Source organism: Mesoplodon bidens, assembly GCF_964165515.1.
Source record: "Mesoplodon bidens genome assembly, chromosome: 3".
NCBI classification, from domain to species: domain Eukaryota; kingdom Metazoa; phylum Chordata; class Mammalia; order Artiodactyla; family Ziphiidae; genus Mesoplodon; species Mesoplodon bidens.
This window is the reverse complement of record NC_138178.1, coordinates 55,162,623-55,269,499: the sequence shown is the minus strand read 5'-3', so window position 1 is coordinate 55,269,499 and position 106,877 is coordinate 55,162,623. Positions and strand designations below refer to the sequence as shown.

Genomic DNA, 106,877 nt, shown 5'->3' with positions numbered 1-106,877 from the left:
AATGTATATACCTTGATTAAAAAATATTTACTGCTAAAAAATGCTATCCATCATCTGACAACACAGGGTTGCCACAGATCTTCAGTTTCTAAAAAATGCAAGTATCTGTGAAGTGCAATAAAGCGAGGTATGCCTATACAATATTTTGTCTAAACAAAGGAATTTATCACTAACAATTTGGAAACCATTAGACTAGATGATCTTTAAACACAAGTTACTAAGATTTTAATTGTAAATGTTTAATAGAAATACACAGTCTTTAGCTTTCTCAGACAGCAATAAAGGGGTTTATAACAATCAGTCACTAAGAATACAAGATTCTGCCACAAAGATACAGCATAATCTGCTGTAAAGCTGATCTGTCCAATTACACATAGAAAGTCAGTTGAAAGAACACCAGAAATTAATACAAACAAATGATGACAGAAGTTGCAGACATGCAAAATATCCTTCAGTGCAATGAACTTGTAAAAATATCAACCAGCCTATGCTAATCAGATGTTTTTACTTAGGTCAAACCAAGTTTCCATCTTGGGCTCAGAGAAATAGCATAACCCAGTGAGTCCCCTTTCCCCCAGGAACAATGGGAATGGCAGAACAGGAAAAGCCATCATACCTTAAATTCCTATATACAAACATTACTTGGTTTACTTGGAATGTATTAGGGAAAACTGATGTTTTCGACAATGGCCAAATCATAGTGTCTAGATTTTTTTCAGTTCCTCTGTTGGTGGATTTCCTGCCAGGAATTGTTAAAGGCTCAGCTGGTGGTTCTCCAGCCAAAGTTCTCACTCTGTTTTCACTGTCCTACTGCAGACAGGTGAAACAACAGCAAAATAAAAAGCAGGTGTTTTTGAGGCCTATTCAAAAACAGTTCCACCAACGCACTCTGACATAAGTAAATGGACTCAGTCAATGCAGGGGAAGGAACACTGAGTTTTTTATGTCTGTGCACAGCCTAAGACAGTTTCATAGGTATTTTTACTTGACCTACTCTGATGTTTCCAGTTTGCCACAGGCTGCATGGCCAGTTTGACCCTTTTGATCCCTGTAGCACCATTTGCATTTGGAACTCCTATAATTGTTTTCTAACTAATGTTTCATCTTTCTTTCGTGTTGAAAATAGTTCTGATTTAGCTAGGAATGAAGTAAGTGATCATGGTGTTCCAAGGTTCTGACTGGTTTCTCAAATCACCCTGTGCCTCTCCAGTGCCCACGCAGGTTAAGATGTTGTTAGAGAGACCAAAAGATTCAGAGGTAATATGTGTCCTCCAGCCCTACTCAGACTCCGAAATGTTTTATCAATGACTGAGTAAAACTCGATTTCCAGAAAAATCAATGCCAACCCACTTAACAAGTAGCCCCTTGGGTACAGAATATATTAGGTCCTTGTCTGAGCCACTTTCACAGCCTCCTATACAGCAACGTAGTCTTGCTTTTTTTTTTTTTTCCACAAGCAATAGCTGAAAAGAACAAATCCCAGCTATAAGAATGGCCAGTAGCTGGTAGCATCAGGGCACTGAAGAAGTATCTCTGGCCTGTGTGAAACAGACTGACTGGACATGGAGTGGGTGGGGGTAGGGCTGAGTCTTTTGCTCTCATTAACGGAATACATAGGAATGAACCTGTCATCAGGTATCAGTAATCCATGTCATGCAAGTACTACACTAAGATAATACAGTAAATTCAGGAATGTTACTGGGGAAAAAGGAAGATAGCCTCACTGAGAATTTAATCATTTAACTTTAAAAAAACTTTTACATCAGTACAAGGTAAAACTGTAAGAATTATAGATTAGGCTCAAACTGGCAAGAAGTCATCTAAATCTCTCTTTTTAGTGGATCTTTTTCTTTTTTTGTCCAAAGCGCCGCCTGCGCTGTTTATAAAGATGACGGAAATTTATGTATAATCCTGAAAAAGAAAAGAGGCCAATTAGAAATGAGAATCTTTGTCTCTTTATAAGCAGAAGCTCTTGGGGCAGGACAGTCCCTAGTTGTCTGTTTTTCATATCCCACAGCCCTGTGCTTACTGCAGTTGCTCAGGAAGTACAACTTAGAAATATTAATAATGCACTAGAGACAGTTTTTCCCCAGTGGGTTCTACAATTTAATTTTCTTCCATATTTTACTATGAAAATTTTCAAATATACAGAAGATTAAACCATTGTACAGTGAATACCACCTAGATTTAAACTTTAACTTTTTTACATTTACTTTGTCACATACCCATTCCCGTCTCATTCAATGTATTTCAATGTAAGCTGCAGACATCAGTACACTTCACCCCTAAAAATTGCATTAATTAGAGTTCAGTATTCTTTTTTTTCCTTTCTATTAAGGTAGGATTTACATAAAATGAAATACACAAATCTGAAACAGAGAGAACCTAATTTTTAATTCAAGGCTATGCAATAATATGTATTAAGCAATAGCCTAAAAGGTATGAGACGCTTTTCTAGGAAGCACACAATTCAGTGAACTAGAAAAACACAGGATTTAAGAGCCAGAAGAAAATTTCAATCCTACGTGATCACTGAGTAGTTCTGTAGCTTAGCCTTACCTCAGTTTTCTCATTGTACAACAGGGTTAAAAACACTTATTTTACAGACATTGTGAGAGAATGTATGTTTGATCCATACACAAATATAACTGGTTGTTATACTGCTTCTAAATTACGTAGATTTAGGATTTATTTCATTCTGAAGAACAAAAACAACTACATATTAATTGTAGGCAAGCTATGAATACAGAACCTTGTAAGTCAGAATATGCAATAGCTTAAACAACACAAGGAAAAGCCACTAGGGTTAGTGCACATTAAAATACATCTACCTGGGACTTCTCTGGTGGTCCAGTGGTTACAACTCTGTGCTCCCAATGCAGGGAGCCCAGGTTCGATCCCTGGTCAGGGAGCTACATCCTGCATGCCACAACTAAGAGCCTGCATGCCACAACTAAAATCATGCCGCAGAAAGATCCTGCATGCCGCAACTAAGAGCCGGTGCAGCCAAATAAATAAATAAATACTTTTAAAAATACATAAATAAAATACGTCTACCCTTCTAGCTTTTTTAGTAAAATATTTTAAGGGTCTTTCCAACACTTATTCCTTTTTAACACTTTCAGTAGGCCCACCTCATGAAGCCTAATTACAGTAGTACTAGATTTATCCACTAATAGAGGTAAAGAGCTCTTTTCATGAGTGCATTTTCCAAATTGAAGCTTACTCCCTTAAAGCGCCAAACGTTTTAACATTTTTGGTTTGAAATCTTTCTGAAATGGAAAAGAAGAACAAATGGAATAAAATTTAACCTTTGGCAGATGACCTGCCCCCATAATGTATATTATTTAACTGCCCCCATAATCTATATTATTTAACTGCACTTCTGCCATGTGCTGATTCCGAGGGGCTCCTAAAGGGTGTAGGTCTCTTCTCCCCCACTTCTAAATGACCAAGATCGGGAATTCCCTGGTGGTCCAGTGTTTAGGACTCCGTGCTTTCACTGCCAAGGGCCCGGGTTCAATCCCTGGTTGGGGAACTAAGATCCCACAAGTTGCATGGCACAGATAAATAAATAACCAAAATCACTGGGCTTTCCAACTTCTTGGGTTTACTTTTTGTGGTCTCCCTCTCAGTCTGGGGAAGCCAGCCTCCAAGCTGGTCCCCAATAATCCCTACCTCCTGGTATTTCATACCCTTGTGTAGTCCCCTCCCACATTATACAAGGTTGATCTGTTTAAGAAAGAGAATACAGCAAAAGTGATAGTATGTCGGGGCTTCCCTGGTGGCGCAGTCGTTAAGAATCCACCTGCCGGGCTTCCCTGGTGGCGCAGTGGTTGAGAGTCCGCCTGCTGATGCAGGGGTCACAGGTTCGTGCCCCGGTCCGGGAAGATCCCACATGCTGCGGAGCGGCTGGGCCTGTGAGCCATGGCCGCTGAGCCTGCGCGTCCAGAGCCTGTGCTCCACAGCGGGAGAGGCCACAACAGTGAGAGGCCCGCGTACCGCAAAAAAAAAAAAAAAAGAATCCACCTGCCAATGCAGGGGACGTGGGTTCAAGCCCTGGTCCGGGAAGATCCCACAGGCTGCGGAGCAACTAAGCCCCCGTGCGCCACAACTAGAGAAAGCCCATGTGCAGCAACAAAGACCCAACACAGCCAACAAATAAATAAATCTTTTTTTTTTTAAAAAGTGATAGTATGTCACTTCTGGGTTTAGGTTATAAAAAGCAGTGTGGACATGATAGAAGTGCTAGTTATCACTATAATGGCAATCTTATTACAATTGATAAATGTATCAAATCAACATGTTATACCTTAAAGTTATACAATGTTTTATGTCAAATATATTTCAATAATAAATAAATTTTTTAAAGGCAAAAAAAAAAAGGCAGTGTGGCTTCTGCTTTCTTCCACATCACTTGCTTTGGGGAGAAGCCATGTCATGAGCATCCACATGGAGAAGTACTACGGCAGGAAACTGAAGCCTCCTGTCCACAGCTACATAAGCAAGCTTGAAGCAGATCCTCCAGCCCCAGTCAAGTGTGCAGAAACTGTAGCCCCCGCTGAGCTGACAGCTTGAAGAAACCTCATGAGCGTCCCTGAGCCAGGGCTACCCAGCTAGCCTACTTCCTGACTCTCAGAACACATGCGAGATAATAAATGTTTTCCATTCTAAGCTGCTAAGTTTGGGGGTAATTTGTTACACAGAAAAAGACAACCAGTACACTATCTGCCGCCACATCCTTCTGTTGCCAGGAGACCACAGAGCCATACTTCAAGGCCACCTCAAGACTTTTGTGAAATACAATAGGGAGAAATATATGTAAGTATATTAAAATGTGTTAGAACTTTATCTAAAGTAAATAATCCTCATAATTAGGAAGGCTTTTAAGTCTCTCATATTTGCAATAATTTAGGTTTACTTCTCTTTCCCTTCTTTTAAGTGCTTAGTTTTTATGAGTTAAGGCAAAACTTTATGGTTTTATATAAAAGTAAACTAATAAACAAGCAACGCTTTACATGAGGAGTGGGGGGCTTTCCTACTGTTAGGTAGAAGCCTTCTGACGTCTCCTGGCTGCTCAGAGGCCTTTACTGCCTTCCCTCCTTGCTGCCAGCTGTATTACCACCTCTGTAATAATTCCTCTGGATAAGGGATCTGCTACTGAAATTGGAAGTAAAATGAGCTTTTTATTCATTTTTTATTCAGGTTTAAAAGAGCTGCTTACACTGTTTTAAACATGAAATATGGTGACGTCCCAATGACCTAGGACATTTCAAGAAGACAACTCAGTCACTGGAGATGTGGGAAGAAATACGTCCACACGTAGCATATTCTCCTAATGGGTCTGTTTTGCAAAGCAATCGTTCTCTAACTTACTTCTACTCTTGTGAAAGTAAGCATACTAATAAGGATTTTTAAAACTCTGAATCATTTAACTCTACCTTCTAAGAAGTAACAGAAAAAAGGTCTATCACAGAGCCAATACTTACCTAAAAATAATATTATAAGATAAATCTGAAGAAAAAAGGAAAATCTAACTTTGATTTTCACTGGATATGGCAATGTGAAGCTGAATCTTCCTGTTTCATTAAATATTGGAATGGACTGGATCACTGAGACGGCTGAAAAGCAGAAACAAGAACGTTTTAGAAGCAAATGAAATACAGTCACATCTACTGATAGAACCTTCTAACCCCTCAAAGTTTCTGGGTTTGTTGAAAAATGCTTCTTCCTCCTCTCTCTGTACAATGGGCTCATGTCTCTTTTTTTCTTCCCCCTATAGCTTTCCTAGGAAATAAGCCTCCAAGCTGACAAGGATAAATGAGGAACAGTCATCTGATAGCACTGGGCTTCCGATTCCATAAAATGAAGAGAAAAATCTCTGACTCACTCACTAGGTGTTTGTCGTAATAAAATAAAGTCATCAATAAGACATTGCTTTGGAAAATTAAAAGTACCATATAAATAGGAAGCATGCAGTGCATGACCACCCAGCTTCCAAACTTTAACAAAATGAGCTACTTCCTTGGAACAGTCTGGATACCAGGAGTATTGTGGAAGGAAGCTACTAGAAAGAAATTCTTGAAAAGTTCAACACCCATATTTCAGACTAAGGCTGGCAGAGGGAGGAAGAAAGATCTGGCCACCCCTTGGAATTAAGGTATAAAACCTAGAGTTCCTCAAAGTACCTTCTACCAAACATCCCAGAGGATACAGGGGAATCCACATAGTGTAACGAAGCCATGTGAGCACCTTCCAATCCATGTCAATGCAAGAAAGCATGTAGAAGGGGTACCTATTGAAAATAAGGAATTAACATGTTAAAAGCTACTGAATGCAACCCTAGAACATCATTCAACAATAATTTCACAATTAGCCACACATGGCTTCTTCTTAGCAGAATTATAAACTCCCATCATGCTCCTCCTCCAGTCTTCAAAGGATATGAATTCTCAATAACGGCAGACTAAGTTTAGGTCTCAAAGGAACCCTCTATGAAAAGGTTCAGTATATAGAACAGATGCTCAGAAGCATTTTGGCTTTATTCCTAGTTGATCTACATTCCAAGTAGGTAAAGATGACAGATACTTTGACAGCCACTTTATCGCTGCATAAATGAACATTACCAAAATTAAAGTATACAAAAGACCTCTAATCTATAATCAGGAATACTCTATTTAAAAAGAGATAACATAAAAAAAAAGAAAGTTGCTTCCTCCCAAACAGTAAAAGTTAATATTAAGTACCTATAATCTCTTTCACCTTTGTGTTAAGTAAATTAGAGGGTATACTGGGTGCCATGGGATACAGACTCCATTTAAACACAATCTAGGACCGCTGATGTCTTTTCTCCCTCTTGACTGTCAACTTTACCAAAATACCACCAAACCTAGAGCTGAGGAGTCAATTTGCAAAACCAACCCTCCACTTGACTGAAAAGGGAAGAAGTATGGAGTGTGTATGGTCTGGTAAAGAAGAACACATCTACTTTAATTGGATCTTTTTTTTTTTTTAAGATATTTCTTCTATTGACAACTGAGAATGGAAGAATCAGGTAAGAGGTCAATTCAAACTTCAGTAATCTTGTAGTAAAAGATTCATTTCTATCATCCCTTCTCGAAGGCTGATCTTTACTACTTCCATCCAACCTGGGATGCTCCTTCAGCCCCATGTTTCTTCAGCCCTTTCAAGAATTTTTCCATGTGAATGAGTCCTCTCTTTCCAACAAGACAGCAAGATCCTGAAGGGTAAGATCCTTTCATTTCTCTGGATCTCTCCCTCTACTCTCCAGTGCCCAGGCTGGTATTATGATCCATTGACTGTTTAAAAAATAAAACTGCGTCACCTTTACAGAGCACACAGATGCAGGTAGAACTCTCCACACATAGAACCTTAATCTCAAATCAAATGAGATTGTGAATAAGACAGCAACTCCCTCAAGAAGAGAGATGCTCCAGAGTGGGAGAAGCACTCAAACACCATCCTGGCATTTCTACCCACCTCAAAATTTCAGCTGTGCTCCATATATAAAACACAAAGAAAACCACAGCTTTGTTTTGCATTTCTTCCATGGTGCCAAAGACGATAAACAAAATGAAGTTCCTTCCAAGAAGCTATTAAAAGGACCCAAAAGAGAGAGAGAAGTTTTAAAATATATTTTCAAAACACAACATATAAATGTATTATCTGAAACGTAACCCCACTAAATTCAAGGTAAACAGAAAAAGACTGAGAAAACTTAAACAAGTTAAAGTGCCCAAGCCAGTATTTGTGGACGTGTGTGTGTGTGTGTGTGTATTACACACGTTCAAACACAGTTTAAAGAATACTGCCAAGTGAACATCTGCGTCTGCATAACACAAGTTAAGAAACAGAACGTTACCAGTGTGGCACACCCCCTCCCTCCCCGTAGTAAGTAACTACTATCGTTTTTTTTTTTTTTAATATTTATTTATTTTTGGCTGCTTTGGGTCTTAGTTGCAGCATGCGGGATCTTTCGTTGAGGCATGCAGGCTTCTCTCTAGTTGTGGCGCGCGGGCTTAGTTGCCCCACAGCATGTGGGATCTTAGTTCCCTGACCAGGGATCGAAACTGCGTCCCCTGTATTGGAAGGCAGATTCTTAACCACTGGAGCACCAGGGAAGTCCCAGAAACTACTGTCTTGTGTTAACCATTCCACTGCTTGTCTTTATAGTTTTACTACTTATGTATGTATTCCTTAACAGTATATTGTTTCATTTTGCTTGATTTTAAACCTTCTGAAATCATACTCTATGTATTATACTCTGACTTGCTTCTTACTCAAAGTGACATTCCCAAGATTCATCCATGTTGGCGCATGTGGTATTGCCCACCTGCAGAAGGCTTCACTCACATTGTATTCTACACGAATGGCATGCCCTGGAGGCATGTGATGTGATGACACCGAACCTATCTTGCCCTAGAAATTCTACCCTAATGCTTATTTGTACCCGTCTTTGATATTAAAAAAATATTATTCCGTATTAGTGGGTCACTCACTATCCACTTTTATTCTTTTGAACTAAACAAAACAACCTCTTTCCAAGGACAGAAAACCAAGAAATAACAAGGCTATTGTATTAACACCCTTTACCATGCAACTGATACTATCAGAGTGCCAGAGCTGATATGCCAGAAAAGGGTTGAACTATAAAAACAGCATCCAGAAGAGACTAGCCAACAGTCACCTGATGCCCCCTGAGTCTGGGTTGGTGGTATCTAATAATGTCTAACTGCATATAGTTAGGGAACAAGGCAAGGAAGCTGGAAGACTTTGATGTCCCATTCCTGAGAGCAATCTTCCAAATATTAGGAAACAACCTAGATGTACTGGGGGTGGGGGGGGGGACTCCCCACATGAGTCAGAAGAGCCACCTTCATACATGGAAGAAAGTCCAAAGTGAAGAGAGTTCCCAGGTATTACACCACCTTCATTGACCTGAGGTGGTAGGAGACTGGGCACACCCCTATCTAAGAAGAGGTTAGGGTTTTCCACTCCTGCCTGAGAATCAAGCTTCCCTAGTTTTAAAGCTCTTTTTATAACTTTGTGATATCACGAAGATATTATAAACAGTAAAACAGACCTGAAATGGCAAAAGTCTATTTTAAAAAATATCCCTCAGGTTTCACAATTTCCAACCTGTTCAGATAAAACAATGCTATTCCTGTGCAAATAGGTATTTTTACTAACTGAGACTTCCCAGCAAAGTGTGGATACCTACTAAATAAACACTGAAACCTTTCATTCCCCACCCTCGAGCTCAACTGTTCAATACCTGGAAAAGAGAAGGTATCACTGGTGACTTAGTGACTCCAATTGCTGCATTGATAGCTTCCACAACTGCCAGCATCTGGCAGAAATACATCATGTCAGCCACGGTGTGGAACGTGTCATAGAAGGACTCTATGGGACAAATACACATTAAGGGTAAATCAACTGGCAAATTCCAACAGAAGTATTTTGCAAACTAGATAACTCTTTACACGAAAGGAATTTTAGGAAAAGTATAATAAACATCCAGTCAGATTCAAATTCACTATTCACTCCTCCATGGGCCTGAATACTAAATTCTACTGTTTACCAGAAAGTTAACACATAAACCCTGTATGTCCTTCTCAGTTTTAAAAGGCAAGAAAAGACACATACCTAGACTTCACTCAGTTATTATATGTTGAAAAATCTATGTATCAAGCACAATGATAATTCTTTTCAGATCCATTATCTCATTTATACATATATCAACTGCAACCTAGCCTTTTAAAATCTCAAAAACTATACAATCAAATAAATGGGGGCTTCCCTGGTGGTGCAGTGGTTGAGAGTCCGCCTGCCGATGCAGGGGATGCGGGTTCGTGCCCCGGTCCAGGAAGATCCCACATGTCGCGGAGCGGCTGGACCCATGAGCCACGGCCGCTGAGCCTGCACGTCCGGAGCCTGTGCTCCGCAACGGGAGAGGCCACAACAGTGAGAGGCCCGCGTATCGGAAAAAAAAAAAAAAAAAGAAATGGTATAAACCTAAGAGTATGGAAAGTTTGAGTAAACCATAGTATATCTATTTCATGGAATATTATATAACAATTTAAATGACGGTTATTCCTTATATGAGGACAATAAATGTGGTATCAATTTGGAGTGCTCCATAATTTAATATCCTTCACTTTTCATACTGATCCTCACTTGACATCCTGCATTCGTACATTCCTCTTTGCAGTGTTTCTCAGCCAGGGCACCACTGACATTTTGGGCAAGACAATTCTTTGTCCTGCACATTGTAGAAGGTTTAGGATTCTTGCCTCTCTGCCTATTAAAGTAGTGCCTCTAAGAAATGGCAGAGTTAGGCACCTTACCAACAAAGATGACACTGCAGGCACCTCAAGAGAATACAGTTTAAATATCAAATGAATAAAACGAGCCCCTTGCAGAAACTAAAATACTCTCTAATATTCTTGTGAAAATGATCCACTTTACAATCCTGCTACAAAGTCAAATGCAAAAAAATGAAGAATGGTATACAGTGTTATTGCATAATTTTGCTGGAAAAATTCCACCAATAAGTAAGTTCAAAATTTGACCAATTCTTTTCTTTGAGGAAGTAATGCAAAATTACAATTTAAATTTTTCTATATATAAGATAAAAAATTTATTCATAATTTTAAACGTCCCTTGTCAAGACAAAATCCCAACCAAATCTTTTTGTTGCCATTTACAATGAAATTCTGGTATCCTTTTTCAGGGGATTCACTTATTAATTTCTTGGACAATTATCTTTGAAAAATGAGGTTCTCCATTACTTTGAACTAGAAAGTTGTAACTTAAGATTCGGCATATGGTAAATAAAAGTAAGATCTTGTTGCTTTGCCTCTAGTTTTATGGGAAAAATATCCTTGTTTCAATTCAGGAATAGAAATCTGATTTCTAAAATGACTGTTACAAAGAATATTAATAACATTAACATGCTTATAATACTGTTTTAAAAACAAGATGCACAATTGTACACACAGTATGACTATAATTTTTAACTGCAGGAGAAAAAAAAAGACTAAAAGGAAACATATGGAAATATTAACAGTGATGGACAATGGCTTATTCACCTCCCCTTCCATCCCACCGCACCTCCTCTCTGGTTTTCCCCCACTTTCCAAATGTTCTTAAATCAGCCCAATTACTTTTATGATTTGAAAAAACTTTTAAAAAGTTCTAAAAGGCACTCAGATGTTAATGGATATAGATTTAAATAGTGGTAGTATAAAATAGTATACTCTTTCTGGGCAGTATAAATCAGAATCCTTAAAAGCAATCTGCCCCTAACACATTGTAAACCAACTATACTCCGGTAAAAATTCATTTTAAATAAATAAATAAGATAAAATAAAAATAAAAATAATCTGCCCTTTTATCTCATAATTCCACTTTAGGAACTGTTCCTATGAAAGTTATATGGGTTTAGAAAGATATACAACAAGGTGCCAAGAATCTGTTGCTCTGATAGATGGGATTATGGTAGAGCTTTTGTTTTGTTTTATTTAAGTCTTTAAGTAATTAACACATTTTTATAATTAGAAAAAATTTTTAATTTATTTAATAAAAAAGTATTAATAGAGAGCGAGACAAGAGTTTCTACATAAGCCTAAGAGTTTGCTATTTCCTTAGCATGAGAAGTTTAGCACATACACGTTTATGTGAAAAAAACAAGTACATGTGTAGAGTCTGCCATTCACCAACATCCTTTATTCAAAAAAAGATAACTGCAAAGGGCAAACTATGACCCTGGGTACCAGGCCCAGGTCCTTATTACACCTTTGAGGACTGATAAGAGAAGAATTACACCAGCAGCTCCATTCCAGTAGGTGATTTAGGAAGGGACTCAGAGCCAAAATAGAAATTACAAATCCAGGCAGCTTAAACACATGACCCAGATAAGTTAGCAGCTTTTGGAGTGGATCACCTAACAGCTAGCAGGCTTGAACATTCAGAATCGATCCAATTATGTTAGGTTAAATAAATTATTTATGAATTTGAATGTACCTAGTCATTCCATGGGACTTGTGATAAATTCATACTAGTAAGAGCTACAGATCTGAGAACAATTGCCGAGACTTCCTTTGTTTCTTTAAATAACTCATCTGTAGACCTCTGGTTACACAGGACTATAAGATGCTAGGCATTTGGGAAGTTTTTCACTAGCCTGTTACTGTGCTTTGCAGAATTCCAAGGTATTAAGAAGGCTGGAAAAACAACGTGCACTTCTTTCACAAGATTCTGGAGCTAATTGCAATTCATCTTTACAAAACTCAGATGGGAAAATTTAGGACTGAAGAGTAAAATAGTCTACAGGATTTTTTTCTCTTTTTTAAATAGTTTATATTTTCCATTATGCTCATATTTTTCCTCATATTTACTTTATAAAATAAGGAAAAAAATTTAAATGATCCTTTCAAACCATTTGAAAATGGTGCCTCTTCTTCCAATCATTTCACATTTATTGGTTCAGTTTTTTTTCTCCTTTTTACATTGGTGTGATCGAACTGGAAAAACAAATTTATGTTACCTTTTTAGCCCATCATAAGTATTCTTCCGTATTATTACAATCTCTTTAAATACTTTATATTTGCTTTACAACATTCCACTGAGTGAACAATCTAAACCAATCCTTCATTGATGGACATTTAGGTAGTTTGCAATTTGTATTACATAAAATACAATATACAATACAAATATAAATAATGCCATAATGTATATCATTTTGAGAAAGCTTTTCTTATAGTTTCAATTATTTCTTTAGAACGTATTTCCAGAAATGAAATAACCAAGTTCAAGGATATGAACAGTTAAGGTTCTCAATGCACCTTGCAAAATGATTTTCCCAAAGACATGTTGTACTTATGGACCCTCCCAGTAGCCACTGTTGTGTTTATTTTAGCATATGTTGTCTTGAATTAAGTGTCTTTTACAACTTTGCAAAATTGATACATAAAAAATAATATTTTTCATTTCCTTCACCATTACTGAGTTAAACATTTTGCTGTATGTTGAATTAGTTTTATTTCCTCTTATGAACTGCCTGTACATGACCTTTATTTATCTATTGGGTGGAGTTTTCACATTTTAAAATCAATTTGTACAAGTTCTTTATATGTAAAAAAAACAATAACTCTTGCCGATATTTGTTGCAATTTTCCACCAACCCTCCACCCCCATTTTGCTCAACTCAATATGCTTTTAATCTTTAATGTTGTTTTGGCTGGATGTTTTTACATATATAGAAATTTAGGCATTTTATGTAGTTAAATACATTGACCTTTTTCTTCGTGATTTCTTCTATCACTTTTAAGGTTAGAAAGTCCTAACCCTCCACATGTGATTTTATAAATATTTACTTTATCTTCTATTATGACTTAACTTTTTGATATATGGCTCCTAAATCCTTTGGGGGGATTTATTTTTGTATACAGTGTGAGAAGAGTCAAACAGATTATCTGCCTCCCACACCTAACCAATTTTTGGAAACTTTTCCCATCTAATAAAAAAAAAAATGATTGGAAAACACTTTCCTTTCCACTGATTCATGATTCCTTTTTTTATCATATCCATAATCTGGATATATATATATATATATATAAAATGTAAGACCTCTTTCTGAGCCACCTCATCTGCTCTATTAATTACTCTATTCTTATGCTAGTGCTATACTATTTTAATTACATTCTTTCATGTCAGGTAGAGAAAGTCCTCTCCCATTACTCTTTCTTCCCTCAAATTTTATTATCTATTTACTGTTCACAATAAAATTTCAGAATACTTTAGATCACATTCTCAAAAATGTTCTGTTGTCATTTACTTTGGCCAGAATTCTGTTAAACATATAAATTAATTTAGCAGAACTAATATCTTTTTTTTAATATAAATTTTTATTTATTTATTTTTGGCTGAGTTCAGTCTTTGTTGCTGTGCGTGGGCTTTCTCTAGTTGCGGCGAGCAGGGGCTACTCTTCGTTGCAGTGCATGGGTTTCTCATTGCAATGGCTTCTCTTGTTGTGGAGCATGGGCTCTAGGCACGCAGGCTTCAGTAGTTGTGGCACGGGGGCTCAGAAGTTGCAGCTCACGGGCTCTAGAGAGCAGGCTCACTAGTTGTGGCGCACGGGCTTAGTTGCTCCGCCGCATGTGGGATCTTCCCAGACCAGGGCTTGAACCCATGTCCCTTGCCTCGGCAGGCAGATTCTTAACCACTGTGCCACCAGGGAAGCCCCAAGAACTAATATCTTTATGTAGTCTTTTCATTCAGTCTTACAATAATCCATTTAGTCTACTGAGGCTCCAAAGGGGTGAGATCCCTTAAGGACTTGTATAACTTTGACACTGTGAGTATCACATCAATTTATTTAGTTATAAATGAACTATCAAGCAGTGAATAAGAAAGGGATGTCAGCCCAAGATAGCCCTGGCTAGCTGTGTGGATGTGGACCATTTCTTTGACAATCTCCAAGCCTGTTTTCTCATCTATTAAATGGACAGAACATCCAGTCTGCCTGTTTCACAAGGCCAAGGGAAGTGAAAGATGTGAACATACAATGAAAGGCATGAAGTGCTACACAAATATGGTGGGGGGGTAGGGGGTGGGAGTGGTGGTATTGTTAATACCAAAGGCAGAGACTGTTACTTTTGGTGAATAGGGGGCCAAACTACTGAAAAAAGAAAACTAGCCTTGAAATTTTGCACTTGCCTTTTCCCAAGATAAGGAACCGCACAGTCAGGTTGACAAATATCCAGGAGAATCCCAAGAACTGCACTAGATTATACATGAACAGGTATCCTTTCTTCAAGCTTGCAAGAGCTGAAAAGCAAAGCAAGGTGGTAAGCTGTTAAAAGCAGTAGTCACAGCAGGAGGTGGGTATGTGGGGCATACTTGGATGACTTCATCCCTCTTTACTACTTGGGTGCCCTAAGCTCCCCCCAAAATACCTGGCTCAGGTCTGCACCAACCTGGGCTTCTGGTCCCATAGAAAAACAGATAAGGAAAAATTATAAGGAACATTGTAGTCCAAGGTATGTGTTCAGCAATCTTTCCCCTCACAGCACTGAAGAGTAAGTATACAGACTTAACAAATCCAAGAGGGAAAAAGGAAAATTATTTCTGGCAAAGAATGACTGACTAGCTAAGGAGGCATTAAAAGGAAATAAAGCTATACTCAGCTCTTGCTCTTGTCATCTTAATATAATCTACAGTTTCTTCTTTTTTAGAATTTTTTTAGGTCATGCAGGTCAAACTAGCTCAAAGAGATAGAAACTGTAATAAAAAAATTCTGGTATTTGCTCATATATCCATCTAAACAAGCATTAACTGAACACCTACAATATACAAGATACTGTGAGTAGCACTACTGAGATTCAAGGATGGTTAAGACATGATGCTGCCCTCAAAGAGTTTACAATCTAAAAACCGTATTACAAGATTGAGAGTGACAGGTAATGTCTTGTGAAAATTTCAAGGTGAGAAAAATGACTTTAGGCTGGAGAAGCATGTATCAGGCAAGTCTGCACGGATGAGATGGCATCTGATCTGGGCTTTGAAAGATGGTAGAATGAGGACATAAGCAAAGGAGGAAAATTACAAACCAAGAGGCAGGAAGGAGAATAAGGGACATTAATTTTGTCTGCAGCCTAAGGGTTTGTGAAGACAGAGCCAACTATGGAATTAAGTAAGGAGCTTAGACAGAGTCATGGTTGAGTCAAAGGAGTAGGGAAAAGGAAAGGATAATTCTTGAGAAGAACTACAGAGTTCGGGTGTTGCTGCTACATATGTATTCCTACCTACATATTTTTGTAGCTACATTATCAGTGTTGCTACAGAGATATTTTGCATAGACACTTGGTTGATGCTCAAATAATCACGATTAGTGTGGTCAATCAAAAATAGCCTTATCCTGGGCTTCCCTGGTGGCGCAGTGGTTGAGAGTCCGCCTGCCAATGCAGGGGACGCGGGTTCTTGCCCTGGTCCGGGAAGATCCCACATGCCGCGGAGCGGCTGGGCCCGTGAGCCATGGCCGCTGAGCCTGCGCGTCCGGAGCCTGTGCTCCACAATGGGAGAGGCCACAACAGTGAGAGGCCCGCATACCACACACACACACACAAAAATAGCCTTATCCTAAGGAGCCAAAAAAGTCAGACTTGTAGCAACATTTAACTAATTAATTTTTTTTTCTTCAAAACTACAAAAATTTATTACACTTCCCCATATAAAGAACTTCTTTCATCAGGAAACTTTACGAATTTAGATAAAACTGTTAAAGCTTTTTCTAAGATCTTAAAAAAATCCATATATAAGAATTTTTACATATTTCAGAAGTTTATCCCTCAAACACCAAAAAATTAATTCAAATCTCAAGGTGGCCTTTTTATGTTGTTATTCTTCACCTCCACTAATCCTCTCCCCTCCTCTGCTTTTCTAAAGCAGAAAATTCCTCTAAATTAGTGGTTATTCAGTTTTTTAAAAAAGCAATGTCTTTTTCAAAAGAAACTTTATTCAGAACCCTAATACATAAAACACAAAAGCCAAGCTGTTCTGATTGAAGTAGACCTGCTTGCTTGGTCTATCCCTCCAAAGCATCTCTGGAAACCCCTGGGGTACCATGGAACATAGTTTGAAAACCACTGCTCTAAAACCTTCCCCTTTCCTACTTATGGCATATCAAGTAAGTGCCACTAAAACTGAAAAAGTTCAACTTAGGATATATGAGGAACACTTATTTTATTCTACTTTTCAGCATTAGTGTTGTATAGAACTGCATGGTCCTCCTACGAGAACAGAAGCTCTTTGAGCACAGGTGCTCTGATGGAGTCACTGTCTCCACATCTCAAGGGCCTAGTGCAATGCTTTCCATACGCCACAAATTTAAGATAGTTGCTGAATTTAATCTACGATACCCAGATGATAATACACTTACAGAGCTGCTTGCTTGGGCAGAAACAGAAATAGAACTGGATTTTTAAAAGGTTAATGAACAGCAGGACTATACAGAATACTTTCCATCTTTAAGGTTGACAACTACAGCCATTATGATCTCAGTTGGGACAAAAACACCAGGCTGCAAGAAGTGCAATCATGGACCTATGCAGTAATCTACACACCTCTGCAGGAATTGCTGCCACCTAGCACCCTACCTAGCACCCACCTATTAGGCCAGTCCAGGAGACTGGGGTTCTTCCATTCTGCTATACCAACCTTGGTGTACTCAGATGATGCTAGGCCCCCAACAGAAGGAAAACCTTAAAAGTAAGACTTTTGATGTGGGTGCGCACAGCTTAAGCATTGGACATTAAGGATTTCTCATAAACTCCCCTACACAATGCGAACACTCCTGTCATATCACACTCATCTATACCCGCATCTCTGTCACAAGTTAACTGGTAACTACCACAGCAGCAGGGGCAACTTACTTTCAGGGGAGCCTTGGCTTTCAATTCTGAGTTTATTTAGGCGTTCTTCTTCCTAGAATTCGGACAGAAGTTTTCCAAGAACACAAGTTAGACTATAGTATAGCACAGGGAACTACATTCAATATCCTGTGATAAACCATAATGGAAAGGAATATGAAAAATAATATATATATGTATAACTGAGTCACTTTACTATATAGCAGTAATTAACACAACATTGTATTTCAACTATACTTCAATAAAAAATAAATTTTAAAAAAAAAGAACACAAGTTAGAATTCCCAGATGCTTGCAGAAGTCCACATGCTGGATAAGTGATCTGGCTCCCTCAAAGCCACCTCCTTGCTTCCTTGGGGAAAATGTCCTAGCTCGTGGTGCCAAAAAGCCTGACTCCTGACTGGGTAGCACTGGTATCACAGAATGCCCATCCAGGGCTCACAGAATTAAACCAATCAGCTGGCTTCCAAACTACAAAGTGGGCAGCCTTAAAATCCTGGAGCTGGAAAAGACATCCAGAAAATTTGTTATGGTTGTAGAAACAAAATAGAAATTTAAGGTGGGAAATAGATTGCTATTTTATTTTTAAGATCTCTATAATATAATTCTCCAGAAGCTAAAATCACGTCTCCAACATCAGTGTGAACTTATACTAGGTTAATATAGATATAGATGGATATATATGGAAATATTTATAGATAAGTGTATATGCATGGGCTAGTATATACACATAGATTTCCTTGTTCTATCAGCTGAGAGGGCCTAAAAGCAATGACACCCCAGAGGCAGTAAGTGCACCTAGCACCCAGATCTTGGTTTCCACTACCATTCTCCAATAAAAAGAACAGAGCAGGGAATATACGAGATAAACCTGGCGCAGCTTATAGTGCCAGAAATTAAGGATTAATTTCTTTAGGGAAAAAAAAAGAAAGGCCCATGATGATGGAGCTGTGTCAAAGGAACACAAGAGTCAACTGCAAGAGCTTCCAGTGGCCAAAGCTAGAACAATCTGAGCAACAAAATAAATAACATAGTATTGGATTATAACCCAAACTATAAAACAAATATTCATGAGTCCAGACTGATATAAATAAATGACTGAATAAATAAATGAGAACAGAAATAAATGAGAGAGAACAGAAAAATCTCCCATGCAGATGAATTCCAAATAAAGTATACAGATACTCCACCCTAAGAATGGGAAGTATAACTCCTGACTCCTTAAGCGTGGACTATGCATAGTGACTTCCTCCCAAAGAGAACAGTAAAGGAAGGAGAGGAGTAACATTACAGTAGAGAAAACTTACAGTGGAGAAACCTGCCAAAAATTACCTCAGCCAGATGATCAAGATTAATATCAACACTGATAGGTCATATTGATAGTACATATTCTTGATATGACATGATAAGAATGGCACTTTACCTCTGTGGGCTTCCTCCCCAAAACCCATCGCCCTAGGCTAATCATGAGAAAAACATCAAACAAATCCCAATTGAGGGACAGTCTACAAAATACATGACCAGTACTTCTATAAAACCACATCTCCAGGTCTTTCAGGGAATTTATAACTTTGTCCTTACTCTATCAGATTCTGATAGATATCTGAGGTGGCCCAAATAACTTGGGTTCCTCATGACTTCTGTCTAGATCCTAAGGTCCTTACTGACCTTGGCTCTGAGCTCCATTTCAGCATCAGACTCGTCCAGCCAACGATCAAAGTCAGGGGCCAAAAACAGTGGGCGCTTCTCCTGCTTGGTGAGTCTCTCCCACCACTGGCTCACCTTCTTCTGTACTGTGATGTTCACCTGCCTCTGGGTCAGTTTGTAAACCAGCTAGGAGAGAAAGCAAGAACGTGAGAATGCCCTCCCACATCCCCTGAAACTGTACAAACCACTGTGGCCATACAGAGAAGCTGCACTGCATACTTACTCCCCTTCCTTCTTTGTTCCTAAGAGTCCTGAAGCAAAGAAAACATCTAGACCAAGGCTGGTACAAGGAAGAACTGGTAAAAACAGCCACGTCTTTCTCTGGTTCCCCCCATGAATGACACAGGAGGAAAGCAAGATAAGAAAGGCAGATAGTTTTTGGTTATCCTAGCAGAAACTGGCATGATCGTCTTACCAGATCTACATCATGCAAGGCACTACATCCAATCACCTTCTCAAGTGCCCCATTACCTTTCAAATTTTCCTCCCATGAAGATGACTCAATTCAAATGGTCAATGGTTTCTGGCATTGTTTTAGAAAGGCCTGCCTCAAGGCCAGAACTGCACTGTATCAGTTACAACTTTTTCACAGGGAGTCTTTCACTACAGAGTCTTCTCAACTAAACTCAAATTCTTAGGGGCTGTTCCAGCTCATTATTCTTCTATATGGCTTCTCCCTTTGCCTCCAAAGCAAGCCCCAGACAGATTCTCTACCCCTTAAACCACTGCTGACTATTAAGAATCTCAGAGCTGGAAAGAACCATAGAGATCACTTAACCCAATCCTTCACATAACGCATGAGGAAACTGAAACTCAAAGAAGTGAGGAGAATTATTCACACCACTAATAAATGGCAGAGCCCAGATCCGACTCAGGTTCTCCAACTTTCCTCTTCCTCTGAAGCTAAAACCTGGGCTCTATTCCAAACAAAAGTATATTCTGCTTTGGTTTATCTTCTTCTTCCCCCCAACCCTTGCTCCCCATTTCACAAAACTACGAGTATTTATTTCTTAAAATGGACAGGGAAGTGAGGAAGGAAAGAACATACCTCTGGCTTCACAAGGTCTAAGAACTCCAGGTGAAATTCATAAACATTGTCTCCTTTGGCACCATGCCCCTGAGCTATAAAGAAAGAAATGTGGGTTACTGTGAACTTGTGCAGAGTGAATCCATTCAAATGTTAGCTTAGTGCAGTTCTTTCAGGGGTATGCAAATATTAATGGGTCCTGCAAATGAGTGGGGGCTTGTGAGCAGAGCTACTCAACAGCTAGATAAGCTAAATCCTGGACAAAAGTTTATCTCCTTACGTCTTTCTGGTGAGCAGTTCCAGAGTATTTACTTAATCTTCGAATGCAGCCCCAATGATGCCCAGCACAAATAACAGGCAGGAAAAAGAACACAGAAAGCAAAGCCAAAGGTAACACATAGATATAAATTTAACTTTCACATTTACTTTGGCTCTGAATCCACAGCAGAGAAAAATCAAGTAGATGTATTATCTTGACTGCGGTTAAGGAAAGCCACAGGATACATAGAAATGCTGGACTGTCTCAAAGAAAGCTGTAAATTTAACACCTTCCAACCAGGGATAGATGATGGAGCAGCTGACTGTTCCTTTAGCACATCCCAAATGGAACAAAAAAGAAAAATAACATTTTCTCAGCTCATTCCTGAGAGGACAAACGGACTAGGAGGAAAGTCCTCAGGGTGACCATCATGCCATTCCTGTGCCTTGACATGGCTCCTTTCCCCAAAGCAAGCAGGTGCTGTGCCTAGGAGCCAGTGACTGCAGGACGTCCCTGTCCTCTCTCTCACTTGGTTCCCTCCTGCGATTATCTTTCTTCATCTGGCCATATGTGGTATGACTTGCCTAATATGTCCTACAGGTGGCTATCGTTCTCTAAGACCATAAATGCCTTAAGGTAGGACAGTCTATAAGCTTCACGTGGCAAGATACACTTTTATCATTTTAACTTCCTTTCAAATGTTTAGCTCCCCCTCAAAATCTGAGCTGCTACCACCATTGCTCTCACCTGGAAAAGTAGATTCAAAAGCCAGGTTGTGCTTTCAGGCAAGTATATTAAGGTAGATGGAGTCTCATGTAAAGCAGAAACTCTTCCATCTCCCATAATCCCAGTCACATACTAATGACATTCCAAGGAACCAGAACAGAGAGAGAGCAGGGAGAATCCCACCCTATTATCACTGTTACCCTACTGGGTAACAATGAATCCAGACCTACCCTCTTAGGCACAGCAGAAAATTTGCTGGTGAACTGAGGAGGAAGGAGATGGAGGCAGATTCACAGAATCAAAGACTGCCAAGAGCTGGAAAGCTTTTATTTATTTTTATTTATTTATTTATTTTTTTGTTACGCGGGCCTCTCACTGTTGTGGCCTCTCCCCTTGCGGAGCACAGGCTCCGGACGCACAGGCTTAGCGGCCATGGCTCACGGGCCCAGCCGCTCCGCGGCACATGGGATCCTCCCGGACCGGGGCACGAACTCGTGTCTCCTGCATCGGCAAGCGGACTCTCAACCACTGCGCCACCAGGGAAGCCCCTGGAAAGCTTTTAGATGTCACCGAGAGTGCAGTGCTTATTAAACTGGTCTGTAAGTATATCAGGGAGCCACAAAGTCTCATTAAGAAATTTTCTATTTGGGGGGTTTTGTTATAATATTTTTAAAAAGAAGCATATTCTGGGTCATCTAGATGGCTACCTTATAATCAAGTACTACCGCAGGAGTTCAGTGTTTGCAACTGTGTTCACAGCTGCAATGGAGCTAAATATCACTTAAAGTGACCATATTTAATCCATAACACGTTTCTTAATCTAGGGTCTATGGCCCTGGAGGATCCTGTGGACGTGTGTTCAGGTGTCCATGGATCCTCAAGTTTGAGAAACACAGATTATAACCCAATACCCTCATTTTATAGGCCCAGAGAAGTGAATAAGTTGTCCGAGGTAGTCGCAGATTTAAAGCTAGAAGATGTAAATCTATTTTCTAGCCCGTGATACTTTTTCTCTATACCTACTGCCTCTCCCAGGGGAAAACAGGATATTAAACAAATTATTGACTTTTCTAATCATACATCTCAAAACATTCTAGCTTATCCCACAAGTATCAGAGTGGTGAGCATCAACAGAAAGTGAATAAAATAAACAGATAAAAATAAAAAGCAACCACCACTATGTCTCTTTAACTGTGTAGAGGACTGAGAACATTTGCCCGGATACTGACCTTTGAAATGCAGCACATTTTCAGTGATGCTGATGGCAGGATTCTGTAGAAAGAGACCAAGGATGCAAGAAGGGCATTTTAATGAGAAAAACTGAATTAAGACCAGGGGCTTACTTCCCTCCATCCATCTGCCTTGGGGCACTTGACCTCCTGCCCTGTGCTTCCCCCAGAGAATGTATTTGGTCATTTATCCACATCTCTGTGTAGGGTTTCTCTATGTCGATCTGTACCCATCTGAGATTGCAGGCTCCTGCAAGAAGGACCCTAAACTGCTCTGCTGTGCAGAACAATCAGATACTGAGTCAGTCCATTCTGCTCATGGTAAATGGTACATAGTGCCGTGTGAGGTGCTACGGAGGAATACACAGATCTCTAAGACTCAGTCCCTCAGCTGTGGAGGCAGAGAATCTAGTAGAACAGATGAGTCATTTCCTGTGAGAAGAAACGATATAGTATCAAGTAACATATGCTCAAGACCAAAAGAGTAGTAAAAAGCAGTTAAAGGTTACAGACATTAAGAAGACAGTGAGCACAATGGGAATAGAACGGTTGGGGAGAGCCTCACCAAGGAGTGACACCCATGCTGCAACATGAAAAATAAATTAATTCCTACAGGTTAAGGCAAGGGCTGCGGATTACAGGCCGTTGGATGAAAATGAAACATGCAGTGCCTCAGCCTCAGCCTCCACACTCTTAACCCCTATCCAAACCAAGACTAGAAGAGATGGAAATTCTCCAAATTGTTCATTTATTCCCAGAAGTCGCTACATGCCTTTCAGCAGCATAATTTAAAGTGAAACAACTGAACTCTTTTTTCAGTGGATGAGAAACAGTTTATCTCCTAACTCCCAGCTCAAAATTATAAGAAGCAGCCTGTTTCCAGTGCCATAGCTAGTTCATTTATTTTTCTCCTGTAGGCTCCACTGGCTGTGTTCCATCATGCATCAAAGGAAACCAACAAGACAGACAGAAGGTGAAGGTGGGGGGGTTATACTAAAAGGCAGTGGGAGCCTAGATGCTCTATTCATAGCCAAGAGCGTTAGGAAAAGGGGGAGCATGAAGGCTGGGTTGGGGGAGCATTTGAGCCAAGCTTTAGGTTAAGAACTTCCCAGGTGACAGTACAGACTTCAGGCTGAGAAGCTTACCCAAAGGGGCTAACAATCTAGATGATCTTCTCTGTGCCAGGAAGATGGAATTACGGAACCTCATCAAAAAAGGCAACACTTTCAGGGGCATGGTTCCTCTATAAGGGAAACAGGGTTTTGGTATGAATATTATCATGAAAGCTAGAGTTCTAGGAAGTCTTGGTGGTACACTTCCTACCTAGGTCACTTCTTGCCCCACTCTGTGTTCCCCATATCTTCTTTTTTTTTTTTTCTTTTTTCTTTTTCATTTTTATTTTTTGCTTTATAACAAATTTAATCAGTTATACATATACATATGTGTTCCCCATATCTTAAATCACTTGGAAGGAAAAAAGGAGTTTGGAGGGCCCAGTTTATTCTCCTCAGACATAGATGTGTGAAACCAAGGTTTAAGCATCTAGCCACAGCACAGGGCCTGGATTTCACTAAGCATTCTATGAGCCAGATTTCAGATGCTAACTCCTACCCAGCAGTACACTGGGCCTGTCAGGTCCAGCTTCTCCAAAGGTGGTAGTAGTTAAGGAATACATTTCAGTGGAAAAAAAAAAAGAAAGAAAGAAAGAAAGAAATAATACCAAGAGATTCCTTGTCCTCTTTGCCCACTTTCCCGCAATGGTAACATTTTACAAAACTATAGTATAATATCACAATCAGGATATTGACATTGATACAGTCAACCTATCTTGTTTGAATTTTCCCAGTTTGACTTGTATTCATTTGTGTCTGTGTGTGTAAGTTCTATACAATTTTATTACATGTATACATTCGTCTACTCAACATCACAGTCAAGATACTGAACAGTTCCAGATCCCTTATGGTGCCCTTTTATAACCACACCCACCTCCTGCCCCCCTCTCTCAGCCCCCAAACTGGTCTTCTTTATTTCTTTTTGACTATCATTATGGACTTGTGGATTTCCTTTTTAATCCACTCTTCCAAAATCTAATATTATTCTTATTCTTTTTGGTGTTCAAATTGTCACAAATTTGGTCACAAATTGTCACAAAATTGAAATCCCTTCAAACCAGCTCCTGTATTATTCTGATATGACCTTGTAGCCTTTGAGGATGTTGTACTCTCTCTGGCACAGACCTGGAATAACTGGCCATTTCTTCAAGGGGCCTCATAGTTCCTCTACTGCAGAATGGTAACTTAGAAGCCATGATCTGGGCACATTGAGGTATACTCAGTGCTCATCTTTAGTGTCTAGCTAGGACCTTAAAAAATCATGTTGTCATACCGAAATGCCCAATTCAAAATTATGGGACTTCCCTGGCAGTCCAGCGGTTAAGACTCCGTGCTTCCAAGCCAGGGACGCAGGTTCGATCCCTGGTCGGGGAACTAAGATCCCACATGCCGCATGGTGCAGCCAAAAAAAAAAAAAAAATTTACCTTATAGGGCTTCTCTTTATCTTCTGTTATTTAATATTTGTATTTCTTTATGGTGAATATCTTGGTTCCTAATAACATTAACACATTTACTTCTTTGATCCTAAAGGTTTCAGAATTACATCAATATTTTTACTAACAATAAACCTATAAAGTACAACATTTATGTGCAGTTCTTTTTGTCCTTAGAGTATATCTACTAAAGAACCAGAGTACTGTGTTCAAACGTTACTTGTACTAAGTTATTTATCTGTATGGTTATGTTATCAATTTGATATACAGTTAGGTCCTTTTGATTGTATTTAATTTCAAGATTTTTCATTTTATTATTTTTTATTGAATTTTAGTTTTGAATATGTAAAACATTTACATCATTCAAAAGTCAAACTTTACAGACAGGTATCTTCAGAAGTCCTATTTCCAAACCCATCCCCCTCCACCACATTCCCACTCACCACCCGTAGGTAACCACTTCAGGGGCACCTGGTTTATCTTTCCTCTGTGTGTGTATATGTTTGGGAAAATAAATAAATATATTCAGACATTCTTATTTCCCCTTCTTTCTACACAAAAGATAGCACAGAATATACATTCTTAGGCACCTTGCTTTTTTCACCTAAATCAATCTTTACCAGTTCATAGAGATCTCACTCCTTTTTTTTTTTTTTCACTCATTCTTTTTGGGTGTATATGACAGTACATACTCTCTTTAATCCCCTTTTTGGATCCAAATTCTACTTATACTTAAAAACACAGCTCAAGGTCCACATCCTTGGCCATAGTGATCTCTCTATTCTCTGAACTCCAAGACCACTGATTTCTTTGCTCATCCCTTCCCTCCACCAAGAAAAACTTCTTTAAAAGTTATCTACACTGGCTTCCCTGGTGGCGCAGTGGTTGAGAGTCCGCCTGCTGATGCAGGGGAGAAGGGTTCGTGCCCCGGTCCGGGAAGATCCCACGTGCCGCTGAGCGGCTGGGCCTGTGAGCCATGGCCGCTGAGCCTGTGAGTCCGGAGCCTGTGCTCCGCAATGGGAGAGGCCACGGCAGTGAGAGGCCCGCGTACCGCAAACAAAAAAAAAAAAAAAAAAAAAAACACCTATAAAATAGGTACTATTTATATAACAATTTTACATACAAGGAAACGGAGGCTTACAGAGATTATGTAACTAGTTTAGATTACAAAATCAGCAAGTGGCAAAACCAAGATTCAAACCAAGGCAAACAGCCCCAGGCTCCTAACCATGACATGCTTTGGGCATTTATTTGGTAATCTCTGATCCATACTCTCTTCCTGGTGATCCCATCCTCCCTCAGGGGTTTAAATACTAAAACTTATTGACAACTCCAAAATGAAATTAATATCTCATTAATTCTAAAATGTACATTTTTCTCACATTTAATATCTCTAAAATCAGGATACGTATTAAAATTGACAGCAGCACCTTACACTTGCTTTGGCAAAGTAGCAACCATGACATGGTTGTCACTGTCTAGCATATGGGAGCTTGGCTGTTACTCCAGATGGCATGACTACACAGCTGCAACTCAATATTTCAGTCAATAAACCACTTAAAAGCCATTTAAGGAAGTAGTATGAGCCCTGGTTTGTGTCTCAAGAATGTGCCAGCATCAAAACTTATAAATAGGTACGGATGGCTTGAAAAAAAAAATGAGATAACAGTAGAACATTCTTTCAGAAATGCTGCATTTTGGACATATATACACTACCAAACGTAAGGTAGATAGCTAGTGGGAAGCAGCCGCATAGCACAGGGAGATCAGCTCAGTGCTTTGTGACCGCCTGGAGGGGTAGGATCGGGAGGGTGGGAAGGAAACGCAAGAGGGAGGTGATATGGGGATATACATATGCATATAGCTGATTCACTTTGTTATGCAGAAGAAACTAACACACCATTGTTAAGCAATTATACTCCAATAAAAAAATAAATTAAAAAAAAAAGAATTAGGGCTTCCCTGGTGGCGCAGTGGTTGAGAGTCCGCCTGCCGATGCAGGGGACACGGGTTCGTGCCCCGGTCTGGGAAGATCCCACATGCCGCGGAGCGGCTAGGCCCGTGAGCCATGGCTGCTGAGCCTGCGCGTCCGGAGCCTGTGCTCTGCAAGGGGAGAGGCCACAACAGTGAGAGGCCCGCCTACCGCAAAAAAAAAAAAAAAAAAAAAAAAAAAGAATTAGCACCTAAAAAAAAAAAAAAGAAATGCTGCATTTAGTGCTCTTAATGGCACAGAGGATGACACTATATGGAAAAACATGGACAGTGACATCTCTGAGTAGAAATGTGATTCAGAAGACTGGATTCTGGGACTTCCCTGGTGGTCCAGTGGGTAAGACTCTGAGCTCCCAAAGCAGGGAGCCCAGCTTTGATCCCTGGCCAGGGAACTAGATACCCCATGCATGCCACAACTAAGAAGTCCGCATGCCGCAACTAAAGATCCCGCATGCCGCAACGAAGATCCTGCATGCCACAACTAAGACCTGGCACAGCCAAAGTAAACATTTAAAAAAAAAAAAAGAAGAGCGGATTCTGAAATATGAAGATGGTTTAGAACACCTCCACCAATTTTTCTGCTTATATTTTCATATTTATATGTACAAGAGTGAGATTATATAGATAAAATGATAAATTTTATAATTTTTTCTAATTTATTTATTTATTTTTGGCTGCGTTGGGTTTTTGTTGCTGCGCGCAGGCTTTCTCTAATTGCGGCAAGCAGGGGCTACTCTTCATTGCGGTGCACGGGCTTCTCATTGAGGTGGCTCCTCTTGTTGCGAAGCATGGGCTCTAGGTGAGCAGGCTTCAGTAGTTATAGTGCACGAGCTTAGTTGCTCTGCGGCATGTGAGATCTTCCCGGCCCAGGGCTCAAGCCCATGTCCCCTGCATTGGCAGGTGGATTCTTAACCACTGCACCACCAGGGAAGCCCAACCACTATTCTAGAATTCGAGTTTATCATTCCCACTGTATTTCTTTACTCATGTACAACAATGTTGGATATTCATTACAATACAAACTTTTATTTTACATGTTACATAAATGGTTTCATATATATAATATGAATATATATAATTCTTCAACTTGCTTTTTTTTTTTTTTTGCAGTACGCGGGCCTCTCGCTGTTGTGGCTTCTCCCGTTGCGGAGCACAGGCTCTGGACGTGCAGGCTCAGCGGCCATGGCTCACGGGCCCAGCCGCTCCGCGGCATGTGGGATCTTCCCAGACTGGGGCACGAACCCGTGTCCCCTGCATCGGCAGGTGGACTCTCAACCACTGCGCCACCAGGGAAGCCCCTTGCTTTTTATTTGATATATTTCTAAACTTTATCCATAGATACAGCTGGTTCTGTTTCATTTATTTTAGCTGTTGTACAGTGTGCTGTTGTATAAATATACCACAGTTTATCCATTCTCCTGTTGATAAGTACTGAGGTTGTTTTCAATTTTTTTTTGCCGTAATGAACATACTGTCTCCTTGGGCATATAAGGAAGAGCTCAGTGATATGTGCCACAAATATCTGCCTCAAGCTTGTCTTAAATCTGTCATCTTTTTTTTTAGGGTTTATGTTTTTGTGTCTTGTTTAACACATTCTTCCCTGTTACAATATCATAAAGACAGTCTCCTATATTTTCTTTTAGTAGTTTTGCTTTATGCATTTAGTTCATTAGCCTACCTGAAATTGACTTTTGTGTACGGCATAAGGCAAGCTCTTACTTTATCTTTTTGCCATTTAGGTTACCAATTGTCCCAATACAATCTCCTGAATGGTTCATCCTTCCCTATTAATTTGTAAAGCCACCACTGTTGTTCAATAAGTTTTCATATATGGATAAATCTGCTAACAGCCTCTATTCTGTTCTATTGCTCTTTGTGCTTCTCTCTCACCTAAGGTTTAGTATCACAATAATAATCACTTACACTTGAATAGCACGCTAGAATTCACAAAGCACTTTCAAATCCATTATCCAATTTAAGCCTCAAAACAATCCTGTGAATTAGGTGTTATTATTCACATTTATTTGCATGAAAAGACGCAGGCTCATAACGGTTAAGTGAATAATCCACGGACACCAGACATTAAGTGGAAGAGCAAGGACCCAATCTCATGCCTTCAGTCACCACTCTTTCCACCAGACTCTCTATTAGGTAAGGTCAAGAACGGTATCTTTCAAACAGCTCCCAAACAAAGCTATGCACACTGCCCTCATATAACTGAAACAAACAAAAACCTTGATAAATGAACAAATGCTTTAACAACTATGGTTGTTGGCACAAATCTGTCCTTCATGCTTATCCTGAAAACAAACTCTATTCTGAAAGTAACCCTGCCCTAGCCCCACTGTCTGCAGCTCCAAAGACAGAGCAGAGATGTGAAAACCTGATGGTTCTCTGTGTCTCAGAAAGGGAAAGGAGCAGGGTTGATGCCCCCAAACTGGAATTCAACATCGAAACTCACTTACACATATGCTACGAAGAGCAGGGGAGGATAGAGAGCTGTCCAACAACCCAGCACCTAGCTTAAGGTGAGACAAAAGTAGGTGCTCCACAAACGGTTTTCATTAAACAAGTAAACGAATTGCTTCATCCCAAGCCAGAATCACCAGTTTCACAGGCCCTGCAGAGAACAATTAATTGGGAAATTTTTAAAAAGGAGCAGCCCCTGACATTCAAAAGCTGGCCTGGCACTCACAGCTAGAACACGTTATTCTGCTATTTAATGGACATAAACAATCTCACAGAATACCTTGATAAAATGAGACAAAGACCATTTCATAATTTTGTGTAAGCACAGATAAAAACATGGCCACAATGCCACCCACAAAATACCAGACACCCTTCCTCTCTTGGCCAAAATAAGTGACCGCCACTTCTCTACCAATTCGTTTTATTCTTGTTCTGGTCTCTCTTCCCTATATATAAGATTTATTCAGATATCCAAACATAGAATTGCCCGCTTTCTGACAGCATCTAATCTAAAGTGAATCCTTGCTTCCTTAGTCTGTCCCCCAATCACTGAAGTCCAAATTCTATTATCAATTTTGAGCAAACCCATGGAGTATGCTCTCCCTTGCTGATATGAGCAATAAACAACTTGTTTAACTAGAGGTGTGTTCCTGGAACTCTTTGGCTGTAGGGCATTGACATGTACAACAAGTTGGACAATCTGAAAGTCTATGCCGTCCTCTTTCTGGGAAGTTCTCCCAGTCTCAGTTTGACAAGAATACTTCACCTTATTTCTGGAAGTCACCTCTAACTAACGAAAAGAGAGGTACCAAATTCCTTTAACACCAGGGACCTGGTTCAGTATTCAACTCCAACTCTACAAATAAACATACTCATGCACAAAACTTTTTGTTAGTATACAATATGCCTCCTCCTAGATAGAATACCGTTGGAAAGCTGAGTCTGTCTGACTCATTTTTGTAAATCTGTAGTATTTCACACATGGTAGGGGGTTTCTTTTATGAATGGTATTAACATGTTACTTTAAAACTAATGGTAGTTGAAATGGATGCCTCAGAATTACAGATGGGAAATCCGAGAAAAACCAAAAACTCAATTGGGGAAAAAGATTTATTTTTTCTCAAAGAATAAAAAAAGGATTTCTCTCTCCAAAAGAAAATTCCATTTTTCCCTCCACTGTTACATTTCTTTAACTATAATATATTCCAAACACATACCTTTATGTTTTAAAATATACCAAATATGATTAACACATGTGTTCATGTTTCTTAACTAAAAGGTTTAGATCTTTCAGGAAAAATTTAAGTATGATGCATTCTTTCATTTGCCCAACTAATTTCCATTTTTTTCCACCAACACCACCCCACTTTCCCTAAAAACATCTTTTCTGTTGGTAGCTTCAAAAGTATCCCAGACTATTAACATCCTTATTACAACTAGAGAGGGCCTGAGTTTATTTAATTGGTCTACACAATGTTTAACTGAATACTTAAGAGAGATTGCCATGACACAAGTTCTGTACTTTTCTTATTGACTGATGTTAGAATCCTCTCTAGAAGGACACTTTGATCCCCATCTACAAAGATTTTGTTTGTTTTTTCCTTTTTTATTAAAACACCGTGGAGCAGAGTAGAGGGACACAGCAAAGAACATTTATACATCCTCTGACGCAAAAGTGTAATTCAGCCTGGTTTAACACATTAAATGACACAGGCTATTTAAAGGCATTCTGGTCAGTATTGTCTTAAGTTTCAATGGGAAAACAGGTTTATATTCCAGAAGAAAAGATTAAATTCAACAAATTCAAGTCCACACTCAAAGAGCACCTACACCTTGCAAGACAGTATACCAGATGGGCTGACAGATCCGAACATAAACGCCTGACTCTGAGGCAGAGAGAGTTAAGGGGAGTGAAGGAGGTTACAAAGTGCCATAAATGTCAAGGAGAGTAGGGAGTAAGAATGTAGAAAGAACATTCCAGACTGAAAACTCCAGTTCCTCAAAAATGGGAATCCTGGATGGTTTGGACCGAGACAAAGGGGTACACAGGTCCTGAGAGCTCCACCATTTAGGAGGCCTCAACCTGTTCTCATGAGGGCCAATGAGATCAAGCATAAATACTCAACATAACTTAATTTTGTAGTTCTCTATGCAACTCAGCAAACCTGAGCTCACAGCCTTCAGAACAGGCGGGGAAAAATCACTTCTTCGGGGTCTTATGGACTGTAAAACTAAAATTAACAAGAAGTATTTCCATAACTTAATGGTTGGGAGGTGGGTGTGACCCCTCCAAGGCAGCGGCGGGCCTCGTGAAGGCCTGAGGGGACCCGCTAGACCTCTCAGGCCAGCGCTAGACGTCCAGCCACGGCCCGGCAAGCCACTGTCACATTGCACCCCCGACCCAACGGCATCCCACGCCTCGAAGAGCTTCAGCAAACACGAACTCCGACGGCCAGGCCTTCAGGGCCAGGCTCGGGCTCCACCAGGCCGCAGACTGCGAACAAAGAGGAGGCCCGGGGCAGCCTCCGAGGCCCGCGCGGGGCTCACGCAGCACCCGAAGTACCTGAAGGCTTCAGGGGGTCGCGCCCAGGGTCTGCCTCCATGTGGGCCAGCTTTTGCTCGGGTCTGGACGCCGAGAGCCCACCGCGTCCTGGATCCCCTTGGCGCGCTACTGGCTCGCCGGTACGCACCCGGACAAAGGGGACTGGGGTCCCAGCGGTTCCCAGGAGCCGAGACCCGCGCACGTCCCGCCGCCCTGCCTTTACCTGCACGTCACTCAGCTCCACGCGCAGATACAGCTCGCGGTGCCGCTGAGCCCAGTAGACGTGCGGCGTCAGCACCTGATTCTCCATGACCACACTGCCCAGGGTGCGGGGAGACTAGGCTCGCTGCCTCAGGCAGGTTGTGCGCGGCTGGAGCTGGCCGAACACAGGCCGCAAGACCACCTCGCTCCGCAGTGCTGGCAGCCCGCAGCCTCTATACGACCCACGCTCGTGGGCCGCGCCTGCGCAGTGGCGAGCAGGGGAGGCAGCGGCGCGGGCTCCGGGCTTCAGGGAGAGCCGGGTGGGGGCGGGGCGGGACGGAGGCGGGAGGGGGCGGGCCCAGGAGCGTGTGATGCCCCTGCTTGCTGCTGCCGCCTCCGGAGTCGACAGGTGCTGTGCAGTTTCCTCTCTTCTGAAGGACGGTTAAAAATAAGCGTAAAAATTAAAAAACGCTGGAGACTGATGAGGAACCGATCAGCACGGAGAACGGGCTTGGATTGGTGTATCTGGAAGGTTCCTCCCATTTGTCATTCATTAATTCAACATTTACTGAGCGCCTACTGTGTGCCCGGGCTTCAAAGCTAATCACCGGAGCTTCAGGAGTAAGATACAGCACCTGCCGTCCTGGAACCCTTAGTCTATTAAAAGACGTAAGCAATTACAGACATAATAAGGATGATGATGGTTGTAGGGGAAGCGGTGTGGGAGAGAATGGAAGAGTGTTCTAAGAGGGGAGAGCAAGCGTAAAGACCAGAGATTTCCAGCGCTATCCCATAGAACTTAATACGATGATGGAAATACTCCATTCTGCGCTGTCCATAACGGTAGCCACTAGCCATATGGGGATTCTGAGTACGTGAAATGTGGCTAAAGAAACTGAGAAACTGAATTTTTTGTTTCATTTACTACTAATTAATTTAAATAGTCACAAATTAATAGCTATTCTATGGGACAGCACAAGAGACTTGTCTCCTTTGAAAAGGAAACCCAAACTATAGACAGACAACACTAATTTAAGTCTAATTTAAACTATCTCGTCTGTATCCACTTTCATCCCCAAGTCTGCTTTCAGTGAAGAATTTAATAGGAAGCAACATTACTATGAAAACCAGAAGTCTGGGACAAAAATGAACCTTATTATTCAGTTCTGTTAGCACCCATTTATTTAGCAAAGTTCTGAGCCCAGGGATCCAGAGATGAAATGATGCTAGTTCTCAGAAAACATTTAGCTCAGGGGGTAGGTCATATAAAATATAGAGGGTTTTAATATGGGGAATATACTGAGCTCAGAAAGAGGCAGGAAGGTAGGAGCTAAGGGTTGTAGGAACCAGTGGCAGATATTTGAGAGCAAATCCTTGAGAGCTGGACAGTGAAATGGAGGAGGAATTTGATAGAGGAAGAAGCAGAGGTAGGGCAGTGGATGCACAGGGCGGGAGACCAAAGATGAAGAGATATGAAATGTTCTGCATACTGGGGGTTAAGGGCATGGAGGGGAGAGGTTGCCCTGGGTCTGGTAAGACAGATAGGGAGTGGATTAAGAAAGTCTTTGTTTCAATGAGGTGTTTGTACTATATCCCACAGACACATGAGAGTCAAGGAAGTTTGTTACAGGAGATCAGCAAAATCAAATATGTGCTGGGCAAAACAACCTGTCAGTGAGGAGAAACTGGTAGTAGGCAAACCAGTTGGAGGTGATGCAATCTGCCTGTTATGAGATAATGAAAACGGTAACCCCAATAGCCTTGAATTTTGAAAATAATAATTTTTTGAAATGATAAAATTATTTTTATTGCATTGCTTTTACTACAATGTAGATGCTATATAGGGCACTTTAAAAAAATTGAAGTATAACTTATGTATAGGAACCAGGCAAATTTTAAATATTCCAATTAAGCTGAATTTTTGCATGTTTATACCTGTGTAATTAATTAATATCTAGATCAAGATCCGGAACATTTCCAGCATCCTATGGGTTCTCCCATGTCATGTACCTTTGCCTCCCATCCCCTACACCCCAATAATTACTATCCTGACTTCAATCACCATAGAGTAGTTTTTGTCTATTCTTGAATTTCGTGTAAATGGAATCTACCAGTATGTATACTTTGTGTCTGGTTTCTTTCATTCAACATAATGTATTTGAGATTTATCTATATTATGTGAATCACCAGTTCATTCTTTTTTGGGGTTTGTTTGTTTTATTTCACTGTATGAATGTATCACAAATTATCCATTCTCCTGATGATGGACATTGCATTGTTTTCAGTTTTTAGCTAGGAACATTTATGTACTTGTCTTTTGGTGGATATATGTACTTAATTTTCTTGGGTAAATACCTAGGAATGGAATTGCTAGATCATAGAATATATATGTTGAGCTTCTGTAGATACCGTTAGGCAGTTTTACAAAGTGTTTTGATCAATTTACACTCCCACAAGCAATGTTTAAAAGTTCTAGTTGCTCCATTTCCTTGGTATTTTCAGTCTTTTAAATTTTAGTCATCCTGGTGGCTGTGTAATAAAGAAAAATAATTTCAGTTTAGCATATTTGAGCCCTGAGATTTATCAGCTGACCTCTATCCAAGGCGAATTGAGTCCAAGTCTATTGGTAAGCAAGGAGACTGAATGACATTTTGCCTCAGATGCTCCGTAAGAAAAGTCCAATGGAAGGGGGTTTATCCAGCCTGGTTCAACCACCACTAACCTACTGGATGACTTCTCTGGGCCTGAGTTTCCATATCCATCAAATGAGAGAGTTGAACTCACTCCCCTCCAATGTTCTTATCAGCTATTCCTAAATTTTCCTGTGAGAAGGACAGCTACTGTGGAATTCTCTCTCCATGAGAAATCCAGTAAAAAAAAAAAAAAAGATATTGAAATGGAGAAGGGAAAGAGTAGCATCCAGATAAACTATAAACTAAAAGATGGCAGAGGGGCTAAAAAGGCAGAGCACAAGTAGCCCTGCCAAGCTGAAACAGGTAGGGCTGATGGTTTTATGATAATGCTAGTCAAATTAAAATGCAAATGAAGCACTGTCTTTGTGTTCTCCCTTCCAGATGCAGCCTTTCCAGCCTCGTGTGGCCCAGGGTCACCTCTCCCTTCTCTGGCCATCAGAAGCATTTGCTGAGTGTTTCCTCTGGATGAAGCACATGCTCAGTGCATAAGTCTATACTCCTGCCTTTGGCAAGTGATCATACACATTCTCCTTGTTCACCTTTTTACAGAACCTTTTATTCCTGGAAGAAGTTTTGGAAAATGAGCTGTAGAATTTGGCTGTTTTGTGCCTCACCCAGGATCACCCAGCCAGATATCCTTAACCAAAATCAGGTTACTCTATCTAGATGGCACAAAGCTGAGAATGGAGAGAGACTGACAGATCAGCCCAGGCATCTACTGGGGAATTCAGGCAGCCAGCTTATATCCCTGTAACCTCCTAACTATGCCAGGAGAGTGGTGAGCATTGCAGCCAGTCATTGCCAGAAAAATCTTCCCCTCAGCCTGTCAATACACAGTTCAGAATAATATGCAGAGATGGCCCCTTCCTTGAGTGCGGGGAGTAGCCTTTCCACCCTATCCAGTTTGACCTACCTGATAATTTTTGGCTTTCTGGGCTGCCTACATGGTTGCCAGGTACAGACAGTTGGTATGCTACCACTTATGTAAAAATGGTGGAGTAGTGGGAGGAATAATACATTTGTACATAAGCATTTGTTTATGTATCATAAAATATTACTGGACAGTATATGCAAGAAACCAATAACATCAGTTTCTTGTGGGGAAGGAAACTGGGTGACTGGAAGACCAGCAGAGCTGAATATTTTTTACTGTATACCCTTTTATTCAAAAACTTAAATATGAAAAAGAAAATTAGCTGAAAAGCTCTTTTTTGTTATGGCAGCTTGGTTTATACTATGCCTCCAAAAGGTATAAAATATGGAGGAAGTGGAAAAACAAACTCTAGCCCATTATACCCTGTAATCAACTGCTATTAGTGTGTACATTACATGCTTGTGACCTGTTTCCTCAACTAGATTATAAATCTCCCTGGAACACATTGCTTCCTTTTGGTATCCTGTAGCATCGAGTACAATGTTTCAGAAAGTAGATGCTTAAAATATGCATGTTGATGATAATGCCCAGTGCTAGAAAAGTTTTAGTGAAATTGGCACATTCATGCTGAATGTAACTAAGGGCAATATGAATTTGTGGAATCATTTTGGAATTCAGTTTTGCAACATGTAACAAGATAAATGGAGATGTTTATGCTGATTGGCCTTGTAATTCCCCTTTGGGGATTTTATTCTAAGAAAATAATTTCAAGGAAGGAAGATGTATATATGAAGATGTTCATGATGTTACATGTTGAAACACTGAGACTTACTCAGGAATGACCAAATGTACTGTGGTATAATAACTCAATGGAAAACTATACAGCTGTGCAAAATGATGAATAGGAAACTAGCAATATTGAAACTTCATGATAAGAGATACAAAAATTTTGATTACAACTTTATATAGTGCTAAGATACTGGGGAGTAACTTGTCTTTCTGTTTTCTTCCTTTATAATCCTTGATCCTTCCCTATATAGGGAGCTAGCATGAGGCAACCATGCTTTCTGGGAGTTATAACTCTGGGATTAGAAAACAGAGACATCAGATTCTTCTCTTTTAAGCTCAGTTGCACATTCAAGACTGAAAATATTTGGAATAATATGCAGACTAAATAAAAATGATCCAAGTATAAGAGGGAAGAAAAAGTCATTTTACAGATGAGAGAGATAAAACTTAGAGAGGCCCGATATTAATCTGTTAGTAAGGAGAGGAGCCAGGATGTGAACCCAGGTCTGCCTGGCTCCAGGAATCCGTGCTCTGATCCATGAGTACCTGAGCAAAATTACCACTGCCTGAAGATCGTGGAACGGTAGATGCAGGACTGGGAGACAGGTTGGTCTCTGATGAGGCCCCATGTGAAAAGATGTCAGGTTCTCTAAAACATGAGGTCAGAACTGGATGAGGACCTGATTACTTCAAATAGGCACTGATTTCAAGATGCAGCCCAGGGTACCCTGGGAAGAGTTCTCACTTGTCCACCCTAGCTTTCATTCACATTTACCTGCCTGCCGTCCATTATGTCAAAATATGATTGTTTCATGATGCTTTGCGATTTTTTTCAGTCTACAGCAGGGACGGATTTGTATCAACCCCACCATGCTATTTATTCAGACCATGTGTGCTAGATAACTTGCCTTTTCCTGAGGAGTTCCTAGAGTGTAGGGCAGCATAATATAGCTAAGTAGGCTTCGTCAAGCACACAGTTTGCTTGTGTTTGGCAAGGCCCAGGCCTGAGTGATTCAGCCAGTAAAGATCCAAGGAGCCAGTTTAGGGACTTCCATGGTGGTCCAGTGGTTAAGATTCCGCCCTTCCAATGCAGGGGTGAGGGTTCAATCCCTGGTTGGGGAAGTAAGATCCCACATGCCATGAAAAACAAACAAAAAAACAAGGAGCCAGTTTAGCCTCAGACAGTTTATTACTTACATGTATAACAAAGGGAAGAATGCCTCAAGGTGCCAGTGGTCCTTGTCCCATATATGAAAAAGGACACTACTGAAGCAAAAGAAAGGGCCAGGTGACTGCAGTGTAAGTTCTGGGATAACTGGCTTCTGAGGAGCCAGTTCTAGGCTGCAGCCAGTTCTAGGTTTTTATATTCTCAGCCCTATTCTGATGGGGGTGGGGCAGAAAGCCCACACCTTCTCAGAACCTGGGAGGGTTCTAAGAGAACCCCCCTGGCTGACCCAGGGGAGAACCCCAGGGGAGACCCCCAGGGGAGATTGCCTCAAGGTCTTCATAAGACTGTTCCTTTCCAGTTCTGGAAAGATCACAAAGCATTCTGCTACAACTCAGATAGCCGTTGGTTCCAGCCTTTGCCTAGGAGGCCTATGTGGATACATGCAAGATGGCCAGTGTGCGTGATGGAGATGTTCCCCCCACAGATTTCTCAGGGTTAGAGGCTTTTTAACCCTGCCATAGAAAGAGAAAATAACACTGAAAACAAAGAAATCTGAATTCAAATCTAGTTCAGTCTGTCATTAGGCATATGACTTCAGCACATCCTTTACCTCTCTGGAGCTTGTTTTTTTTTTTTTTTTTTTGGTGTTTTGTTTTGTTTTCCCCTGAGGTTTACTGTTAATCTCTCTCTTTTTTTAATTTTTATTTTTTATTGCAGTATAGTTGATTAACAATGTTGTGTTCATTTCAGGTGTACAGCAAAGTGATTCAGTTATACATATACATATTTCTATTCTTTTTCAAATTCTTTTCCCATTTAGGTTATTACAGAGTATTCAGCAGAGTTCTCTGTGCTATACAGTAGGTCCTTGCCGATTATCTATTGGAGCTTGTTTTTTTAAATCCATGAAATTATATATTTTTTATTTGCTTTTGGGGAGGTCTTTTTCCTCTTACTCAAATATAAACTGCAGGAAGTCAGGGATTTTGCTTACTTTATTCACTGTTGTAGCACCAGTGCTTGGAACAGTGACAGGCACATGGCAGAGATTCAGTAAACATTTGGATGAATGAAATGAAGTGCAAGATGTTTCATTGTACTTTGTTAGCATGTGCATCTGCATTCAAAGCCTTAAAACCTACTTTCGGGTGTTTTTTTTGTTTGGGAGTTTGTTTATTTGCACAAAATTCATAGAGGAATCCCAGTGAAAACATGACTGTACTTTTAGAGGAACTCAACTGAAAAAAAAAAAAAGCCTGAGCAAAGACTCATTTAACCTCAGAGTGAATAATTGCATACTGAGGAGTAGAACATGGCACCCAGATGGATCTTTTATTACAAAAAAGCCTAATGACACACACCTCTGACAAATGGTTCCTTGTAATAATAGAAAATAGGGAAGGCCCAGCTTGTCCACTGTTTTGTTCTACACCTTCCACTTTCCCAGTCATCTCCCGAGGCTCCCCTTTTCTCTTTCTCTCAGCCAATGTATGGTGTAGAATAGGAAATAAATTGCGGGTCAAGAGACCTGCCTCTGGTCCTGATAATAGCAAGCCACTCACTTCCCTGCCCTGGGCACCAGTTCCTTCATCTTTATGTGTTTGTATGACACACGTGGTTTTCGTTAAGTGCAATTAAGTGACGTTATTACATCTCTTTCACAGATAAAGAAACCATGGCTCAAAGAGACTGACCTGCTGAAGGTCATTAGTTAGTACTAGAGCCAAGCTTTCTGACTCCAAGTTCAGGTTTCTTTCCACCATAACAGTGAGACACCCAGAAAATCCCCAAGGTCCTGCTCCTTCCTTCTCCATGTCATCTCCATGAAGGGGCAGGGATTTTTGCCTGGCTTGCTCCGTGTTCTAATCTCAGTGTCTACAGCTCTGCCTGGCACATAGGAGGCACTCCATATATATTTGTCGAAGGAAAAAAATAGATGAGTACGGACGTGCCACAGTTCGTCCTGTGATTTCCAGCAAGTTACTGCCCCTTTCTGGATTTCTTCTCTGTCCCCCACCCCCGCCCAGTTTCCTTCTCGCGCCTCGTTCGCTCCTCCGGCCACTAGATGGCACTGTCGTAAGGGAACCCCGCCGAACAGAGAGCTGCGCTCTTCTTGGCCCCGTTGCGCCTTCCCCCGTTGGAGGGCAGCGCGCAAGAAACCGGAAGTGCTGGAGCCGCCGCCGCCGCCGCCGCCGTCTTTAAGTGCCGCGTTCACCGCTTCGGTTACCGCCGGCGCCGTAGCCAAGGAGGCCGCTGCCCCCGGGTCGGGAGTGGAGGCCGCGCGGCATGAAGCGGCGCAGGCCCGGTCCTTAGCGCGCGTCAGGACGGTCCGGGCGGGGCCGGGGGGGGAAGGTGCAGTATCCGCCCCCTCTACTTCCCCTTCGCCCGCGAGGCCTGCGCCCCAGCCCACTCGGGCCTCTCCGCCTCACGGAGGAACCGCCCGGCGCATTCTCCCGGTTAGCCCGCTCTGCGGTTTACCCGGCGCGCCGCCCTGCGCGGGCCACAGCCGGTGGCGGGGCCCCACTTGCCGGAAGAGGAAGCCCAGGCTCTCAGATTCCGAGTCAGCCAACGTTCACTGGGCGCCCCTTGAGCGCTGGGTGCTGGCCTCCGGACTTCCACGTCCGTTATCTTAATTGAGGCTTGCTGGGGTTGGGAGCCGGGTATTGTCCGGGCTTACAGATGAGAAACGGAAGCCCACAGAGGCGAAGGGATTTGCCTAAAGTCCGACTGTGGCAGATCGGATTCGGACTGAGATTTTCTGGTTTCCCAGCTGGTGTTCTTTCTACTTCCCCACTTTAGGTCGATTCCCTCCTTGTTTACTGGCCGCTTCTCATTCTATTTCACCTACCCGGCACAGGATAGGTGCTTTTCTTTCCTTTTTTTTTTTTTTTTTTTCCCAAACCTCTTCCCTCTCACTTTTCTTCTAAGACTTGGCATCCCCCCAGTCCCCCTTCTTAATATTCTCTGCTACACCTCTCCTCTTCTTCCGCATTCTAGCCTTCAAGATCTTTGCCCACTTTGTGATAATGAACCTCTCAACTAGCTGACGAGTGAAATAGCTAGGCTTCAACGAGGCTTGGGGTATTTAAGTGGACAGACTGGCGCCTGGATTAAAAATTAAGGAATGACATTTGAGTGGGTCCAAATTCAAGAGTCCTGAAGCTATTTTCGAACCCTACGTGCTCTTCTCTGAATGAGGGGCTTAGTGAATGGGAAGGTGTCTTGACATCGTAGTCCGTTGTTGCTGTGTTAGCACAACTTCACTTTTTTCCCTCCATTTGCCACTGAGCCACATCTCTCTCCATCACCTATCTGGGCTCCGAGAGCCCAGAATTAAAACCGATAACAAAGTGACAGGTATAATCACAGGCCCTGCTTTTCTTCTTTTACTAAGCCAGAATTTCAACAAACTTAACACTTCCGTTTCTAGAGAAGTTACCTAGTTCAGTTATTTTCAGAGTATACGTGGAAAGGAAATAAGCAAAAATGGAATGCACTGAAAATGGGTAGAACTGGAAGTTAGTTCCCTCTGCAAAAATGACTCTGTAGTTCTTAGTGGTTATTCTATTGAGTCTATTCTGTTTCCAGTCAGCTAAATATGTATTCTGTAAAATAATACAAATTGGTTATTATGTAAAAGGCAGAAGAACAGGACCAGGCACATAGAAATAAGTTTTATTATGAATCTGTCATTTTTGAAGATTTGCAGTAGCCACTGAGTAACCTCACATCTGTATGCCTTTTATACTTTTAAATGTTTTTCCATAATTTACCTTTTAATGTGTATCCGGATGTCAGGATTTACACTACCGTTTGGATATTCTTTGGAGTAAATTGGGCTATACATTTCTGAAATAAAATCAGTTTATAATTTTCATAATTAAAGTGCAGATACAAGATAATTCAGGCATTGTATATTATATCAAAAAGAATATGCATCAGTTTCAAGTACTATTTGAGACTAGGTTTAATCTTTTTGGGCACATACGATCCATTTTAATAATGATCAGCAGCTTTATATCTTATTTCATTATCCTGGTGAGCAGGATTGGATGGTGAGAAAAGGAAAGACTCCTGTGAGAAGAGAGCAGGATGAGCAGAGGGATCTATGCTTGAAGTTGAGTCACTTCAAAAAGATCTCTTTGAATGTGGAAGAGATCTGAACAGATGAAAATACAATCAGGTAGGCACCAGGGAAGGGCCTTAAGTGAAGAGGTAGGTGGGGCAGTGAAATATATGCACTGTGCTGAGAACATGTACTGACCTATTTTCTAATTTTTACAAGTAGAAAACTTGGGTCACATATTTTGAGAATGTATTTGTATGTAAGGTGTTACAGAAATCTGGAAATTAAATCAGTTAGTTACACATTTGTGTAAATTACTAAAATTATGTAATATCAGGTCTAGCCTAGGAAATGCAGGATATACATTGACCATAAAATATAGAATAGTGTCATTTGAACTGTAGTGTGTGTGTGTGTGTGTGTGTGTGTGTGTGTGTATAGAGAGAGTCAGAGAAATAGTCCAGGGACCTAGTACAATTTAGGAATACCAGATAGTTTTGCTTAAGTGCAAGGTAATGGCAACTTTTATGTAAGAGACATGTCAAAATAATGACTCAAGAAGCTGGGCAGTAAGCTTGGGAAGTCTGTCTGAGCTTCCCTGTTCCATCCCCAAGCTCTATTGTTTCAAGCAGTGGTTTGGAGATGAAGTTCCAAGTTTAACACAAGGGGAGTTGAGAAGAATGAGCCCAGTTTGTATATCTCCTTGTCTCACCTGTCCCTTACTCTGTCAGGAATCAAACTAGATCCATTGACACATTTGATAGAAAACAGACCTCCACCAGCTTTTAGATGGGCAAACAGCCACTACTGTCATGTACTGCTACTTAATATCAATATGCTGAATACCAGTTGAGCTAAATGACTTTTCCTCTGTTGAGCTGTTTAGATTTTAATCATTGGAGGTAAATGCCCAGTTGTAATAATATTACAAGTTGTTTACTATAGAACTCTCCAGTAGATTTTCTGGCTGCTCTTGCTACTGTTACATTGAAAACGGTAGTGTAGTTCACTGTAGCCTGAAAAAAGACACAATATTGTGGCCGTGGCCTCACAGTTCTGTTCCTTTTGAATGCCATACAGCACACCAGCACACCTGATGGACTAATTCACAACCCATACCTGCTAATGACTTTTTCTCTGTGGTTGGTAGTTTTTACCACGAACTCCTGTTAACCTGTGAAGTCAAGGTTTAAAAAAGACATCATGTTAAAATACAGCCATGTATTGATTTTTGTTGTAGAAGTAGTTAATAATTATGTGAATTGGTTACACAAATGCAATATAGTTTATCTCCTAAGTCCACATGTTTTGGACATTTATTAGTTCAAAAAGAGCAGGTTGCCCCAGAATTTTTGTTTATGTTGCTCCTTTTTGGTAGTGTTATGAATAATGCATGTCAGAATATCATACAGTGGCTTATAATAACACTTCTTGTTATTTTCTCTGATACTTTGCACCTGTTACATTTAAATATTGAAATAGATAAAGGAAAAAAATATCCTCTTCTGGATTTGTAAAATGAAAGATACACCATTAGTAGATGAAATCTTAATACTGTTTTGGGGTTGAAGTCGTAAATTGGGTTTGGACTTTTATCAAAATATTGATATTACAAACATTAAATGTTTTGTGCATAAACGACAACTAAAGCCACTTTTTTCTCCTCATTTAATCATAGAAGTTTTATAATCTGTAGTAATAGTCACATAAATTCCTTATAGTATAGAGTTACACAGGGGATCATCAGATAGTGATGTCTAGGCAAGAGCAAAAGACAAAGAAAAAATGTACCAGCCAGTTAGGTCTTTTGTTGTTTGGAGTCTCATTTAAAAGGAAACAGTATTTATATTATCTTGAGTAAGCTCCCTAGAAAGGTTATTAGAAGTACATTGTTTGCCACAATTTTATAACTGTTCTAATTGGTCATGATTATTTCTGTTCTCTGAAGAAGTCCACATTTATCAAATGAGTTACTTTTTTTAAGTGCAAAAACACTTAACTCCCTTGGCACATTTAGCTTCACTATTGACATGCTCTTTGAAGGAACATAGCAGCCAACTGGCATATGGCCCGTTTCCTTCCAGTGTGGGAAAGAAAAAGGAATTTTGGCAAGAGATACCTAAGGAGAGCCTTTTATAAAAGTTCCCCAAGAGATTTATAGTCAACTGTGAAATAGACATGACCTCAATTTTTTTTTAATCTCATTTTTAAAGGAAAGGGGGAGCTATTGCTTTTCTTATGAAGTTTAATTGCAACTGTACTGAAAAGCATTTTTTCCCCTTTTTTGGGGGGTTGGGGAGCCCTATCAGACTGTCATTCTGATTAATATAAGAGAAGGCAGACCTGTGAACTTCATGTGCCTTATTTTTCTAGGAAAATGCAACATGGCAGCAGCGATGGAAACAGAACAGCTTGGTGTTGAGATCTTTGAAACTGCAGAGTGTGAGGAGAATATTGAATCACAGGATCGGCCTAAATTGGAGCCGTTTTATGTTGAGCGATATTCCTGGAGTCAGCTTAGAAAGCTGCTTGCTGATACCAGAAAATACCATGGCTACATGATGGCTAAGGCACCACATGATTTTATGTTTGTGAAGAGGAATGATCCAGATGGGCCTCATTCGGACAGGATCTATTACCTTGGTGAGTATGAAGTCATAGTTTCTGAAAGGAAATGCTTTCTTAATTCAAACAGGCTGGATGCAATTGGCACTCAAATTTTGGTGAATAAATAAGTGAATGAATCAGTGATGGTTCCACCAAAGGAAAAAATAATAATTAGAAGAACTTCAGTTTTGGTGCTGTTTTCATTTTGTTTTGTCCCATTAACTTGATTTTTATTTGCACATAACAAATCATGAATTGATCTGATCTTACTTTCAAAGTAAAGATGCCAGATATTACTTCTTCCTAAAGCTAGTTCAAAGTGCCTTTCCTTAGGAATGGTCATATTAGGAACACAAATAATAAAAACAGTAGTTTGTTCCCGCTCTCAACAGCTACTGCTTTCATTTTTTTAAACCAAGGCTGGTTTTGGTCTCTTCTTCCTGAGCCCATTCACTCCAGGTTTAAGGTCTGTCTTCATTAAATGTACGATACCACTGATTGACATTTTTGTTTCTTTGTTTGTTTATGCACCTTAAATACTTACTAAGATGTTGTAAAAGGAATAGGTAGTAAATCCTGAGCAACTATCATGCTTAGGCACAGCTTAGTATTGAAAGAAATGACTAACCTAGCACATCTATAGACACAGGGCAGTGGGTAAAGAGCTAGTCTTGGAATCAGAAGCCTAGGCTCTGGTATCCTCTCTTTGCTGACTTGTTTACCCTGTGGGTCTCAATTTCCTCATCTATCAAATGAAGGTTAATGTTTATCTCATAGGATTGTCTTAAGTATTAAACATTTTACATGAAAACATTTCCAACTTAAACAAATATTAAGAAACACAATACTGTTCTTGTACAGCCAAACCAAGTTTTATTGTACTATGGCTAGTTTGAGGAAGGAAACTAAAAAGGGAAAGAAAAAAAATTTGTAGACCCCATTCCTATCCCCCAAGCAGCTGTCTTCATTACAGTATTATTTTTTAGGATTGGAAATAATAGTTGTAAATTATAGTGTGCTGCCTAGCATTCACCAACTGGTAATTATTATTTGTATTAGCTTAAGTCCCAAAGGCCTATTCATTAATTGTCGCTCATTGAGCACATTTATTGAGATGATGCTAAAATATTTAGGTAAGTCATCTGAGTAGGAAATATATATATATCTCTCTCAAGAAACTTATGCTATGGTTTTTTTCGGAGGCAGAAAGTCAGACTTTCCTCAGATTGGAGAAGCAATATAAGAAAAGCCCATCCATACTTGCTAAATCAGGCAGCTTGGTTGGAAGAGAGTTTGGGCACAATTAGGGGGGGAACCCTTATATTTAGTATAATAGTTAAAAATTATAGCCATACCATCCATAATTCTTAACTATAAACAAATGTCTCACAAAAATGTTTATGAATTAACCATTAAAACTGCTTAAAGAAAGGGATTTCACTCCCAGTACAATAGTTGAAATGGAATCACAAGCCCATAAATTTTGGAGTTTCCTTTCTGTAGTCACGCTATTTTATTTTCCTAACCCAGAGCCTGAAGGGAATGAATGGTTGTTAGAATAAGGAAGAAAGGATGTGAGAGACGGGAACACTGGAGGAACTGAGGCCTGAGTTGAGTCCCACAGCTAGGGGTTGGGTGGGAAAGGAAGGGCTGAATAGCCAGAGATGTGTTTGAGGGCCGACCGGCTAATGTGCCTTCGTTTATTAAGTTTTTAACAATAGGTTTTCTCCCCTCCTCCAAATCTGTTTGACAATTTTTTTTTAAAGAGATATTCTCTGCATGAGTCCACATTAGTAATTGTAGATTCATTTTTTTTTAAGTAACTCCAGAGTATTCCATTGTATAATTGTGCCATCTTTTACTTAACCAGGCCTCTAGTAATGGGCATTTAGGTTTTTCTGTTTTGGTATTAACAAAAAATAAGGGAGCAGATATAACTGTATTAGATCATTTTTGTACTTAATAGGACTAATTCCAAAGAGTGGAATTATTGGGACAAAAGGTGTACAGATTCTGAATTTGTATTGATATTGCCAAATTGCCCCTCCATTGAGGTTATAGAGTTTACATCCCTGCCAGCGTTGTCTCAGAGTATGTATTTCTCTACACCTGTACCAATTGTGAGTAATAAAACTTCTTTTTATCTTTCCCAGTCTGATTGGTGAACAGCAGTTCCTCACTGTAATTTTTTTTTAATTATTATTGTTTTTTTAATTAACATATAACATTATATTAGTTTCATGTGTACAACATAATGATTCGATATTTATATACATTGTGAAATGATCACTACAGTAAGTCTAGTTAACATCTGTCACCATACATATAGTTAATAAAAAATTTTCTTGTGATGAGAACATTTAAGATTTATTCTCTTAGCAACTTTCAAATATGCAATATGGTATTGCTGTACATTATATCCCCATATTTCATTGTAGTTTTAATTTTCTTATGAGTGAGGTTGAGCATCCTTTCCCATATTTACAAGGCGTTTGTATTTCTTTTTCTGTGACGGATCTGTTTGTAATCATTGTCTATTTTTTTTTTTTTTTTTTTGCTGTACGCGGGCCTCTCACTGCTGTGGCCCCTCCCGCTGCGGAGCACAGGCTCCGGACACACAGGCTCCGCGGCCACGGCTCGCGGGCCCAGCCGCTCCGCGGCACGTGGGATCCTCCGGGATCGGGGCACGAACCCGTGTCCCTTGCATCGGCAGGCGGACTCTCAACCACTGCGCCACCAGGGAAGCCCCATTGTCTATTTTTTATTGGGTTGTGGGTGCTTTTCTTATTGACATAAAGCACTTTTTTGTACAAGAAGGGAATAACCCATTGTAGTATTTTTCCCTGAGATTTAATGTCTTTTGCCTTTAGTGCCTTTTGCCCTTCTGTAGAAATCTGTGATTTTTTTTTTTTTGGTAGTTAAATTTTTACTTTTTATGTAGTTTTGCATCACATCTAGAAAGGCTTTCTCGGCTCCAAATTATATTTTTTGAAATCTTTATTTACTTTGGACTTCGTTTTGTTCCATTGATCTGTCTGTCAAATCAAGTGCCAATGTTATGCTGCTGTTACTATTATTATTTTTATCGTAACTTTAGATGTTTTACTATTTTATAGTACTAGTCACCCTTCACCACTCTTTTTCATACTTTTCTTGATTATTTTTGTTTGCTTGTTTTTCTGTGAGAACTTAAAATTAGTTTAGAGCTCCTTTCTCCCAATCCTATTTATACTGTTTTAGGATTACATTATATTCATAGATGAAGTTAGGAAAATTGACAATCTTTATAAAATATTGAGCTTTTCAAGAAAGTTGTATGCCATTTCATTTGCTCAAGTCTTTTATATCCATCTGAATATTAATATTTTTCCATGTAAATCTGTTGTTTCAGAAATTTTAATATACTTCGGACACCAATAAATAGCAGTGTGTCAACAGGAAAGAAACAATGGGAAAAGGTCATTTTGTGTTTATACAGAACTGATGTGTGTGTACATAGAATGCGTTGGAAATTTTTATTGGTCAAGGTTGAAGCCAAGGAAGGCATTATGGAACAAGGAGCAGTTTTAAGAGGAGCATTTGAAGTGATTGTGGATGGCTGTCATTTGAGGGTAGATGAGAACCAGCTTTTTCATATTTGCAGGTTGAAAGCTCTTAGAAGGAAAAGGCTTAAGGAGGCTATGATCATATTTTGTAAGATTATGAATGGTATGGATAAGTGACTACAGTCTTAAGAATTATGTAACAAAGTAACTCTGGAATGTACAAAATAGATCTAAGGCAAAACTAAGTGCTGAAGTAAATATCAGCTGATACCTGACTTTTTACTCCAAAAGGCAACACAAACTAAGAAAGGTTTAAGAAAAGTTTAGGATAATAAAGGGATAAAGGAATCTGTGGGTATTTGGGGAGTCATCCCCCACCTTTGCAAGGGTTAGCGTGGAAGTTACCATGCCTTTCCACAGACTGCCTTCTCTGCCATTATCAGAAACACAAGGCTGAGGATTTGTTCCACTAGAGAGAGTTTTTGTTCTTCCTGTGTGATTTATTTTCTCTTTCCTTCACTCTCCCCTAGCTTTTTTGGAAGTGATACCTTTCTAGCACCTTTTAGAGTAGAAGGACTTTGTTTTACTTGGAGTTTTCTTTGGTTCACCTCTTCATAACCATGTTGTATTTCTTTTACTTCACTTTGGTATGTAGTTTATTCTACATTGCTGTGATCTTCCCATTCAGTTATTGTATGATTTCACAGAATAGACCTATCTTCTTCTCAGTGTAGACCTCTTTCTTTCACAATTCTCGAATAAAGGATAAAGAGACTTTTAACAAATCAGATATCAGATTCTATGTTGTTTTAATATGAATGTACTTTCATTTGAAACTTATTAGTGATTATAGTGGTAGAACATTTATAGTGAAGAAGAACTCAAATTGTTAGACCTATGTATATTTCTAAGCAAATATTTTAAATGATTCATAAAAAGAAGGAGCTTGGTATTCTGAAGTTGTCACAAAGTACCCCCATTTGGAATCTAATGAGTCTATTGCCAACTTGTAAGACACTAACAATTAAAAAAAAAAAAACTAAAAGTGACACTTATCCTTACATCATCTTATACACTTTTATGTTTTGTTTTGAGAGGGACTAAAATTTGAATATCAAAAGGAAACCTGAGGATTCTTCTGGGAGCCTGGGTTTTACTGAAGAAAATTACCGTGGCATATGGCATGTGCATCTCCTACTTGTTAACATTCATTATAGGTTCCATAGAGTACAAAATTTTGCAGTATATAGAAGGCATTATATACTTACTACTACAATTGTGGTAGATTGCTATTTTTTAAAATAACAAAAAATGATTGTTTCCTTTTATAGCTATGTCTGGTGAGAACAGAGAAAATACACTGTTTTATTCTGAAATTCCCAAAACCATCAACAGAGCAGCAGTCTTAATGCTCTCTTGGAAGCCTCTTTTGGATCTTTTTCAGGTAAGGTTAAACATTGTTATTCCTATGATTCTGTGTATGTTTTTAGATACTGCATTTGTTTAGGGACAGAAATTCAATTGGGGTTTTATATTTGAAGTAGATATGAATCAAAAGGAATTAAAACATTTTTATGTTTTTGCATGTATGACCATGAAATTTCATTTAATTCTTAATATCTGAAACTAGGGATAGTAGATATTACAATTCAGTTTTTGTTGTTGTTGTTGTTTTTTGGCCGCCCAGTACGGCACGGCATGTAGGTTCTTAGTTCCCCTACCGGGGATCAGCCTGTGTCCCCTGCAGTGGAAGGGCGGAGTCTTAACCACTGGACCGCCAAGGAAGTCCCCAGATCTTTTTTGGCTACCTTTCTCCCTGTTTAACTATCTTTCCCTTCTACAAACTTGCTAGTTATGTAATTCTCACATTTTGGTGCGAGAGTTATTCACATAAAAGAAGTAATGTATATTTCCTGAAAGCTTTTTATTCAAATCTTTAAATTGAATTTGTATTTCTAATATTTAGTAACAGTACTAATGTAAGGGTTAAATAAAAATACTAAGTTCAGTTTTTTTTCTAAATAGCATAATTCAATTTATGTAAAATCAAAGGTTAGGTTTTTTTTTTCTTCAACATTTTGTCTTTAGACAATATGTAAATGGTTCAAAACATCCCAAGAACAAGATGGTAGTTTGGGTGTGACTGTTTGCCTTTTTAGTTCTCATTTATTATTTTTACATTGAGTATTGAATAGAATATTTGGACTAAATGAACTAAAATGTGATATTTCTCTTAGGAAGTAAAAAAAAAAAAGGTTCCATGACAACTAATCATTTTGACTGCAACTATTTATCAGGGATGTTGTTTCTTACATTGGTTTGTGACTTTCCTTTAAAACAAAAAAATTCCTTATTCTAAGAACAGTGTGTTGAACTGAAATAGTGGTAGTTTTCTCATGGAAAAGGTTGCAAATTAGTGAGTCAGAGTTTTGGTTTTTTTTTTTAAGCTTTATTATGGAAAATTTCAAACCATACAAAAGTAGAGTCCTATGCAAACTAGTTTTAACAATTTTCAAATCTTTGCCATCAGTGTTTCACTGTAGCCTTACCAGTCCTCCCTCACAATCCCTATCCCCACTTTTCAGATTATTATTATTATTTTTTTAAAGAGTTGGCATTCTTATTTATTTATTTATTTGGTTGCGCCAGGTCTTAGTTGCAGCTCGCCAGCTCCTTAGTTGCAGCACATGGACTCCTTAGTTGCGGCAGGTGGGCTCCTTAGTTGTGGCTCCAGGACTCCTTAATTGCTGCTTGCCAGCTCCTTAGTTGTGGCATGCAAACTCTTAGTTGTGGCATGCATGTGGGATCTAGTTCCCTGACCAGGGATTCAACCCGGGCCCCCTGCATTAGGAGCACAGAGTCTTATCCACTGCACCACCGGGGAAGTCCCACATCTCGGATTATTTTTAAAGAGTTCCCAAATATGTCATTTCACTCCTAAATAAGTCAGTATGTATCTCTAAAGAATATAGATTCTTTTTAGACATCATCATATCTTAAAAAATCATTGATCATTTCTTCATATAAAATATTCAAATTTCCCTGATTTTTAAATTTCTCTTTTTTTACACTTGATTTGTTAAATCAGAATCTAAGTAAGGTTCATATATTACAATTGATTGATAGGTTTCTTAAGTTTCTCTCACTTTTAATTTATTGCTTTCCTTTCCATCCTTTTTTTCCCCACTGCAGTTTATCTATTGAAGAAAGAGGGTCTGTTTTGCTGATTGTATTCCTGTGGTGTTATTTGATATGTTCTTCAGTCTCCTGTATTCTCTGTAAATATAAATAGGTAGTCAGATCTCGAAGTTTCATCAGACCCAGGTTTCCTCTTTTTTTCTCCCCCAATAATACTTTACAGATCAAAAGAATTGAAAGCAGGGTCTTGAACAAATAATTCTATACCCATATCCATAGCAGCATTATTCACAATAGGCAAAAGGTGGAAGTAACCCAAGTGTCCATGGACAGATGAATAAATAAACAAAATGTGGCATATCTTGGGTTGGCCAAAAAGTTCATTCAGGTTTTTCCAGAACGTCTTTTTTTTTTAATAAATTTATTTATTTATTTATTATTTATTTTTGGCTTGTTGGGTCTTCATTGCTGCGTGCAGGCTTTCTCTAGTTGCAGTGAGTGGGGGCTACTCTTCGTTGCGGTGCGTGGGCTTCTCATTGCGGTGGCTTCTCTTGTTGCGGAGCATGGGCTCTAGGCGTGTGGGCTTCAAGAGTTGTGGCACGTGGGCTCAGTAGTTGTGGCTTGTGGGCTCTAGAGCGCAGGCTTGGTAATTGTGGCTCATGGGCTTAGTTGCTCCGCGGCATGTGGGATCTTCCCGGACCAGGGCTCGAACCCATGTCCCCTGCATTGGCAGGCGGATGCTTAACCACTGTGCCACCAGGGAAGTCCCTCCATAACATCTTATGGAAAAATCTGAACTAACTTTTTGGCCAGCCCAATACATGTGATGGAATATTATACGGCCTTAAAAAAGAAGGAAATTGTGACACGTGCTGCAACATTGATGAACTATGAAGATATCATGATAAGTAAAATAAGCCAGTCACAAAAGGACAAATACTGTCTGATTCCACTTATATGGGGTGCCTAAAGTAGTCAAATAGACTACTAGAATGGTAGTTGCCAGAGGCTAGGGGAAGGAAAAATGAGGAGTTGCTGTTTAATGAGTTTAATGGATATAGAGTTTCAGTTTTGCAAAATGGCAGAGTTCTGGAGATGGGTTGCACAGCAATGTGAGTATAGTTAACAGTAGTGAACGGTACACTTAAAAATTGTTAAGATAGTAAGTTTTATGTTATATATTTTACCACAGTTAACAAAATAATATTTCATAGACAACGTTGTATGCCTCCATCAAAAGTCGTATAGAGCCTTATTTATCTTCTTGTGATGATAGCACCCTTTGATCATTACCTAGATCCATTATAAAACAGTGAAATTTTATCATTCCTTCTTCACTTATTAACTGAAAAACTTCTATAAAGAGAAAACTGCTATTCAACAACTCAGTTATTCTGAGCTCTAGTTCACAATAGAAAGTCAGGATGTTTCTTGTCCTTTATTTCCCATTTTTCAAATAATCTATGTTCTACAGTCTTATATACGTGATCAGTTCGGGGTTTTGGAGGGTATTTTGTTTTTGTATCTTTATAAACTTACAGTGTAAGCCTGTTTGGTATCTTTTGATCCATTGACAGTTATTATTCTTATTGTACACATGTCTTATTTTTGGCTGTTGGAATCGCTTTCAACTTGACATGTCAAATCCTTTTGACGAGACCCTGGTAATAGTTGATAGTGCTCTTGCTTTCTGCTGTGAAGATGTGTCATGATCATCCTTCACATTGCTTATCCCATGCTTAGAATCAGCCATTTCTCTCTAGTTCCTTTAGGGCAAAGTGGTGTTAAGAGACCATGATCTGGGTACTAGAGATGCTTATTATTATTAGGTTGTTAATTGTTTCTAGGTCTTTTTATTGGGCAAACTAGGGAATACATACATTGTTTGTGTGGGTGTGGGTGTGGGTGTGGGTGTGTGGGTGTGTTTGAAATGTACAGATCACCAGGAAGTCATATCAATTCAGATAAGATATAAGGTCAGACTGATATATCCAGTTAAGATATTGCACTACAGGATTTTTCTTTAACCTCATTTATCCTACATATGAATTTTCTTTCTCTGGTGCCCAAGGTCCTGTTTTAAACAACAAGTATGATTACTCATTTGCTTTACTCCATACTACACACAAAACAGTTTTAAAATAACAAATGAATCAGTGCTAATTACTTAACAGTAACTTGGAATTGGTCTTCTCTGTGTGGTCATGCTATCAGTTCTATACAATTAGATTCATTTGCTTCATTTTGTTTTCAAGTGTTAGGAATTCCTTTGTTTTTAATTTAATTTTTGTAGAAAATAGTTATATGGTTCCAAAGTCAGATCTACAAAACCAGAAGTATTCAGAGAAGCTCCCCGTCTCCTCTACCCTATTTCTCCCCCTCTCCTTCTGGATAATCTTTGTGTTTTTAAATGGCTTATCCTTCTTTGTTTAAAAATATAAGCGACTACATAGATATTCCTATCCCCATTAGATAAATAGTAACATACAGTATACATTTTCTCCACCTTGCAATTTTCAAATAACAATGTATCCTTCAAATCACTCCGTAAGAATATATAGTCAGTCCTCCATATCCACAGGTTCAGCATCCTTGGATGCAGAGGACCAGCTGTACTAAGCCATTTTATAATCTGAGGGACTTGAGCATCCACAGATTTTGGTATCCATGGGGGTGGGGGGTGTCCTAGAACCAATCACCCACAGATTCTGAAGAACAACTGTATACATAATCTATTTCTTTTTACATCTGTGTTGTGTTGTACAGACCAATCATGTTCAACCAGTTCCCTCTTGATGGACATTTTAGTTATTTTCAATCTTTGTATTACAGATAGTAGTGCAGTAAAATGGCTTGGGCTTTTTACATTTTTGCCAGTGTATCTTTAAGCTAGATTCTTAGAACTGAAATCACTGGACCAAAATGTATATGGTTTTGTAATTTTGCTAGATATTATCAAATTTTCTTCCATAGGAGCTGTGCCATTTTGAATTTCCATCAGTAAGGTATAAGTGTGCCTGTTTTCCCAGAGACTCTCCAACACAGTATGTGGTCAGACATTTGGATTTTATGCCAATCTGATAGATAGAAATGGTATCCCAGTGTAGTTTAATTTGCTTTTCTTTTATAGGCAAAGTTGATCATCTTTTATCTCTAACCCATTTTTCTGTGGCGTGATTGGTCTTTTTCTTTATTTTTAGGAGTCTTTTATATACTGGAGATATTAACCCTTTGTCTGTGATATAGTTTCGGATGTTTTCCTGAAGTTGTAATTTGTATTTTTACTTTCTTTATGGTGTGTGCGTGTGTGTGCGCACGCCATGTGGAAGATTTTTGTGTAATAAAATTTATCCATCTTTTTGGTATTGCTTCAAGAATTTGTGTCTTCTGTCTTAGGACAGTTTTTCTACACCCAAGTTATAAAAGAATTTACCCATGTTTTCATCCAGTGCTTTATATGGTTTCTTATATGGTTTTATTTTTTAAAGCTTTATTGAGGTATAATTGGCATATAAAAAGTTGCAAATATTAAAGTGTACAATTTGATAGATTTGGATGAACATTTGATGTACCTGTGAAACCCTTACCTCAGTCATTACCCTCAGAAGTTTCCTTGTACTGGTTTGTATTCTCCCCTACCCACCCATTCAGTGGTACAGGCAACCAATGTACCAGTCTCGCACAGTCCTTCATAAGATTTATCTCTAAATATTTCATATTTCTTTATTCTATTGTAAATGGCTTTGTTTTCTAATTTCAATTTCTGGTTGATCATTGCTAGTATTTCTTTTTAACTTTCTAAGTGCTTTCTCACTTTTTTTTTTAATTGTAGTTGATTTACAATGTTGTGTTAGTTTCTGGTGTACAGCAGTGATATATATATATATATATATATATATATATATATTCTTTTTAGATTCTTTTCCTTTAGAGTTTATTACAAGATACTGAATATAGTTCCCTGTGCTATACAGCAGGGCCTTGTTGTTTATCTATTTTATATATAGTAGTTTGTATCTGCTAATCCCAAACTCCTAATTTATCCCTCCCCCACCTTTCCCCTTTGGTAACCATAAGTTTATTTTCTATGTCTGTGAGTCTGTTTCTGTTTTGTAAATAAGCTCATTTGTATCTTTTTTTTTTTATATTCCATGTATAAGTGATACCATATGATATTTGTCTTTCTCTGTACTTCACTAGTGTGATCATCTCTCAGTCCATTCATGTTGCTGCAAGTGGCATTATTTCATTCTTTTTTTATGGCTGAGTGGTATTCCATTCTGTGATGTATGTATATCACATCTTCTTTATCCATTCATCTGTTAATGGATGTTGAGGTTGCTTCTATGTCTTGGCTATTGTAAATAGTGCTGCTGTGAACAGGGTTTTTCTTTTTTAATTTGTTAATATGGTAAAACAAAACATCACTTGATTGTTGAGTGTTAAACCAATCTTGCATTCCTGGGATAAAGCCCACTTGGTTCTAATTTATTATCCTGTTAAATATTGTTGGATTCAATTTGCTAATATTTTGTTTAGATTTTTTTATATCTATGTTAATGAGGAATATTGGTCTGTAGTGTTCTTTTCTTGAAATTTGTCTGATTTTGGTAATAGTGTTATGCTAGCCACAGAATAAGTTGGGAGTTATTTCCTCCTTTTTAATTTTCTAGAATTTGTTTGGTAGAATTCACCAGTGAAGCCATCTGGACCTGTAATTTTCTTTATGGAAAGGTTTTTAACTACAAATTCAATTTCTTCCTTAGATGTAGTGCTATTCATATTATGTTATTTCTTTTTGAGAAAACTTTGGTTGTTTGTGTCTATTAAGAAGTGTTTTCATTTCATGTAAGTAATCAAATTTATTGGCATAAGTTTCATAATATTCTCTAATCTTTTCAATGTCTGTAAGAATCTTTGGTGATGTCCCTCTCTTATTCCTGATATTTTGTGTAATTTTTGTCTTCTCCACTCCCAGCCTTTTTTTTTTTCCTAATAAATCTGGCTAAGAGTTTATCAGTTTGGTTTCATTTATTTTTCTCTGTCATTTTGTTTTTTTCTATTTCATCATTTTATGCTCTAAACTTTATTAATTCTTTTCTTCTGCTTACTTTGGATTTTGTTTGTTCTCCTTTTTCTAGTTTCATAAGGTGGTAGCTGAGGTCACTAGTCTGAGACCTTTCTTCTTTTCTTATATAGGCACTTAATGTTACAAATTTCCCTTTAAGTACCACATTAGCTGTAGCACATACGTTTTGATATGTTGTGTTTCCATTTTCATTTAGTTCAAAATACTTCCTATTTCCCTTTAACCCATAAGTTATTGAGAAGTGTACTATGTAGTTTCCAAATGCATATTTTTCAGAAATTTGATTTCTAATTTAATTCCACTCTGATCCAAGAACATACTTTGTATGACTTAAATCTTTTCAATTTTTTTTTTTTTTTTGCGGTACGTGGGCCTCTCACTGTTGTGGCCTCTCCCGTTGCGGAGCACAGGCTCCAGACGCGCAGGCTCAGCGGCCATGGCTCACAGGCCCAGGCGCTGCATGGCATGTGGGATCCTCCCGGACCAGGGCACAAACCCGTGTCCCCTGCATCGACAGGCGGACTCTCAACCACTGTACCACCCGGGAAGCCCTCTTTTCAATTTTTTAAGTCTTGTTTTATGGCCCTGAATGTGGTCCATCCTTGTACATATTCTGTGTTCACTTGAAAAGAATATATGTTCTGTTTTTGTTGGGTCTATAAATGACCATTAAATCAAATTGGTTTATTGTATTGTTAGTCTTCTATGTCTTTACTGATTTTCTATTTGTTCTATCAGTTATTGAGAGAGAATGTTGAAATCCCCATCCATAATTGTAGATTTGACTGTTTCTCATTGCAGTTCTATTAGTTTTTCCTTTAGTATATATTTTGAAGCTATGTTATTAGGGGTATAAGTGGATAGGATTGTTGTATCCTATTCGTAAATCTGCTGCTTTCTTGGTTTGAAATGACCTTCTTTATTTCAAGCAATATTCTTTACTCTGAAGTTTACTTTGATGTTAATATAGTCCCTCTAGCTTCCTTTTGATTACTGTTAGCATAGAATAAGCTTTTCCATTAAAAAAATTTTTTTACCGGCTTTGTTGAGATATAATTCAAATACCATACAATTCGTTCAAAGTATACAATTCAATGTTTTTTAAGTGTATTCAAAGGGTTCTGTCACCATCATCACCATCTAATTTTAGAACTTTGTGTCATCTGCAAAAGAAACTCATTAGCAGTCATTCCCCATCCTTGCACACTCTCTAACCCCAGTCCAAGGCAACCACTAATCTACTTTGAGTCTCTATAGATTTGCCTATTCTGAACATTTCATATAAATGGAATTGTATAATATGTGGGCCTTCATGACTGGTTTTTTTCTCTTAACACAGTATTTTCTGGATTCATTCACACTATAGCAGGTAATAATGCTTTGTTTATTTTTATGACTGAATAATATTCCATTGTATGGCTAGACTACATCTTATTTATCCATCAGTTTATGGATAAAATTGGGTTGTTTCAGCTTTGGAGCTTATATGAGTAATGCTGCTTTTAATGTTCAAATGCAAGATTTTGTGTAGATTTGTTTTCAGTTCTCTTGGGTATATATCTAGGAGTGGAATTACTGGGTTATGTGGTAACTCTGTGTTTACATTTTTAAGGAACTACTAAATTGCTTTCCATGGCAGCTGCATCATTTTACATTCCCACCAGCTATGTATAAGGGTTCTAATTTCCTACAGCCTCACCAACACTTGTTGTTGTCCGTCATTTTGATTATAGCCATCCTAGTGGATGTGAAGTGATATCTCATTGTTATTTAATTCGCATTTCCCTAATGACCAGTAATGCTGACCATTTTTTCATGTGTTTATGGGCCATTTGTGTACCTTCTTTAAAGAAATGTCTGGGGAGGGCTTCCCTGGTGGCATAGTGGTTAAGAATCCACCTGCCAATTGCAGGGGACACGGGTTCAAGCCCTGGTCCGGGAAGATCCCACATGCCGTGGAGCAGCTAAGTCCGTGCGCTGCAACTACTGAGCCTGCGCTGTAGAACCCGCAAGCCACAACTACTGAGCCCATGTGCCACAACTACTGAAGCCCACACACCTAGAGCCCATGCTCCACAACAAGGGAAGCCACAACAACGAGAAGCCCAAGCACTGCAACAGAGCGTAGCCCCAGTTTGCTGCAGCTAGAAGGAAGCCCACATGCAGCAACAAAGACCCAAAGCAGCCAAAAATAAATAAATTAATTAATTTAAACAAAAAAGAAAAGAAATGTCTGGGGAATTCCCTGGTGATCCAGTGGTTAGGACTCTGCACTTCCACTGCAGGGAGCCCGGGTTCGATCCCTGGTTGGGGAACTAAGGTCCAGCAAGCTGCATGACGAGGCCTTAAAAAAAAAAAAGTTCTGTGCAAGTCCTTTGCCATTTTAAATTGGGTCTTTTTAATGTTGAATTGTAAGAGTTCTTTATGTATTCTAGATACTGGACTTTCTTTTCTCCCATTCTGTGGATTGTCTTTTTATCTTTCTCTTTAATTGCAGTAATCATTAATTTATTAGTAGAAAATCAGCCATAATTACCTTTGGCAAGTATTTAGTACTATAATCATTAATTTAAATCTATACATTTAAACACATTTTGATCTCTCCTTTATCGAGATAAGACATTTTTGTGACTTCCCCTTTTTTCTATTCTTCATTTACCTTACTCTGAAGTTCTTATACCTTCATTTAAAAAAATAATACACATAATATAAAATGTATCATCTTAACCATTTTTGAATGTACATTAGTACATAAGTGGCATTAAGTACATTCACATTGTCGCAAGCATCACCGCCATCCATCCACAGAACTCTCTTTGTCTTGCAAAACTGTAATACTATACTCGTTAAACAATAACTTCCCATTACCTCTCTGCCAAGCCCCTGGCAACCACCATTCTACTTTCTGTTCCTATGAGTATGACTACTCTAGGTGCCTCATAGAAGTAGAATCATACAGTATTTGTCCTTTTGTGGCTGGCTTATTTCACTTATCATAATGTCCTTAAGGTTTATCCATGTTGTAGCATATGTCAGAATGCCAAATAATATTCTATTGTATGTATATACCACATCTTGTTTGTGTATTCATCCATTAATAGACACTTAAATTGCTTCTACCTTTTGGCTATTATAAATAATGCTCCTATGAAGATGGGTATACAAATATCTTTTCATGTCCCTGCTTTCGATTCTTTTAGGTATATACTCAGAGGTGGAATTGCTGGATCATATGATAATTCCATTTTTATATTCTTGAGGAACTGCCATACTGTTTTCCACGTACCATTTTACATTCGCACTAGCAGTGCCCAAGAATTCCAATTTCTCCACATCCTTGCCAACGCTTACTATTTTCTGGCTTTTTGATAGGAGCCATCCTAATGAGTATGAGGTAGTATCTCATTGTGGTTCGATTTGCTTTTCCCTAATGATTAGTGATATTGAGCATCTTTTCATGTACTTATTGGCCATTTGTGTATCTTCTTTGGAGAAATGTCTAATCAAGTCTTTTGCCCACTTTGTTAACCAGGTTGTTTGCAGTTTTTGTTGTTTACTTTCTTGATAATGTCCTGTTGTTTGAATAGGGACCACCAAAAGGATATGTCCAAGTCCTAAAGGTGTCTTTGAACATGATCTAGTTTAGAAATAGGGTCTTTGCAGATGTAATTAAGTATCTCAAGATGAAATAATTCTGGATTCAGGGTGGGCCCTAAATACAATCATTGATGTTCTTATAAGAGAAGGGAAAGGGAGATTTGATACAGGAGGTGAAAGCCATGTGAAGAGTAGGCAGAGATTAGAGTTATAGTGCCATAAGCCAAGGAATCCCTGGAGCCACCAGAAGCTGGAAGAGGCAAGGAAGTATTCTCCCCTAGAGCCTTTGGAGGAAGTCTGGCCCTGCTGACACCTTAATTTTGCTTCTGCCTTCAAAACTGTGAGAGAATAAATGTCTTTTGTTTTCAGCCACTATGTTTGTGGTAATTTGTTAACAACAGCCCTAGGAAACTAATACAAGTCCTTTGACGCACAAAATTTTTAAATTTTGATGAAGTCCAATCAATCTATTTTTCATTGATTGCTTGTGCATTTGATGTCATACTTAAGGAACTTGCTTAATCCACTATCACACAGATTTCCATCTATGTTTTATTATATAAGACTTTTATAGTTTTAGCCCTTACATTTAGATCTTTGATCTATTTTGAGTTAATTTTTATGTATAGTGTGAGATAGGAGTCCGAATTAATTCTTTTACATGTGGAATCCAGTTGTCCTAGCACCATTTATTGAAAGGCTATTCTTTCCCCTTGGAGTGGTCTTAGCACCTTTATTGAAAATCAGTTGACCATAAATGTATGGATCTATTCCTGGGCTCTCAATTCTATTCCACTGGCCTATTTATTCATATGCCAGTATCATGCTGTCTTGATTAATGTGGCTACATTGTACTAACTTTTGAAATTGGAAAATGTGAGGGTTTTTTTTCAAGATTATCTTGAAATTCCATATGAATATTATTAGCATCAGCTTGTGCATATCTGGAAAGAAGGCAGTTGGAACTTTGATAGGCATTCTAATTAATCTCTAGATTAATTTGGGGTCTACTGCCATCTTTATTATCTTCAGTCTGTGGACATGGGATGTCTTTCCATTTATTTAGATTTTTAAAAATTTCTTTAAATAGTATTTTACAGTGTTCTGTATACAAGTCTTGTACTTCTTTGGTTAAATTTATTTCTAAGTATTCTTTTTGATGAAGTTTTTTTTTTTTTTGCGGTATGCGGGCCTCTCACTGTTGGGGCCTCTCCCGTTGCGGAACACAGGCTCCGGACGCGCAGCCTCAGCGGCCATGACTCACGGGCCAAGCCGCTCCGCGGCATGTGGGATCTTCCCGGACCGGGGAACGAACCCGTGTCCCCTGCATCGGCAGGCGGAGGTTCAACCACTGCGCCATCAGGGAAGCCCTTTGATGAAGTTTTGAATGGAGTTTTCTTAATTTCATTTTCCAACTTCTAGTTGATATTGCAATTGATATTTGTATATCAATCTTGTATCCTGCAACTTTGCTGAACACATTTATTAGTTCTAATTATTTTTTGTAGATTTTTTAGGGTTTTCTATATATCACGCATCATCTGTGAATAGAGATGGTTTTCCTTCTACCTTTCCAACCCAGAAGCTTTTCATTTCTTTCCTTACCTAATTGCCCTGGCTAGAACCACTAGTACAATGTTGGGTAATAGTGGAGAGCAGACATCCTTTTTTCCCCCGATCTTGATGGAAAAACTTTCAGGTTTTCACAATTAAGAATTTCATTAGCGGGCTTCCCTGGTGGCGCAGTGGTTGAGAGTCCGCCTGCCGATGCAGGGGACACAGGTTCGTGCCCCGGTCCGGGAGGATCCCACATGCCGCGGAGCGGCTGGGCCCGTGAGCCATGGCCGCTGAGCCTGTGCGTCCGGAGCCTGTGCTCCACAACGGGAGAGGCCACAACAGTGAGAGGCCCGCATACCGCAAAAAAAAAAAAAAAAAAAGAATTACATTAGCTATGGGTTTTTCATTGATGCCCTTTATCAGACTGAGATAGTTACCCATTATTTCTAGTTTGTTGAGTGCTTTTATCATGAAAGGGTGTTGGTTTTTGTCAAATGACTTTTCTGGGTCTATTAAGAAGGTCACATTTTTCCATTATTGTATTAATATGGTGTATTACATTGGTTGGTTTTTATGTGTTGAACCAAATTTGCATTCCTGGGATAAATCCCACTTGGTCACTTATAATCCTTTTAATACGCTTCTGTATTCAGTTCGTCAGTATTTTTTTTTTGATGATGATTAAACCTAATTATTCCAGTAAATATGTTAAAAATTGAGTAAATATTCCAATTTTCAAAGAAAAATTGTCAGAGTGAATTTTCTTTTTTTTTTCCCATGGTTTGAGCAAATATTGCAGTTCTGCAACAATGCTGATTTTATTTGTCAAATTTAAATTTTCCTAAACATATAGCTCTAGAATGCTCTTCTATTTATGTTAGATATGGGCACCATACTTAACTGTCCAATTATATATATATATATATTTTTTTTTTTTTTTACATCTTTATTGGAAGTTTGTCAGTATTTAATTGAGGATTTTTGTGTCTATAGTCATAAGAGATATTGGTCTGTAGTTTAATTTCCTTGTTATGTCTTTGTCTGGTTTTGGTATCAGGGTAATGCTGACCCCATCAAATGTTATAAAGTGTTTGCTCCTGTTCTTTTTCTTTTTTTTAAGAAGAGTTTGAGAAGGATGGGTCTTAATTCTTCTTTAAACATTTAGTAGAACTCATCAGTAAAACCATCTAGTCCTGGACTTCTTTGTGGGAAGCTTTTCGATTACTAACTCAAATCTCTTTATTCATTATAGGTCAATTCAGATTTTCTATCTCTTCTTGAGTCAATTTTGGTGGCTTGTGTGTTTCTGGGAATTTAACCATTTCATCTACATTATCTAATTTGTTGCTATTCACTTATTGATACTATTCCCTTATACTCCTTTTTAACCCCATAAGATCGTTAGTAGCAACTCTCTTTCATTCTTTTTTTTTTTTTTTTTTTTCTCTTTCATTCTTGATTTTAGTAAATTGAGTCTTCTCTCTTTGTATTTTTGGTCATTCTAGCTAAATCTGTCAAATTTGATGATCTTTTTAAAGAACCAATTTTTGGTTTTGTTGAGCTGTATTATTTTTCTGTTCTCTATTGTTTATTTCCAGTTTGATGTGTATTATTTCCTTACTTCTGCTTGCTTTGGATTTAGTTTGCTCTTTTATTCCAGTATCTTAAGGTGGAAGGTTTTGTTTGTTTGTTTTTTATGCCACGTGGCTTGCAGGATCTTAGTTCCCCCACTAGGGATAGAACCTGGGCCCCTAGCACTGGAAGCACAGAGGCCTAACCATTGGACCACCAGGGAACTCCCTTAAGGTGGAAGGTTATTGATTTGAGATCTCTTTTTTTTTGTTTGTTTTTGTGGTACGTACGCAGGCCTCTCACTGTTGTGGCCTCTCCCATTGCAGAGCACAGGCTCAGCGGCCACGACTCACGGGCCTAGCCGCTCCGTGACATGTGGGATCTTCCCGGACTGGGGCACGAACCCGTGTCCCCTGCATCGGCAGGCGGACTCTCAACCACTGCACCAACAGCGAAGCCCGAGATCTTTTTTAATATAGGCACTTATAAATTTCCTCCTGAGTACTGCTTTTGTTGCATCCCTTAAGTTTTGGTATATTGTGTTTTCTTTTATCTCAAAGTATTTTTTGATTTCCTGTGATTTCTTCTTTGACCTATTGGCTTCCCCCTCCATGTGCCAACATCTGGGACAACTGTAAGGCACACCTCATTTGGTTCCCATTTCTCAGGGATTGTTGTCCTTTGTTGTCTGATGTCCAGTGTCTTGAAAACATGATTTCATATATTCTGTCCATTTCTGAGTTGTTTCAGATACGAGAACATACCTCGTCCCTGTTACTCCATCTTGGCTAGAAGTGGAAGTTGGTTTCATTTTTAACATTTAAATCTCTGACCCTTTTGGAATATGTGGGAAGTGGATCCAGTGTTATCTTTTTGTATATGGCTATGCAGTAATTCCAACTGATAAAATTTAAATCAGTAATCACTGATTTTAACATTTCATCTTTTACCCACCACTTCTTTCTTATTAATTTCTGTATTCAGCTTTCTATTTTGGATTTTCTACTCTGTACCATTGTTCATTTTGTTTATTCATGTTTTAATTTTTTAATATCTGGTAAAGCTAACCTTGTTCCTCATAATAGATCTTTTTCAGGGTTCTTTTTATCATCTTGCTTGATACTCTTTCAAATAATAAATTTTATAATCACAAAGTTATAAATGCAGAGTTCTCTTGTGAAAGTTAATTTCTTAGCTCTGAAATGTCTTGTGTTCTGATTATTAAACATTAAGACATGTTAAGGGGACTTCTCTGGTGGCACAGTGGTTAAGAATCCGCCTGCCAATGCAGGGGACACAGGTTCGATCCCTGGTCTGAGAAGATTGCACATGCCACTGAGCAACTAAGCCCATGCACCACAACTACTGAGCGCACACACCGCAACTATTGAAGCCCGTGAGCCGCAACTACTGAGCCCACATGCTGCAACTACTGAAGCCCATGTGCCTAGAACCCGTGCTCTGCAACAGGAGAAGCCACCTCAATGAGAAGCCTGCACATTGCCACAAAGAGTAGCCCCTGCTCACCGCAACTAGAGAAAGCCCTTGTGCAGCAACAAAGACCCAAAGCAGCAAAAAAAAAAAAAAAAAACCAAACCTGAGACATACTAAGTATGGATCAAGTCTGATGACGTTCAGGGAGAATAAGAGGGAGAAATTAAAATATAATTATATACTCAAAATTGCTCTTGGTGTCAACAGAAACAGTCTTAAAAGATATTTAAAACAAAAAGATTAGAATTAATAAAACATTGAATTTTCTAGTTTTTTCTTCTGGAGCCTAACACACACATACATACATGTATATATACACATATATATGTATATATGAATTTAAACATTAATAAAAAAGTACTACAATGGATATAAGAAAACTAGGTAGATTTTTAGCAGGATTCCAAGGTTGTCTCATTTTTAACTTCACTTGACATTATTTTAAGTTTGCAAGTATACACATGTATTTGCCATCCTTGAACAACGTTTACTTTCAGTATGCTGGCTTAATTTTGGAGACATACATTTCTGCCAATGAACTTGGCTACTTTTATTTTATTTTTTAAATTTTTTGTTAGCATATAGTTGATTTACAATGTTGTGTTAGTTTCAGGTGTACAGCAAAGTGAATCAGTTATACATATACATACATCCACTTTTTTTTAGATTCTTTTCCCATATGGGCCATTACAGAGTACTAAGTAGAGTTTCCTGTGCTATACAGTAGGTCCTTATTAGTTATCTGTTTTATATATAGTAGTGTATATATGTCAATCCCAGTCTCCCAGTTTATCCCCCCCCACCCCCCTTACCCCCTGGTCACCATAAGTTTGTTTTCTACATCTGTAACTCTATTTCTGTTTTGTAGATAAGTTCATTTGTACCCCCTTTTTTTTTTAGATTCCACATAAAAGCGATACCATATGATATTTGCCTTTGACTTACTTCACTCAGTATAACAATCTCTAGGTCCATCCATGTTGCTGCAAATGGCATTATTTTGTTCTTTTTTATGGCTGAGGAATATTCCATTGTATATATGTACCACATCTTCTTTATCCATTCCTCTGTTGATGTACATTTAGGTTGCTTCCATGTCCTGGCTGTTGTAAATAGTGCTGCAGTAAACACTGGGGTGCATGTATCTTTGCGAATTATGATTTTTTCCGGATATATAAACTTGGCTACTTTTATTTTTTTTTAATTTATTATTATTTTTTTTACTTTGGCTGCACTGGGTCTTTGTTGTGACATATGGATGTGGGCTTAGTTGCCCCACTGCATGTGTGGATCTTAGCTCCCTGACCAGGGATCTAACCTGCGTCCCCTGCATTGGAAGGTGGATTCTTAACCACTGGACCACCAGGGAAGTCCCTGAACTTGGCTACTTTTAAAATGCTAGTCCTTGGGCGTTCCCTGGGAGTCTCGTGGTTGGGACTCAGCGCTTCCACTGTGGGGGGCCAGTATCTGATCCCTGGTCAGGGAACTAAGATCCTGCAAGCCATGGCATGGCCAAATAAAATAACATAATATAACATAACATAAAATAGTATTAGTCCTTGGTAGCAGAAACCATGTCTGTTTCCCTTATTTACCATTCCTTTATCCCCTTATTTATCATAAAGAAATCTTAGTGAGGGAAGATGTGGATGTAAATTTTTTTTTTTTTTTTTTTTTTTTGCGGTACGTGGGCCTCTCACTGTTGTGGCCTCTCCTGTTGCGGAGCACAGGCTCCAGACGCGCAGGCTCAACGGCCATGGCTCAGCGGCCCAGCCGCTCCACGGCATGTGGGATCTTCCCAGACCTGGGCACGAACCCGCGTCCCCTGCATCGGCAGGCGGACTCTCAACCACTGCGCCACCAGGGAAGCCCCCTGGATGTAAATTTTTTAAACTGGCACTTATTAGATTTTATTATATATTTTTTAATTTTATATATGTGTCAAATAATATTTTTAGTTTGGGAAGGTGCCTCTTCATCATCAATCATTGATTACAAATATTCTTTGAGGGAGATTTTAACAGATGCTTTAGGTAGGAAAGCAAAAATCAGACAGATTCTGCTCTCAAGTTTTTGTTTTTTTTTTTAATCTATTTCTAGTCAGAAATACTGAAAAAAAGTGAAAAACAAAACCATAGCCAAATGAGTAAAAGAGATAGTAACTCATATAAATTTCAAAGAAGAGATCACTGTACACCATAGTGGATCAGGAAACTTTCCTGGCCAACGTTGAATTAGGGCTAAGGTTTTGGGATATCAGTAAAACTTGGATGGATAGAAAGAAAAATGGCCTCAGGTGGGAGGGGGGCGTGATGGAACAAAGGCCAGGAGCAGACACTGCATATTGGGTTTTATATCATTGGTGTGACAAGCCTGACCTAAGGTTTTATTAAAGCAGTATTAGTGGATTAGTGGAAAGGTACTAATGACAGCTGATATTTGAGAACTTTACTCTGTGCCAATCATTGTGCTAAACATTTTACATATTTTTATCTAAGTTAATCTTCACAAAGCTGAAGTAGATGATTTATTACTACTTTGAAAGTGAAGAAAATTACTTTTGAAGAAATTAAACTACTTGCCCAAAGTCAGACTTCTAATGAGAGTCAAAGCCTAGATTCAAACTGCTTGACTTCAGAGTCTGCTCTTAAATTCATGCAGAACTGCTATATTACATTTAAGTTGTAGAAGATCTTGAATGCCAAGCCAAGGTGATGAGACTTAATTCTTGCTCTCTAATGTATACAGTAATCGTCTAGGGACCCTTTACCAAGAAATTTTTCAGCAGACTTCCTGAAATTAATCTTTTTAAAGTTGCTGGCAAATTTTGGGGTCACTCAAAATGTAAACCCAATAATATTGGAGTTGCTAGAATTTCAGTGCTAAAAGCAAAAAGCCACCTTTCAGAAGACTGGAATGTGAGACTTCCTTTCTGTATTAGGCAACACTGGACTATGGAATGTATTCTCGAGAAGAAGAGCTATTGAGAGAAAGAAAACGAATCGGAACAGTTGGAATTGCTTCTTATGATTATCACCAAGGAAGTGGAACATTTCTATTTCAAGCTGGTAGTGGAATTTATCACGTAAAAGATGGAGGGCCACAAGGATTTACTGTAAGTTGATGTTACTACTTGATAAATCTGTTTTGGGGTCCTAAAGTTATTTGTGTCCAAATCAGAAAGGTAATTAAACAAACTAAAAAATTCTTTTCACCAATTGTTTACTACTAATTTAGTAGTAAAGAAAACAAGAAATATGTGTATTAATTTCCAATTTTAAGAATTAATAATTTTTTCAGTGACATTAGTATACAATTTTTAAAATACTAAAAACACCTACTGTGTAGGAAGAATTAGTAAAGGGCATCAGTGCCATTTTTTGAGTAAGTGCTGAGGTGGATTTTCGAAGATAATGATATCACAGGGCAATCCCTCTTTGGTTTCCCTAAAAGTTTGATTCATCTCAGTAAATGGTTTTAAATGTTTGATTGTATTCTAGGCAATTTTAATGTGATATCAGAACTATTCTTCTGATAGAATTGTGATGATTCTAGCTTTCATTACATTTTTATGAGCAAATTATTTTATACTGGTAAAATTAATTAGAAATATTTAATAAGTGAAATAGTCAAATAAGTGTTTAATAAAAGCATGTAACAAACGATAATTACTCTGTTTAAACAGATTTGGACAACAGAATTTATGAAGTGCTCTTATTTTGTCTTTATTTCTGCTCCTGTTATGCTTAGCTTATTAATTCATAGAAAAAAATGAGTCCTTTCTTATAAGTTAAGGCATATGAAAGTACATTTTTCTGGAGAGCAGTTATTGTAGTTGATATTGTACTTGGGATTATTATTCATTTTATAGGAAGGGTGATGGTAAACAAATGTGTATCAGCCTGATACTTGCCTTTAAATGTTGTTTACTTTTCTAGCAACAACCCTTACGGCCCAATTTAGTGGAGACTAGTTGTCCCAACATTCGGATGGATCCAAAATTATGCCCAGCTGATCCAGACTGGATTGCTTTTATACATAGCAATGATATATGGATATCCAACATTGTAACGAGAGAAGAAAGGAGGCTTACTTACGTGCACAATGGTAATTCAAGTTCTTCAAATCTACTTTCCTGAAAAGTATTTTTAAAATTTAATTTGCTTTTGCTTACATTTTCCAATTGAAGCTTGCTGGGTGATCTTTATACTTTAAACTTAAATCTTTTAAATGAAAAAAGACAAAAGTACAGTGGATAACTGGTATGTACCACCTATATAATGCTCCCTTGTTTTTTTTTTTATTTTTTTTTTTTTATAAATTTATTTATTTATTTTTGGCTGTGTTGGGTCTTCGTTTCTGTGCGAGGGCTTTCTCTAGTTGTGGCAAGTGGGGGCCACTCTTCATCGCGGTGCGCAGGCCTCTCACTGTCGCGGCCTCTCTTGTTGTGGAGCACAGGCTCCAGACACGCAGGCTCAGTAGTTGTGGCTCATGGGCCCAGTTGCTCTGCGGCATGTGGGATCTTCCCAGACCAGGGCTCGAACCTGTGTCCCCTGCATTGGCAGGCAGATTCTCAACCACTGCGCCACCAGGGAAGCCCTGCTCCCTTGTTTTAAGGGTCATTTTCAGACAGCACAACAGTAGCACCTCTGACCTGATTGTTCTTTTAGCCTAATAAGACTACCAGAGTTTTCCCCAAAACTGTTCTTTTTTTTTTTTTTTTTAATTTGTATTTTGGTTGTGTAGAGTCTTAGTTGTGACACACGGGATCTTCATTGCAGCATGCGGGATCTTTCGTTGCAGTGCTCGGGCTCTTTGTTGCGGTGCACAGGCTTCTCTCTAGTTGTGGCGTGCGGGTTCCCTCTCTAGTTGTGGTGAGCAGGCTCCAAAGCGCGTGGGGTCTGTAGTTTGCGGCTCACGGGCTCAGTTGCCCTGTGGCATGTGGGATCTTAGTTCCCCGACCACGGATCGAACCTGCGTCTCCTGCACTGTAAGGCAGATTCTTTACCACTGGACCACGAGGGAAGTCCCAAAGCTGTTCTGATTAAAATAAAATTTAATTTAAAAAATTAATCTTTTTAGGAAAACAAACAGAAAAATCTAGTACACACTATAAGAACTACCTAAAAATTTGTCTCCCCTTTTGCAGAGCCTGCTTAGTTATTTTGTCCTAATAGGAAAAATAAAACTTTCTGTATTGTGGAAATATTTAATTTTTATTGAAGTGACTATAATAATGCTAAGCAGTACTGAAAGCACAGAAAAGATGTGTATGTTTTTCTCCAAAGCTTTTATACAAATGAAAGATGGGAAATAGTGTACTGCTTCTTTTTTTTTTTTTTGAACATGTGAAATAGACCATTTTAAAATTTTTTAATTAACTAATTTTGGGGGGGCTGCATTGGATCTTTGTTCCTGCGTGCGGGCTTTCTCTAGTCATAGCGAGCGGGGTCTACTCTTCGCTGTGGTGCACAGGCTTCTCATTGCGGTGGCTTCTCTTGTTGCGGAGCACGGGCTCTAGGCGTGCAGGTTTCAGTAGTCGTGGCTCACGGGCTCCAGAGTGCAGGCTCAGTAGTTGTGGCGCACGAGCTTAGTTGCTCCGCAGCATGTGGGATCTTCCTGGACCAGGGATCGAACCCGTGTCCCCTGCATTGGCAGGCGGATTCTTAACCACTGAGCCACCAGGGAAGCCCTAAGTGTGTGTTTAGATAGAAAGGTAGGTAGAGAGTAAGCAACATCACTCTTACCCCTCTTATTCACAGTAGGTTTCCAAGTGAAAGTCCCCTTTGGGGTGGGTATAGTCAGTTGGCATGTGCATTTGTTTATTCTCTGCCTCCTATAATAGAGGAATTTAAAGGTAACTTAATACCAACCTCTACTCTCAAAGGACATATCTTATTGGGAGAACAAGATGATACCATTTATTCATCTAATTAATCTTAGTAATTGAGGTCTGTAGTAAGTGATAGGGAGATATAAATGAGCGATACATAGTCTCACATCTAAAGGAGAACAAAATATAAAGCAGTATGAAAGATATAAGTTTGGAGTAGTTGAAAGATCCAAGAAAACTGAGTGCCGGTTTTGGCTATATCATTAATTCCAAAATTAAGGAACTCTGAAAACTGACGTTAGTTTTCATTAGGTTGGTGCTAAAACTCATTTGGTGGCAAAACCTGACCTGAACTGACCTGAGGATATTTATAATCTTAATCCTACTTAGTGTGCCTATTCCTAAATTTGCTGCAGGAATATTAGTATATTTGATTACAGGATATTTGATTACCCTGCTGGAGAGTGACATAATTATGCATAGATGTATGAAGATGAAAAAATCCCCCAAATTCTGAGTTCGAAACACTTCTGGACTCAAAATTTTTGGATAAGGGGTTATTGGTTCATATTACACATTTGTTTCAGACAACATACAGAAAATACAGATAAGAGAACATAATACAGTGAAACCTGCCTATAAAATTAAAATCACTGCGAGATATTACTACACACCCGTTAGAACACCAAATGGTGGAGAGGAATTTTCATACATTGCTAGTAAGAGTATAGAATAATACAGATACTTTGGAAAATTGTGTGGCAGTTTCTTATAAATTTAAAGATAAATTTTTTACAGTACCCAGCCATTCCAGTCCTAGGTCTTTATTCAAGAGAAAGGAAAACACATGTCCACATAGATTCTTATACAAGGATAATCATAGCATCTTTATTTATAATAGCAACTAGAAGCTGCTTAGATGTCCATTAACAGATGAATGGATAAAAGAACTGTGGTATACAATGAAATACCACTCAGCAAAAACATAAAGTGTATACTGTATGATTTCACTTACATGAAATTCTGGAATATTCAGAACTAACCTATGGTGATAGAAATCAGATCAGTGGTTGCTTCTGAGGCAGGAATGATTTTACTTACATGAAATTCTGGAATATTCAGAACTAACCTATGGTGATAGAAATCAGATCAGTGGTTGCTTCTGAGGCAGGAATGATTTTACTTACATGAAATTCTGGAATATTCAGAACTAACCTATGGTGATAGAAATCAGATCAGTGGTTGCTTCTGAGGCAGGAATGGACATTGACTGGGAAGGGGCATGAGAAAACATTCTGGGGTGTTGGAAATATTCTGTGTCTTGATAGGGTGTGGTTATACAAGTATATGCATTTTTCAAAGTAAACAGTAAAGCAAGATTTTGTAAATTATAAAGATTTTGTAAATTATAAAGCAATTCTTTTTAAAAAGGTTGTTCATAGTCTCACTATTTGGAGAGGACCACATTTTGATTTATATCCTGACACTTTAAAAAATATGTATTTGTATAATACTTTTATAAATGGAATCAGTATACATGTCATTTAGTAATATGCTTTTTTTTTTTTTTTTTTTTTTTTTTTTTTTTTTGCTGTACGCTGGCCTCTCACTGCTGTGGCCTCTCCCGCTGCGGAGCACAGGCTCCGGACACACAGGCTCCGCGGCCATGGCTCGCGGGCCCAGCCGCTCCTGCGGCATGTGGGATCCTCCGGGATAGGGGCACGAACCCGTGTCCCCTGCATCGGCAGGCGGACTCTCAACCACTGCGCCACCAGGGAAGCCCCAGTAATATGCTTTTTTAAATTCAAGTATATTGTAAACATTTTCCCATGTCATGAAATCTTACATAATTATGGCTTTGTGGTTTTTTAGATTGATTGACTGATTGATTTTGGCTGCGCCAGGTCTTAGATGAGACCTGTGGGCTTCTTAGTTGCGGCATGCATGTGGGATCTAGTTACCTGACCAGGGATCAAACCTAGGCCCCCTGCATTGGGAGTGTGGAGCCCTACCCACTGGACCACCAGGGAAGTCCCTAGATTTTGTTCTTAAAGCAAGAGTTCCCTTCAGACTATTTGCTGGAAACCTAAGTGTAAAACACATAAAAGCTCATCTGCTTTGGTTAAATAAGAGGAAGGGGAGGAAGGAGAAATGGTGAATTACATGATCTGTTAGACCCCATTCTCGGTCTAAAGATGTGCTTCTCTGTGTAGGAGAGTAAAAAGTCACCATGACCCTTTACATGTATTCTTTTTCCCATGGTCCTAGCTAAATGGGAAAATAATAACTAACATTTATGGAACACATACTATGGCTCAGGCTTTGTTCTAAGTACTTTATGTAAAATAACTCATTTAATCCTCATAACAACCATATAAGGTAGGTTCTTATTCCCATTTATAAATGGGTACTGCAGTGGAACGTGATCAGGTGCTTTGCCCAGGGTCAGTCATTTAGTAAATGATGGAACCCAGATTTGAATTCAGTCCATTTGGCTCCACAGTTCACCACTATACTATAGCTGCCTTTCAGAATAAATGGAATCATTCTGCTTTGTACCTATGAAAAGATAGAGAACTTCTGTGATAATTTTGCTTTTATGTTTGTCTAGAGCTAGCCAACATGGAAGAGGATCCCAGATCAGCTGGAGTTGCTACCTTTGTTCTTCAAGAAGAATTTGATAGATATTCTGGTTATTGGTGGTGTCCAGAAGCTGAAACAAGTAAGAGCCTTCAAAATAATATATTACAGGTCAATTAAAGTATTATGAGATTCAACTACCAATTAGTTAACTGCACAGATTCTTAAAATAGATTCTGAAGTGATGAAGATTGGATCCTACCAGTAGTTATTTAGAATATTCAGGCTATATCTCACCATAATGAGTTCTCATAAAAAACAGGTGTATTGTGGTTCAGTACCCCAAGTCCTTCAACTCTCCTTGCCAGTTTTTCATCTAGAAGCTGGTTGGTGGCAACATTGGTGGCAATATAAAAAATACCACCCTTTAATGGGAGTTGCTATAAAAAACATAGGATTGACTAGAGTCTGCATGAACAGTGGCCAAATTAGTGTATGAATGGATCAGAAAAAAAGAGCACAAATTCCTCCTTTTTCTTGGTGTATTCACAAGGATTTTACTAGCCGAGAAACAGCTCTCTAAAGCAGTAGCTTTCAAACTTTTTGACTGTGATCTGGTTAGAAATTTGTTTTACATTCTAGCCTAATACATTGTACATATACTCTATACATAAAAGGCAGCATGTTTTATGTATAAACTATTTTTCACTATGGGAGATATAATACTAGAGGGAATGGTCAATTATGATTACTTTCTGGCATAATTCTCCTAAATTTTCAATATTTAATTTCCTTTTAAGCTCCCAGTGGCAGTAAAATTCTTAGAATTCTGTATGAAGAAAATGATGAATCCGAAGTGGAAATTATTCATGTTACGTCCCCTATGTTGGAAACAAGGAGGGCAGATTCATTCCGTTATCCTAAAACAGGTACTGTATTCCATTGGCATTTATATTCACTCATTCCTACTTTTCAAACAAGATTCTTTCTGCATTCATCCAGAGGTATGGTCAACATGGATATTTTACAGATTTAGTAAGGATGGGTTGTTTAAGTGTCTCTGAAGTAGATTTTTTAATGACAGGCTGATCCTTTTTAATTATTTCAAAGGTGAGGAAGTGCACAAAACTGATTATTTCAAGAAATGAATAAAGAAGTACCTTTGCTAGGAAATAAAGATTTTTAAGGGATTATGTTCTTAATAAATTAGTAATTTTTTCTCATATTGCTATTTATAGCGTTTCAATTGTGAAATGATACAAATTCCCCTTCATTACAAACTAACTCTTGATGTTTTTCAGTTTCTTTTTTTTATAGCCATATTAAAAATTATGAATTGAAAAGGAGTTTTGAGATTCTTATGCAATAAAGTCCTGACTATATGCAGCATTCCTCATTTGACTAAAGTATAAAAAGGATTGATCTGGCAAAATTCGTTTGAATAATTTTGGATATGCATTACTATTCATTTATGTCTCTTTCTAAAGGCACAGCAAATCCAAAAGTCACTTTTAAGATGTCGGAAATACTGATTGATGCTGAAGGAAGGGTAAATATAAAATGTTAACTTTTTGTATCATTTGACTAGTCTGTCAGTAGAGATTTTAGATATGCTTTTTTATTTTTTGGACTTGTTGAACTTGCTGAGACATCTACAGATCATGATTTCAGGTTGACCTAATTTTCTACTTTGAAAACTTTCTGCTGGTTCCCAAGATAGGAATATGGGGATATGCATATTTACCACTCTTTTCCAGTATTTTTCCTCTTTGCCTGTGTTAATTCTCCAGATCAGTATTTCTTAAATAGTGGTTACTGACTGGTGAGTTACCTTCTGTGTTGAATAGATGTCTACAGTAGATTAAATATCCCTCATTTCTTTAATACTGCTACTTTCCATTTGGACAGATGCTTATAAGCTAAATGCACACAAAATTAATTAAAAAACAGTCTTCTCTGCTAGACTTTTTTAACAACTTCATTGAAGTATAATTATATATATATACACACACGCACACACAGTTTAAATATTTATTTATCTATTTAGCTGCACAGGTTCTTTTTAGTTGCGGCACGTGGGGTCTTCATTGCCGCGTGCGGGATCTTTTTTAGTTGCGGCATGTGGGATCTAGTTCCCTGACCAGGGATCGAACCTGGGCCCCCTGCACTGTGAGTGCAGAGTCTTAACCACTGGACTGCCAGGGAAGTCCCTGAAATATAATTCACATACAGTACAATTCACTCATTTAAAGTTTAAAATGGCCTTCAGTATATTCACAGAATTGTGCAGCCATCACCACAGTCAATTTTAGAACATTTTCATTACCCCTGAAAGAAACTCACATCCCTTAATCATCACCCCCAAACCTTTCCATGCCCCACAACCCTGGGCAACCACTAATCTACTTTGTATCTGTGGATTTGCCTATTCTGGACATTTCTTATAAATGAAATCATACAGTATCTAGTCTGAGTTCTTTCACTTAGCATCATGTCTTCAAGCACTAATCATGATGTTGGCACCACGTAACAGCATTTCACTACTTTTTATCGCCCAAAAATATTCCATTGTATGGATATACCACATTTTATTTATCCTAGCCATCCTAGTGGATTTGAAGTTGCACCTTACTGTGGTTTTGATTTACATTTTTCTGATGGCTAATGATGTTCAGCATCTTTTCATGTGCTTATTGGCCATTTGTATATCTTCTTTGGAGAACTGTCTATTCACATCCTTTGTCCATTTTTTAAAAAGTATATTTAAAATTGTGTTAGCTAGACTATTAAGAGAAAAAAGTTTGCTTACTCAGGACCATTTCACTAATATATTACAAAAATAGTATTTTAAGCTAAAATATAAGGAAGAAGAGACTTATTTTTCTTAGATACTAGAGTCTATAAAGTGATTAAAATCTGATATTACCAGTTATTATCAAGAGTTCTGTTAGTATAAACTCACAGGAAAAGACTTTTAGACTATGCTAATTCTTGTAGTTAGAACTTTTTAGGTGTAAGAGCACCAGTATAGGTAACCCATGACTTACTGCTGGTTTTGTTAATCCTGTGTACCTAAGACTGAAAAAGTATACTGTTAAAGATAGTGATTTAAGTAGACCAATAAGCTAGTTACTTATCTCAGTCTTCTATAACTAGATTCCTTTTTTCTTTTTTAATAGCTTATAGATGTCATAGATAAGGAACTAATTCAGCCTTTTGAGATTCTGTTTGAAGGAGTTGAATATATTGCCAGAGCTGGATGGACTCCAGAGGGAAAATAGTGCGTATGTTAAATTGCCACTTCTTTACAAATAATTTAGGACCCAGAACTGTCTGTGCTGTTAGGTTTTCCTTTCCGTTGGAGCTGCCTTCACATGTAAATTTGAAGTGTAGATAGTTCTGCACAAAGAATTTTTCCTGAACTAAGTGGACTTGTAATCCTATAAGCATAGGTGCATTGCAGTTTAATTCTGTCTCTTAGCCAGTCACAGTTTCACAGTGTTATTTGTGGTTAAATTGTATGACTTTTAGGCTCACATATAAGTATGTATTTTTTTATTGAATAATTAAGCAGAAATATTTGTAGAGCTTTATGTGAAGATGATTACATGTAGTTCCTGTGTCTAATGTGGACAACAGGAGTTTCACGAGGCATTTATCGACATTAAAGGGAGAAAACAATTTCAAAGGCCATCTGTAATTTTGGAAATTTAAAGAAAACTACTTTTAAAAACTCTACTCAAGCTTAACTTTTAAAAATAAGTGTAGAATAAGCTAATACTTTTAATTAGCCGTTTGTAAGTGATAATTTAACGTATACTAAAGCAATGCTTTCTTTGTGATTATAGAAATAACTGATGGGTGCTAGGGGAAAGATTAGTGGAGTATTCATTTTCTGAAGAGTGTGCTTTATTTTGTGCTTTTCTTTTGTTTATTTAAATAGTGCGTGGGCTATCCTACTAGATCGCTCCCAAACTCGCCTACAGATAGTGTTGATCTCACCTGAATTATTTATCCCAGTAGAAGATGATGCCATGGAAAGACAGAGACTCATCGAGTCAGTGCCTGACTCTGTGACGCCACTGATTATCTATGAAGAAACAACAGACATCTGGATAAATGTATGCATGTTTTCTTGTACTTGGTTTAAATATTTTCTCAGAATGCTAAAGCAAATGAAGCTTGATAGCAAACTATCAATATGAATTTTTTGAGTTCAAAGTAACCTTGAATGTTATTTGCTAAGTTTGAACATTTTCAGATTGGAATGTTGGTTCCAGAATGGGTAATGGTTTGTACATAAAAGGTAGATGCCACTGAAATGACATCTCCCTGGCTGCAGAATTGCCCTTGTTTCTGGACACATCAGATATTGAAAACACAGCCTCATTAGTGCCTCTGAGAGGACCACAAGAATCCTGTCTAGAAAAGACTTTCTCTTTTAACTCTTTTAAGTTGGCAAACTATACCAAAATATAACAGTTTGGGATTGAATTTTTCATTTTCCAGTTTAGTGGAAAAAAACTTAAACAAGATACAAAATAAATAAAGCCAGCTCACTCCCTGGCTGAATATAGGCTTCATATGATTCACCTAAAACAGATGAACATCTGTTTCCCCTTGAACTGTTAGAATATTTCTCTCTGGAAAAGAAAAGTAAAAGACATTTTTCCTCATCACTTCTGTAATAAGATTTATATCATTAAACAAACTTCGTGCCGTGTTTCAAAGAATTTCAGAGATGGTGAGTAAGAAACAGCTTTTGGTCATATTTTTCTTTTTTTCTCCATTTGGAAACATTTATTTCTCAATAGATGAAGTCTTTGACTAAAGTAAGAGAAATGTGAAAGGCCCAGGCAAAATCTCTAATTGTACATATACCATACACCCTAGCCTGACAGTTATTTGTATTTCAGAGTATGTTTATCTAGTAATTCTTCTTTCTCTGGCTTAATTGAATTGTTTATGTAGTATTTTCATTAATGTGTATAGTAAATTAAGCTATTCATTTTACAGATCCATGACATCTTTCATGTTTTTCCCCAAAGTCATGAAGATGAAATTGAATTTATTTTTGCCTCTGAATGCAAAACAGGTTTTCGTCATTTATATAAAATCACATCCATTTTAAAGGAGAGCAAATACAAACGATCCAGTGGTGGGCTGCCTGCCCCAAGTAAGAAATCCTTTTTTATTTAAAAAGGGGAAAACGTTGGGGGCAGAAGGTGGGAAGGGCAGGGTAATGTAATGTCTTTTTTGTGTACTTTATAAGCATAGGGCAAAATTCTTGATGGATACATAATAAACTATTAATAGTGGGTAATCTCTGGGTATTGGGATTATTTATTTTTAAATAAATAAATTCTGTTTATTTCTGTTTTTGCCTTAACTATACATTTTGTTTAAAGTGAGCTCATATAATTTTTAGATTAAAAAAGCTAGTTTTAAAATGTTACAAAGTTATTAGATATTTGTGCATACTAGATTTTTTTTATACTGTCTGCATCTACACTGAAGTTGATTTATAGGCATAGCTCTTCAGATTGATATAATTATGTTTCCCAAAGTGAAATTAAATATTATGTCAACTGAAGTTAGTTTCTTTTTAAAAAGTGATGGTTTTCCTTCTGGGAAATGTAATACAGAATGTGTAAGCCTAGGAAAAATGAAATGGTACATTGAATACTCCTGTGTTTAAAAAAAAATTGAGTTACGGTTTTCTACTTTAATAATATAGAGTTTGTTTTGGAATAGTAAGCATTTAATGATGTTATGTTATATGCTTTACTGCCATTTGTAACTTAACAGACTCAACATAGCTATTTTTAAAAAACTGTAGTAAAATATACAAACCAAAATTTATCATTTTAACTGTTTTAAGTGTGCGGTTTCATGGCATTAAGTGTATTCATATTGTTCTGCAACCATCACCACCATCCATCTCCAGAACTTTTTTCATCTTCCAAAACTGAAACTATCCAATAAATAATACCCAATTTAGTGGAAAATAAGTAACTTCTCATTCCTTCCTCCCCTCAGCCCCTGGCAACCACTTTCTGTCTCTATGAATTTGACTACTCTAGATACCTCATATAAGTGGAATCATACAGGTCTGTCCTTTTATGACTGGCTTATTTCATTTAGCATAGTGTCTTCAAGGTTCAGCCAGGTTATAGCATGTGTCAAAATGTCCTTTTTAAGGTTGAATAATATTCCATTGTATATAGAAACACATTTTGTTTATCCATTCACCTATCCATGAACAGATGGGTTGCTTCTACCTTTTGACTGTTGTGAATAATGCTGTAATGAGCATGGGTGGGCAGACATCTGTTTCAGACCCTGCTTTCAATTCTTTTGGGTATATACCCAGAAGCGAAATTGCTGGATATGGTAACTCTTTTTGTAATTTTTTGAGGAACCACCGTACTCTTTTCCATAGCAGCTGCACCTTAGTACATTCCCATTAGAAGTTCCAATTTCTCCACATCTTCGCTAACACTTGTTATTTTCTGGGTGTAGTTTTTTTTGTTTGTTTTGGTTTCATTTTTGTTTTATGGGGGGTTTTTGGTAAGAGCCATCCTAGTGGGTGTGAAACGGTATGCCATTGTGCTTTTGATTTGCATTCTCCTAACGATTAGTAACATTATTATGTTGCTTAGCCATTTGTATATCTTCTTTAGAGAAATGTCTATTTGAATCCTTTGCTGACTTTTTAGTGGGTTGTTTGTTTTTTCAACATGGGCTGTTTTTTATATATATAAAAATTTATTTATTTATTTTTGGCTGCGTTGGGTCTTCGTTGCTGCGTGCAGGCTTTCTCTAGTTGGGGTGAGCAAGGGCTACTCTTTGTTGCAGTGCATGGGCTTCTTACTGCAGTGGCTTCTCTTGTTGCAGAGCACAGGCTCTAGGCATGCGGGCTAAAGTAGTTGGGGCATGCGGGCTCAGTAGTTGTGGCACACAGGCTTAATTGCTCTGTGGCACGTGGGATCTTCCTGGACTAGGGCTCGAACCCATGTCCCCTGCATTGGCAGGCAGATTCTTAGCCACTGCACCACCAGGGAAGCCCTCAACATGGCCTTTTAAATATCATTCTTACTTGGGAAACAGTGAGCTACATCTTAGGACAGCAAAGTAAATACTGCCTATGACTTTGCTCCTTCTCTTAGCCTAATTTTTTTTTTAATCAGACAGGAGCTTATATATCCAAGATGGAGATTTCTTCCTAAGAGCCTTAGTTTAATTTGGCCCTTAGCATGAAATTGCCTTTACCAGTTCCTCTGTTGTTCAGAAATTAAATCTACTTATGGAATTCTGGAAAGTTTAGTGATGAAGACTGGTCAAAGAGCTATAAATAGTAGTTAATTAACTAAAACAACATTCTTGGGACAGTGATAAAAAGATGATAACTTAAAATTTTATACTCCTGTTGAAGAATAAGAGCTGTCACCTTAGCTAACATGCTTCTCAGAACACCTAGCCTCTGTTCCCTCTCAGTGTCTGTTTCTGGGCCCTTCAGTTTGTCTACCTCTTCTTTCCATTTCCCTCCTTTATACTTAAGTCTTTCTTGCTCCAGATCTTCCTCCTTTTCTCGATGTTCATTTTATTTTCTTCTTCCCTCCTTTCTTCCATGAGTGTCTATAATGTGTAACAATTAGTATTTTTAAAAAATATTTATTTATTTAGTTGGTTGCACTGGCTCCTTAGTTGTGGCAGGTGGGCTCCTTAGTTGTGGCATGCATGTGGGATCTAGTTCCCTGAGCAGGGATCAAACCCGGACCCCCTACATTGGGAACATGGAGTCTTAACCACTGCACCACCAGGGAAATCCCAATTAGTATTTATTATATATTAAATAATATTTATTTTCTGGTGATAAAATTTAAAGTACTAAGTTGAATTTTTGTATCTAAGAAAAAGAAAAGGAGTCTATTTTTTTTTAACTTGAGTAGGACCCTACTTAAGATCCTGTATCATTTCACCATCTCAGCTTGTCCTCAGCTGTCACTCTCCAGAGCCAGAGCTGGTAGCAGGTAGGCATAGAGCAGTGGTTCCATTTTTTTAACTTTCTCCTTAGGCCACTGAGAGAGCCTCATCTACCAAGACAGAATCTTATAAAGATAAATGAGACATGTTGGTATGGACTATGGTAATACCCAATTTGTTTTTGGCAAATGAAAAACAATTGTATTAAAATTTTCCTTTTCTGGCTTTTTAGGTAGTTTGTTGCATTTCTGGAAGATATGCCTTATTGACCCATTAGATTTTTTTATCTTTCTAACCAAAGATCTAGGAATGCAAATGCTTTTGAGTTCTTTTTTGTCTTTGCCATAAGAACCTATTTTGCTGTTTTCACTTTATTTACATGGATTATTCCATTATTATTATGAAGACTCATAACTTGGAATTTTTTTAAACTTTAGACTTTATTATAAGGTGAAATTCACATAACATTAACCATTTTAAAGTGAACATTTAAAATGAACTGTGGCATTTAGTACATTTACAGAGTTGTGCAACTACCTACCACCTCTATCTAGTTCCAAAACATTTTCATTACTCCAGACATAACTTTGAATTTTTCAGTGTTACCTTTTTGGAAAAAAGAGTTTAGAATACTCTTGTTTCATTTGCTTGTAGTCTGGTGTAGAGTGCTGAATTATGATTATGTTTATCTTCAGGTGATTTCAAGTGCCCTGTCAAAGAGGAAATAGCAATTACCAGCGGTGAATGGGAAGTTCTTGGCCGGCATGGATCTAATGTATGTTCTTTTATTCTACTGATATATTTAGTCAACATCAGCTGTGTGTATGCAGTACTAAAAATCATTAGTGCAACTTCCTTTGACCCCAGTATTTTGAAAATATTTTTAGGGCCTAAAAGAACCCAGTTTGTTGGAAAAGAAGAGTCTTAGTTTAAATTATAAATCTCACCCATTTTATAACCCTGGTATTAGATGTGACTAAAGGTCACCATTTTCAAATACAGTGTTGCTACTTAATAAGGAAAGGGCTGGTCCATACTTTTCGAGTCTAGCAAAAGTGAGTTATAATATAGTTTGAAAATTATTTCTAAATCTCTTATAGACTACTTGTGTCATTTCTACATTAGAAAATGCATTTACTACTTCTGAAATAGTGATGCTGTTTCATTCACCTGTTTATCTTACCTCACAAATTTGAAGTTTCATCTACCACCTGCAGAATTTGATGAACATTTATACAGAGCGTAGATTGATAAGGAAGAGGAGGGAAATCCACCCTCTGTTTCACTCTCGGCATATGGCTTTCTGTAGTAATTCAATGAATTCTAATTTTATTTCTTTTGCCTTTTATAGTACCTTGTGTTTGTTTCAACTTTCAGTTAGGTGGTCAGTTTCATGAGATCTCTAAGAAAGCCATCCTTTATGTGTGTGTGATACATACAGTTAAGTTGATGTATGCTACCAGGATTTAGTGAAGGCCTGTGATTTCCTCAAATTGATTTGGAGATTTACTGAAGGATTATATATACTGGCTACTATAGAAGTCACTCGTAGTCCCCAAGGTGATTAAGGAGAAAGAACGAAGATCCAGGTCCCAGGTTTGTTTTTGTTGGTAAAAACTTTAGAATATAATAGGCGACCTTTAAAGTCTTGTTTCCACTGAGAGTGTCACGTGACCTTTTGGTTATATATTCAATATATTTTTTTCTCTTTGGGGACCTTGGATGTTATTGTCACCTGAGAAAAATCTTACAGTGTAATTCTAAGTTCTGATAATAAAAATTTACACTAATGTAAACTTCATGCTGTGTAATGGTTGGACAATACTGAGGGAATCCCCAAAATTGTATTTATGCAGATCTGAACCTTATTTGGGCAACCTAAGTGTCTTTCTACTACTTGACATAATGTACATCAGTGTTCTTCTTTATGTCATGCTTATTTATGTGATGTGGTTGTCTCTCTTACTCTTCTATTTTCTCTCTATTCTTGCTTTACTTTTTTTAAGTTACCTTTCCCTTCTTTACTTTTGCCAGTGACCTGTTCACACCCAAAGATTTCTAATGACCGTAATTGAGTAAATCTTTGAGGCTTTTAAACCCATGTGCCCCTTAGGGTTCTCAAAGTGTGTTCTCTGGACTGCAGAGGATCGGCATCACCTGGGAACTTTTTAGAACTACAAATTCTTGGCCCCCCTCGCCCCCCAGACCTCCTGAATCAAAAAGTCTGGGGGTGGGACCCAGCAATCTGTTTCACAAGCCCCTCAGGTGATTCTGATATTCATGTGATGCTGAAACCCTCAGGTGTTTCATGTAAAGTTGCTATGTGAAACAAAGAAAAGGGGAGTGAGGAATTAACCAGTTATTTATTCAGTTTTGAGAGGCCTGACTTCCAACTGCTAGGTCTAGAGCAGAACCAGTCCTGACATTTTGCACAGATTAACACATACCTGTGAAGCTTCATGAATGTTTGTTCTGCCACTTCCTATCCTTTGTATTCTTTCTATGTCATATAGGTCTACTTAATGTCAACTGTGTTTATTTCTCTATCCATGCATGCTAAGAAAACGTTTATAATGAACTACGAAGAAGCTTCTTGGAGAAAATGTGGCATTTAAAAATACTTGCTTTTAGAAATGTACTTGTGTTTTCTTTGCTGTATAAAACAGTTTGAATTTTTTAAAATAAATTAATTTATTTTATTTATTTATTTTTGGCTGTGTTGGGTCTTCGTTGCTGCACGCGGGCTTTCTCTAGTTGCGGTGAGCGGGGGCTACTCTTTGTTGGGGTGCACGGGCTTCTCACTGCGGTGCCTTCTCGTTGCGGAGCATGGGCTCTAGGCGCGTGGGCTCAGTAGTTGTGGCTCACGGGCTCTAGAATGCAGGCTCAGTAGCTGTGGTGCACAGGCTTAGTTGCTCCACAGCATATGGGATCTTCCTGGACTAGGGATCGAACCCGTGTCCCCTGCATTGGCAAGCGGATTCCTTTTTTGTGTGTGTGTGACTGTTTATTTTTATTTTATTTTTTTAACATCTTTATTGGAGTGTAATTGCTTTACAGTGGTGTGTTAGGGGCTTCCCTGGTGGCGCAGTGGTTGAGAGTCCGCCTGCCGATGCAGGGGACACGGGTTCGTGCCCCGGTTCCGGAGGATTCCACATGCCGCGGAGCAGCTGGGCCCGTGAGCCATGGCCGCTGAGCCTGCGCGTCCGGAGCCTGTGCTCCACAACGGGAGAGGCCACAACAGGGAGAGGCCTGCGTACCGCAAAAAAAAAAAAAAAAAAAAAAAAAAAAATGGTGTGTTAGTTTCTGCTTTATAACAAAGTGAATCAGCTATACATATACATGTATCCCCATATGTCCTCCCTCTTGCGTCTCCCTCCCACCCTTCCTATCCCACCCCTCTAGGTGGTCACAAAGCACCGAGCTGATCTCCCTGTGCTATGCAGCTGCTTCCCACTAGCTATCTATTTTACGTTTGGTAGTGTATATATGTCCATGCCACTCTCTCACTTCATCCCAGCTTACCCTTCCCCCTCCCCGTGTCCTCAAGTCTATTCTCTACGTCTGCGTCTCTATTCCTGTCCTGGCAGGCGATTCTTAACCACTGTGCCACCATGGAAGCCCACACAGTTTGAATTTTATTAAACATCATTTGAGTAGGCTGCTAGAAGATTTTGAAAAGGAACAATAAAAGCCATTTATTTAGAATCTTACTGTAATTTAGGAAGAATATTAAGTGAATTCAGCTATGAGTATACTTGCAGTTGAGTTCTGAATGAAGACTTAAAAGATCCTTCATACTTATTTATAAACTATACCAGTATTGAAACTGATTGAGTGATTGAGTTCAGTTATTCACCAACCCAATAGATAAGAAATTTTTACAAATTTGTACAAAAGACTAAAAAAGCACTGCCTAAGATAATGCTGCACTGAGAAATAGGATGCTAAAATTAAACTCTTTTAAGTGTGCGTGAATGGTTGACCTGAGCTGTAATATAGGTATTTTTTTCTCTGTAAAGGATTGTCATTTTAATGACATAATTTTTGTATTTTAAGAAAAGTACACATTCTATAGGAAACTACCAATAGCATGCAACTTGGGCATCCTTTTACCTTCTGAACAGGATCTATTCTTAGCTATAAGACATGAGCAAAACCAAGTCAAGCTTATTAACATTGGTGACAAATCTTTAAAAGAGGCACAAGGCAAAGGGTGACTCAAATGATTCTGAATAAAATTGGATATTGTTTGTTAAATTACTGGTCTTGCCAAGGTCATACTAGCACTGATTTTTTTGTTTTTATTTTGACAGATCCAGGTTGATGAAGTCAGAAAGCTGGTATATTTTGAAGGCACCAAAGACTCTCCTTTAGAACATCACCTGTACGTGGTCAGTTATGTAAATCCTGGAGAGGTGACAAGGCTGACCGACCGTGGCTATTCCCACTCTTGCTGCATCAGCCGGGTATTAAGTCCCTGTTTGAAAAGGGTTTCCTGTCATATAAAAAACCCTCTACTCATGTAATACTCCTTTTCAGTAATGTGAAAATTGATGAAGTTGGCCTGCAAAAACCTTAGCCTTAACTTTAGAATTGTATATGTGTATAAATGGTCAGACCCTTACCATACTCCAGCTGTAGCATCAGTGCACATGTAGCAACAGATAACTTTTTTTACTTTTCCCTGGGGAAAAGTAATTGTTTTTCCTTTCTCTAGCATTGTGACTTCTTTATAAGTAAGTATAGTAACCAGAAGAATCCACACTGTGTGTCCCTTTACAAGCTCTCAAGTCCTGAAGATGACCCAACCTGCAAAACAAAGGAATTTTGGGCCACCATTTTGGATTCAGCAGGTACTCATTTCCCTGAGCCTGATCTTAAGTAGGATTAGTACATTAGGGCACTAAACCTGTGTCATAATGTCCACATTTCCTGAACAGAGTCTTCCCGTCTCTTATCACCACCTGTCCCTGAGCTGCTGGGTTCGTGATTGATCCCACCCCTTCTAGTCTATCAATTATCAAATAAGACTGGTTACCTCCTACTCCAGGCAGGAGCAAGTCTGGAAGGCCTTTTTGAAAATAAGATTAAAATAGTCAAGATACCAGCTAGGAAGTGATTTATTCACGTGTTTGGATGAGTTCCCAGATAAACAACCGAATTTGAAGGTAATATATACTGAACTAGTAAGACTCTTGAGCAGGGAAGCTGCAGCTTTAAGGAGTACCCAGCTGGTCACTTTCTTAAACTTGTACAGCACTTATAATGGCCGTCTTAATAAAAGATAGAACACTCATTCTGTATGGGAGTGAAGTGCACTGTGAATTACCTACTTTTAAAATGTTTGATTTCTTAAACATGAAGAATGGACTAATCTTTTATATCTTTTCATTCATTTTATCCCCAAATCCTTTTTTCCTGTTAGGTATTTTCACTCATAAATACCTCCTAAGGGATTAAGAAATTAGTGCAAAACCACAAGGTATAAGTATGTTCTGATGTCCACAGTCAGAATTTGTAATATGGTGATGATCTCTGCTTAGACTATAACATCATCCAGTATACACTGATTTAGTATAGGTCTGTATCGTTTTGAAAAACCAATTGATCAAGTTAATTTCTGGTTTCAGTTTCCCATCAGGTATATGACTTAACCATCAATAAGTTACACAAACCGAGCACAAAGTATTTGTGTTCTGCATGTAAATACCTCCTGGGCTCCAAGAATTATTCATAATTCTTTGTGTCTGCTTCTCAAATGGATAATTTGATATGTTCATTAGATTTCCTTTTTTAAAGATAACTTCGTGCTTGATTTCTTGCTTATCATCTGAAGGGGGGGATGGTTAGTTATTTGTGTATAGGGTGGTAGGTTTATGGTATCTTTTCCTTGCTCTCAGATTGCTGAGCTCCCATAAGAACTCCTTTTACAGACTGTGTTACCTCCTCTCAGGTCCTCTTCCTGACTATACCCCTCCAGAAATTTTTTCTTTTGAAAGCACTACTGGATTTACATTGTATGGGATGCTATACAAACCTCATGATCTACAACCTGGAAAGAAATACCCGACTGTGCTGTTTATATATGGTGGTCCTCAGGTGGGCATATTTATATACATATATGTGTGTGTGTGTGTATTTTTTCATTTTCTTTTCTTTTTTTTAGGTGATTTGTTTTTTAAATGTCTGGTCAATTGTTTAAGTTAAGATTTGAACATTGCTGAGCCTCTGCTGTTATTGACTCTGGCTTATGCTCTAATTATCCAATTTAGGAGTTCAGGAAGCTGGGTTTTGTTAGATAGCTAACTCGAAAATCAGTGTCAATTTCTTCTTTTTTCTTTTGACCACACCACGCAGTTTGTGGGATCTTAGTTCCCCGACTAGGGATCAAACCCAGGCCCTCGCCAGTGAAAGCACAGAGTCTTAACCACTGGACCACCAAGGGAATTCCCTCAATGTCAGTTTCTTAATTTACAGTGAGGACTATAACTGTCATGGAGAACGTAGTATGTCAGTGGGTAAATATATTGTTTCGTAGGTAGAGAACTTGTTTTGGAAATGATATTAAATAATTAAATGCCTTGGTAAATAAAGAGTCTTAACATATTTTTGAAAGCCTTGGTAGCCTAATGAATTTCGTCTCTTCATTCTAAGGCCACATCTCTCAAGCAAGCTATAATACTTTTATCAGCTAGTTAAGGCAACTGCTATACTACCATTCAGCACTGTAAGAAGTTTACACCTTGATTTTCTTGTTTCCACCTTAAATATTAGCATGTGAATATTAAGCAAATTTTACTGACTGTCAGAGTAAAGTATTTTGGATAGGTGAATTGGTAAATTGGTAATTTTTTTAAATGTTTAATCTTGGTTATATATCTTACATTGAGACCCTGTAGAAATTAGAATATAATTACAATGTTTTTCTAATACAACTCTCTTGGACTCAGTAAATATCCTTTATAATTATACCCAGTTATTCAGATCTGGAAATGTATCTAGATGTAAAGTTATCCAAAAAATAAAAGTAACTACATAAGCCATAACACCTCAGCAATAACCATCATATATCAAGTTAAATCACTTTGCCATTGTTTTACAAACAAAACGTGATTAACATTTGTATAATTGTCATCTACACATAAATTATGAAAGAATTAAATTAGACTTCTCTTAAAAACTTTGAGCCAAATTTGTGTAAACTTAAAAAAAGGTATAATACAGGGCTTCCGTGGTGGCGCAGTGGTTGAGAGTCCGCCTGCCGATGCAGGGGACACGGGTTCGTGCCCCGGTCTGGGAAGATCCCACATGCCGCGGAGCGGCTAAGCCCGTGAGCCATGGCCGCTGAGCCTGCGCGTCTGGAGCCTGTGCTCCGCAACGGGAGAGGCCACAACAGTGAGAGGCCCGTGTACCGCAAAAAAATAAAATAAAAATAAATAAAAGGTGTAATACACAGAAATTCAGGAGAGAAATTACAGGACACTCTCAGAAAGTTTACATGTTTTGTTATATTATTTTGATATTATGACTAAGGAAGAAGGGTGTTTCTCCTTCCCAGTGAAGAAATGATATATGAGATATGTGGAAAACACACTATAAAAACTAGCTGGTTATTTAGATTTTAATGCTAAAGGACTCCTTATATTAGTAATTAAGTTTAAAAAGTCTAAGCCATATGAAAAGATAGTGTCACTAATCATTAGGGAAATGCAAATCAAAACCACAACGAGATACCACCTCACACCCCTTAGGATAGCTATTATCAAAAAAGAAAAGGAAAATAATAAATGTTGGTGAGGGTGTAGAAAAATTGGAACTCTAATACGTTGCTGATGGGAATGTAAAATGATGCAGCTATTATGGAAAACAATATGGCAGTACATCAAAAAGTTAAACAGAATTATAATCTGATCCAGCAATTCCATTTCAGGATGTATACTCAAAAGAATTCAAAGCAAAAACTCAAACAGATACTTGTACACCAGTGTTGATTGCAACATTATTCACAGCAGCCAAAAGGTGGAAGCAACCCCAGTGTCCATTGATAGATGAATGGGTAAACAAAATGTGTATGTAGAGGAATATTATGCAGCCTTTTAAAAAAAAGGAAATTCTGACTCATACTTCAACATGGATGAACATTGAGCTCACTATGCTCAGTAAAATAAGCCAGTCACAGAAGGATACATATTATATTTTTCCACTTGTATGATGTACCTAGAAGAAGTAAATTCATAGAGACAGAAAGTAGAATAGAGGTTGTCAGGGACTGGGGAGGGATAGGGAATTATTGTTTAATAGGTTTGAAGTTTCTGTTTGGGATGATGAAGAAGTTCTGGAAATGGATAGTGATGATGGTTGCACAGCAGTGTGAATGTACTTAATACCACTGAATTATATACACTTAAAATGGTTAAAATGCATGTTTTACCATAATAAAGTCCTCGCCATGCAGTAAAAACAAAATTCTTTAATTGTTTGGAGTACTTTATGAATACAACTGCAGTTTTTTGCACTTACGGAACAGTTTCTTTCTGAAAGTGTTCTTTGGAAGCATTCAAATTTGGTGAGGCCACAGGAGAATCTGCTATTCAGTTTGCAGGGAGATTTCCCCATAAGATTTTGCATGATAGAATGCATTTGGCACTTCAACCCACTGGGAGATCATTCATCCTTGTGTTTGATGACCATGTGGATTAGTTACAAAGAGGCTACTTAATGTAAGATCAGATCTTTCTAATAGCACACAATAACCTTGCAAAATTTGATTAAATCACATAAGTGGTCCAAACCTTTTTTTTTCTTGGTGTATATTCAGGTCAAAGTGAGAGTCTTTTGAATAACAACAGTGCCACAATTCATAACATGAGGTGAATTACTTCATCACTAAATGCAGCAATGTCTGTAGTCAGACAAAAGTGAAACCAAGGAAAGCAACAAATATTTCCCATAAAAGTCATCAAGGCTTAGTTCTTTAAACTTTTCATTGATAACAGTAGTGTGTTTAAAAATGTTTATTTAACAAATATTTATGATACTTCCTATGTGCCAGACACTGTTCTGCAAACATAAATGCACAAGAGAGCAAGTTAAAATAGCAGAACACAGGTTTTGAAGAATTGATACTGAAGAAAACTTCTGAATTCTTAGTGCTAAAGGGCATTATGTTTAAGTACCTCCTAAGAAGAAGCAGGCCTGGAGGCTGCAAAGGCAGAAACACTGGCTCTGGGGGAGAATGTTCTATCAGGCAGTTGAGGCCATCTTCTGTGATCGACAGCAGGCAAAGAAGTGAGTTTTCTTATATGTTCATATATGTGTTCCTTGCCTAATACTTCTTTTTTCAGCTCCCTCCCTTTAAAAAGCACCTTCGCCCACCAAACCCCTCCTCCCAAGGTAGAAAGGGAAAACATCATTCTCCTATCTCTGTTTTTCATTCATTCAGCAAATAGTAATTGAGTTCCTATTATGTACCAGGCACTATTCTAGGCAGTGAGGATACCACAGTGAACAAGTCAGACTAATGTCCCACCCTCATGGAGATTTATGAGGAAAATAATAAACAAGCAGACATATAAATTATATAACTTCATATAATGGAAGTGTTATGAATAATTGTTGGGAAAGATGATGGCAAAGTGACTAAAATGAGAGTTCTGACTGGAAGGTCAGGGAAGCTCTCTGAGGTTGCAGAGGATGAGAAGGAATGAGCCATGTTAAAGATCTGAGGGCAGAGCACTGTAGACAGAGGGAACAGTAAATGTCAATGTCCTGGGGTTAGAACCAACTTGATATAGTTGGTAGTAAGGTTAGAGTACAGTGCTCAACGGGGGAAATGGTATGAGATGAGGTCACAGAAATAGCCAAGAGCTAGATAATGTAGGGTCTCAAAGGCAGTGGTAAGGAGTTTAGATCTTACTCTGATCTAAACCCCCTGCCATTAGGAGGAGCTAAGCTATAAAGTCATACCTGATTTACATTTTTAAACATCGTGCTGTTGCTGTGAGAACAGACTATACAGAGGACAAGCATAGAAACAAAGACCAGTTTGACCGTTGTTGCAGTGGCGCTAAACATCCGGAAGTTCAAAAGGAGAAGGTTCTTTACACCGCCACCGCCAGTCTAGCCCATTCAATGCTCAGTAGATATTTATGGAGTGAAGATAGCATCGATGTTTATTTTAACTCCTGGCTGGCTTGGTTTTCCCATTGGTTTCAGCCAGAGAACACTTCCTCAATTTTGCCAGAACCCTTTTTTTGTTTGTTTATTATCTACCTTAGTATCCACCAAAGCTTGAACTTCTTTAACTTCCTGCCCATTAATTAAAGCCTTCTTTTCACCAGAGAGTATATTTCTGGTGAAGCACCAAACTACATTTAATTTCTCAGTCATTTTGAAGTATAGTTTCTAGGGCAATAAAGATATTTAAGAATTATCTTACCTTTTGCACTGATTTGTGTAGCAGGAGAAAAGAAGCTGACTGGTCATAGTAATTCATTAAAATACTTCAGTTTTCCCTCTACTGGTCAGAGACAATCCCAGAAGAGACAGGTAGGGAGAAAAAATGATCTTATTCTGTCATTTGAATGATACAATTCTTCCTCAGGGTAGAAGTAATCATTTTAGTAATTTTTTCTATGGGGTAGGTTAAATCACTTATCTTGTATGTAGTTAATATCTAGGTTATAATTTTAAAGTCTGTAGTTACTCAGTAATTCCTCAGAACTTTGAGTGTGAAGTTAAAGAAAAGAAGTAACATGAACATGAAGAGATTTAATTTAAAAGTAAAAAGGGCTTCCCTGGTGGCGCAGTGGTTGAGAGTCCGCCTGCCGATGCAGGGGACGCGGGTTCGTGCCCCGGTCTGGGAGGATCCCACATGCCGCGGAGCGGCTTGGCCCGTGAGCCGTGGCCGCTGGGCCTGCGCGTCCGGAGCCTGTGCTCCGCGACGGGAGAGGCCACAGCAGTGAGAGGCCCGCGTACCGCAAAAAAAAAAAGTAAAAAGGGCTTCCCTGGTGGCGCAGTGGTTGAGGGTCCGCCTGCTGATGCAGGGGACATGGGTTCGTGCCCCGGTCCGGGAAGATCCCACATGCCGCGGAGCGGCTGGGCCCGTGAGCCATGGCCGCTGAGTCTGTGCGTCCTGAGCCTGTGCTCCGCAACGGGAGAGGCCACAACAGTGAGAGGCCCGCGTATCGCAAAAAATAAAAATAAAAAAAAATAAGGGGGCTTCCCTGGTGGTGCAGGGGTTAAGAATCCGCCTGCCGGGCTTCCCTGGTGGTGCAGTGGTTAAGAATCCACCTGCCGGGCTTCCCTGGTGGCGCAGTGGTTGAGAGTCTGTCTGCCGATGCAGGGGACACGGGTTCGTGCCCCGGTCCGGGAAGACCCCACATGCCGCGGAGCGGCTGGGCCCGTGAGCCATGGCCGCTGAGCCTGCGCGTCCGGAGCCTGTGCTCTGCAACGGGAGAGGCCACAACAGTGAGAGGCCCGCGTATCGAAAAAAAAAAAAAGTAAATAAGGAGGCTTCCCTGGTGGTGCAGTGGTTAAGAATCCGCCTGCCAATGCAGGGGACACTGGTTCAAGTCCTGGTCCGGGAAGATCCCACCTGCCGCAGAGCACCTAAGCCCATGCTCCACAACTACTGAGCCCACGTGCCACCACTAGTGAAGCCCACACGCCTAGAGCCTGTGCTCTGCAACAAGAGAAGCCACCGCAGTGAGAAGCCCGCACACCACAACTAAGAGTATCTCCCACTCGCCGCAACTAGAGAAAGGCCAGGCACAGCAATGAAGACCCAACACAGCCAAAAATAAATAAGTTAATTTTAAAAATAAAAATAAATAAAAATAAATCAGGGAGAGGGGGAGGAAGGGAGTTGCTACTCAGTGGGCATAAAAAAATTCTTAATTATGCAAGATGAATAAATTCTAGAGATCTGCTGTCCAACATTGTCCTATGATTAACAATACTGTATTGTACACTTAAAATTTTAAGAGGGTCCATTTCATGTGTTCTTGCCACAAGAAAATAATATCATTTTATAGGCAAAATAATGTTAAAAATTTAAGCTTTCTATTTTTTGCAGCATCCTGCCTCTTATGCTTTTGTATGCTGCCATATAATAAATTTCACTGAAGTTGTATTTCTTCCTCAGGTGCAGTTGGTGAATAATCGGTTTAAAGGAATCAAGTATTTCCGATTGAATACCCTAGCCTCTCTGGGTTATGTGGTTGTAGTGATAGACAACAGGGGATCCTGTCACCGAGGGCTTAAATTTGAAGGCGCCTTTAAATATAAAATGGTGTGTGAGCATACAAATATTTTTCTTTTAAAGACATTTACAATTTTTGGTGCATTGTTTAGTGTGAAATCCCAGAGGAAGAGTTGGGGGAAGGCACTGTGAGTGTGTGTGCACGTATGTGCATGTGAGCATGTGTTATGGTTTGGAGGTGGGAGGGAAGGTGCAACTTGATATTCACTAGGCTATTCATGTCTACCTATATGTAAATTTGGGAAGCTGAGATAGAACAACTTTTATATAGAAACCCCCTCTCTTTCTATTTTTTATGTCCAGTTTAGCCAGAAGCCAGTCCATTTAGTTTTCAGCATCCTGTACACTATTAAGAGGAATAAATGAGATTTGTTCTGTCCTCTGTGAAGAGAGAAACCAACTGGTTAGTGCCTTCCTTGTGACAAGCCTCTTTCTCTCTACAGGAAGCTTTAAATGCTACCTTTTAGAGATGCCCCATGTCCTTTCTGCTGCTTTGGGAAATGATGAGAATCCGATGTTCCTTTTGCACAGTAAGGCAGTTACTGTGTTTGCCAGTGTATTGGACATGCTGAGTAAGACATGGGGATTTTCTCCCACAGCCAGTTCTTTGACCTTATGTTGTATTCTCATGTAAGTTTTTGTTTTTATTTTTGTTTTTGGCTCAGTGAAGTGAGATTGTGTGCACTGGCAGGCCTAGTAATACAGACAGGGTGGTGGCGATAGGAATTAGAACTATACAGGACTTTAAAGAAATTGTATGTTCAGTTCCTAGAGGTAGGTGATAGGGAAATAGGAGGATAAGGCGTCAAGAGTGATTCCTTCTGCTTTATTGCATTAAATTTTATAAAGGAGAGGTAATATTAGTCAACCACTTAAGGGGGCTAATTTTTTATCTTTGGGTATAGGAAGGCTTGTTACAAGGAAGATGCTGACCTCTTAGCAGACAACAGAACAAATGGAAATGGGAAATACCCATACGGCAAGGGACATTTTAGGTCACAGTCGGAAAGAACTTTATGACTAAGGGGTAACTAAACTCTAGGACAGGCTAGCAACAGAAGCTATAGGCTCCTATCTCTAGAGTTAAATTTTTTTTTTTCAAGCAACAGAATTTCCATTGATAATGAGTCCTTATCTAAAAAAAACTACAGGTATTTTTAGTAAGAATATCTATCAGCTTTAAAAGCACTCTTATAATAAGATTTTTATTGATCAGAATCAGTGAAATGCTCTCCCTTTTTTACAGGGTCAAATAGAAATTGACGATCAGGTGGAAGGACTCCAATATCTAGCCTCTCAATATGATTTCATTGACTTAGATCGTGTGGGCATCCATGGCTGGTCCTATGGAGGATACCTCTCCCTGATGGCATTAATGCAGAGGTCAGATATATTCAGGGTATGTGATTTCCTATGGTACTTCTTTTTGCAGTAAGGGTAGAATTTTCTATAAATTGAGATATGAGGAAATGCCAATTTTCTGAAGGTTTACAAAGTTGACAGTACTGTGAAATATTCAGGTTTGTGTGTTTAATAGCTGTGAGAAATAATAGATATATCTTGTCAACTCATGAGATGTGTTTACGTATCTTTATCTACATTTATCTATATAAAATAATTGTCAACTTGATCAGTTACTGGCTATTTATAGACATATGCCAAAGATTATGGGAGATAGTCATGATTAGTAAAACACACATTCATATTGGGTTGTTCTTATTTGTGTAATTGTTGGACTACAACCTCTGAGGGCAGGGATCTGTCTGCCCTATGCTATATCCTCAGCCGCCAAGCACAATGCTTGGCACATAGTCGGTCCTAAGTAGATCTGCACTGAATGAATAAACTATGAAATATATAAACAGTGATTACAATTCTATAAACAACTTCTTAGAAAAGATGTTAGAAGAAAATATAAAATGATGCTAACAGTTGTTAAGGGAATGGGAATTATGAGTGGCATTTTTCTTTTTTAATATTTCAATAACATTTTATTTTACAGTGAAAATTTTTTATTTTTTAAGAATAAAAACTATAGGGTTTTTGTTCTTACATGTATATTCAGATAATCTTTATTTATAATAACCACAAAATGAACTCTGAATACTGCCATAATTTTCCCAGGCTTGCAGCTGTCAAGAAAGTAATTACAGTATTTAAATCAATATTTAAATATAAAACTGTGTGGGAGACTTAAAATGAGGCAAGTATTTAGTGCTTAAATATATTTCATTCATTGTTTTAAATTCTGTACTGCCAACAGAAGCTTTAAAAAAAAAAAAAAGGACTGCTTTTTCCTATATAAAGCTGACACTTGTCCCATATTTTTCTCCCCAGGAGCAGGAATGAATTTACACTGAGGCATTCATATGTTCTAGTTCAGCCTCCCCTTTTAACAGAGGCCCATGTTTATATTTCATCTAGCCCAGGTTAAGGATTTGGTGTGTGGCACATCTGTGGAACATGAAGCTAACTGACTCACAAAGTATCAAATTCTTGACCTTCGCACTCCCCTTTGATTTTCTGAGTTGCCTGAGACCATGTATGCTCCAGTCATGGAGCTAAAGCCTAAGGATAATTTTAGCCTGTAAATTTGCAGTTACAGACTCTCAGTGCTAGCCATTCTTTTCTGGACCACACTTGACCGTCACTGTTATCTTATGCAGGTTGCTATTGCTGGGGCCCCAGTCACTCTGTGGATCTTCTATGATACAGGCTACACGGAACGTTATATGGGTCACCCTGACCAGAATGAACAGGGCTATTACTTAGGATCTGTGGCCATGCAAGCAGAAAAATTCCCCTCTGAGTAAGTTTAAGCTTTAAAATTAAAATTATAAATTTAAAATTGTATCGTTAAAAATTGTCTTTAATAATAAGGAAAACTGTAAACATGACAAAACCAAAACTAATATTTTATAGAGTACTAGAAGACATAGCTGTTTGTCAAAGCTTAATTATAGGCCACTTCATATAATTTGGGTTTTTTTACAAGTTATATTTGAAGCAGTTGCTTAAGTGATAAAAGCAGCTTAATTAAGTACACAACTGTTTCAAGGTAGAAAAAATTCCATTTCTGCTTACACATATTTTGCAAGTAACATATATGATTTTTCTTTTTCTAGGGACATGCTATAGTTATTGATGTGTGCTAATATCTTAATAGGAAATAGAACACATGATTTAATTTAAAAAAATTTTTTTTACATGTAGCATCTGGTTAATATATTACTAATTTAATTTTGAAATGCTGAATCCTTTTTTTTAAAATAAATTTATTTATTTATTTATTTATTTATTTTGGCTGCCTTGGGTCTTCGTTGATGCGCGTGGGCTTTCTCTAGTTGTGCGGAGCGGGGGCTACTCTTCGTTGCGGTGCGCGGGCTTCTCATTGCAGTGGCTTCGCTTGTTGCGGAGCACAGGCTCTAGGCGTGTGGGCTTCAGTAGTTGTGGCACGTGGGCTCAGTAGTTGCGGCTTGCGGCCTCTAGAGCGCAGGCTCAGTAGTTGTGGCGCACGGGCTTAGTTGCTCCATGGCATGTGGGATCTTCCCGTACCAGGGCTCAAACCCATGTCCCCTGCATTGGCAGGTGGATTCCTAACCACTACACCACCAGGGAAGTCCTAAAATGTTGAATCCTTATTCTAATATTACAGTATAAGGAAGTTAACATAGTTAGTTGTGATTAGTTTTAAGGAGTTAAGTGGTTTTCCCAAATACTCTTATTTTGCCTAATCCTCTGATATTTCCATTTTTCCAGACCAAATCGTTTACTACTCTTACATGGGTTCTTGGATGAGAATGTCCATTTTGCACACACCAGTATATTACTGAGTTTTTTAGTGAGGGCTGGAAAGCCATATGATTTACAGGTGAGTTCTTTTATATTTTCTGATTAAAATAGCCATGATTAGTGATTGGTTACTTTGAAATATAATAAAGTATGGAGTAAGGTTGAGTTTTCAGCTGTGGCCACTCTCTGCTTAAGAGAACTAAAATAATAGGCATAGTTAGTAGTGCCTCTAGTTAGATAAAAATTAAGATCCTGTGGAAGTCAGGAGGAAAATTGTCCTATCAGATTACATGACTTGTGTATCTGTATCTGCTTTCAGTTTGTAATCATGGACAAGATGACAGGAGTCCATTCACTATCCTCCTTTGCTTTTCTTCTTCCTCTTGGAAGGGTAAAGAAATGCTACATGATTTCATTGTTATAAAGGATTTTTAGGACCTGATTACAAGGTCTTTTAATTTTCTTCTATTTTATATTGACATTGGAGCAGAAACCAACAAGTTACTTACCTCCATTGCTCCATTACTCAAAAAAAAAGCTTTTAAGAGAAATATTTCCTCCTTCCTTGTTTCTACTCCTTACACAGATTGTTCTTATGAGAAATGAAAAATATTACTTTTCCCTTTTTTGTGTTTCAGTTGACATTTATGTAGATAAACTATGAGATATTTGTCTATAGCAGCAGTTTTCAAGCGTTTTGGTCTCAGGACCCTTTTATATACCAAAAAGCTTTTGTTTATGTGAGTTATGTCTATCAGTATTTCTCATACAGGATATTAAGACTAAGAAAATCTTAAAATATTCATTTATTTAAAATTAACAATGATAAACTATTACATGTTAACACAGATCACATTTTTAATGGAGGAGAAAATTTTTCAAAACAAAACAATCTACTGAGAAAGTTAACACTGTTTTACATTTTTCTAAATCCCTTTAATCTCTGGCTTAATAAGAAATACATCTAGATTCTCGTATCTACTTCCACATACAATCTGTTCTGAAATGTTGTTTTGGCTAAAGTAAATGAAGAAATTTTGGCCTCACAAAATATGTAATTAAGAAATGGGAGTAATATTTTAGCTTTTTCAGATAATCAGAGATATTCTTCTTTGTTGCTACACCAAAGCTGAACAAATGGTAGTTTCTTAAAGGTTAGTCTTAGTGTGGAACCTGAAACCATATCTGTAAACTTTTCATACTCTGCTCCATTACAATCTGTTGGATCTTGTACTTCAAATGGATCTTTTACCCATGCGTTGGTCATCTGGAAAATACTGGTTCACTTCTAAGTGTTGATCCATTTAATCATACAATATTTTTAAAATCATATACATTGATATTACCACTGATCTCAACAGAAAATTCTCCAAGTATTGAGAAGCTCATGAGCTAGGAGTGGTAGATTCAAGTTTTCCATAATTCTAATTTTCATTTAAAAGCTCAAAATTTATCGTTGGCAACAAATACTGTCAATGTTGTCCTTGAAGTGACTGACTCACATCATTTTTAGAAAATGTTTGCCAGATAGCCAAGTCTGAATCACCATAGTTGTCATTCTTTCAAGTGAAAAATGGAGTTCCATTTAAAAACTCAGTTGTAGGGACTTCCCTGGCTATCTAGTGGTTAAGACTCTGTGCTTCCACTGCAGGGGGCGCAGGTTCGATACCTGGTCAGGGAACTAAGATCCCGCATGCTGTGCGGCGGGGCCAAAAGAAAAACAAAACAAAACAAAACTCAGTTGTACAAGTCCTTTTCCTTGAGACATCGTGTAGCAGAAGTGCTTTATGCCTTCTTCCCATCTTATCACCACAGAATATAAAAAGACCTCTGCTCAAGGGTTACAACTTAACAAAATTCTAATTTTTACTACTACTTAAGGGAAACTGGCATTTTTTCTTGTTTACTACAAGTGTATGTCACTGCCTTGATTCATGCTAAGGCACCGGCACTTTTACCCACCATTGCCTTTCATTATCAGTGCAAATGCCAACACAGTGAATAAAGGCAAGTAATGTCTTAGTTTTGATCTGAAAGTAAATATGACCTTGTGTATCCCTGGAAAGAGTTTCTGAGGACTCCGGAAGTCTGCACACCACACTTGGAGAACCATTGATCCTTCTGTAAGCTTAGTGGTACATAGGGAATTATAAAAAGAGAAGGCCCTTTAGATAGGATGTATGTGTATAATATCTTGGAGAAGCTCTGCTCCGTGTTATTAATTCTGTTGAAAATCTCTGCAAAGCTTTGGAAGGAGATGTACTCCTAAATTCTTATTTTGTGTATTTTGATTTTGTTGCTGTTGTTTTTAAGATCTATCCTCAGGAGAGACACAGCATAAGAGTTCCTGAATCTGGAGAACATTATGAACTGCATCTTTTGCACTACCTTCAAGAAAACCTTGGATCACGTATTGCTGCTCTGAAAGTGATATAACTTTGACCTGTGTAGAACTCTGGTATACACTGGCTGTTTAACCAGATGAGGAGGTTTAATCAGTAGAGAATTGATCATCACATTTTGGTACCTGCCACATAACATCTACTTCTGAAAGTATATTTGGTGCCATGCAGGTGTTTACAGCTTGTAGATAGTAATCTAATACCTTAACCATACACAAAATTAAATGATACATATTTCTAAGGGACCCAGCAATACCATGAGGATTACTGAAAGAAATAAGACATTAGCACCATGTATCCATACTACCTTATTTTCATTTTTAATAGCATTATGAAACCTCATGGACTTAATTAGTGTATTTTTGCAGTATACTTCTGAGTTTGTTAAAATATGATATTAGTGATTGGTTTGGTTCAATTCCAGGATCTCTGACTCGTTACAGATTTGATAGCACTTAAATGTAATTGAATAGCTTATACTACATTGCTTGGGGTGTATCCAGCATGTTAGGAACTAATCACTATTAAACCTATGGCTTAACCGGTCATTAATGATTTTTCAAGGATAACTTAGTAGCCTTCTAAAGACACTTAATTTTGTTTCATTCAGACTCTGACCAGTTTTTAACCAATTTAAACTGTATCTAGTATAAATAGTTCTCTTTGATGATATGACCGAGTGGGTTTTTCCTTTCACATAAAGGCAAGTAACTGTATATGTAGCATGGATTTAATTAGTCTTATAATATTGATAATTACAGGCAGGAAAATTTTAATCAAATGACTAGAGCTTAAATATTTGCAGGCAATTTCTTTCCCTTTAGGAAAAGAAAAAAGTACACATTCACTTGTATTTTTCAGAAAATTTAGTGGTGCCAGTTTCCATTGGGTATTTCCTCATTGAAATATTCCAGAGTTTTAGGGCAATGGAGGGGAATTTTGGTGGGGTGGGGGAGACCAGAGTGTGGAGAACGGCAGGGAGAGGAGAAGGCAAGGGTCTGCTTAAGATCTAAGCAGAGGTATAATTTGACCAAAAATACTCATGAAAAAGTTTAGGAATTGAAATTTAAACTCCTAGAATATTAGTTAAGGAAACCAGATTAAGAAATCACACTCTTGCCAACACAGGTACAGACTAACATTATTCAGGGGAGGAAAAGTTCCTTAGAGTTACTTTTACAATTCTAATTCTAATTTTTTTAATTTTCTTCTTAATTTTGGAAACCTTACAAATTGAAACTTTCTTTAACCTTTTTAAATTATTTGAGTATTATTTAGATATTGTGAGCTTAAGGAGTTTCCAGACAACCTCTTTACCATAAACTGATCCCCAGCAAGGCATGGCTCTCTTTTGCAATGTTCAAAGCTTATAAGTGATTTCTTGAATGACCATGACATTTTTCTGGTTTAGCCCTAGCATTTGACTATTAAGGGAGCTCGCAGTGCCGATTGGGATCTGCCATCTTAGAATCTTAGGGTGTTAGATGGGTCACGTTGGAGCCAGTGGCAGAGAAGGCACCTATGAGTTTGACAAGCCTCAGTGTTTGGAAAGTACTTCTAAACAACACTCCAAAAAAAAAAATTACTCTCTTCTTTCTCACCACTACAGAGAGAGTAGATTCCTGCCCTAGAGAGCACAGCCTCCATTAGTAAGGATGGTGACTGTACGTGAGATGTGGACTTCATCACTGAGGGCCGCATGGGAGGTGGGGGAGGTCCAGAGATGGCAGGGTGACCTGGTGGTGCTGTCTGTGGCGGGGGATTGGGTTTTGCTGTTTTTGTATTTATACTGTATAATAGGTACCACACTTTTCCCTGTGTCTGTATATGTATTGATTTTCTTGTTATGGTATTTTCCCATGCCAATATTTGTTTATATTTTTTTCAATGTTAAATTAAATTGATTTGGGTAACTTTTCTTCCCCAAGAAAGTATTTTCCCCCATGACTTAAGTATGTATCTGATTACTGAAGATGGTTTTTGTCTGGGGACTAGTGGCATCTGACCATCTAACTTTATATAATATGCAAAGTAGAAATGGTATACAGTGGCTTTTATACAGCTACTCATTTGAACCCTCTTACCCAATAAGGCTGTTTCTTCAAAATGGCATCTCATATTTTACCAAAACAAACCTTAAAGAACCTCATGGACTCTTGAATTCACAGGTGTTTTCCTGTCGCATCTTGCCTTCTGCTTTCCTCCCATCACAAGGAATGCTTCTGTTATAATTCCCAGTCAGTTAAATGCCATTCTCCTTCCATAGGGCGAAAAATACCTGACTGAATTCGCTTGCAGAAAGACAGCTTGACTGAATTTGATTTTAAAATCAGTGTGGAAAACATCATAGTCAATTCAAGCAATCAGTAGAAATCTCACTAAAACTATTTGTACCCTGTGTTTGGGTAACAAACTAAAAGGCAAGAGTATAGCAACATTTTTAGTGAGAACCAAAAGGCACTAGCTTAAACTTCAAAGGGGGGTTTTGCAGGTTTGATAATTGGGTGCACTTGAAGAACCATCAGTAGTTATGGTTGCTTCTGCGTTGTTGAGCAGTGGGACTCAAAATCTAAGATTCATCTGGGATGCTTATGAAAAGAAATGCAATCTTGAACCTCACTCTTAGAAATTTGGATTTCATTGATTTAAGTGGAGACCAGGAATCTGCATTTCTAACAAGCTTCCCAGGTGACTCTAAGGCAAGTCATTTGTGGGCTACTTTAAGAAACTCTTCTGTAGAGAATGAGTTGGATTAAGAAAATAATAGGTGATTTCTACACTGGACTGATTTACAAGAACCTAAAACAGTAGTCAAGATAGCTGCTCATCTGTGATGACTGTTGGCCCTTTTTTCACTCTGAAAAAAGCAGAAGGTATCATTAACTGTATATCCCCTTGGTCTGGAGATTAATTTTGGAATGAAGGTTTTTCTGTCTATGCCATTCCTGGCTTGTTTCCAAAGCCTCATACAAGAGGATGAAGTCACAATGCATGCATTATTTTTCAGAAGAATGAAATATAGATATTGATGCTTACTTTACTTGTTTTACTTCTTACAGAAGGTGTATCCCACCTCTCTGTAACATTGTTCTCTCTTTAGGTGGAATGATTCCTATGAGATCTCTCATTATTACAGAATTGTAAAATTTTCAAGTTGTTATATCTTTGGTATAATCTGGTGTTCTCATTATTTAGAGGAGGAACCTCCATATAGAGAGAGGAGAAAATATACCCATGGTCACGCAGCCAGTTAGTGTTTGGTTGGTGCTAGACTCCATCCAGATATCCTAACTCATGGTAGTTAAATGATATGTAGAAAAGGCAAATTTTTAAAGAAGTATTTATTAATATATTCCTATGAAACATTTTAAAGATAACGTAAAATGGTTAATTTTTCCATTCTAAAGTAAATGCTAAGCATGCTTATTAATGAAGCAGTACTTCTAATTAGTATATGACATTCTGAAGTTAATTAAAGTTGTTAACACTAAATGTGTCTTCCTTGGTGTAGTGGGGGGTTTGGGGATTGGGGTATAGAGTGCTTACTTAAGCCTGGGAGCCCAAATTATAGCTGTTTAAAGTAAACAAAGAGACATGGCCATATCTAAACTAAGATATGTAAGGTGAGTGTCCATTCCCAGCAGACATAAAGGAATAAGGAAACGTTCCTGACTCCCACCTTCCCAACCCCACCCAGCCCCACCTAATCCATCTTGCAGCCTGAAATATGGAGACATGTTAGTGCAAGGTGCTGGCTCCTGCTTTTCTTATTTCGTCAAGAGACAGTTCTAGGTAATCATTTGAGAAGTCCCTCAGAGAGAGAAAAAGTAGTGTTCGTATGTTTGTTTTTACATAACCCAAATACAAATTTATGTTGTATTCAGCACAGTTGGAGTTCAGGTCTTTAATTTTAGAACATAAAGTGCCTGCTGTTTTAAGCATTGACTTATATAAAAAGAACTGCATGTCTCACTCCAGTAAGTTTATGGGTTTTCTCATTTTCAGCTACATGGCTTTTAATCATGTAAAGTGAAACATTAGTTTTGTTGCATTTTATTACAGGTTCTTTGTTGCAATAAAGATGCTGCTAAAATTAATTGATGTAAATGTCCCTTTTTCCCCATCCCCCATTTGTACAATCTTTGCCTTGATTAGTGGCAACTGTGAGTGGTTAGTAACACACGAACAAGGTCATGTGCTTGCAGTGGTGAGCGGAGACTGCAAGGTGGTTACGTGGGGTTTCTAGTATAAACACTAACTAAAAATGCATCCAAAGCCAGAGGGAGGTGTGCAGAGACCTGCTTTGTACCTGTAAGTGGTTCCAGACAGCCAGCGTTGGTACTGCAAGGGTGGGTGATGCTTGGAGCCAATGATTAACATAACCTCCCTGAGCAGCTAGGAGCTTCTCTGGAATGCCTCTTGGAGTTGACAGTGGTTTCTGCATGCTCCCCAGGAAATTTCAAGGGAGTTCAGTGTAATACTTTCTTCAGAGATTTCTTTGACAATTCTCTGGTCTTTTGAAGCTGTACTAGAGAAGGGGTAAGGGAAAGAAGCAAACCCAAGTTTACTAATTTTGTTCTAAAATTAGTAAATTTGGGTTTGTCTAATAATCCTTCCAGAACAGACCCTCAATCTGGATTCTGTAATCCTCTAAAGTTGTATGCAAAATATTGCATGAATGAGTAGAGGTGCATTCTGGGGAGAAGGGCTTTGGCGTTATCAGATTCTCAAAGGGATAATGATTTTTTTAAAAAAACACTGCTATGTTATGTATTAGGGTCTTAAACTTTTGTATACAAAAATTTTTAGGAATAAAGATTATCTTTAAACAGGGTACTGCTTTAGACCTATCCTTTTTACCTCATAACACATTAAAAAAAAAAAATCTCTGTGACTCTGGGATAAACTGAGGTACACTGGGTTAACCTGTTGAGGTTGCTTGTTGCCAGAAGTGACCAGCCAGACTCACCCAAACTCTAAAGAGATTAATACCTCAGCACACATATAATTCATTTATGGCACTCCAGATGGGAACATTTTATAGGCTACTTTGTTCTCTTTAATTTAGCCAGGATTTATTGCTAATCAAAAATCAGCTTTCAACTTGGCCATAAGCATCCTGCAAAGACTGTGCTGGTGGTCCACACTTCCCAGTGGCTCTCGGGCTCCAGAGCCCTGTCAGAGCAAGTGTATGGTCTCGAGGCCTCTGGACGTCCCTCTAGCGTGACCTTACCCACGCCGTGGTAATGAGAAACGGGTTGATCCCTTGGTGCTTTAGAGGGGAGCAGAGTCGAAACAACTGTAGTGTGAGGATCTCATAACCACAACTTCATTCTGGGCTTGGAGTGGTTTGGGGAATCACCAGGATTTAAATAAGTTAATCAGCCTAGGTCCATCCACGGATCTGGTACCCTGGCCCTGCCACCCTGGAAGAGGTTGAACTCCCATTGAAATGGATTAGATGGGATTCAGCTCTGACGCAGGCAATGAGGTGTTTGAGTTTGTGTGCTCCTTATTGAAAGATAACACTTTCTAAATTGGCTCCCAAACTTAAGTTCTTGAAATAGAAGTTTGGGAACAATTAAGATAGTTGTCCTTAGCCAGTTTCAGGAATCCACCCCCAACCCCACCCCCATCTTTACTAGAAAGGCACTCTGCAGAAGGGCAGAGTTTAACATTCTACTCACAGGTGACAATTATTTGCAGGAAGGTCCTCTGGCCAGGTAGGTTCTGGAAAACACAGTGCTCTTCTGTGAAATGGACCCTCCGTGTTGGCTTGGTTTCTGGGCATATGTATGGTCGTAGTTATATCCCTCAGCATGCGTGTGAGTGCCACTGTCTGTAGCTCCTTGGGTACTTAATGATGTGTTGCCGAGCCAGTTAATTGTTTTTCGTTGTCTCAACCGTCTATTCTTCCTCATTCCTGTCGCTGCTCCTACCTCAGTCTAGGACCTGTAATGTCATGCTGGGCTGGAGTAGAAGTGAAGATAAAGAATTCCAAGTGACTTCAAAGAAGCAGTTCACAACTGTCATTCAGCAAATATTTAGTAACAGTCGTGTGCTAGGCCTGTGTAGGCCATGAGGAAACAAAGATGAAGAGGACACAGCCCTTGCCCTCAAGAGGTTCTCAGGACCAACTTCACCTCCCACCTCACTAGCACACCCGGTAGGACACCCACTTTTTTTTTTCTTTAATGCTTTCATTTTATTTATTTTTTTATACAGCAGGTTCTTATTAGTCATCAATTTTATACACATCAGTGTATACATGTCAATCCCAATCACCCAATTCATCCCACCCCCACCCCCACCCCCCCATGGCTTTCCCCCCTTGATGTCCATACGTTTGTTCTGTACATCTGTGTCTCAACTTCTGCCCTGCAAACTGGTTCATCTGTACCATTTTTCTAGGTTCCCCATATATGCATTAATATACGATATTTGTTTTTCTCTTTCTGACTTACTTCACTCTGTATGACAGTCTCTAGATCCATCCACGTTTCAACAAATGACCCAATTTCGTTCCTTTTTATGGCTGAGTAATATTCCATTGTTTATATGTACCACATCTTCTTTATCCATTCGTCTGTCGATGGGCATTTAGGTTGCTTCCATGACCTGGCTATTGTAAATAGTGCTGCAGTGAACATTGAGGTGCATGTGTCTTTTTGAATTATGGTTTTCTCTGGGTATATACCCAGTAGTAGGATTGCTGGGTCATATGGTAATTCTATTTTTAGTTTTCTAGGGAACCTCCATACTGTTGTCCATAGTGGCTGTATCAATTTACATTCCCACCAACAGTGCAAGAGGGTTCCCTTTTCTCCACACCCTCTCCAGCATTTGTTCTTTGTAGATTTTCTGTTGATGCCAATTCTAACCCACCCACGGTCTTAAAGGCATGATAAATTAGCACTTTTTCACGCCAGTCCCTAATCAAATTCAAGTTGTAACCGACATTCAAGGCCCTGTGTCACCTGACCCAGCCTCACTTTCCCTCATCTGGGCTCTTCATTCACCCACAAGCATCCTGAAGTTTTCCTCTTTCAATTAGCAGAACGCATGCTTTGAGGCCAGACCCAGGTTCCTCTTGGCACCCTACAGAGCTTATATGGGAATCTTCCCCACCTGATGTAGGTGATATTGCAGAATGGTACCAGCATCAGCTTTGGAGCCTGGCTTCAACCCTTATGTCTGCTACTTGCTAGCCTTATGGGCTTGTGCATGTTTGTTTACATAACACTCTGATCCTCTGTTTCCTTAGGTGAGAAATAGGAATAATAACAGAACCCTCCTCAATGGGTTATTGTGAGGATGAAATTTGTTTAATATACTATAAAGCACTTGGTGCCTGGCATGCAATAAAAGTGCTCAATAAAGATTATCTTAGATTTAGCACTTTATTTTATACCATACTGTTTGCCACCGATTTTGTTTCTGCTGTTAAATTACAGACTGTGAGAGTAGGCACTGTATTATACTTGGTTAATTCTCCCCATCATACCTACTATAGTCAGATATGTAGGAATCACTTATTAGGTACTTGAATACCAAAAAAGACTTTTAAATGAAAAAAATATTTTGACCTCCCCCACTTGGGTTATCTGATTGATAGGTTTAGGTTCCTGAGCACCCATCTACCGATGCACTTGTAAGACTGTGAAAGAAACGAAATTCTCCCCAGA

General features: G+C 38.6%; 2 protein-coding genes across 9 annotated transcripts; one reads left to right on the top strand and one right to left on the bottom strand.

Annotated features, from left to right (window-relative positions):
- Positions 1 to 223: 223 nt before the first annotated feature.
- Positions 224 to 32,405, bottom strand: HACD3 (3-hydroxyacyl-CoA dehydratase 3). 4 transcript variants are annotated; one of them, XR_014015339.1, is made up of 12 exons: positions 32,171 to 32,405; positions 22,399 to 22,441; positions 20,206 to 20,279; positions 19,119 to 19,283; positions 17,454 to 17,505; positions 14,740 to 14,850; positions 9,296 to 9,423; positions 7,501 to 7,613; positions 6,189 to 6,295; positions 5,490 to 5,621; positions 5,019 to 5,160; positions 1,731 to 1,911 (listed from the first exon to the last, which is right to left on the bottom strand). XR_014015339.1 is itself a non-coding variant. In XM_081228000.1 (12 exons), the coding sequence occupies exons 1-11, from the start codon at positions 32,255 to 32,257 to the stop codon at positions 5,078 to 5,080; spliced, it is 1,095 nt and encodes a 364-aa protein (XP_081084126.1). In that variant the 5' UTR covers positions 32,258 to 32,405; the 3' UTR covers positions 1,731 to 1,911; positions 5,043 to 5,077. The 4 variants fall into 4 exon arrangements, 2 of the variants coding, with proteins under 2 accessions (XP_081084127.1, XP_081084126.1); XM_081228000.1 differs by having other exon boundaries at positions 5,043 to 5,160; XM_081228001.1 differs by lacking the exon at positions 5,019 to 5,160 and having other exon boundaries at positions 224 to 1,911.
- Positions 32,406 to 39,828: 7,423 nt separating this feature from the next.
- Positions 39,829 to 101,105, top strand: DPP8 (dipeptidyl peptidase 8). 5 transcript variants are annotated; one of them, XM_081228058.1, is made up of 21 exons: positions 39,829 to 40,024; positions 41,719 to 41,855; positions 44,112 to 44,381; positions 49,222 to 49,334; positions 67,279 to 67,452; positions 68,276 to 68,444; positions 72,782 to 72,892; positions 73,551 to 73,679; positions 74,238 to 74,299; positions 75,930 to 76,030; positions 76,694 to 76,871; positions 77,767 to 77,926; positions 81,432 to 81,511; positions 85,050 to 85,202; positions 85,454 to 85,589; positions 86,690 to 86,835; positions 92,882 to 93,028; positions 94,245 to 94,397; positions 95,665 to 95,807; positions 96,758 to 96,869; positions 99,104 to 101,105. In XM_081228058.1, the coding sequence occupies exons 2-21, from the start codon at positions 41,819 to 41,821 to the stop codon at positions 99,224 to 99,226; spliced, it is 2,697 nt and encodes an 898-aa protein (XP_081084184.1). In that variant the 5' UTR covers positions 39,829 to 40,024; positions 41,719 to 41,818; the 3' UTR covers positions 99,227 to 101,105. The 5 variants fall into 5 exon arrangements, with proteins under 5 accessions (XP_081084184.1, XP_081084183.1, XP_081084182.1 ...); XM_081228057.1 differs by having other exon boundaries at positions 39,829 to 40,128; XM_081228056.1 differs by having other exon boundaries at positions 39,829 to 41,029.
- The last annotated feature ends 5,772 nt before the right edge of the window (positions 101,106 to 106,877 follow it).

What these genes read in the sequence shown, in the direction of transcription:
- HACD3 (XM_081228000.1), bottom strand. Translation starts at nt 32,257, where the DNA reads ATGGAGAATCAGGTGCTGACGCCGCACGTCTACTGGGCTCAGCGGCAC. An exon ending in TAGACCTTGTGAAGCCAGAG is followed by an intron (nt 19,284 to 20,205) that starts GTATGTTCTTTC and finishes TTTCTCTCCTAG; the next exon opens with CTGGTTTACAAACTGACCCA. An exon ending in TCTTATAATATTATTTTTAG is followed by an intron (nt 5,161 to 5,489) that starts GTAAGTATTGGC and finishes TTCCAATTTCAG; the next exon opens with TAGCAGATCCCTTATCCAGA.
- DPP8 (XM_081228058.1), top strand. Translation starts at nt 41,819, where the DNA reads ATGTGGAAGAGATCTGAACAGATGAAAATACAATCAG. An exon ending in GAGGGCCACAAGGATTTACT is followed by an intron (nt 67,453 to 68,275) that starts GTAAGTTGATGT and finishes TTACTTTTCTAG; the next exon opens with CAACAACCCTTACGGCCCAA. An exon ending in GTGTCCAGAAGCTGAAACAA is followed by an intron (nt 72,893 to 73,550) that starts GTAAGAGCCTTC and finishes TTTCCTTTTAAG; the next exon opens with CTCCCAGTGGCAGTAAAATT.